Raw genomic sequence first — 144,179 nt, 5'->3', positions numbered from 1 at the left:
ATGTGCACTCGTGACCCTATTGTACTTTCATTTTTAAAAGTTATTAATAAACCAGTTCATACATTGTAAACATGGACTATTCGGAATGGATTTAGACACAGAAAGTACGTTTGAGGTAAAATTGCATTGAAATATGGGTTTACGGTTGTTTTCTTAGTCAAATGGGTGGACAGATGAAGCTGTATTTAGATTACTGTGTTAAATTTGAAATTACCCTTACAGTTTTTGTTTTGTTTATACAACATGTGAATTTTTTATTTCAGTGTTAACCATGTTCTGAAGAGCATTCTGTTGAAAAATCTTATATGTGAATTGGTCTGCAGATGACACTTCAGCATTAAAGTATGTATCAACTATCATCATGTTTTTTTTTTGTTTTGGCCGCAAAAGTTTACAATTTGCCATTGTGCCGTCTACATTTTGCACAGACAATAACTCATCTAAACACTTATTTGTCCTGGATTTATACACATCAGAATCCAGTCTCACATACTTAAACTTTATAATTCTTACCAATTATTTTTTGTACCAGCATTCCAAGGGACATAACCCTTTTTAAAAACATTTTGAGGTATTTTTGTATTACTCTTTCTCCCCATTTTCTAATGTAAAATACAAGAAAGTGGACTTTTTGTGTAAATCTATTAGAAATATACTGTTATGAGTAAATAAAAAGACTTTGATACCAGTAGCAATAAATGATTGACTAAAAGGGAACCGTTATTTCTCACACTAGGGGAACAGACCAAAAACTCAAGTTACACATAAGGGCTTATAGAAACTTCCGTGTAGACTGTTAACATTTATAGAGACAGTTCTTTCAGCTAAAACACTTTAATTATTGATTTAACATTACATTTATTTCATTTTTGTGGGAAAATAATCACATTTGTTTTATTTTTTAGACAAAAGATATCAAGTTTTGATGAAAAAGGAAGGAAGGAGGAAAAATGGACCAAAACAGACCAAAACAGACCTTCAAATGAACTCTAAAAGGTGCAATAAAATTGTTTATCATCTTAAAGTTGTCTTTTGTATTCTTTTTAATTGTTTGAATGCATATATCATTAGTTTATGATCAGATATTAGTCAACACTACATTTTATAATGATACACTGAAATTAGGATTTTTCGAAGAAATTGGACTGAAATTGCCGTAGGATATGGCCTTACATTATAGTGATTTTCTCTGAAACTATAGTTCTGACTGAGACAAAACTTGACAGTTATGCTTGAAATAACTTGCAATTGGAGGGGAAAAAGTTTATTTGACATTTAGGTGTTCTTTAGGTGTAATACCACCAAATCATGGTACGTCACATCCGGTTGCATACGAAAGTAGGCCTAAAAAAATATTCCCTTGAATTTGACAGTTGTAGAAAATAAACCCTGCATTTCAATGCACTTAAATTTTTCTGAGTCGTAAATATGTATGTTGGGTGTCTGAGAGCATCATTCTTTTTTTATTTGATGGTCTTATAAAATATTTTGGAACGTTAAGGTTACATATTTACCAAAGCAGGTAACCAGTAAATAACAGTGTAAAAATTGGGTTGTCTACCCTCGGCGGTGGTTACTTTCTTATATGCAATGAAATGTAGTGTGAAATTTTCACTGTATCACTGGAAAGGATTGAACTTTACACATGCAAAGTATTTCTTTGGTTGAAATAAAGGTAAATACTGTACGATTTTTTTAAAAGTGCCAATTTAACAAAGACTAATAGGGAAAAATCAATGGTGGTATTACACCTAAAGGGATAAATCAAGGAAACAAGCAAAAAAAAACCAAAGGAATCGCATGAACTCAAAATTTAGCCAGACAGGGAGTTATATGGTAATCATCTCTGCTATAATTTGTCATCCGCCAGTCAAAAAATTGGCAGTTTGGAAATTAAAAAATATATTTCCCTCGTGCAAAGCATTTGATTCTATCTCCGGATTTGGCTTTACTGTTTTGCCCTTTTTGATATTTACCTGTTCAATTTTTGAATAAGCTTTTAATTTTCAAATATTTTGGCAACGATCATCACTGAAGAGACGTTTGATTGTCGAATTGCGAATATGGTGCACCAAAAAAAATGTACCGTTTATGTTAATGAACATGCATGATCTTAATGTATTCATTGAGATATGTAAACGCACAGAAACATACAAAAGTTGAGAGACAAACAGCCAAATTTGGTCACTATGGCGATTTTTTTTTAAATAAGCGTAAACTGTAGCGACTGTTCTAGCAGATTGTAGCATGTGTATTTTAACTAAAAATAATTTCATTTCCATTAATGATATCGTCAAAATTACAATTAAAATGTCAACACCATATGTGTCTCTAACAACTAAAGCTATCGCTGCAGGTGTTTACAAGGCTTCCCAGAAGACAGTTCGCAAATGCTGCAATGGTCTTCCGTGTAATTATTCATATGAAATAGTTTGCACAACAGATGCGTGGTATGAATAAGGATGGACATTTGAGGGAAAGAACAGATAATGGTAGAAATTAGCGGTAAACACGCAAAGGCCATAAGACATTAATTAAGATGTTCACGCTTTTTCAAAAATAAACATATCCAAATGAATAATAATTGAAGAACGAAAGAACTGCTAGAAATATATATTTATAAACACATTGAGTTGAATGTTATTAAGGAATAGCAATCGTCATCCCACTTTCACAGACTAAGATGACCGGTCACTGAAAATAGATTTGACTGGGCCAATAGAATTTCTCTAAATCATTAGTACAACGTTTATTTGCTGAACATCTTCAATGCAGAAAAAATACTTTATTTACAAATAGATCAGTGCGAAATATCCACAAATCTCATTCCAGCAAGTTGTTACTTCCGTGATAAAAAAGTGTCTATCAATGAATGGTAAATGTATCAATGTTGTAGAAGTGCTATGTTCGGTGAATATTGGTTTTTATTGATATTCCAAAGAAGTAGGTCGTAAGTACTGAGGAAAAATGCTCCGTAAGATGCAAATGAAATATTACATTTAATACATTGAAAATAAAAATTATAAAAATTAAAAGTAGTCTTGTTTGTCGTTAACTTTTGTATAAAGATGAGGTCGAAAAAGACAATTACTTTAAATGTTGGATTTATTGGGAATAATTCAAGGGAATAACATTAATAGTATCTTTCTATTGTTTTCATTTTGAACTTGATTATTTCAACAACATGTTGTGTAAAATCTGCACATATTTCATAAGTCCCAAGTTTCATTTTATTTTGTCCTTATGACGATAACCATAGACGACTGAAATTCATAAAAGAGAAGACAATCTGTGGGCAAGTTTTGCATAACTAGTCCCCATTGGGCACTAATCACTTGGCAGCACACAATATTAACAGGTAAATTAATGTAGATACAAACAGACTATGCGGTATGGGCTTTGCTTATTGTTGAAGGCCTCACGGTGACCTATAGTTGTTAATTTCTGTGTCATTTTGGTCTCTTGTGGAGAGTTGTCTCATTTGCAATCATACCACACCCATTTTTTTGTATGAAAATAAAAAAAAAAATAGTCGTTCAATCTAAACATTACCAAATTTAAAAAAAGATATGATGACCGATTAACTAAATTGATTGTATACTGAACAATAATTACAGAGTGAGAGGTTGATATAAATGTTTATAGGAAAGGCTTTACAATAAAAACGCCTACAGGTGTAATACCATCAAATCATAGTGCGTCACGTCCAGTTGCTTTTGTAAAAGCCTAAAAAATATTACCTTGAATTTGACAGTTGAAGGAAATTAATCCTACATTTCGTTGTAGTAAAAAATATCTGAGTCATGTACATACATCTTGGTTGTTTAAAAGCACCGTTATTTTTATTTGGTGTTTGTATAGAATATTTTGGAAACTTGAGGTTACTTAAGCTTTTACACCAAAAAAGAGGGGAAAAACATTTGATTGGTTAAATTCCATGGATGGTTATTTTCTTATATTCAGTAAAATGCTATTTGTAATTTTGTCCATAATACATGACATGATAAAACTTCACTCCAGCTATGTTTTTCTATATTTTAAACAAAGAACAATTTTGTAAATCTTTTTTTTTAAGTGCAAATTTAACAAAGACTTTTAGGGAAAGTCAATAGTGGTATTACCCGTCACGCAAAACGGCAATAAAAGCTTGAAATAAGACCAAAATTTATAACTTCCTTCAGTACCGGAGGTAAAACGTGTAAAATTATCTCAAGAAATACTACAATCTAAACAGATAGATTTTGGCTAAAGTACCCCCTTTTTATTCTGCAGCCCGTGTCTACCTGGTTAAAAGAAGTTAAATTAATGCTGTCAAAGGAAAATAACGGTACATTGAAAAAAGACAAAATATTTGCATTGCAACAGGACACCAAGAAGTTGTTGCAAGTGCAAGGAACAAGGAACAATTAACAAATAGCCAATAGAAATAAAAGAACCAGATACAATTTAATCATGTATATGTGTTTGTGGTAACACGCCAGTATATTGACAATGTGGAATATTTCGTTGTCGGTATTTTCCCCCCTAAGGGATTGTTTTATACCATTTAGACAATCAAGTCTGTAACATTTCATCAAATTGTGTTTACAGAAACGGACAAGAGATAGTTGCAAATACTTGACAAATGATTAAATCAATCAGAATTTATGTTATCCAGTTACAATATAATACTTTAAAACGAAATGTAGTCGTTTACTGAGATTTTTGCTAAGTTTTTTTATATAAGTGTATTGACGCTGGTCAGCAACAACTTCAAAACTTCAATCCTGTCTTCATTGGAGCCAGTACGAACGTCTCCAACTGTTCTGTTAATCAAAACACATGGTTAGAAAAGTAAATTCGAGATAATAGATATAGGAAGATGTGGTATGAGTACCAATGAGACAACTCTACGTCCAATTCACAATTTATAAAAGTAAACTATTAGAGGTCAAAGTACGGTCTTCAACAAGAAGCATTGGCTCACACTAAACAGCACGGTAAAACGACTCCAAAAAATTACTAGTGTAAAAACATTCAAACGGGAAAACCAACGGTCTAATCTATATATAAAACGAGAAACACTTATGAAACACATCAACAAACGACAACTACTGAACATCAGATTCCTGACTTGGGATAGGTTCAAAAAATTGCAGCGGGATTAAACGTTATAATGGTGATAAACATTCTCCTTTATCTGAAACAATAGTGTAACATCACAACATAGAAAGACATACTATAAAATATCAATTGTAATGGCTTAACTCAATAAAAAAATGTAGTAACTCAAATGAACATACACTGAACGAATAAGTTTGATTTATAATACACTATAAATATAAAGTTGATTGATATAAGGAATGAATAATTATAGTAAAAGAATTATACCGCTGTGAAATGCTAAACAATTTCAGAAAAAAACATCAACTTTGAAAATGAATTACGTCATATTACTCACAGGTAAATGAAATAATGTTGTTCAGTATACTTCTTCTGTCCGTGTAATCTTCCGTTTAGGAATACCAAAAGAAATTTCTTGTATATCAATAAAACAATTCTAAAACTTGGTACATGCGGATTGAATATCAACAAAAAAAAGCCTATAAAATTGGTGCTCGATCAGTTATGTGTTAGTAGAGCAAGATTAAAATTGTGTACACCAAACGCGCGTTTCATGAGCATCTCCAAAAGACACATCAGTAACGCTCGAATCAAAAATGTAATAAGGTCAAATAAGGTACGAAGTTGAAGAGCATTGACGAAGCAAAACTACGTTGGTTACTTAGTTTCATTTTATCTCTACACCGTGATTGGCATAAAATGTCTGCATCAATAAGACAGGTTGTATATGTTTACTTAAAGAGCATAACATAGTCACATTTAACACCCTATGTCTTTACTTCGTACTTTATTTGGCCTTTTGACTTTTTGGATTCGAGCGTGATTGATTAATCTTGTAGATGAAACAGGTCTTTGACGTTCAGAATTATAATCCTGGAACTTTTTTGAGTTTTTAACAATCGGATGTGTTGATGTATTTTCATTGTGGTGTATTCATTTCAATTATTCAAAATCATTTTTTAAAGTATTGTCACTGTTGTGAGATGCATCTTTTGCTGCTTTGTTGAGTTTGGACAGACTGGCACATTCGGAGATTAACACTTCAAGAATAAATATAAGATTTCTTTTCATTTAAATAAAAGCTGATTTTAGATAATATTTTATTGAATTATGTAATTACTTTTTGCTGCTACACGACATTTAGGAAATGAGTGTATCACCAGCCCAGTGGTAAGCACTTTGGTATGGACATGAATATCAATTTTATGGTCATTTTTATATATTCCTGTTTACAAAAGTATGATTTTTTTCGGCGTTTTGTGTATATTGTTCTTGTAGTAGCGTTTTATGCTTTGTACCTAATACTAAATAGATAAAAGCCAAATTATAACTGATTTCAGCAGTTTGTTTTTGTGTTGTGCTGTTACATTACTATCCAAGGGTAAAATGCTTCCAGATATATTTTAACTCTCTACGTTCTTTATGTTCCTGTTCCGATTATGGATTTATGTCATCCCTATGTGTCATATGTGTCATTCGTAAATTGTATTGTTACAAATAAGCCGTTATTTTCTCGTTAGATAGGTTTCCATTGTGTTATGTCGTGGCCTTTTATAGATGATTTACGGTATGTTTTTTTCGTTATGAACGCTAAACGATAATTTATAATTGCTTATAACCACGTCTTTTGAACGGTGGCAAATAATTGTCTCATTAACAATCATGCATAATCTCCCTATTTTTAAAATAAGGGCAAAGAAATCTAAAGATTATCACATTGTAAAAGAAAAAAAAAATAATCACACGGGAAATTAAAATATTTTTTAGAAAATAAAGTATTAATAAGGAAAATAATGAGAATCAGATCGAAATAGAGATAGGTGGAGTAGTTCGCATTGTGATGCTATCTCAAAAACAAAATTACAACTTTTTCCGATAAATGTAAACTCTTTCATACAAGAAACTGTCTGTGTCGTACATGATTTCACCCTTTGTACACTATTGCCTATATTCAATTGAATGTAAAAGATAAATTTGGAATATTTTTTGTTTGTTTTCAATTTCCCGTAATTTAATCTTTTCAATTAAAACTATGCTCATATCCAATCGTAGGTAAGGATAAATTTGTAAATAAAACACTACAATTTACTGCAAATGATATTCCTATAACGAAAATAAAATTGCAGACAATCATACTGAAGTGCTTAAAATTCATCATTAATGTCATAAAAAGAACACGAAATTAACATTTGAAAAATATACTAGCTAATGAAAACAGAAAGTATGGTCTTCTGAATCAACACAGACGGAAAACTTGAAAAGAAAATCACACGTAATTTGATTTACGAAATGTGCATATGAGACAATAACCATTACTAGAAATTAACCAATCAAATGGTCACCCTTTTTAAGCTTTAGTAACCATGTAAGCTCAAGTTTTCAAAATATTCTTCAGAAACACCAAATAAAAAACTATAGGTGCTGTGAGGTATATGTTTATGACCCAGACATTTTTTACTGCAATGTAATGTAGGATTAATTTCATGTAATTGTCAAATTCAAGGAAATATTTTTTCGACCCTTTTTCGTATGCAACTGGATGTGACGTACTATGATGTTGGTGGTATAACACCTCATACGAAAGTAGGAACGACTCAATTGACAACAATTTTCAGTTTATATTAAAACGAATAAGTAACAACGCGAGTCTGGTGTACAAAATTTCAGTCCTGGTATATACGATGAATATTATCATGAATATTTTAAAAAGCTATGCATGACAAGGAAACTATTTAGGGTGTCATTCCATCCTCACTAGGAAATTTCCAATGGCGCATTGGATTTTGTGATTTTGATAGAAAAGCACTTTATAGGACTATGCAATTGCAATTAAGAACATTGAAGTGTAAAAATCCTTTTTTAAGAGGCTTATTTCATTTAGGATATAACAGTTTTATGAGCATATTATCAAAACTAAATGTCAAATCTGATTGTGTAATTAGAGACCAAATCAGCATTAAAATTGAATAAATGAAGTAGAAATTTGTATAAAATAAGATAATTTAGCCTTGGAAATACTAATCATCCTTCCGTTTGATGTTGAACGGAAGAATAGTTTAAAATATGCAGTTATGTTTGTCAAAGGCGCTTATATTGTTACTTCAGTGTAAACTTGTCAATTACTTATCGCTCTATCATACACAAATCTTTCTCATCATACAATATAATCCTTGTCAATTACTTATCGCTCTTTCATACACAAATTTTTCTCATCATACAATATAAGAAAATAGCCTTCGTTATGATATCGATTTATATTTTCTTTTACGTGAAATCCATCTACATGTTAAAAACAAAAGACATTTAGTTCGGATTTAGCCTTGTTTACACATGTTAAGTTCAAACCTCCGAAGGTATCGTAATATGTTTTTGTTTAATGTTGTTTACATGTTTTCTTGTAATAGTACGACAATCGAATAAGTATGAATATAGAAAAATTCTTTAAATACATGAAAAACAGAACTTAGGCAATATTATGACAAAAGCTTTGTGAAATATATGAGTATAACCAAAATCATATGACGTGCGTTTGTTTTCGTTCAGTTTGTAGATAGATATAGGAAGATGTGGTGTGAGTGCCAATGAGACAACTCTCCATCCAAATAACAATAAATTTGCACTCGTGTCTAAATCTTTATATTGTTTTCTCCGAAAGTAGTAAAACAAAAAAGGATATTAATCGCAAACGTATTTTAGACAGCAGCTGATCAAATTAGTTCACTCAAAAAAGCTGAGTGGATTTTCAAATGGGGTGGTGGATACCAGCTTGGATTTTCAAATGAGATGGTGGATACTAACAAACAATCAAAACTCAGTAGTGAAAGAAAGACCGACCAATCATATATCTAGTTAAGATCGTTATCTGAGTACTCAATCTCCAGAGAACCTTTATGGTGACCAATGAAGAACGGAGTTGATCAGTTGATTCGTTCATGGATGAAGTTGTTCTATTTAACTATACTTTTAAAGTTTAAAATAAGTACGTCAAATCAGATTAATACCATAGGTCCAGGTGCAAAGACACAACAAATATGGCAACGAGAACAGTCAAAATCTAATGAAAGCCAGACGAGTTAGACCATGTATCTCGACATCTGTTATTAACCCATAACCAGGGAAGATGATTCTATGGTCTTAAAAAAAACAAACTAGATGCTGTCATACACATTTATTCGAGTATGAAATTTGCACTCGTTGTCATCATGAAAATATTCTGATTAAGAACTATGACAAGTATTTTAAAGAGAACTACCGGTATTTTAGTCCTGAAATATTTAAACAGCTTACAATTAAATGTGGCGACCTCTGAAATGTTTAATTGTAAACATTTATAAAATAAACAATCGAAATGCATAATCTGAGACACATTTTACTGCACAGAAAAGCACGTTGTGTCTTGTAGATTGATAATTAGTTTTCATAGTTGTTTCATTTGAACTTCGTCATTTTGATTGCCAGACAAGAACAATCACTTTGTGTTTTAAAGGTATGTTTTATTACCCAATAAGAACATACATCCATGACTGCACGCTCTCTCCATGACAAGTTACGATGAGTCTTATGTAGAAGAAACACGCGTCTGGCGTACTAAATTATAATCCTGGTACCTGGTTACCAACTATTTTCACCACTATGCCACTGCTGGTGGACGTTTCGTCCCCAAGGGCATCACCAGCCCATTCGGTGTTGACATGAATATCAATAGTGTGGTCATTTGTATAAATTTCCTGTTTACAAAAGTTTGAATTTTTCGAAAAACTACGGATTTTCTTATCCCAGGCATAGATTACTTTAGACGTATTTGGCACAACTTTTTGGAATTTTCAATCCTGAATGCTCTTCAACTTTGTACTTGTTTCGCTTTATTAATATTTTGATATGAGAGTCACTGATAAGTTTTATGAAGACGAAACACGCGTCTATTGTACTAAATGATAATCCTGGTACCTTTGATAACTATATACAACAATATATATAGAATATTTAACAATGAAACAAAATAAAAATATTGTATATTCATTTTCAACATTAAAATGTAATTATACGAAATGATTGTGTTTTGATTGTAGATTTGAATTATTTTAAAGTGTTATAGTGCACATACACACTTTCGTTGTGAATCAATGCTTCAAAAAAAACGTTGTTTGGTCAAAGATTTTATTTTCCAATAAAACTAGAAAAAAAGCATTAGTTTGTTATAAAACGCATATTGTTTGTAAGAGATACGGTACTTGACATTGAATACAAAGAAAAATAAATCACAAAAAAAAGAAGCAAAATCAAATGACGTCCTTCAACCATTGTAAGAAACATGTTTAATTCCTATACCCTCTCATAGTGCTACCATCTTAATAAAAATAGTATATAATTAGTCACTATATGAAACAGATCAATATACTTCCTATGTACATGAATCCACATAATAGTCTTACAATGTTTTATAGATATTTTATGGTTAGAAGGAAAGTTATCACCTTTTTTCCAATACTTGCTTAGAGCATTCAGTGGACATTTATTACTTTCTTTTGTCCTCAAAACTACCGACTCCAAGATATATTTTCAAAAGATAGGATCATAAAACAACAGGTACTAATTAAAACATTTCAAAGAAGAAATTGTCGGAAAACACGTGTCTGCTCTTATTTTGCTCAAAGCTTATTAGTTGACAAATGTGACTTAACAAAGTGATATTCAAATGTAAACCGATCGATTAAAGAAGTACAAAGAAAGAAACGGTAATGTATAAACTATCGTAATACCTTTACAATAACAGCAGGTGGCCAGCTAATAATTAAGTTAATCTCTAAAAAGAATATATCTTTTGGAAGGAACAATTTGAATTTACAACGCGTCTGGCGTATTAAATTATAATCCTGGTACTGTTGATAACTATTTACAAAAACTTTAATAACAAACATATCGGAAAATATGAAATTTGTTACCACTTCTGAGTTGACATGAATCATCGTTGATTTGGAGGCCTACAAAAATATCGAAATATTAAAGATTCTAACCCCAAGGATTAATAACCTTACATCTTGGTGTCCTAACCTGTGGGAATTTGGTTTCGTCAATGGTCTTAAACATCGCAAGTTTATTTGGTCTTTTTATTTTCTTTGATTTGAGCGTTACTGATGATTTTTTTGTAGACAGCATGATATGGGCATTCATGCTAGAAAAAAGAAAAAAAAGGTTTTTGTTGAATATTTACATGATTGCTGATTTAAAAATGTCTGCGAAAAACATTAACATGTTGACTATTTGTACTCTAATGAATATTTTTCACCATGGGAACTTCTAAAAAAAGTAATAATGAGCAGAAGCGGACGTTAATTTTAAAGCTTTGAGGTATGCACACTACAACTAGAAAAAAAAACAAAAGGCCAAATCATGTTTAGTCAAGCATTTTTACTGTGACTTCACAAGAAAATAGACAGACAAGTAAATGTATAAATAGAGTTCAAAGTTAAGAATTATAAATATGGTTCATTAGTTTGTTTTTTTTTGCATAGTTCTGATAAGTAGTAAATTTTAATTCTGTAAAGGGTATAGCCATCATTCTGCAGTTGTATACACTCTTTTATCAAAATAGTCAATAGTTTTAACGTTATATTTACTGTGATTAGTTTGATAAATTTCTGACACCAGTAGTTAAACGATGTTAAAATCTCATGAATTCGTTCAAAAGTTAACAATCAATTTTAAAAAAAAACAGCAAAAAATTGATGAAATCGGTAAGGTGAGACCGGTTGAGTTAGTAGTGAAAAAGTCTCGTGTCAGTCATACAGTACTCCCATACTATCTATCGTTAGTAATAATGTTGATAGTGAGAAAAGTCTCGTGCTAGTCATACAGCACTCAAATACGATCCATCGTTAGTGATAATGTTGATAGTGGATAAGTCTCGTGCTAGTCATACAACACTCACATACGATCTATCGTTAGCAATAATGTTGATAGTGGAAAGTATCGTGCTAGTCATTCAGCACTCACATACGATCTATCGTTAGTAATAATGTTGATAGTGGAAAAGTATTGTGCTAGTCATACAGCACTCACATACGATCTATCGTTAGTAATAATGTTGATAGTGGAAAAGTCTTGTGCTAGTCATACAGCACTCACATACGATCTATCGTTAGTAATAATGTTGATAGCGGAAAAGTCTCGTGCCAGTCATACAGCACTCACATACGATCTATCGTTAGTAATAATGTTGATAGTGGAAAGTCTTGTGCTAGTCATACAGCACTCACATATGATCTATCATTAGTAATCATGTTGATAGTGGAAAAGTCTCGTGCTAGTCATACAACACTTACATACGATCTATCGTTAGTAATCATATTGATAGTGGAAAAGTCTCGTGCTAGTCATACCACACTCACATACGATCTATCGTTAGTAATCATGTTGATAGTGGAAAAGTCTCGTGCTAGTCATACAACACTCACATACGATCTATCGTTAGTAATCATGTTGATAGTGGGAAAAGTCTCGTGCTAGTCATACAGCACGCACATACGATCTATCGTTAGTAATAATGTTGATAGTGGAAAGTCTTGTGCTAGTCATTCAGCACTCACATACGATCTTTCGTTAGTAATCATGTTGATAGTGGGAAAGTCTCGTGCTAGTCATACACCACTCACATACGATCTATCGTTAGTAATCATGTTGATAGTGGAAAAGTCTCATGCTAGTCATACAACAATCACATACGATCTATCGTTAGTAATCATGTTGATAATGGGAAAAGTCTCGTGCTAGTCATACAGCACTCACATACGATCTATCGTTAGTAATAATGTTGATAGTTGAAAAGTCTCGTGCTAGTCATACAGCACTCACATACGATCTATCGTTAGTTATAATGTTGATAGTGGAAAGTATCGTGCTAGTCATTCAGCACTCACATACGATCTATCGTTAGTAATAATGTTGATAGTGGAAAAGTATTGTGCTAGTCATACAGCACTCACATACGATCTATCGTTAGTAATAATGTTGATAGTGGAAAAGTCTTGTGCTAGTCATACAGCACTCACATACGATCTATCGTTAGTAATAATGTTGATAGCGGAAAAGTCTCGTGCCAGTCATACAGCACTCACATACGATCTATCGTTAGTAATAATGTTGATAGTGGAAAGTCTTGTGCTAGTCATACAGCACTCACATATGATCTATCATTAGTAATCATGTTGATAGTGGAAAAGTCTCGTGCTAGTCATACAACACTTACATACGATCTATCGTTAGTAATCATATTGATAGTGGAAAAGTCTCGTGCTAGTCATACCACACTCACATACGATCTATCGTTAGTAATCATGTTGATAGTGGAAAAGTCTCGTGCTAGTCATACAACACTCACATACGATCTATCGTTAGTAATCATGTTGATAGTGGGAAAAGTCTCGTGCTAGTCATACAGCACGCACATACGATCTATCGTTAGTAATAATGTTGATAGTGGAAAGTCTTGTGCTAGTCATTCAGCACTCACATACGATCTTTCGTTAGTAATCATGTTGATAGTGGGAAAGTCTCAGGCTAGTCATACACCACTCACATACGATCTATCGTTAGTAATCATGTTGATAGTGGAAAAGTCTCATGCTAGTCATACAACAATCACATACGATCTATCGTTAGTAATCATGTTGATAATGGGAAAAGTCTCGTGCTAGTCATACAGCACTCACATACGATCTATCGTTAGTAATAATGTTGATAGTTGAAAAGTCTCGTGCTAGTCATACAGCACTCACATACGATCTATCGTTAGTAATAATGTTGATAGTGGAAAAGTCTTGTGATAGTCATACAGCACTCACATACGATCTATCATTAGTAATCATGTTGATAGTGGAAAAGTCTCGTGCTAGTCATACAACACTCACATACGATCTATCGTTAATTATCATGTTGATAGTGGAAAAGTCTCGTGCTAGTCATACAGCAATCACATACGTTCTATCGTTAGTAATTATGTTGATAGTGGAAAAGTCTTGTGCTAGTCATACAGCACTCATATACGATCTATCGTTAGTAATCATATTGATAGTGAAAAGTCTTGTGCTAGTCATACAGCACTCACGTACGATCTATCATTTGTAATCATGTCACAATCAGGAATAGGACACAATCGATTTTACAGATCAGATGACTTTCTGGTATGTTAAGATCTAAGATGGCGAAGACACAGTGTATCGGTCAATCAATACGTGATGGTGACAATAAAGTGGATGTAGTGTCAATTTCAGTCGTTCTTACTCTTAAATCTGTTGGAATAGTTCTTGGTTCATAGGCATACCATTGTTAATGAACTCCACGAAGTGAAATAATCACATGTCATAGCTTTTGTTTAAATTCCGCCATGTGTGTAATACGCGTGTAGAATGATTGGCAATACAAATGGAATAAAATGATTTTGGTCCTGATTTACATCGTTTTATAGGATCACCATACAGAAACATACAAGAAATGTTATCATGTTTGTTGTTGTGAATATACGTCCTATTGTCTCGCGACTTTTTATTAACAATAATCACTTTATGTTAAATATTATCATAGATATTACTCGATTTATTTCACTTGACTGGGCGGAGTTTAACCAGTTCGCTCATAATAAACCAGTCCATTTATAGATAGGTGTTTTCGGATAAACTCATCAATGAAGTGTCCGGTCATTGTTTTGTAAATTTCTTTGATGATACTGATAGGTGATTAGAAATCAGTAATAATTATAACGGTAATCATCCTTATCACACACATCTTCAAATAAACTGTCCCTATGCAAATTAAAATGTAAGCTCCGCCCGATCAGTTTAAATAGCATTGGTAATACAAGGATTAGAATTTGTACACCACGTGCGTTTCGTTTTTTAAGACGCATCAGTGACGCTCGAATAAAAAGCAAAACATGAAGTAAAGTACGGAGATATAAAAACATCGAGGACCTAGATTTTATAATTTCTAATTTACTTGTATTATGTTAGGAGTACGTTTCATTAATTCTCGGCAAATTCATTCGTTCGTTTCAAAGCTACGATTTTTAACTCTGCTCTAATCCTGGTACCTTTGATAACTAGACAATTTAACGTAACACATATTTAAGATTTTATTACTTACTTTTTTACCGAGACACACTTGGTATGAACGTGAACTATAAGTTTAAAATGTAAGCATGTTTTAAACTTTACATTCCTATGAAAATACAAAAAAAAAAAACATTTAATATTTTTATAACTATTTTTTTATGCTACAGCCATGAAACTACATGTAAATCAATTCCTTCGTTTGTTTTTCTAAGCATTGTTTTTATGTTGTCAGGAAGATCTCGTGCAGTCAAAGATGTTGCGTGCGTTTTAAAAGGAAATAAGATATAAGAGATTGTCTCAGCCAATAAATCGTACAAAGGAATCTTACAAAATGTCTTGGAATAGAGTCATTAATATAACGATAAAGTACATATATCCATGGCCAACGCCTTTTACACCAACAGTGTTGATTTCGACAAAGAAATTTTTCATTACAACAAAGGAACAAATATTATGTGTAAGTTTATCCAAATTTATCTGATTTTGTAACTGCAAAATGTGATTTTGATAAGTTTTATAACTGAATGTGCCTTTTCGTAAAAGGTAAACATTTTTCATCTGAATACATGTTGATATACAGAACACGCCTTTCACATTGTTGAAAATTTGGAATCTATAGTTTCTACACTGTTAATTTGAATAGTTGTCTCATTGGAAATCGGTCATAAACTGTCGTTCAAGAAAATGCAGGGTTTTCAAAAATTGCTGAGGAATTTTAAACACTCAAACAGTAGATACCGATCCCTATTGACAAACAGAAGCTATGTCACAAACTTTGATGAGTCTTTATAGACTGTAAGAGCAGTCTTCCTAACGGAAATATGATACTAGTGAATCAAAACAACTAAGGTTTCTTATGTCATTAAGACGGCAAATTTATAATAGGAAGCGCATCCCGTTCAAACGAAGCTGTAAATTCGTTCATCTGCGATCGTTTTGACAGTAGAAGTAGTAGAAATAGAGAAACTAGATTTTGTAGTCTATATTTTTGTTAATCGATATAGTTCCTACGTCATACAATGTCATTTTTGGTGGAGATGTCACTAGATACAAAAAACATTCAGATCTATATTTAACTTGTCTTTATGTTTTGATATATTTGAGATAGAATTTTGTAGAAAGTTACTTTCAAAATAAATATAACGACAATAAACCGCATTCATACAGGAACCTGTTGTTAAGTGTTGTTAAGTGGTTTTGCTGCTCGGTGTAAACCAATGCTCCGTTTATACAGACGTATTTTAACTTATACTTGTTGAAGTATAATAGGTATAATGTATTGCGACTTTGATTGAGAGTTGTCTCATTGGCACTCATACTACATCTTCTTATTAACATTTGAAAGGAGGAGTCACATTTTTTTTGTTAGAACAACTTATGTTGTAGATTACTTAGCGAACAGTACTCTTACAATATATATATTTGATATTTTTCACAAAAACTAATAACTTGACAATCACGATCACATTTCATTGTCGAATTTACCGATGCATGAATTAGGAGTGATGCTTTGTGTATTATATTCTGAAGTAAATGGTTTTTATAGTATAAAATCATTAGTTGTCAACATCTTTGGATACGTTACAGGCTTTTTTAAAATTCAATGCGGAAAATTTTAATCATTTACTAAATAGATACAACAGAAGTCGTAAATCGGATGAGAGAAAACCAAATCCGGGTTACAAAATTAAACCGAAACACATCAACTATTAGAGGAAAACAACGGAACTATAGAAACACTGGAGTGCAAAAAACACAAACGCCAATGCAACACACATACAATTGAACTATTGGATAACAAAAGCTATAATCCTGATTTGGTACAGGACATTTAAAGAAATAATGGTGTGTTGAACCTGGTTTTATAGCAAGTCAAACTACTAAAATACCAGTTAGATTCAGATATTTTATATATTTACTTATTATTCCGGCGGTTTAGTAAACGTCAAGAATACAATTGAAAGACATTTTACAAAAAGCCAGAAATTGTTTCATAAAATGAATTGTTAACAAAACTACGTCAATGATGCGGATGATACCACAGGAATACTCAAAACTAATAGGTAAAAGAAAAACTGACAAACCCATGGCCATAAAATAAAAAAGGATGGAAATATGAAAAGTCCCCAAAACATAACACAGAAATATAAAGACTACATAATAAGTAAAGATGTCGTATACTTAGAGGTTTATAGACGAAAATAGATATTTGCGAGAAGCTGATTACGTTTTATTTTTAACAAACTCTGTGTACGATTACGTATTAAAGATGAAATAAATCAATTTCATTGTGTTTCTGACTTCTTTATGATATGCAAAAGGACTTTGTTTTAATAATACGAACAATAAGCAAGCGACTGCAAAAAATTACTATACTATAATCCCAATTTAATGCTCCAATGTTGGCACTGAACATGCCATTTCTTTTGTTTTATTTCTTTCAAAGTAGTATCAAAGTAGACAAGTTAGAACAGTTAAGCTATCATCAATCACATAATAAAATGTAGTTCTTTTTATGTAGGTGTTGGTCGTGGTTTGTTTAATATTTTACTTTAACAACCAATATATAAACATTAGAGTGTATTTGAATCAACAGTGAATTTACATCCCAAAACCCAAATTCAATACAATCTTTCACAAATCCATATTCCATTTCTTCGCGTTAGTTCAGTTTGTTTACTACAACCTCCCTATCAATTTAACTTGTATGTATATGGAAACAAATGAAGACTTAATAAAGACTTCTGTGAAAGGTTGTAATTGCCCCTTATATATTTCCTCGCTTTTTATGACCAAAGATTATATAGATCATTATACCTTGCAATGTCAAAGGTATGAAACAAATATTGAGACTGATTAAAGATCACCGACAGCGTACGGTATGGAACCTTGAAGTTTATACTTTAGAAGATATGAAAACAACTCCTAGAGATCTATTAAAGATTACCACCAGTGATCTTATTTATTATTGGGGGCATGTATGCAAATAAATACTGCAGACTGATTTAGAGCTATCATAATTAGTTACATTGGCCACCTTGCTTTGACCGTCTTAAATCGAACCAAGTTCGCTAAAAGGAGTCTTAGAAAGTAATGTGCGAAACTTCCTTCATCACAGAACGTAAAGCAATGTAAAATGATGAAAATGTGGCAATTTGTTTAAGGTTGTCAGAACATGAAATATTCAGTTTACTGACTAAAGTCAATTAATGTCTAGAGAAGTTATATATTTACAGATAAAAATCCATTGACGATAGAAAAACATCTTAGTTTACCAATAAGGTTAATGAAACTCATGTTGGTACTTTGGAATTATTATTGGTATTCGTTTCTATAGTTAACGGTTAGATGGTTTCGATAGTCTTCCAGCAGCGAAATATGTTTTGTTATAGACGCCAATTTCCATTGAAGGAAACCAGACTTTTAAAGGTGGCAAATCTTGAACAATTCAATTGAAAGAAAAAGAGTTATATGCATATATAGGTCTGCTTCATATCTTAAATAATGCAAACGCTAAGAAGCGATACATTTAGAAATAGTTGCAAATGAAATTTTCGTAACATTCAGCTTATGTGTAAGATAATGAACTTATTAGTTTTAGACAATTTTAATCCTGGTATCTGTGATACATTTGTTTATATTGGTTGAAGTATTGAATAAATCTTAAGCTAGTCGATTTGATAAATTGTTTGTTACCAGAAACCTATAACTATTGAGGTATTTTAAGGAAAAGCTACTTTAACTAAGGTCAAACTATTATCAGTTTAATTGTTATTAGACAGAATATAACAAAGCTTTCTATATTTTCAATGATTTCTGAAACAATCTTTCATTTTTTGCAAGAAAGAAACTATCCCTATTTTCACTCATTTTTGAACAGTTGTGTTAACTTTGAAACAATTCCTCTTGAATTGAAAAAAAAATGAAAACATACAGCAACTTTTCAAAAAACGGATTAATATAATGCTTTATATTTCTTTCTTTGAACAGGACATGCTCTATTTTTTTTTTTTATGTTTTATCAATATTAAAGTTTTCAAATGCAATACAAAAAGAGTACCTTAAAACAAAGCACTCTTCTTCCTAAACATTTAATTTAAAGCATAAATCATATTTTGAAGATAATTAAAAAATGATATATCATGTTATATAAGACTGAAAATTTTGAAATAATCTATAAAAGTTGAACTTGACTGTCGTAAAATGAAATCTCCAAAGACAAATTTTTAATAATAAATCGTATCATCAATCCCGTCTGAATTAGATCTGTTGATTTAATATGATATGAAACCCGTACAAATATCGTAAACTTTGTATAGTGAAGCATATATATTGATCCTCAGCAAAAAAGGAATATGTCATCATGTATGAGAGACTACAGGTTTTTTTTAAATTCATTTCGTATACAATATGATGTTCAAATTCTAAAGAAAAGAACATTCTGTGGTTTTTTTTTCAAAAACCAATATGGAAACGCTAATTAACACTGCGATGCTCATTTAATAAGACAAAAATTTGAATGCGAAATAACAAAAAAACACACAAAACAGAAATATATGAAGAATAAAAATAGACAAATAGAATAATACTAAAACAACCTCAGATCCATTAAAATGTGTGTTAAAACATTTTTGATTATTTCCATTTTTTTTTTAAATGTCATCTGAATTGAATAAGGTTAATTGTGAAATTGATTGGAATTTGCTTACATTTAAACGTAACATTGAATAAACAAAAAACGTCACTTAATGTTTACTAAAATTAAAGACAAAAAGCTCCTTTAGATATAGAACTGTCAAATGATTACCTACAGCAAAAGTAATAACCTCTGATTCAGTCAAGTTCTTTAATTTTTCTAGGGTTTTAAAATATAATGGTCATAGTTTTTTGTTCCAAAATTTAAGTAACCCTGCTAATAACAATCATGCAACAACTAAATAAACAATTTACTAACCCTAAGTATAGGTCAAACTTTTGTGTGTATTTCATGAGTATAATTGTAAGAATATATGAAAACTTTATTAAACTGCCATTCAATTTCCAATTCAATATAAATATTTTTATGAAAACTATTTATCGAATATTTCAAAAATATTTTCTCTCATTGTACAATTTCTACTTCTTTGTCGGTTTGCTCCATTCAAAGATTTCAATCATTATAACCTATCTATATTCAAAACCAAATTAATGTTCTGGGAACGAAATGATTAAAGATCTTTCTTCGTCAGCTTCAGCTAAAAGTAGATAGAATCATCTAACAAAAGATCACAAAGCTGTTCTCTCTTATTAGTTTCCTCTAAGGATGGCGGCAGATCACTATGTTTGCATTTAAAGCTTTACTTACTTAACAAAGAAAAATGTCAACTGAAAAGAACGCGTGACTTTATTTTAATAGTAACTTAAATGTTACAACCTGACAAACGCTACATGAAAAATGAAATTCTGCTATATAGCAATTGATAAACAGATATAATAGTATACAGCCAATACTGAATTCTTACCCATCACGTCAGGTGGACCGGAAGCTGCTTATCATCTTAAAGTAATCACCACATTGTTTTGTTTAGCTTTGAAAAACAAGAAAAGAGAAAATAACAGGACAATAGCCTTTGACACAATCTTATACTTGTTATTATAGTGGATGCTGCTAGAAAGCTTCACCTTGCCTTAAATTAATATTCAAATGACGAATAAAATACCAATGCAATAAGAAAATGAATATCTATCTACTTGCATTTACCTTGTTTTTGTTCTACCTTTTTTTTGTTTAACAAAAATGTAATGCTGTAATTTATCTTTAGGTAATAGAAGTGATAAAATTAGTGTACAACTGTACATCAGATAAATGCTATATTAAGTGTTTTTAAATTATACTTGAAATGTAAGAGCAAAACATACAGTAACGCTTCCTGGACACAGAAACATAGAACTATTTAAGAAATATATATATACACCATTGTCTTATTTACAAAATGGATAAATGTTATATTGCTAACATATGACTCGGCAATTCTTATCTATACTATTAAACGAGAAGACCTCATTTTGTGTGTCGCTTCTCTTCCTTCCACAAAAAATCAAACATCATGCCTCTGTGTCCTATAGATAACATGATTAGTTGCATTTGTCATCCATTCTTATGATTATTAAGATTGAGTTATTTTGGGAGAAAAAAAGAAGTCCGGATATGATTCCATCATCGGACTGACTTTTAATCATAAATAAGACTTCCGGTTTGAAACATGCACAAATACAACCAATCGTATGATAGATAACAAAAATTAAAAATAAACAAGCCAATCAGAGCGTTCTCTATATCATGGTGTTTAGATCGCAAGAACCACACCTAGGATTAACTATCATACCTCCTTATTCATGTTATAGAGAATGTTTATCTACATGTAAACTACGATTATACTACTTTAATATATAGAGACTCTCTGTATTCTGTCTACTGTTTTCTTTGAAATGTTTACTCATGATTTAAGGGGTCATATCAGTTGCATATATCTAAGACTACTATAACACACTTTAATATATAGAGACTCTTTGTATTCTGTAAGGGACTTTCGTTGTAACTGTAGTATAGAAAGTCCCTGATTCTGTCTACTGTTTTCTTTTAAATCTTTACTATTTAAGGGGTCATACCACTTGCATACATATAAAAATAAGTAAAACATGCTCAACTTCATCTAAAACTACCTCGACCAAAAACTTGAACCTGAAACGGGACAGACGGACGGACGGACGACCGACCAAACTAACGCACGGAGGCACAGACTAGAAAACATAATGCCCATAAATGGGGCACAAAAATATTGTTGAAAGGGAAAATAGTGATTTGGCAAAAATGAAAGTGAGGTAGAGATTAGAGGGAGGCAGGACCGTTTTCGGGGCGTCGGGATCGGGTGTTTTTAAGCTCGGGATTTGGGGATTGATCCTTAGGGGATCCGGGAATATATTTTTCGATTTTGGGATTTCGGGATATGAATTTTTTTAAATTCTGCATTTCGGGATTTCACGGTTTTAAGCCCGGAATTTCTGGATCAGGACCCCTCCGACCACCCCTCAAATTAGCCTTAGTCGGTCTTAGTCATTTATACATGATTCATATCCTACCATTGGCATGTTAATAAGACTCTCAAAAGAAAACAGCGCTGGTGGATTGTCCGAGAAGCCTACTTTATTAGACTAATAATGGTCTATATATAAGCAGTTACATTTATTTCATATTTGAAATGGTGCAAATTTTTAACTTGATTAAACTTTTACCAAAAGAAGCATTGTAGCAAAGGAGAAGAATAACTGTGGTCTGAGGCCAGACACACGAAAATAATTGAATTTAACAGAAAGGAAACGAATATCGGACTTTGGAAAAAGGGAGAGGGCTTTTGATACCTTTTTTCTCCATACATAATATCTTTTACAAAAAATCATCCTACAACAGTTGACAAGCTGTATATGCCCGCGATTTTTTTTTCTTCTTTTTTTAATATTTTTAATTTAATCAAAAATTGACAATCGATACACGTCTAATTATAAACGGATAACAAGTGACAAATAATCTTCAAGCAGTGGCAATCCTTAACCACACAGTTCTTTACATCTACGTCAGTGTGTGGTGGATTGTTGTCTCATTGGAAACCATACCACATATTTCATCATATGGAACAACTGTGGATAAACTCGTAATAGATACCAAGATCAAAATTTTATATTTACGCCAGACGCGCGTTTCGTCCTAAAAAGACCCTCGAATCAAAAAAAATGTTTAAAAGACCAAATAGAGTACAAAGTTGAAGAGCATTGAGGACCAAAAATTCCTAAAAGTTTTGCCAAATACAGCTAAGGTAATCTATTCCTGAAGTAGAAAAGCCTTAGTTTTTTTTTGAATTCAAAGTTTTGTTAACAATTAATTTATAATTATGAACATATCAATGATAACTCAAGTCAACACAGAAGTGCTGACTACTGGGCTGGTAATACTTTCAGGGAAATAAATCTCCACAGCAGTGGCATCGTAGTATATATTTAAACGCATAGAAAAGGTGAACTTTCTTTGCCATTTACCAAGGATGCCATTATGGAAAGTGTAAAATTTAAGATATCGGACGCAATAGTCTGGAACTTTTCGGCAGCTACAACATTATAAAAGATATATATCATAGTTCCGTTGCGCTATTCCATGCGCATAAACAATAGACTGTTCGATCTATAAATGAAAAACCTAGACATCTAATTTTAATCTCCTTTGAATATCTTTTAAAACATATTTGTTGTCGTTTGAGTTCAAATAACAGTTTTATTAAGAAAAGAATAGTAATTATGGGAATAATTCACATAAATAGATTAGAGAAAAACTGTTTCAAAGCCCAAAGGAACTGATTTCTTGCTGATGAAATCAGGTTTTCCACCACCTAAGCAATGGTTAATGTACTTAATCATTTCATACATATATAGCAACAAATCAAAGACGATCTTTATAAATAATTGAAAATCACTTTTGATGTAAACGAAATACCTGAAACGTACTATATTTATATATGAATTGAAGGCGTAGTTTTTTTTTGTACGCCAGACACACATAGGACGCGTGACCTAGTATTTACAAGACATTTGGGATGTTAAAGTAGAATCGTTCATCAGATATCCAGAAATTGTTTAAAAAAAAAAGAATTAATAAAGATATCAAAAAAGAATGCAGGAAACGATTTAAATGACTGTTTCCAATTTCAAATATTTCTACAGCTTACAAGATTTTTTAAAGAACTGTCCCTTAAATTTTTGTCTTAATAGAACTCTTGATAAAGGTTACAATTATATTATAATTGTTCAATCATTCAATCGTTGAGTCTTGTGTTTTTTTCGTTGGTGTAGGGGTTTGGTTAGTCTTTCTGGGGATTATTACTTTATATGCCTGCACGTTAAAAAATACAGCTTCTATGTCGGTTTTCCTCGAATCTGAGTGTTTTTGCTTTTATATTAAATGAACGTTTGAAAAAAAGAAATCACAAGGAGTCTGAATTATGTGTTCATTTATGGATATCTGTCCATTAGGTGTTTATCCATTCATCCAATGATGGTTCTAATCCATTTATAATATTTAGGTCTTTGTTTTACGATCTAGGAAATCTTTGTGTTTTGCTTTACGATCTAGGAAATACAAGGCAATATGTGATAGAGAGAACACTATATTCTTCAATTTTAACACTTCATATTTGTTTTGGGAAAATATTATTCCTTATAATAAAAAAAACGGTTGTTATTTAACGGTATATTCAGGTTTGTTTAAATTGTCATTTTTACATTGAATTTGCTTCAGTCAATTATGGCTAAATTACTGTCCAATGTCTAAATAAAACTGGCAAACATTATCATATAAAGTTATTGCACTGTTCTGTATTTTATTTTATTAGACTGTATACCAATTCATAAAGATATGTTTTTATTTACACTTAAACACCCACTTTTATATCATTGGACATTATCTACGTATATAAATTGTCTTGGTAAAATTAACTTTACTTTTTTTAATGCTACTGTTTCATATACATTTGTACTATATAACCATAAAACAAGTAAAAAAAATTAGACCAAGTAACTGATTTATAACAATAAAATATGCCAAAAAGCGAAGACAAAGTCGTGTTCTTTTGATTTATACTGTGATAGAATATGCCTATTAATCAAGAAGCGTTTTATTTCAAGTCCTTGGACACATATTGACTGGTTTGATTCAAGAGATAAATCAACGTGTTCATTTTCCCATTTTTCTGTTTTGCTTATCGATAATATTCTGCAGATTTTGTCTTTTCTAGACGTAAATTAACTTCTGACATGGAATGTATAATTCATGTCCGAACCATACGTGGAATTATATGTACTCCACAATGAACTGATTAAAGACCATTGTTGGACTAGAAATGAGTTATTAGTTTGTCGATTGGGAAGTTTCTTGGTTCATTGTTATATTTCGCAAATCACAAGCTTCACCAATTATAAACACAGATGCCTTCATCATAGATTACTAATAAAGTTTACTGGTTAAAAAGTCAAAATATGTTTTTTTTGTATTATTAGACTGTCTTAAATAAACTAATCATAGAAACCTATTTGGTCACTTGTTTCAATATGTATGGGTATCAGGTGACTCCTTTGAACATGTTGTAAGATAAACTTTTGATCAATAGTAAATAAATAACAAAACTTAAAAGCAGCAAAAAATGAAGAGTCCGTGTGCTTGTTTTCAAGATATAAGCTACTGAAATTACTCTCTCTCTAGATGTTTCAGATATTTAACATTGGCACGTTATTTTTTTACAAAAATTATGAAAAAAACAAGGATCTTATAGCATTTTCAAATATGGCTTTTTAAACTATGGTAAATGAAATTATGAAAAGAAAAGTAGGGGTTAGTGGAAGTTCATGGATAATGCCAGAAGATTCCGAAATTCTGGCAAACATTCAAAAAAAAGAGGAACGAACATCCTTATGATACAACAGTTTGACCACATGAAACCATTTGTCAATTATTGACTTTAATCAGGTTCGGTAGTGCTGTGAATGTCAGACCAATCAATCTCCTAGTGTTCTCACCCAGTCACCTGTACTTGATATAAATCAAACGATGTATTATGATTGTTTTAGACACAGAAAATTAGTTATAATAAAAATTATGTAAAAGCGAAATAACAAACATACCGAACGCCAAGGAAAATTCAAATCAGACGGTATCTTATAAAATGGCAAAATCAAAAGCTCAGACAAATTTTGTAAAGTATGGAAAACAGTGTCATAATCTTGACTTGGTACAAGCATTTCTTTAAGTAACAAAATTTAAATTAAACCTGGTTTTATAGCTAGTTAAACCTCTCACTTGTATGACAGACACATATAATTTGATACGAGTAGTTTCATGGTCTTATATCTTTAGATACCAGTCGTTTGATCTGTATTTTTCTCGTTTATGTCTTATTCCCAATTGTGATATTTTAAATTTGCATGGCGGCTGATGGATGCATAGTTGGACACGTTTACCATATCGACATGCCTAATCTCACTTCATGTTGAAATCATACGATTCCCTCTGTTTTGTCTCTTTCTATTCGGTGTTGACATGGATAGCAATTATATGGTCGTTTTTATAATTTACTGTTTCAAAAGTATGAATTACTTGAAATACTGAGGATGTTCTTATCCAAGACAAAGATAACCTTAGCTTTATTTGGCACAACCTTTTGGAATTTCGGGTCATCAATGCTCGCCAACGTTATACTTGTTTGGCTTTCTAACTATTTAGATCTGTGCGTCACTGATAAGTCTTATGTTAAAGATATAAGCCTGGTACCTTTGATAACTATATATGCCATCTACATTTTTAAAACATCGGTAACTAATGTCACCTTTTTGCATATATGAGTTAAAAGACATAAAGTACAATCGAAATGAATTTCAACAGTTACTTATATATAACATTAGTTATTACATTAGGAAACAAACGGATAGTGTTTTTAGTCGCTAGTTTTCTTTTTTGTGTTTTGTAGATTGTCATTTGTTCTCTATTAGTTAATCATTGTTTACCATTGCATTGTCTGGTTATTCTCGACCTATCAGTTTGAAATCCGATTGAATCTTCCGCATTTTATCTTCGTAATTTTATCAAATTGATATCCGGAAAAAATAGCTTTAAAATTCATTTATACCTGTTGTGATTATGACAGTAAAGAATTTCAGAGTACATTGTGATATACGTGATCAACGGAAAACCATTGTTATATATCCGGAAAATTGTCAATTGTAATAGTCCATTTGCCAAGTACCGACTTAATTTTGTAATTTCACACTTTTTTTTAACAAATTACTTCCCTTTGTCAATCGCCGACTGGTTCCATACCGGACAATATTGGTTTTTGCCAATGCAAAGTATGATGAATTGAAAATGATGTATTTAACTAATTTTTTATGAAAAATAATTTCTGATGTCGTAACTATTTATATACCTAAACAACAAATTAATGTAATTAAAAGATTTCAAAACCTTAAAGATTACTCACATTACGCACAGGTACATTTGCTCTTTCTGCTAGCTCTCCATTGTTAATAAAAATTAATGTCCCTCATAAGGGAGACAACTTAAAAAAGGTATCTAATTACAGGGTCAGTTACGGGAATAGGCAAATGGACTATTTATCGATATGTTTATCAACAGGTAACCCTTAATCTATTATTTTAGCATTTTGGACATCTATGAAAAGCTGTATCCTTAAAGATTTGTATAGAGCTTTACTGTAATGATATGTTTACATTATAAGATCTTATAAGAAAAAAATCAGTGTTGAAATAGCATTTTGTTAGAATAAGGTTTTCGAAGGATCGATTAGTAAACACGGATCGTATCTTAGTTAAATACTGGAAGGTGATTTACCGTTCGAAAACAGTTATCTGAAGGTACAGCTAAACTACATCGAACGAAACGTGGTATTTAAACAACGTTTAACATTTCCATTAAAAAGGGAATAACAACAATAGGAAAAGCATCGTCGATTTTGTCGTAAATATTAGTGTAGAGATTTCTATATGAAACTGAAATATCTAAATATAGGAAGGACAATTTATATTGATTCATTGTAAATTAGTTCCTTTGGGTAAGTTTTGACAGTATTCTTAGTAAAGTCATAATTGATAACGAAACAAATATCATCAAGATAACAATACGTGTTGTTGAACTTGTCAATATAATGCAATGTAGACGAGCATTTACTGAGTTTGGTCATATACTGTGGTTAATCATAGTACAAAACTCTTTCTGATATTAAAGGGGAGCAATTGGTGTCTATAGGAATACCTACGAACTGCCGATAAACCTAATTGCTAGAATGTACAGAAATATTGTCGAGAAGAAAATTAACAACTTCAATCATCTCATCATACAACCAGTAAGCATATCGAAAACATTAAATTTTCTCCTTAGAGAGAAGGCATTTAAATAAGTTTCAGCAGATATATTTACCATAAGTTTTTTAAACCATCAATTAGTTAGATAGAAAACATCTGTTTGGTATGAGTATGTGGAAGTGTAGTATGAAGAGTCGAAAAGTAAAACATTCAAAAGAATCTAAAGGACCATCTTAAGCACGTAATTTATCCGAAACATCAAATATAAAAATAATAATGCCAACATTTAAGTATGTTTTATTTTACAAACGATAACGATAAGCTCTTTGATAGTAGTTAAGGAATTAATCAAATACATACCTTAACTTTTACAGGTTGCTTTAATTGTTTACATAACCAATTGATGGTAAGGGGACCTTCAGTTGAGTAGACGAGTCATTAAGGGTTAGGTTTACGATATAATTGTTTACATTTCCAGTTCATAAAAATGGGTTATTTGCTGAAAATATTGTTGCAAATCCTCCACTGAATTTTACCGTAGACTTCTTTTCTGCTCTAAATAAGGCTTTATGGTTTTACGTTTGTATGTAAAAGGCTTTTAAACTTTTGACATTAATTGAACCTGATAAATAAAGGCAACAGTAGTATACCGCTGTTCAAAACTCATAAATCTATGGACAAAAAACAAAATCGGGGTAACAAACTAAAACTGAGGGAAACGCATTAAATATTAGAGGAGAACAACGACACAACATTAAAATGTAACACACACAGCAACGGACTAAGCATTAGACAACATCCGATGAGAATAACCAATATAACATCAAAACCAAATACATGAATTTGGGATAGAAAAGTACCGTGACACGTCTTATAGTAATATGAATTCACACTCAAAAATAGGAGAAAACAAACGACACAACGGAAACACAACGTAAAAATGTTACACACACAGAAACGAACTATGATATAACAATGGCCATTTTCCTGACTTGGTACAGGATATTTTTAAAGAAAAAATTATTTAAAGCTGAAAAACGAGATCATCCTTTTCCCAGGTATATATTTTAGCTTAACAGTAATTCCCCTGGAATCTTTGTTAGAAAACAAAATCTAATGGAAGTTATATGAATATTTCTTCAACTTGGCAATTATGTCATAAAGGAACGTCATGACACTTTCGCTATACTGTTTGCCCAAATCACATACTAGTACGTGTCCTTTCAAACAACATTATATCGCTAACCTGTCAGATGACATTCACAACATCTTTCCAAATTATCAACATATTTTAGAATACTTTAGAATACTTACGAAAATTAGACGTCATAAGCAAACTAAGGTGCGCTTTAGATTTTTCATTTTCGCGGGTTAATGTGATGAGACATGTATACTAAAATTCCAAAAGATATTTTAGAATACTTACAATCTAATTTCCTCTCCTCACTTGATAGTATACATAATAAAATTTCTCTACACTTTCTTTTTAAATTTTTTTTATTCGACCGTCACTCATGAGTCTTTTGTAGAAGAAACTAGCGCCTGGCGTAATATCAAATTTCAATCCTGGTATGTATGGTGAAGGGTAAGCAGAACTTCTTCCCATGTGACACCAGTCGTGTTGCTCGTGTTATTAAAAACCCGGTAAAAGTCTAACTCGGTATGTCATATTCGTGAAAAGGGTACGGGATTGTGAAAGGCATTTTCTAATGTGCAAAATGAAGGATTAAACATGGTTTTATAGCTAAATCAATGTATAATGTGATAAGTTCTGTTGAATTATTTCAAGTTATTTATTAAAAAAATGTAAACAGAGGCGTCCCAGTAAATGTATCTACACCAATTTAAATGAATAAATATAGATTCTACTACTGCATCGAGTGTGATACAATATTTATCCACTCCAGACAGTTAAATTTTCAAATTTAAAACGCAAGGCTCGCCAAGCGTTTTAAATATTTAAAATATAACTGTCGAGAGTGGATAAATATCGTATTAGACGAGATTTGGTGGTGGAATCTGTTTCTCTAATGATTTTCAAACAATGCACAGACAAACTTATTCCTTCTTTGCGACTGATCTGCAAAAAGATGTGTTATTTCTTTGTGACGTCATCAGGCATGGTCGCCTTTGTTCATGCCGTCACAATAGGAAATTCAGAGGAAAACAAGAAAATTAGACGTCATAATCGGATTTTAACTAATGAAAAACTGAGATCAAACGGATTATTTTTTTATACAATTGGTGCAGAAAGGAATAAATTTACGACGAATTAGAGAAAACCAGATAACTGACGGATATGTCAAGCTGAAAATTAAACTTACTGACTCACAATGTCTCATTAATTTAACATTCAGGAAACATTAAAAAGGAACATTGTTTTTTATGGGAATATTAAAAAGTCAAATTACAATTTAAAACACATATGAATTTTATTTATCGATTTGGTCAGATTCATTTGATTCACCTCCCAGTGCACAACTAGGAGCTAATAGAATACATGTCAAAACAAATTACAAAACCACTAGTGCAGTATCATTTTTATAACTGTCAAAGCTTTTTATGTTTGATGTTGAAGCATATAAGGATTGAAAAGTGATGAAAGCTTAATGAAATAAGTGCACTTGTCCTTAAAAAAACATTGTCTAGGAAAAGTACATTGTTTTTGATTGATTCAGCAATTATAATTGCAACACGACAAATATGACATAAATTATCTGAACGACTACATTTACATGTACCGTGGGTTGTCTTCACTGACAAGCTTATACGGACGTGCTAGGCCAAAAATATTAGTCCGCAGGGAAATTGTCTCCTTTTCAGGATAGTTCGGCCAGTCTTTGTTATAATTCCTAAGTATGGCATGCTTAGGATAGCAATATCACAATAAAGAAGGACTTAAAGTCATAAGAAACGAGTGACCGGTGAAAAATAATGTTATTCAAATTCTTGAGCCAATGCATACAAACATCTTAAACTTAGTCTTCTGTGCAAGATTTTATCCTTTTTTCGAATAAATTTCGTATAATCGTCAATTTTTTTTCAATCGGTCAGTGTTGTGAAAATATGGCAGGTAATTAAAGTTCGTGTTATGAAGCCGAAGTTTAACGATTGTCACCTGTTTTTAACAATCATAAAAAAAGCATGGATATTGAGCACGTGTTTACCATGTACACACTGAGGTCACTTTGCATACGGAAAATATATCGGGGAATTGCTTCCTGAGGAAGCAATTAAAATAAAGTAAACTTCTTCTAAATATGAACAAATGAAAGAATTTTCTTCAGAAAAAAAGTATATGTACATAAGTTTTATAATAAAAACTATCCCTTGAGTTATAAAAAATACATATGCATTTTTTTTTTTTAATTTGAGGTTTCTTATGACTTTAATTTGGTGATGCTTTACTTATTTCTTTCATTTTCAAACAAGTACGACTTTGTACTAAATTATAATCCTGGTACCTTTGATAACTTTTACACCACTGGGTCGATGCCACTGCTGGTAGACGTTTCGTCCCCGAGGGTATCACCAGCTCAGTAGTCAACACTTCGGTGTTGACATGAATATCAATAATGTGGTCATTTTTGTAATTTTCCTGTTTACAAAACTTTGAATTTTTCGAAAAACTAAGGATTTTCTTATCCCAGGCATAGATTACCTTAGCCGTATTTGTCACAACTTTTTGGAATTTTGGATCCTCAATGCTCGTTAACTTTCTATTTGTTTGGCTTTATAAATATTTTGATATGAGCGTCACTGATGAGTCTTATGTAGACGAAACGCGCGTCTGGCGTACTAAATTATAATCCTGGTACCTTTGATAACTTTTGCATTCAAGCCACATCGGATACTCAACGACGAAAAAGGTGTTTACACAGTTCATAAACCAACAAAATCAGTGGGAGACATAAAGTCTTAAACAACATCATTTTACAGACGATTGGTAACTGTGTTCAATTTATTTAAATGTGATCACTGAATACAGTGGTACGGATCACCTGTTACTGTATTTCTACAGTGTTACTGTAACAACTGACTACCTACAACCTAAAACAACATTTTATGACAAAAACAATAATTTATTGTACTTGTTTGGCTTTCTACCTATTTTGATTTGAGTGTTACTGATGAGTCTTATGTAGACGAAACGCATGTCTGGCGTATTAAATTATAAGCCTGGTAGATTATAATTATTATTGGTTAATTATTAAAAAGATTTGAAATAGATCAGATTTTCCTGAAGCCATAATATTTGGGATGTCAACTAATGATAACACATTTGATTGTTAAAGTAAAACAAAACATGAAAGTTGATAATTTACAGAGATAAAATATATGTAAATTAACGTTTCCTTCCTGTATTCTATTTTACACCAATTAGTGATGGCAAACATGCACAGAATATTTAACTTTTATGTACTAACAGAACTAATGACGTAGTGCACATAATGTCAAATATAGGTAACTGTAGTATACCGCTGTTCGAAAGTTATAAATCGATTGAGGGAAAACAAATCCGGGTAACAAACTAAAACTGAGGTAAACACACACTGAAGCAACATACACAGAAACGAACTATAAGATAAATTGCGCATCTACACAGTATTTCGATTTCTCCTAAATTGTAACGGGAAAAGTTGAAAGTGTTTAGGGATATAAATACAGGTATTAAGACTTGTTGATTGCACGGGCGATACAATAAAAAAACAACCTTGTAACACTATCGATTACACTAGGATTCGGTTTGGAAAAAAGATTGAAACGAAAAACAGTTGTGGATGTTGATCTCTAGATATTCCAACGTTGGTGAATCTTACCACAAACTTGTAACATAAAATAAGTATTCAAAGACTAATTTTATTTTATTCATATTAGTTATGTCGTACATTTTCTGGTGTAGTCATATTTGCATAATGGTTTTGCTCAAATAACAATTGTCCACTCGGAGTCGACCACATAACAGCTTTTGTTTAATTGGAATCTATTTTCAAAAAGTCAGTTACAGGGGTTTATCTGAGTATTTTGGGAAAAAGGACCCTGGCCAGTTTTGGGAATTTTTTAACGCGGTTTTCAATGAAATTGGGGAAAACAACCAATATACCAGATGTTAGTTTAAGTGTTTTTTGTTCATTAAATTTTGTTTTGTTGGTGAAAATAAAGTAAGGACTACCTACACCTTCTTTGTTTTTAAATATAACAACATGGCATTAAAGTTTATTTGAGTATCAAAATAATGAGTTCTAACTTCTTAAAGGATTGTTACATTTTTTTTTTTGACATGAAAATTTGTGAACTAAAATATTTTGAGTTCTGTATAAAATATATCCTGTTTCTATTTTCTTTTTCATATATCTTTTGGTTTTCAATTTTGGTGTTGCTATGAAAACTGTCACATGTTTGGTTCTTTTCATTTTTTTATTTACTGTATTTGATTGACAAACCCGGAGTTATATACTTGTCAGTTTCCGGATTTGATCTGGTTTTAGTATTTTCCCACACTTCCTGTTTATTTATGGCAGCCATTGTTTGTCAATGTTGTTTGTCATTCAATATGTTTCAACTTGGATTTACACATTACTTGTTGGCGACTTTGGCATAAAGCTAGCGGTTGAATAAAATAAACATCTCTGTCATGAATAATAAAGATGAAAATATATTTTGTGATCATTTGGGAATTTTACTCCCAAAATAGGGAAAAAATGTAGGTTTTTGCCGTTGGGAAAGGGTCCGAAAACCAGACCCTGTGGAATGCTAGAAAAATCCATGAGTTAGTTATATCATCTTCACACGCACCTAAAAGTGTTTTTAATTTCTGTTCACTTCAATCTCATCCTCTACAGGTGGCACGGTAGTATTTCCTGGCCCATAGGAATAATAATAGCCTTTTTAGAATTTTCACCACTTTCTAACACTGCAAAAAAATCTACATTCACACTTAACTGAAGTACTTTCATTTTACTATTCAGAAATGAATTTGAATATGTATCATGACCGTTTACTTTACTTGCTATTTTTAGAAACCTAAGGCCACTAGTAATTTTAGGTCTTTTATGGTGCAGTGAATACAAAATTTAAAAAAATTCTTAAAAATTCATTTTCATCTGTATGTAAAATTATTTCATATTTTTCTACACCTGATTCATCTCTCAGTTTGGGAAAGTATGTTCAGTTGATACTGTATTTTTTGTCCAATCACACTGTTTAGATACATTTACCTAAGTAGGGTACACAAAAGATCAACCTAAATTCTGGAATGCAAATACTACCGTGCCACCTATAAGCCTCAATCACGTAATGCAGATTGGTCGATTCAGTTCAAGGGTATTATAGTAAAATGTAAAGAACTATAGTTCAAATGATCTGCTTTTACGAATTAAACGGTATACCACTATTAAACGACTTTTTGGTGGTAAAAAAGGATTTTTACTGTTTGGTCTGTTTTATGTGATATCCATTTAACGTGTAACGTGTCTCGAAACTTATACATCCCATCAATGTGTTTGTATTATATTTCATTTTTGCTGCAGTGTTTTGTATATGATTATATGCGACCTTTTGTGTTTCCTTGTTTCTTATAACGTGACTCTGTACTTTTAAAGATGTCGACATTATGTTATTGCTCTATTATATGTCATTATGTTATTGTTCTATTATATGTCATTATGTTATTGTTCTATTATGAATTTGATAATACTTTGAACGACAAACGACTTAATTATTTCATTCGCGAAGTAGTATTAACCATATATGGATTCTCAAAAATTCTAAAGAACTGCTGGATAATTTTTAATCTCGGTCTGTTTCTGTAATTACTTCTAACATAACTTTTGATTTTATAACCATGCATACAAACATTCTCCATGTGAAATTATAATTGTTTTGAATAGACTTTGAACGATAAAATTTCTTTTATGAGACGTTTGCATTTTTTGACGCCCAACACGCGAAATAAGGAATTTTTTTTTTAATTTGATAGATGCTTTTTGTGTTTTTTTGTATATGTTTGTTTGTCTTGAGATTGAGACAGTGATGACTGCTGTAACCATATTTTGACTTTTTTACCGATTATGTATGTTTTGTTCACGCATCGTTGTAAAATTTACGGAATTGGATCCGACTGTCATAAAAGTGAGAGGTTTAGCGCTATAAAACCAGTTTAATCCAGCATTTTCTATATTTGAAAATGTCTTGTACCTAGTCAGGAATATGACAGTTGTTGTCCATTCGTTTGATGTATTTTATCCTTTGATTTTGTCATTTGATAAGGGACTTTCCGTTTTAAATTTTTCCTCGGAGTTCAGTACTTTTGTGATTTTATTTTTTAAAATATAACAACAAGTACATCTCAAAAGTATTCAGAAACAAATAGTATCAACATTAAGGGACATCAACACTACCACTTGTAGTTATAGTTATCTAAGCCCTTTTATAAGTAAAAGTTTCATGATGAATCATACAAATTGCAAAAGTTCATTCATACGGTAAGCGATATCTTTACAACATTTTAGAATCGTAGCGCTGGGAACTTCCATTGTTGACTTGTGTTTTTAGCACTTTGCAATAATCAGTTGTGTCACATTCAGATCAGCAATTGTACGTGTCATTAGAATTTAATTTGTACTTAAATTTAATTCCGTAATAAATGAAGTTTTTAATTTTATCAATGACATTGCAAAAAGTGAAGTTGTTAAAAGCACATCTTTGGCACTTGATAATAATTTAACAGTTTGCAACTCTTAAAGATGTATACTTGAGTAAAAAAGAAAGGGAAGTTATATATTCGACTATGGGACCATTCCATTCGTTTTGTATGTAAATTGAATCAATTGAATTATACTGATAGCATGAGCGACAGATCGTTATAAAGTAATAATCGAGCAGGCAATGCTAATAACGATAACTAGATATTTGCAATATCTATGCAGATGTTGAGCTAAACAAATTATTGGATATTTTGTGTTACATCATCACGACAGTTTCAGGGCATGGAAATGCATAGTAATTCAATTGATAGAACACAATGGTTTGTTAAATCTAGTAAATTTTAACATAAAATTTAATTTAAAGGAAATGTAGGTAAAAGGTCAATAAGACAGTCAACACAACAAAACTAGATCTAAGGTCAGCATACGTGCTTTACCAATAGACATGCGTCCGATATGTCAAGTTCTTAAATCGCCCAAAATTTTCATTCTGCTTGATCATGAACGAAAATTTACTTCAAATTAACAAATGAATGTACTGCAGATTATAAAGTAATCACAGTTATTTAACTATAAATGAAATAACTTCGGACTGTTATTACCGCAAAGATAATATTTACAAATAAAACATAAATTCCGAACCAGTTGGATAAAAATAAAGGTTGTTTGAATTCCACTGGAACGAAATAAATGGATACTCGAGAACATCATAATATCATATGATTCTGAACTTTACTTTGTACAAAACTGACACACTGGAACGGATATTTTACTTGGTAACTATAAAACCAGGTTTTCTTTACCTTTTATTTCATACGTAGATAAGACAAGTCAGGATTATAACCGTTCCATTCGTTTGATGTGTTTGATATTTATTTTTGCTATTTGTTAAGGAACTTCGTTTTGAATTGTCCTTGAATTCGATATTTTTGTTATTTTACTTTTACTCTAAAAGCAAGATGTTAGAAAGTCACAAGTACAAACTGATTCAAAGAATCAAAACCCAATTAGAACTTTGAACTGTAAACAACTTAGTGAAGAACTGTTTATTTCGAATGTTTCTGCAAGTAGAAGCTACTGTAAATTAGTGTCGGTAAAATAAAAAAGCAATATGTTGAACCATGAAAACCGATAATTTTTAGTGTCAGTAAAATAAAAAAGCAATATGTTGAACCATAAAAACCGATAATTTTTAGTGTCAGTAAAATAAAAAAAGCAATATGTTGAACCATGAAAACCTATCATTTTTAGTGTCAGTAAAATAAAAAAGCCTTATGTTGAACCATAAAAATTGATAACTTTTAGTGTCAGTAAAATAAAAAAGCAATATGTTGAACCATAAAAACCGATCATTTTTAGTGTCAGTAAAATAAAAAAGCAATATGTTGAACCATGAAAGCATATCATTTTTCGACATACATTAATTTGATTTCTTTAAGCAAGCTATCCCATAGTACCTGATAATCTAATTCCCCAAAGACGTCGTTAGATTGTTGCAGTAAATACGAAGTAGCGTAACAATCCTTATCAGACACATGACACTAAGTCTGAAAGACAAGACGTTAATCAAAACACTAAAAATATGTTCGATTAAGTATTTATTAAATCTGTCCTACGTTTAATAACAGGAATTTTGCAAGTTTAAAAAACTAATCAAAGTTTTCAGACTTGCAGCTTTGACGTCACGAGCGGTTTCCGTCTACAAAAGACATCGAATGCAATATAATGTTTTTGACAATCATAAAAATCGAAGAATTTTAAAAGGTGTAAACATTGGTCAATCACAAAAATACTGAACTCTGAGGAAAATTCAAACAGAAATTCCCTAATCAAATTAAGGTGAAAGATTTCAAATTTTCCAGATTTATAATTTTACTCAGGCGGAAGTGTGTTTCGTCTTAATATGTTTAATCAGTTGCACTCAAATCAAAACAGTAGTAAGACCAAATTTATTATCATTTTACAGAGTAATCAGAGCCAAAGATATTTGTTCGAACAAATGAGCATTTTTGGCATATACAATGTAGATGAAAACCGTTTGAAATTAACATGTGTGCATATGAAACTAATTATTTGTATGTAAACTCTGTGTCTTCTTACACATTAGTAGATATTTCGAAAATATGCCATCGATGAAAATAACTCAGAATCATACTTTTATAGGTGGCTATAGTGTTTCCTCTACATTCTTTCAAAGTCTCTTATCATTGTTGGAGGTTCATTGGTGTTGGATTCTTAATTTTAAAAATAACAAACAACTTTATTCACTTGTATATAGAGAATAATACATGGCAAAATCCGTATCATATGTCGTATTATCCCGAGACATCAATATCAGCCCAAGGGATGATATTGGTCGAGGGTGATATGGCATGTGATACGGATTTTGCCATGTATTATACGCTTTATCATATATTTCAGAAGAGTATTATATTATATGAACTGTTCTCTGATCCATAGCACTGGGTTACCTTCAGTTCTACTTTTGTCTTGTTTCAAAGGCCTTAAAAGAACTGCTCAATTACTTATCCGAAGCACCTGGGTTACCTTACAAGGAGGGGTGTGATAAAGGGTATGCGATAAAGGGTGCGCATCAAAGTTGCGCGATATGGATTAAACAGCAGGCTATTTTGAGGAAAATTTTTCTTCAGCAAAAAATAAAACACAACTGACTTTCTGTAAAAAAAAAAAAAAAAAAAAAAGGAGGGGTGTGATAAAGGGTATGCGATAAAGGGTGCGCATCAAAGTTGCGCGATATGGATTAAACAGCAGGCTATTTTGAGGAAAATTTTTCTTCAGCAAAAAATAAAACACAACTGACTTTCTGTAAAAAAAAAAAAAAAAAAAAAAAAAAAAAAAAAAAAAAAAAAAAAAAAAGGAGGGGTGTGATAAAGGGTATGCGATAAAGGGTGCGCATCAAAGTTGCGCGATATGGATTAAACAGCAGGCTATTTGTCAAATATGCAAAACTACTGTATTTACTACTAAACATATGATAAATAGAAATATAAGTAGATTGATTTTGAAAAACAATATTATGTTCGTGATATAACCAAAAGTTCTCTTTCCACATGTACAAAACGTTTGAAAACATCAAAAGAAATTGGAACAAAACAGAACAACCAAATCTGTTTACTATCAAATTTGCTTCAGGAGTAAGTGTCAGTAAAATTATGAAACAATATATGGAACCATAAAACCTGTCAATTTTCACCATACATTAATTAAATTCCTCTAGGCGAACTATATCATAGTTCCTGTTAATTTGATTTACCAAAAATGTCGTGATAATGTTTCCGTCAATAAGGAGTAATGTAAACAATCTGTATCAACCACGTGACACTAAGTATGAAAGACATGAGGAAAATTAAAACAGTATAATAGTTTTGTTGGAAATCAATTAATCATTAGATAAGCTATAAGTCAGATATCTTTTATGGGGGTTTTGATAACAACAGGCATTTCAAAACAGTTTCTAAAAGTATAAACAATATATACCGAACTCTAAGATAAATTCAATAAGGGGAATTCAATGAAACATGATAAAATCACGCAAAAGACTATATAACCAACGAAACACATTACTGACTGGGTACAATGAATTTTTGGACAAAAAATGAAAAGAATTAAAAGAATTTTAAAATCATTGTTAAATCTAAAATGCAAAAAAAAAAAATAAAGATGTCAGACTTTTGGAGCATTTAATAAAAAAAAAGCCTGAGGATAACAATTATTTTGTACATTGAATTATTTTGTTTACTCTCCTTTCTTTGACAGTAAATTTTCCTTTTCTTTATGGTAAGCCTGCTTGTATTGTTTTCTATTTTGTTTCTTTATAAATCTGTGACACTTCAGTGGCACTCGAATAAAAAAAAGATCGCCAAATCAGTAACAGCGAAGTTAAAATCATTAGGAAAATCAGTAAATAAGAAAAGAAAGATACAATAACCATTTTCCATGCATTTATTAATGTATGTGGTCAAATGCAATAAGCTGATTGTTTTGAATTTTGATACCAAATAGTCAAATGATATACTTAAAGATTTGATCATTTTGATTTTACGATTTTGATACAATAATATGAATGTCATGTGTTGATGAACTTTTAGTACGTGATAGTTTGACAAACCCAGTATCACGGACTGCAGTTCTGACATCTAAATACGGATATTGTTTGATTGAAATTTGCTGGTTTTAAATTTTTCAAATGGTTTTAGATATCATTTGAATATAAACAACATTCCAGATTTAATAAGAAACTCTTAACGATAATGCATTTAAATTTAAAAATCAATAATACTTAATCAGAGCAGCGAAACTTGTCAGTTTATAATGTCAATGTTGATGCTAATTCAATAATCAAATTGAATTATTTCAAAAATTTTAACTAATCGAAAATAGAATCTACAATAACTTCCTGTACTACATGATGTATTGTTCTGTTAGCATAAGCTAATGTTTTAGGCTGACATAAAAAGTATACAAAATAAAATGTTACATATTTTCAAACGACTCTATGAAGAACAATTGACAATTGGCTATTATACTACTAATCTGACTTGTAACAGGCACTACTTGTAGTGATTGAACAGGTTTACTGAATCACCAAATCTTCAACGTCACAGTTATTTCTGGTTAGAACATGGAATGGAAGCTTAAGATAATCTAGTAAAATAATAAACTACACAAACTCTTAACTGTCTACTTGTTGATAAATAATGATTACCACAGGCGTCCTTAGAAAAGAGAAAGTGTATATTGAATTTATTTGTATATTTTTTCACTGGAAAACAGTATTTTGGACAACCAATGCATGTTTCTATTTTATATTATCCATAATTTCAACCTTAACAAAAGGTCATTATAATCTGATTTAGTAGTAAGCAATGGTATAAAATCAAAAGCTCAAACACATCGGACGTCATATTCCTTACTTGGTATATGCATTTCTTTTGAAACAATGATTCAACACGAATGTCTTACAAAATCTTAAAAGAAGAGAAATTGCATCATACCAGATCTATCACGTAAACAAACTTAATAAACAATATAAATAATATAACATTACAGTGAAAGGAAGAGACATGTGAACGTTTACGTTTTTCATAAAGAAAATTCGCAATAGCACTTATGCAATTTCTACGACTATAACTGTATAATTTGACGATGAATAGTATATCACTAAAGTGTCTATTTATTTATGTTCTTTCGTGTTAATTATATGAAGAAACAAACTCTGTCAATTTATAACGTTAACTGGTACATGACCAATAATCTTAGATTCGTAGACAACAACTTGCAGACTAAATTTTATCAAATAATTTGCAGTTGCATATGTACTTCCGTAAAGTATATCAAATATTCGCTTGTTAATTTTGTATTTTTCAGTCAATTTTCACGCAAAAGATTTCATTTACCATTCAAAATATTTCAAAATTAGTAAATTTGTTACCAATGTTGAATTAGTGCAATGATTGCTTCTAACGTAGAGTGCAAGATTGAAACAGCATGCAATATTTACAAACCAATTTATCAGGATATTTTGTTAGTTCATTTTTTTTTTTTTTTTGTACTTGCTTTATAAAACAGAGAAATAAACGATTCCTAAATAAATCGTAAAAACGTATGAATAATTTTAGTTATATGGAAATTGATATTTACAATAAAGTTTCAAGGAGATGCAGATTATATAATTGTTGTCAGCTGACTATCTCATCATGTTCGTTTCAAAATGTAATGACTTCCAAGTTTATGATCTGACGAAGAAATGAAAAGATAATTCAAAATTTAGATTTACAGTGGATCCATTTTAATATTTGTTATCAATTCGTAATTATTATCTTAAAACAATCATATGAAACGAAACTTGTTTGACGCTTACATATATTCAAATGTTTTACCATTAAGAGAGAACTATTGGTTGGAAATAACATAGACGTTATTTCTAATATTACAGATGTACTTTTACTAGCATAAAGAACATACGAAGGCTCACTGTGTACTTGATACAAAATTTAAAATTATATGCAGCATTTGGTAAGAAAAGATTAATCATTTGGTTCGTATAGTTGAAACAAATAAGAATCTGTTATAACTTGTAAAGTGTACAGATCTGCATAAACTATTAAGCAACAACAAAAATAAAATGTAAATAAACAATCAACCAATCATTATAAGCATTTACACGTTTAATTTAAAGACGGATCCACGGATGTATCGTGCATGCATCACCTACGTTAGCTGTCAACAAATACGAGGTTGGGCAAGTTGACAATGTATTTTCTTTAGAGATTTGGACGGTAAATTTATTGTCTTTTATTCGCTGTAATTCTGTTTATATTGTTATATATTCAGCCTCTTTAGGTTTACAGTTTTTCATAGTAGCAATTCGCTCCAATTGATACGCTGAATGCAATTTTTAATATTTTTTTAACTCAAGATTTATACTTTTTTTGTTTTGTTTCTTATAGCTAGTTTTTCCATTGACAATCCCATCAACCGGAGGAGTGGAAACCTTAACGATACTATAAGCAACAATAGAACTGTTTTTCAAGAGAATGATGACATATTGTTTTTATTTCAGTACCAAAGCATAACTAAATCAGTGATAAGATGTGTCGAAACATCCATTAGTATTCCATTAGATGATATAATATTATTGGTGTGCAACGTGAAAGCATATTCCTCGAGCTGAAACTTATTGACTGAAATGTTTTAATGAGCCTTCTTCCAAAGATTTAAATGAATCGATTTAATTTCGTTATCGTTAAAAGAGAAATTCAAAGTTTAAAATCAGATGCAAATGTCATCTTATGTAATTTGTAACGGAAAAATGTCAAGTAAAGAGTTGCTTCACTGAATGATTTCTTGATTATCCTTCGTGTATACCGTGAACCATGCGATGTTAAGCACAGAGTAGAGCCTATATCAACCTATTTTTATAAACAGTCTACATTTACCTTAGTGAAATATCATATTTCAAAATGTGCAAGATTATCTTATTTCAGCTTTTATTATATTACTTGTGTTGTGCCTTTGCCACTATATGACTGATTCTAACGTATGTAACGCTCATTTTGATTGGATGATGTCACTAATTTTCATGGCACCAATTCACAATTGATGCCATGGAACATATGCACAGACGATATATGACAGATTTTTAAATACATGTTTTAACGTTGTTTTCTGTCAGTTTCATTAGAACGGAGATAACAATATTGTATTTTAAGCTCCGCCGACATCAATTGGTGATTTGATGGTCACAAATACCCGTTTACTGTCTCTGCTAACACGTCGCTAGTAAACTTAATTTGCGATCATCAAAATACCAATTAATACAGTTATCTCCTAAACGAACCTGATTTAGTTATAAGATAGATATAGGAAGATGTGGTGTGAGTGCCAATGAGACAACTCTCCATCCAAATAACAATTTAAAAAAGTAAACCATTATAGGTCAATGTACGGCCTTCAATACGGAGCCTTGGCTCACATTGAACAACAAGCTATAAAGGGCCCCAAAATTACTAGTGTAAAATCATTCAAACGGGGAAAACAAACGGTCTAATCTATATTAAATAAAAAAAAACGAGAAATGAGAAACACGTATAAATTACATAAACAAACGACAACTACTGTACATCAGATTCCTGACTTAGGACAGATGCAAACATTTGCAGCGGGATTAAACGTTTTAATGGATCCAAACTTCTCCCTTTTTCTGAAACAATAGCATAACATCACAATATAGAAAACACACGATAAAATATCAATTGCAGGCTTAACTCAATCAAAAACGTACATTAATACACTATAAACGAATAAATTTGATCTGTGATATCTGAATGCAAATGCACAGTTAATAAAATATAAGGGACAAACATTCAAGGCCAAAAAACAAACAAACAAACAAATCCAAACAAAACCATGTCAAGACACCACTGCGAAATATTTAACCCGTCGAAAATATTCACTTTAGAAAAAAAACCGGTTTTAAATATACAGGTAAATCTTGAAGTTTATACAAATGTAGTAAGAATAAGTGATATTCCACATAATCAAAGCTGGTATATAGACAAGATCCATATAAATATAAAATAACAAAAAAGCATTATAAACATTATCAACAGGTCGAATTAATAAGAAAATACGATTTGAGAGTACTCGCAGTTACTGACAGCTAGTTTAAAGCCAAAAAAAATTAATAATAAAAAAAATCATGCAGCATAGACTGATAAGAGTTCATTAAATATCAATCTAATTAAAATATTGAACTCTGATTTTGTAATATTCCATATGAGTATTACGAAATCAGAGTTCTATATTTTAATTAGATTGATTCAATATTTACAAAACAGCAGAACAACATTAAAATGATTGTTGGTGAAGGGATAAATACATGTCGGAATTGTATAACTCAACACGTGACTAAAATAACCTTTAACAACAAGACCAGTTACTACCACATGCATGCACATAAGATACACACTAAAAATATTCTACGTATAAACTGCGACACTGACCAACAAATTTTACTTAGACGTCGTTCAGTCTATTTAGTTTGTAGTTAAATCTTCCCAGTTTACAGCTAATAACCTTTTCTACCTCAGGAATATATTACCTTAACCGTATTAGGTGAAACTTTAAGGAATGTTTTGTCCTCAATGATCTTCAACTTCGTACTATATTTGACCTTTTAACAATTTTGATTCGAGCGTCTGGTGCAAATGTAAATTTTAAGCCCTGGTATCTATGATGAGTTTATTTAGTCGAAACAGTATCTAAAAAATACACGTTAATTCAAATTTTCAATCTCCACTGAAACTTTGTTTTGTAACTTTGTGCTAAAGTGTAATTATGTGTCTCAGACCCAATGTCTGAAGGGTAAATGGTATATAAATAAAATGCAATACATATGTACACAGAAATTGAAGTTGTATTCATTCTAAGAAATATTGATCAATATGCAACATACTTTCCCCGTGAATAAGTCTATTTGTTTGAGCTAAAATATCAAAATCACACTTCATCAATTTAATGCGTTTAAAAAGATTCAACACAACCGCTGTTTGAATATTTGAACGTCAATACATACAGATTTAAACATTTGAAGAGAACACTAAAGGACCTAAAAAAATATCAAAATCCATTTCAAATCAAGTTTAGTGATCGAAATTGGCTTCATTTGCAATCTATTTTTGCCTGTGTTGGGACCTCAGTTTATTAATAATTTATCAATTTATCAACAGACAATTTAAAAATGTAATGTTATGAATAATGTGTCAGTACCAAAGAACCGAGCTTACGATACCAGCGAGGACTGATGATCCACAAACAGGGAACACTGAAAATAATAGATTATAAATTGTATGCGTTCTAGATTAACTTCAGCAAGAACGCTGAACGCCGACTATTTCAGACCAATGATGTATAAAAATCTAAACAATTGAAGAACTTTATGACCGAAAAAGTGCATAAACTGATTATAAAATCTTTAAAACTTAATGACTCAAATCGTGTAACCAATAAAGATGAATAACGAACACAATTCGTGAATTTTACTTATATTACAGTAAGTTAATTAAAAATGTGTGCAAATACTTTTGAGAGAATACGTTCATTTAATTTACTTACCAACGAAGCACTGATTATTATTAGTAAGAGCTTACAGTGATGTAGATAACTGGTGAGTCGTGCAAAACATGTCTCATCTTGAAATTAAGGTCATACAAGGCAATAGCTGGTTTATTAGTGATCGATTCACGAACTAATTGAAAGTCGTTTTGAAACCGTTTGTAATATAGGTACAATTACCTAGTGTCTTACATTCGTTATACATCGAGAAGACTGCACTAAAATTAAGTTATGTCTATTGCTCTTTTATACTCGATGTTTTTATTTCGTAAAAAAAGTAAAAGAAGATACAAAAAGTTGATGATAATGCAGTAATCCAGCAGTACAAGCTGGAAGGTATTACCTTCTTAGATTTATGATTTAGACATACAAAATACTGTAAACCCACTTAATTAATGTGTGCGTGTAATTTATTTTCGCTAGTAAAACATTGTTAAAACTTTATTCGTCGCGAATATATAATACTTGGGTCTTATCAATATAAATAAACACATCAAGATAATAACAATACTGCGAGAAAAAACGCCGCTTAGTCAAGGTCTTTAAAATTTCCCCTCGTTGCTACCAATTCGTCTGAAAGAGGGACGAAAGGTACCAGAGGGACAGTCAAACTCATAAATCAAAATTAAACTGACAACCCCATGGCTAAAAATGAAAAAAAAACAAACAGACAAATAATAGTACACATGACACAACATAGAAAACTAAAGAATAAGCAACACGAGCCCCAAAAACTAGGGGTGATATCAGGTGCTCCGGAATGGTAAGCAGATCCTGCTCCACATGTGGCACCCGTCATTTTGCATATGTGATAACAAATCCGGTAAATGGTCTAATTCGGTAGGTCACATTCATAAAAGGGAAGGGGATTGTAGTTACGACGTAAGGAACATATCCGATATCATTTGTGAAACGGTTATTCTATTAGTTTAGTTTAAATATATTTATTTATAGTGGATTGGGAAACAAGTTTTCCAACTTATATTAATCCCTTTCCACTTGGTTATTCCATAACGGTCAACCAACTCGTGATGGCGTCCGTAAAATTTACGAAGGGATGATTTCAACTTCACCATTGGGAACTCTTGGTTTAATAGCTTCATTGTGAGCAGCAACCCTCTATTAAGAAAATCATGATAGGAAATGCAAGCACGGGAATAACGTATCATTTGGGAGATGTAAACCCCGTATGCAGGTGCTGCTAGAATGTTGCTACTTATAAATGGAAAGTCCACAATTGGGAAGCTGAAATCATCTCTTTTGTCGTAAAGTTTTGTTTTCAATCGACCCTCATATTGCGAAATTAATTATCCTCGAAAATAGAATAGTTTACAATAAGTTCTTCGTTACTAACAATTCTTTTTGCTTACTACTACATTGAAAAACAGTTACATTTCGGTTGATTTATTATGCTGCTCAATAATTCATAGGATTGAGCCAATTATTTTCATGACAGGCGATAATTATTCAGCTTTCTACATTTCAATTACTAGTTCGTGTTATTTTGGTACTATAGTTGCTTAGGTCGTCAGAAACACTTTCAGAAGCAAAACATGAGTATCAAAATTCACGCAGTATTGGTGTAAAGTTTGTTGTTATGGTTTAGTAGATTGTAACGTGAACTTCACAAACAATACATATTATTATACCTTACATCATATAGTAGTCACTTGATTGGCTAATACGGAATCACGTGTCATAGTTTAATTTTCATGTTTTTTTCCCTAAACATTTGCCGGAGCGATGAATAACCCTAACAAATTGAAGCCTCCATCGAACAGCCCTATCATTTCCCGGTGAATAACCCTTGTCGTACTCAATCATAACGAGTTGACTCCCTTTAAAGTATGACGTCACTTAACGTCAGATGACTAAAAACTGATAAAGCAACAGCTAGGTTAGAAGTCCAGCAAATGACAAAGAAACAAGACCATATAAGACTTGGAATTTCATCAAGCTTCGACGATATCTTTTGTAAACGTCCATTTTCAGTGGCATCTATATTTTACAGAAAGACCCTACCTTTGTTGTACATACGAGAAATGTCAAGAGCATCTTGTCTCGTTAAAACAAATATTCTTTATCCTTTATTTCGTATGGAACAAATACATCAAAACTTTTCCAGAAAAAATAATATTCTGGGATGTTTCTTCCATTTGAAATAAGTATTTTCAATATACTTCTATTCTTTGTCAGATGACCTTTCATTGACCTGAACATGTTCTGTTCTCTTATTAATTTATGTATGACAAGACTGTGGTTGTATGTGCCGTTGTGGGCATAGAAATTACATATATCAGATCAATGAACGTACTGACACATACATTATCTAGTTGTTGTTGTTTTTTTTTATTTAATGATGGAACTTAAAAGCCGCGGGTGAAATTTTTGTGTGTATTGGAAACATTCATGATTATCTAGATTTCAGAAAATTTAACACAATACTGTGGATTCATTTATTTTCGTGGGTATCAATTTTCGTGGATAGAGAAAAAAAGACGTTTCGTGGTATACGTAAATTCGTGGATAGCTGATTACAAAAAAAAATAGATACGTAATTCGTGGATTTCTTATTGATTTAGGAGATCATATAACCTCCTTGGTTTGATCAATAATAAAACAAAACAAAAAAGAAGGAATTCATTGAAAAAGTTTTGAAATGTCAAAATCCTCACTTGGTCATTCTAGGTTAAAGTGTTCATTGATAACTTCGATTACAACAATCGACAGAGACAACTAATTATTTGTTTGTTGTACAATTAATAAATTTTTGTCTAAATTTTATAAGGCATTCAAAACTTTATGATTGACAGCTCATTTCCCTAATCACGATATAATAAACAGTGATATAAGTATAAGGTGTGAACATAAATGTTCCTGTCATAAACAATATTACCTACGGCAATATCCCAGTACTTAATCCTATTGATTTTTAATTATTGGTAAACCAAAATATGACACGGTAATTAACAACTTGCAGTTATTTCCCATGAACAGTTTTAATCAATTTTAAAAAGTAAATTATCGCTGACATTCGATATATTTATTATAGATTTAATCAAAATACTTGTATCTTCTCTCAATAAAAAAACACGTGTTATGTTACAATGTTTACCGCTAGTCAACACTATACTAGAACTGCATAACATAACCGGAAATAAACATCCGACTTCATATACATTTCTCGGGATTATTCTTCGTTGAATTCTTAAATTCGTGGTTCGCTGTGACCCACGAAACCCACGAAAATTGGTATACCACGAATAAAAATGAATCCACAGTAACAACTTGAGTTTCAATTTATTTAAAAGATGAATTCAACTGTATAGTTCGGTTAACATCATTGAATGTTTACCTTGCTTTTTCAACATGATGGTAGACAATTATTTCGCTGAAATATAAGATAATAAATGTAACAGGAAATATGAGAACTAGAAATGTACAATTCAAGAATATGACAATTGTTATCTACTCGTTTGATATGTTTGCGCTTTGGTTTTGGAATTTGATAAGGGACTTTCCGTTTTGAATTTTCCACGAAGTTCTGTAAAAAAAAAATTATCTTTGATTAATTATAACAGGAATATCTTTAAATAGTACGGATACAACTATGTTGAATTATGTTTCCATTTTTTTTTTTTTTATTATTATTCTGAGTTTTGTTAACATTTAAATTCGTTTAATCTCACGCTCTGTCATATTAAATTTCCAAGTCTAATTGCAAAATTATTAATTCAAATTAAAGACACATTTCTAACCTAAAAAAATGTATGTAATATATCGAGTTTACACACGCAATGTTATATTTGAATTTGCATTGATATCACATTCATCTGAAACTTCAAATTTGATGGCAATTTGCCGTTCTGGTCATTGATAGTTGATAAAATAAAGGCGACCTATACCAAAGTGGTATTCAAAAGCATATTTCAAAAATAAACTGACAACCCCAATGGTTAAAAAAGAAAAGACAAACAGACAAACTACAGTGCACAAAACACAACACAGAAAACTAAAGACTGAGCAACTCGAAACCAAACAAACTCCGGGGGTGATCTAAGGTGTAAGCAGATCTTGCTCCATCTATGTCATCAGTCGTGTTGCTGTAAAACTGTTATTCCATAACAATCAACTTAGTTGGTTCCCTCTGAAAAATATGCAGTATGTCTTCAGAATATACAAATATGGACTGACCCTCATTGTCAATTTCTCCTGATACTGGTCAACTTCCGATTATTTCCCCAGTATTAATTTAACATTACCATAGATTTAGTTGGAAATAGTTTATTGTTCAATATTATTTTAGTAGAATAAAGGCTTGTAAATTTAGTGTTTGCAAAATTAAGAATTATTCTAAATACTAATTTGATTTTCTTATCTCAGGAATAGATAATCTAAGCCGTATTTAACACTACTTTTTAGAATTTTGGGTCACCAATGATCTTCAACTTTGTACTCGTTTGGCTTTCAATACTATTTTGATCTCTTTTATATTCGTCACTGGTAAGTCTTATGTAGACAAAACATACGTATGGTGTATCAAATTATAAGCCCTGGTACCTTTGATAACTATTAGGATGTTGAAATTTCTATTGTAATGTTTATTTGTGTTTTCTTTGTCCTGAATGCTCTTGCATTTATTCATACTGTAGTCATGTCATGTAATGTTGTCATGTTAATGTTATATTTAACATTGTCATAAAAGCAAGAGGTTATGCTTGATAAAGACAATAGTAGTATACCGCTGTTCGAAACTCATAAATCGATTGAGGAAAAAACTAATCCGGGTTACAAACTTAGTTAGAAAACTAATTAGATCCTTACACAAAAAGGATATTAATACTTTAAACTGTTGTATAACATTATGAGGGTGACAAAGACAACTCCTCACGTTTATTCTTTGGAAAAATATGTAATTGTTATTTAAAGTATTGTCATATTGGTAGTCATCATTGAAAATCATCAGAAATTATAGAATTATTCCACGCTCCATGATCATTTAATGGAAGCCAGCCAATCTAGTAAAGTAATAAACTACACAAACTCTTTACCGTTTATACTTCTTGATAAATAATGATTATCACAGTCGTCGCCAAAAAAGAGAAAGTGTATTTGTTTTGTTTTTTCTTTTGGATATATTTTCACTTGAAAACAGATATTTGGACATTCAATGCATGTTTCCATTTTATATATCCCATAATTTCAAACTCAAGAAAAGGCCATTATAATCTGATTTAGTAGTAAGCAATGGTATAGCAAAATCAAAAGCTCAAACACATCGAACGTCATATTCCTGATTTAGTATAGGCATTATCTTTTGAAACCATGATTCAACACTAAGTCATACAAAATCTAAAAGGAAGAAAAAATACATCATACCAGGTATATCACGTAAACAAATTTAATAAACAATATAAATAATATAACACTACAGTGAAAGGAAGGGAGATGTGAACGGTTACATTGTTCTCATAAAGAAAATTCGCAATAGCACTTATGCAATTTCTATGACTATAACTGTATAATTTGACGAGAAAAAGTAAAGCACTAAAGTCGGAGTCTGTGTTACAAAAAACAAATAGCTTTCTGTCTATCAATCTATTTATTTATGTTCTTTCGTGTTAATTATATGAAGAAACAAAACTCTGTCAATTTATAACGTTAACTGGTATATGACCAATAATCTTAGATTCGTAGACAACAACTTGCAGACTAAATTTTATCAAATAATTGCAGTTGCATATGTACTTCCGTAAAGTATATCAAATATTCACTTGTTAATTTTGTACTTTTCAGTCAATTTTCACGTAAAAGATTTCATTTACCATTCAAAATATTTCAAAATTAGTAAATTTGTTTCCAATGTTGAATTAGAGGAATTATTGCTTCTATAATAACGAAGAGTGCAAGATTGAAACAGCATGCAAAATTTACAAACCAATTTATCTGGTTCATTTTTCTTTCAAAATGGTTTATACTTGCTTTATTAAACAGAGAAATGAACGATTTCTTAATGAATGATAAAAACGAATGAATAATTTTAGTTATATAGAATTTGATAATTACAATATAGTTTTAAGGAGATGCTGGTTATATGACTGTTGTCAGCTGACTAAATCATGTATAGTTCCAACAAAGAGATGCTGTTAATATGACTGTTGTCAGCTGACTAAATCATGTATAGTTCCAAGGAGATGTTGGTTATATGACTGTTGTCAGCTGACTAAATCATGTATAGTTCCAAGGAGATGCTGGTTATATGACTATTGTCAGCTGACTTAATCATGTATAGTTTCAAGGAGATGGTGGTTATATGACTGTTGGCAGCTGACTAAATCATGTATAGTTTCAAGGAGATGCTGGTTATATGACTGTTGTCAGCTGACTTAATCATGTATAGTTCCAAGAAAATGCTGGTTATATGACTGCTGTCAGCTGACTAAATCACGTATAGTTCCAAGGAGATGCTGGTTATATGACTGTTGTCACCTGACTAAATCATCTATAGTTCCAAGGATATGCTGGTTATATGAATGTTGTCAGCTGACTAAATCATGTATAGTTCCAAGGAGATGCTGGTTATATGACTGTTGTCAGCTGACTAAATCATGTATAGTTCCAAGGAGATGGTGGTTATATGACTATTGTCAGCTGACTAAATCATGTATAGTTCCAAGGAGATGCTGGTTATATGACTGTTGTCACCTGACTAAATCATCTATAGTTCCAAGGATATGCTGGTTATATGAATGTTGTCAGCTGACTAAATCATGTATAGTTCCAAGGAGATGCTGGTTATATGAATGTTGTCAGCTGACTAAATCATGTATAGTTCCAAGGAGATGCTGGTTATATGACTATTGTCAGCTGACTAAATCATGTATAGTTCCAAGGAGATGCTGGTTATATGACTGTTGTCAGCTGACTAAATTATGATCATCATGTTAATTCAAAATGTAAGGACTTCCATGTTTATAATCTGACGAAGAAATGAAACGATAATTTAAAATTTAGATTTACAGTAGATCCACTTTCATATTTGTTATCAATTCGTTATAATAATTTTAAAACAACCTTATGAAACGAAACTTGTGTAACGCTTACTTAAAATGTTTTACCATTTGGAGAGAACAGCTGGTTGAAATTAACAAAGACGTCATTTCAAATATTACAGATGTACTTCTACTAGCTTAAAGAACATATGAAGGCTCCTTTTGTTCTTGATTATGCAGAATTTGACAAACAAAGAGTTGGTACGTACAGTTGAACAAAAATAAGAATCTGAAATAACTTGTAAAAGGGGGACGAAAGATACCAGAGGGACAGTAAAAAAAAATCGAAAATAAGCAGACAACGCCTGGTCATAAATGAAAGAAGACAAGCAGACGAACACATGACACAACATAGAAAACTAAAGAATAAGCAACACAAACACCACCAAAAACTAGGGGTGACCTCAGGTGCTCTGAAGGATAAGCAGATCCTGTTCCACATTTGGCACTGTCGTGTTGCTTATGTTATAACAAATCCGGTAAATAGTCTAATTCGATAGGTAAACTGTACAGAACTGCATAAACTATTAAGCAACACAAAAATGTAAATAAACAACCAAACAACTATTATAAGCATATACATGTTTAGTTTAAGGACCGATCTGCAGATTTATCGTGCATGCACCACCTACGTTAGCTATCAACACATACGAGGCAAGTTTAGAATGTATTTAGATAGGTTTTATATTCTCTAGAGATTGAGGTGGTAAATTTATTGTCTTTTTTTCGCTGTAATTCTGTTTATATTGTTCCTTTAGGCATTACAGTTTTTCATAGTAGCAATTCACTCCAATTGATACTCTGAATGCAAATTTTTTATATTTTTTTAACTCAAGATTTATACGTTTTTTGTTTTGTTTTCTTATAGCTAGCTTTCCCACTGACAATCCTATCAACATAAGGAGTGGACACCTAAAAGATACTATAAGCAACAATAGAACTGTTATTCAAGAGAATGATGACATATTGTTTTTATTTCAATGCCAAAGCATAACTAAATCAGTGATAAGATGTGTCGAAACATCAATTAGTGTTTCATTACCTGATATAATATTATCGGTGTGCAACGTGAAAGAATATGTTGAGCTGAAACTTATTGACTGAAATGTTTTAATGAGCTTTCTTCCAAAGATTTAAATGAACTGATTTAATTTCCTTATCACATAAAGAGAAATTCAAAGTTTAAAATCACATGTAAATGTTGACATCTTATGTAATTTGTAAACAGAAAAGTGTCAATTAAAGAGTTGTTTCACTGAATACTTGTTCGATTATCCTTCGTTTATACCGTGACCAATATGCAGTGTTTTGCACAGAATATAGACTATATAAACCTATTTGCATATACAGTCTACATGTACCATTGAGAAACATTTATTAAATATTTCAAATAACTTCATATTATTGGTGTTGTGTCTATACAAATATATGACTGAATGAACTTGATTGAATTGTAAGAGTTCACTCCATATCAATCTTATAAAAATATAGAACTCTTAGACGATTTCGTAATACTCCATATAAGTATAATTTAAAGTCATTTTCAAACCGTTTGTAGTATATGCGCAATTACCTAGTGTCTTACATTCATTATTTATCGAGAAGACTACACTAAAACTAAGTTATATTTATTAGTTTTTAGCACTAGATATAAAAAAAAAGTAAAGGGAGATATAAAAAGTTGGTGATGATGCAGCAATCCAGCAGTACAAGAATGAAGGTGTAAGCTTCTAATTTTTTTTTATTTTAGAAATACAAAATACTGTTAACCAAATAAATAAATGTTCGCGTGTGACTTATTTTCGCAATTAGAATTATGGTTAAAATTTAAATCGTCGCGAATATATAATACTTTGGTCTACTCTAATATAGATACATCAAGAAATATAGCAATACCGCGAGAAAAATACGCCGCGTAGTTAAGACTCCAGGTCTATAAAAACTCCTTTCGTCGCCGCGAAGTCGTTTAAACGGACATATTGCGAAATAAGTTATCCTCGAAAACTGAATAGTTTACAATAATCTCTTCGTTACTAAAATTTCTTTTTTGCTTACTACTACGTTAACAGAAAGTTTATTATTCGGTTGATTTATTATACTGCTCAATAATTCATATGATTAAGATAATTATTTCATGACAGGCGATAATTATTCGGCTTCCTACATTTCAATTACTAGTTCGTGTCATTTTGGTACTACAGTTGCTTAGGTCGTCAGAAACACTTTCAGAAGCATAACATTAGTATAAAATTAACGCCGTATTGGTGTTAAGTTTGCTTTGGTTTAGTAGATTTTAACGTTAACTTCACAAACAATACATATGGTTCTTAATAAGTAAATAAGAGTCAACAATGAATCAGATATATATTCACATTAGGTCGATATAAAACCTTTTTGAAAGGTGTCCTTTTCGACATAAAAAGCCAAAATGATTTATCTTAGCCATAAAATCAGGTTCATCCCACCATCCTTCCTTAAAATGTCCTTTATCAAGTCAGAAATACGGCAATTACGAGTCCGTTTCTATGAATGTTGTCGTTTGTTTTTATAGCAGTTCAGTGTTTCTGTTCCTCCTATAGTTGACTCGTTTCCCTAAATCGAATTATAACTATTGAATAGCAGTGAGATATTTAGTTAGCTATAAAACAAGGTTTAATCCACCATTTTCTACATAAGAAAATGCCTTACAAAGGCTTTACCATTTGATAAGGGACTTTCCGTTTTGAATTTTCTTCGGAGTTCGGTATTTTTGTGATGTCATCAAATATAATACTTTCATTTTCAAGATCAATAATAAGTAAATTAATCGTAAGTTATTTTCGTAAAATAAAGTTTTGACATCCAGGTCTTCGAATGTGTGTCAAAGTATGATACTTAAAATCTGCTCCCGTTAATACAAATATTATATATCCATTATTCCGTAAGTAACAAATACAGCAATTATTTTCCAGTAAAGATGACATTCTAGGATATATTTTTTTCAATTTTAAATTAGTATTATCAAAGCACTTCTATTTATTGTCAGGTGAACCTCCATTGACTTAAACCTGTTCGGTGCTTGATTAATTTATATTGGATAAGACTGTGGTTTAATGTGTCATTGTGTGCATATATCATGGCTATAAACGTACTGGGTATCAATTTTATGACATATAATTCATTTAGTTGGGTTTTTTTCATTTAATGCTGGCACTTAAAAGGGGGAAATCTCGGTGTGCATTGGAAACACTCATAATATGGATTTTAGAAAATTTACGAAATAAGAAGTTGAGTTCCAATTCATTTAAAAAAGATGAATTTAACTCTAAAATTCGGTAAACATTATTGAATGTTCACCTTGCATTTCCTTTATGATGGTAGACAATTATTGCACTGAAGTATATTAAGATAATACATGTAACAGGAAATATAAGCACTAGAAATGTACACTTCATTTGTTATCAGCTGGTTTAATGTGTTTGAGATTTTGATTTTGACATTTGATTAGAGACTTACAGTTTTGAAATTTTCCTCAAAGTTCGGTATTTGTTTTATTTTAATTTTTTGACAAATTATAAAAGGAATATCATTACAATTCATGGATACAACTATGTTGAATTGTGTTTCGAGATTTGTATCGAACCATTATGAGCTTTATTTGCATGTAAATTCTACGAATGTCACGCACTGTCAGATAATTATGTCTAATTGCAAAATTATTAATTCAAATTCGGGTATTAAATAGAGATTAAGCACGCAATTAATGTTATATTTGTAATTGCATTGATATCGCATTCAACTGAAACTTCAAATATAATGACAGTTTTTCGTTCTGATCTTTGATAGTTGCTAAAAGAGAGGCGACCTATACCAAAGTGACATTCAAACACACAAGTCGAAAATAAATTGACAACACGCAAGGCTAACAAAGAAGAGACCAACAGATAAACTACAGTGCACAAAACACAACATAGAAAACTGAGCAACTCAAAACCACACAAAATCCGGGAGTGATCTATGGTGTTCTGGAAGTGTAAGCAGATCTTGCTCCACATGTGTCATCAGCCATGTAATTGTGAAACAGTTATTCCATAAGTCAACTAGGTTGGTTCCCTCTGTCATTATCCAGAATGCCTTCGGAATATGCAAATATGAACCGACCCTCATTGTCAACTTATTAGATATCCCTTCGTAAATTTTACGGACACCATCACGAGTTGGTTGACCGTTCTGAAATAACCATTTCAGAGATGATATTGAATATGTTCCTCATGTCGTAGCTGCAATACCCTTCCCTTTGCACGAATGTGACCTACAGAATTAGACTATTTACCGGATTTGTAATACTATAAGCAACAGGACGGGTGCCATATGTGGAGCAGCATCTGATTACCCTTCTGGAGCACCTGAGATCACCCCTATCTTTTGATGGGGTTCGTGTTGCTTAGTCTTTTGTTTTTTATGTTGTGTCTACTGTACTATTATTTGTCTGTTTGTCTTTTTCTTTGTTAGCCATTGCGTTGTCAATTTATTTTCAATCTATGAGTTTTGCTGTCCCTCTGGCATCTTTCATCCCTCTTTTTTCTGCTACTGTTCTCAACTTCCGATTATATTACCAGTATAAATTCAACATAAACATAAATATCAGTTTGAATAAGTTTATCATTCAGCATTTTGTTAGTAATATAAAGGCTTGTAATAATTCAATAACAAATATATTTTAATTGACGCCAATATAAAGAAACGTGTTATCCCATATCAGGAGCTTGTAATTAAGTGTCCATTCTAATTTGTTTTCGTGTATTGTTTTATGCATAAACAGGTCGTTGGTTTGTTCGTTTATATTGTTTTACATTTTGCTTTTCAACGCCTTATATGATAAAATATATATATATATATATATACGGTATGAATTTGGCTCTTTAAAAAAAATTATAAGGGACCTTTATTTGGGACGGTAGTATTTCTTAGGTCATAGAGATATTGATTGCCTTTTTCGAATTTCTATCATGTCCATACATAGACCAGAACCTACATATACAGTAAACCGAAGTACTTTTATAATGATATTCAGAAATAATTGAGAATATGTATCATATGACCGTTTAGATTTCCTGCTATCTTTATACTCCAACGCCCGCTTCTGCTTTTATGTCATTAATCATGAGGTGAATACAAAACTAAAGAAACATCTAAAAAAAATCATGATCATTTGTATGTAAAATAATTTCCTATTTTTCTACACTTAACTCACCCCTCAGCTTTGGGAATATGATAAGCAGCAGCTGCTGTATTTTTGTACAGTGTTCAGATACATTGAGCTAGGTGGGTACACAAAAGAGTTCAGTAAATTCTGCCATTTCGCCTAAAGTTGCTTACATCTACGTCATTTGGTATATGTTCGATATTTTTTCTCATTGGCAATCATACCACGTTACCTATTAAAAAAACATTGTCTTAACTAGATATTCCTAACTGCCGCGATGCAACTGCAGGATGAAGAAAACATGATGATTAACTACAGTGTTTTACTGCTTTTATGTAATGCTTGCAATATTTTCCCTAGAGTTAAATTCATAACACTTTATATGTGCATACAAAATGAATATGACTATATATATATATATACAAAATGAATATTGCAGGTGATTGGACAACATTCTGTATCTACTGATCAGAAATTATTTTCTCAAGCTGAAGGATGAATCAACTGTAGAAAAATATAAATTTTTGAGATTTGTTTTTAGTTTTGTATGCATTCTATATATATATATATATATATAGTCATATTCATTTCACTAAGTTCGAGACATGGTGTGGTCTTTCGTTTTATAAAAATAATTACAATATTCTGTTTAATCATATTTGCTTTATTTGTTTCGTTTTAGACCATGTAGGTTTTACATCACAGAAATCATGTGTTTAACAAGCCTTAACATCAACCATTAAGCTTTATTTAAGGTAAAGTATAAGTTTTATTTCAAGCAATAAATCATAGATCTGAAGGGAATTTAACGATATGAACGTGTAAATTTTAATTGATTACTTCTCATCACTTATTAGTTTATTTTTAAGTAGTTTCTGGTATCTTTGATACAAATTGATATGATCATCTACTTGTGCACTTTCTTTATCATTTGAATTGCCAAAAAATAAATTATTTTGTTGCTCTTAATTTAACTTTATGTTTTATAAGAAAATGTCTGTACTAAGTCAGGAATATGACAGCTGTTATCCATTCCTTTGATGTGTTTGAGCTTTTGATTTTGCCATTTGATTAGGGATATTCCATTTCTGTAGGATTTCAGTATTTTTGTGGTTTTATTAGTTACCACGAAAATTGCCTCATTTCATTTTCTTTTAATTGCTACTAGCCGTTAAGCAAGAAAAAATGAATAAATCATGTATGTTCTTTTTTTTTCGTTAAAATTTTAAAAAGAAAGAAAACTCCAACAGACTTAAAAATCTATTTTCTTGAAACAAATGTTTTAAAAGAGATTTGTTCACTAGGAAGGTTTAAACAGATACCAAGAGCCATTCATAACAAAAAGCCGGATAAAGACCAACAACAAAATAAAAAAACTTGAGGGAAAGGTTACTTTATCTTTTAATTATTTGGTATGTCACGAACTCAAAAGTGTAAAAATTATATGTTATTCATATTTGAATGTATTTATCAATTGTAAACAACGTAAAGCTACACAATTTATTGAAAAAATTAATGTAACCATATTTAGACATTTACTTTAAGAATATATCGAGATAAAGTGTCGATCTAGAATTTCCTGTGGCAGAATCTTTTTGTGACAGTATTTCTGCTAATTTTCTGTAAAATTACTGTTCATAAACTGTAAGAATGATTAGAAAACTGAGGTTTTTTCATCAGAGGCAAAGATGCCTTTAGGCAGATTTGGCATAACTTTTATAAATTTATATTAGCCAATGCTTGTCTCGATCGATTTGGACTTTCGAGCCACTGATGAGTATTCTGAAGACAAAGTATGTGTCTGGCGAACTAAAATAAGAAGTCTGATATCTCCGTTGATTTTTTTCTAATCGGTTTACTAATTATAGGACGAGTTTGAGATCAACAGAAACCGAGGAAAGTCGGAAGTTAACAGTTAAACTGATTAGATCCATACTCAAAAAGGGTATAAGCACTTCATATTGTTGTATAACATTATGGGGTTGACAAAGACAACTCTTCACGATTATTCTTTGACTAAATTTATAATCGTTATTTTAAGTTAAAGTGTTGTCATATTGGTAGCTATCATTGAAAATCATCAGAAATTATAGAATTATCCCACGCGCCATGATCAGCAGATATTCAATTTCGTGGTAAAATGGGCATTAACATTTGCTACATTTAATAAAACCTCATAATAACCCGATACACGTTTTCAATTAATTCTCCTACTCTTATCAGAACAAAGTAATGAGGAGAATTCTCGTTATTACCATTTTCATCCTTGCTAACAAATGTTTAATTTAAGGAACAAGTCTCCAGACACATTAGTACATATAAGTTGATATTGTTCATGTTTTTTTTTCATCATTTGACATATAGATTAGTTAGAGATAATATTACAGTACTTATCAATTTCAATTTTAGTAAATTCCTGTATTCAAAGTATAGGCTTTTCTGAGAGGTCTTTGTGTCTTCGCACATGAATTAACAACCTTCACTTCATTGCAAATCCGTCCGTTCGTATGTCTGTCTGCTCTGAAGAAATTGTCTGTGTAGATCATTTACTTGATTAAGACAAACATGCAATAAAATACCCATAAAATGTCCCTTTATTATATTGCTATTATTGTATATTCTGGTTGCTACTGATTACTATATATATATTTTGAAAAGAAAACTCCCTCATGATAATATAGGCATGTTGACTGAGTATAGTTTGAAAGAAAGTAATTTCAGGAACGAATAATCCAAATATTTTAACTCCAACTTCATAACACGTCAAAATCCATACTGGACATCTAATAACGAGGACCACAGTTATTACAATATTAGTGCCCAGTTAGAAAATGAATATTTACAAAGTTGATAGTCTATAAATATCAAAAGCAATGCATACTGATAAAAACCTTGATATTATTTGGGACATAGATATCATTTCATATGTATTTAACAAATTTGAGTTCGTAACGTATTTCTGAATTTACTATAACCAGGGGCATTCAATACTAAACATAATAGTCAAGAAAGTATAAATGTTATCTTTTAATCATCACTACTGCATTCCGATTTCCAATATTTAAAATTCCTAATGCAAGAAAATAGATAAATATATCAAGGTCACAATCAGAGGAAGACCACGTCTTGACCACAGAAAATATAAATCATCGTGAGATATTCAATTATCCACAATGAACAATAAAATGCTTTAAACCAGGGATATTTTTCCCTGGCATTTTGTTTATATTGTAATAAAGTCGTCAGATCACCAGGAGAAGTGATTCTGTACTAAAGAAAAAATACAAAAGAAAATTAGATAATAAATGCAAGATATTACATTCATAATCTTCATTTATCATATAACTAGTACTAATATGATAGTTTTTGCATACGAGTAACGAGCGGAAATAAACAATGTACTCCCAGGGTGATAACCCAGATCAGCACTATGTGATATGACGCTGTCGAGTTGATTTATTAAGTATATGATAAAAGGTTGATACATGTCCCTTTCCATATCGACCCGGGTATCAGCCCTCAAATAACGTCACGGATGGTACCTGGGCCAATAGAAAAAGGTCATGTATTATTTTGTATGAAATATAAACTCATCTTTTCATTTGATATTTATATGCTAGAATATGATCTCACAAGAAATAATAAACATGTTAATTTGTATTTCTTCTTTGCAATTTGAAGCTACCTGATGCACTTACCTTATAGATTCTTTCTCTTCATTGAGGTCTGTTTCTTTTTATCATAGTTCATATTACGTTACAAAAAAAATGGGTATCCTTTAAAGAGCAAAGTATTGTATCAATACAGTCCTTCTATATTCCAACTCTTTTAGGAAGAAAAATCACAACCATTACAGCTAGCCACTGTCACCTAATTAAGAACTGAATACTTGAGGGTTTCCGTGATAAAATGACAATTTTGCGGAATAATCAAACAAGCACGAAGCTTTTATAATCAAATATGTTCAACTTATTGAATTGAGTTTTTGCGTAATTAAATCTGTATCTCCTTTAATAATAAAGTACAGTTAATTAAAGTTCGACAATTGTAAATTACTCGGGTGATGATATATGAATTAAGTTCTGTAATTAATTCCTTGGTACCGTTCGTCTGTTTATTAACAATGACATTCATATTCTCTCACATGTAAACATCAGGGTAATGCAACCATGTGTAATGTCATGAGCCCCGGAAAAGTAATCATATCCTTTCACTTGTGATCCCTCATTCAAATCATCATAAACAAAAACAGTATGATTCGTACATATCTAAAATATGTATTATATGATGTAAAATACTATAACTTTGGCATTTACATTCGGAAAGTGTTAATTGAGGACCATTTTCAACACAAGTTATTTATTAAAACCCTTCCAAATTGGGCACGTGACTGATGCAGTGGCGGATCCAGGGGGCGGGTTCCGGGGGTTGGAACCCCCCTTTTTTTTGGCCGATCAATGCATTTGAATGGGAGCATATAGTTGGAACCCCCCCCCCCCCCCCCCTTTTACTCTGGGTTGGGAACCCCCCTTTTTTTAAATAGCTGGATCTGCCACTGTGATGACAGCTCTACAGTTGAATAAATGTGACTAGACTGTTAGTGTTGCTTTCCACCTAGCAGAGGTTTCCCGATTTGCTACCGTACCAACCGTAGTACGAACTGGGAGCCGTCATTTAACTTTTGGAAATAATATTGATGTATACACTTAATTTCAAAGTATGTTTTATGAATCATATACATAACTATTTTGAGAATTTTTAGCTGTAATTTGGTACTAATTTCTTGTGGTTTCTTCTTGTATTCATAATAAACAATATTTGTGCACTCGATTATGCATTAAAACAACCGTTTATATTTAAGAGTTATTTCCCCCTAAAACTTCATAAACAAAAAGAAGCTAAATTACAAAACAAATTTTAAACCTATTTAAATTTTTATTCGCAATAACTTTATATCAGTCTAAAGTGTTTAAGTGTTGTATTTTTATAGTAGATTTTAAGAAAACATGAACAAATAGAATTTATTTTAACAAAATAAATTGACCTCAATAACAAAAACAAATGATGAAATACATTTAAAGCAAATTCAGTCATCAATATCTTCATCCATTCCAATCCAATCCAGTCACGTCTCAGTCATTACAGCTGAACGGACGTGCTGGGCCAGCTCTCCTTTACCCGCTATCTTCGATGAGGGTTTATTGTTAGATGATCAACGACTTACTTCTTAAGATGACAGAAACCAATCCATGCCGTACAGATAGACGTAGCTAGCGGTTGGCGTACCCGCGTTAACATGCACTCCAAAACCATTGTATTATGGGGAGTGTTATGCCGATTAACGTCCGAGGGCTGTATCCTAGGCTGTTGGGTGATACGACCTTCATTTCACTGCCTCACGGCTTTGGTCCTGATAACGCTTCCTGTCATCTTTAAAACTACGTCCACGATTCATCTACCAGTACTCCATCATCGAGGTTAGCGGGCTGCCAAGCTGACCAAATTGGCCCTGAAAGCAGCCGTTGTGAAGAATAACATCAAAATAGTAAAAAACCAAAATCAACTCACCAAAACCAAGATGGCGGCCTCCATTCGGCGTCCTTACTACCTGTTCCTGACCCACGGCAGAAAATATTTAAATGCTCATCAATAGCCTTCGGGCACCGAGCCGACCGTGCGAGGGCTGTATAGCCAGTCAAGGTCGTTAAACACTTCCATTTGTTGTATCAATATCTTGTACTGAATTAAAATAAATATTAAAAATTAAAAAAAGTAAAAGTAATGGTTATAATATCAGTCATGTCAATAAGAAATTGTATATCTGAAGAGTAAACCAGTGAATAGTGTATAAGTATGAAATTGTGGTACGGCGTGTACAGATAGAATATTGTCCCTGTAACATAGATCAGCTTCTGTTCTATATAGATATAAGAAGATGTGGTATGACTGCCAGTGAGACAACTCTCCATCAAAGTCTCAATTTGTAAAAGTAAACAGTTATAGGTTAAAATACGGCTTATTATCTTAAAATGTTTAATAGACAGAGAATTACTTCAAAATCAAAAGTGATCAGCAATCGTAAATCATCAGTCCAGTTGTTATTGTAGTCGGCCTTCGGCCTGCTCTATGGTCGGGTTGTTGTCGCTTTGACACATTCCCCATTTCCTTACTCAATTTTATTGACCTTGATTGATAGAAACTTTGAATAGCAAATTGATGAAAAAAAAATACAGGATCTGCAAATAGGTCAGTGTAGATGGCATTGTCAGTTGTTCACGTATGAAAGTTATTGCCCTTAAATGGCAATGTTTTTACATTTGTAAGTGTACAGCAAAATATGAAAGATAGAGAGAGAAATTGAAAATTGAAAAAAGAAAAATGATCAACAAAAAAATAAAATGTCCTTTAATAAAACAGTTCATATATCTTCCTACAGATTGCTTAATCCGATAAGGCAGCAACCATTTGGTTTTCTGGGGGGGGGGGGGGGCTATGTTTTTTTTTGGAAAAAAAGTTTGTTTCCAGTTTTTGGAGAAAAAAATAATTTGTTTTTGATTCTGAGAAAAAAAAATTGTTTGTTTCACCCTCAGCTGCCACTATATGTAAAACATATGATAAAATACATTAACTACGGATATTTTTATCTATGTCTATGCTATGAGCAGAGAAAAAAAGATGCAATGTTCAACATTTTGATTACAGGGAGATAACTACAATTATTTCTGTGTACTTTTCTCCCTGGCTTTTCTTTAACTTACCCATGTAAAGTTGTTCGGAAACACATGCTGTAAGGAAATTATCAGACCTTGCTCAGTGAAAATACATTTCTTATAACTTCTTATGGATTGTATAAGGGACCAAAATGAACATTAGATATAACCATTTTTAAATAAATTGCTATAATAGCTAGCTATAAAATCAGGTTCAATCCACCATTTTCTACATAGCGGAAAATGTCTGTACCAAGTCAGAAATATGACAGTTGGTGTTCATTCGTTTGATGAGTTTGAGCTTTTGGTTTTATCATTTGATTAGGAACTTTCCTTTTTGAATTTTACCCTGTGTTCAGTACTTTTGTGATTTTACTTTTTGTTAAAAGATAGCTGACAAAAACTCTGAGGATAATGCTTTCAGAAAATATTGGATATAAAGACCCTCTGTCGTTCATCTACGTCTATGTGTATCTTCATCAGTGGACTCTCTAATTGCTTTGTTTGTTAATCTTGTATTGTTGATATTTTTTTCTGTTTACAGTTTCTCTCTTTTAATATCTTCTATCATAGCGTTTACCCTGAAACAACTCAATTGGGAAAAGTGAGATACAAATCCTGGCTTAGTCCAAGCTTTCGTAGGCATGCATTTTTTTCTCAAGAATTTCACGCGGACCTTCGTTATATTTAGTTAGTAAAATAAGTCTTTAGAATTGGAAAGAGGTGTCGACACTGTATTCTATCATTCCTGTCAATGATCGCATGCATTTTATTAAAAACAAATCAAAAGATTTAGTATTAGGGACTTGTCATTTTTTACATGGGAGGTTCCGGAAACGCTTGTGATTTTGAAATCAATCATATAGAATTTTCTTGAATCACCTCATAATATTTCACTACTTTTCATTTTATTCCCCACCCCCGCCGGCATTGAATTAAAGAAAAAATGTGATCATCCCTGTATTAAACATAACAAGTGTAAACATGCAAAAAACTTACCATTGACAAACTTGATATAGGATATAACTAAAGATTCATTTTTTATCTTAATTTTCACAAACGTTTCATTAGAGATAAAATTGATCCTCTCACTTTGAATCTATCACAAAATTTGAACCCCGAACAGAAAAAAACTTCAGTGACTACTGTGGATAGTAAACCTGGAATTGATAGCAAATAGCAAATTCAAGTTATTTCTAGTATATTTGTGTTCATATCATACTTTATTAACCAACTAAGTACATTATTGCCAAAAATGACTGGTTATTAAAAATAACATATTTTCTGTAATGACCCTGTTTTTCTGTAATAGCTGTTTTTTTTTCTGTAATGGCCCTGTTTTTTTGTAATGGCCCTGTTTTTCTGTAATGGCCCTGTTTTTTTCTGTAATGGCCCTGTTTTTTCTGTAATGGCCCTGTATTAATGCCCGGTTTGTCTGTATAAAGCACAGTAAGGGTTTTTAATAAAGTTAATAAAATTAAGTTGTAAAGAGTATAATACTTTTTTGTATTTTATTTAATTTAGTAACCAGCAACCAACATTAAAGAACCATATATAGGGATCACTGTTCCTCCTGTTTTTCAACACATAACTTCTGTCAACTTAATATCTTGAATATTTGGTATATTAACACATACACTGTTATTCAGTTGGTTAATAAATGTATTAAGAAATGGGTGTTTTTATAATGGCTCTGTTATATGTCCTTGGTCAGTAATAATGGCCTCGGATGTCTGTAATGGCCCTCGGCGTTGCCTCGGGCCATTACAGACTTCCTCGACCATTATAACAGACCTTGGACATATAACAGGGCCATTATAAAAACACCCATTCATTAATACTATAGTAAAACACAAAAATAACTGAAAGTAATGGAAAACAAAAATTAACGGATTTTGGAAAAAAAGGGGGATGGCAACAAAAAAATGTCCTGTCCCCAATTACATATGATACACAAAAACAAATATTTACTGAAAGTGTGGGGAACAATCTCTACATATTTTTTTACGACATACGTGTGGTCCAAAGAAGGAGGGAAGTTTGCAATAGAGTTAGGACACACAAATAAGCGTTGATTTCGTTTCACTCCCCTAGAAAACACAGTCCCTCTAAAAAAAATTGTTTTCAACAATAGCGGTTTTAAATGTAGCTAATTTTCCAAACAGTTAGGTGTTGATAATATAATATAATAAAGTTGTAATCCTGGCAAAAAGATTTGAATACAGGTTTTCACAATATTCAACAAACCTAACTATATAATGACTGATGGAAAGAGCCCCGGTAAGTGTTAAATTGAGCATGTTATTTTTAACAGTATAAGAAAATAACCATATTCCTGCAGAAGGTTCGCAAATAAAGTAAATTGGGAAAGATCTTTGAGAGCTTCCCTCATGTAATAAATGTTGTGAGTTTATATTGATGCATTGGACAAATTTAGACATCTGCAAACAATAGATGAGTTTAACCTATACTTGGTCATTTCTGGAATCATGTCCTTCATCGGAAAAGATCGTCAATTTGGCACGGCTTTATGACATCATTTAACAGATAGAAAGCGCGCTTGTATCCATGCTCTATTAGAAGTTTCCAGCACTTTCATAATCGTCATTCTGTAGGGTAGTATAGAAATAATTAATGTTCTGTAAGTACATAATCATGTTTGCCGTATGACTGAAGGAGGGTGACCAACCTTATAGATTTAATTTCCCAAAAAATTTTGTGCAGTATAAAAAAAAATAATTTTCACCCATTAGCTCAACATGTGTTGGAAATTTCTATGCATACATTTTTGTCACGTGGTGATGAAAGTCACATGACAGATTTGTCTGAAAACCGTATCCCGGAACTGGCCTATGGCTATGTAACTAAGTAGCAGGGGTTTCATTATCTTTCATGTTGACCGGTACATTCCTATTTGTAGGTGGTACTTTTCAATGTATTCAATGAACATCTTATATAAAAATTCCTGAATTCAGGCGGTACTTATCAGTAGCATAGGAGGGTAAAAGTACCGGGTACCGCCTCCTATTGAATGGCCTGAGTAGACTCTATCAAATATATTTCATGTGTTTGTATATTGCCATTTTCTGCAGGCTGGATCCGCCCCTGTTAATTTCAGGTTCTTGACTTCGGAAAGGCACATACATCATGTACATACAGAATGTGGAAGGGTTAAAGGCTGTTTTGTCAGACAAGCATGGGCCATGGAAGTCAGATTTTGCCTAATATCTAAAAGTGGATATAATTATTTGCTCTTCCAAAATGGATGCACTGCTTTGGTGCTTCTGGGGCTGACTGAGGGCTTTAAGCCCTTAGATCCATATAAAAATCATTCCTCAATTTGTTCCTTTTTCTTTTTCTTCAATTATGTAAGTTCATCTACAAAAGAAACTACCTGCAACCTTTATTTTCTCATATTTGGACAGTTTTCACAGTCGCCCATCGATTCCAGCATTTTAATGGACAATGATGGAGGTTAAAATAACCAGCAAAACCCCAAAAAATAATATCTAACATGTCTAAGGGAAATAACTAATTTTTTATTGTAGAAAAAATGATACTGATCATGAAGATTATGATTAAGTGATACATAAAATTGAGAATGGAAATGGGGAATGTGCCAAAGAGACAACAACCCGACCATAGAAAAAAACAACAGCAGAAGGTCACCAACAGGTCTTCAATGTAGCGAGAAATTCCCGTACCCGGAGGCGTCCTTCAACTGGCCCCTAAACAAATATATACTAGTTCAGTGATAATGAACGCCATACTAATTTCCAAATTGTACACAAGAAACTAAAATTAAAATAATACAAGACTAACAAAGGCCAGAGGCTCCTGACTTGGAACAGGCGCAAAAATGCGGCGGGGTTAAACATGTTTGTGAGATCTCAACCCTCCCCCTATACCTCTAGCCAATGTAGAAAAGTAAACGCATAACAATACGCACATTAAAATTCAGTTCAAGAGAAGTCCGAGTCTGATGTCAGAAGATGTAACCAAAGAAAATAAACAAAATGACAATAATACATAAATAACAACAGACTACTAACAGTTAACTGACATGCCAGCTCCAGACTTCAATTAAACTGACTGAAAGATTATGATTTATCATATGAACATCAGGCACAATCCTTCCCGTTAGGGGTTAAGTATCATACCATCATAACATATATGAGAAGAACATAATGTATGTCCTCAATGATTGAAAGTTTGTAAGTATGATACACTAACCCCGGAAAAACAACCTTGATTCAAAATTATTAACTGTGCATGCAAATTATTATATACTGACTTGTTATTATTCTGATACACTTTATACATGTTATAAGGTTATTGAAGAATATCTTGAGAATAATGGTTATGGTACTCGGGATATACTTTCATATTGTTCTCCAATTCCATATTAAATCATTCTGTTCATGTTAAAGCAATCTGTGATTTTCTTCTTGCATTTTAGTGAACAAAATGGAGAATGAAATGGAAGAAAAGAAGCTTGCCCCATCACAGAAGGCTATGATAGAAAGGAACAGACAAAAAGCTTTACTTCTTAGACAAGCCAGACTGATGAAAAAACCTTATGCTAAAGATAAAAATGATGTGGGGTAATTACATCTATGAAGATATAAGAAGTTGTGGTATGAATACCAATGAGACCACTTTCCATCCAAGTCACAATTTGTAAAAGTAAACAATTATAGGTCAAAGTACAGCCTTCAACATGGAGCCTTGGCTCACATCAAATGGCAAGCTTAAAAGGCAACTTTTAAATAACACATCATGGGAGGTACACCACTTCTATGTTTCCAAATTTCTTATTAAGTCAGGGATGATAAACCTCCAAGACAACAGCATATTACTTAAAACAGACAACAGGACATAAAATGTTAATAAATATACTCACATGTTATCATATTTATCATTGTTAATATAATTATGTATATTGAACCTTATGAAAATGATGATATGAACTTATTGGTGAGTATTTGTTAAATTCACATAACTATGAAAATATGTGCTTTTGTAGGCAAAAAGTGAAAGGTCCAGCTAAAGTGATTGACACTGGTGCAGGATTTTATCTTGAGGAAGATGATGAAGAAGATAAATTAATGGCAAACATTCCAATAAAGCATGCTCCTGGTAGGTGACAAATTAATGGCAAACATTCCTATAAAGCATGCTCCTGGTAGGTGACAAATTAATGGCAAACATTCCTATAAAACATGCTCCTGGTAGGTGATAAGCTAATGGCAAACATTATAATAAAGCATGCTCCTGGTAGGTGATAAGCTAATGGCAAACACTAGTAACCCGAATTTAACTTGATCGGACAAAAACGCATTAACGCTGTTTAAATGAGATTAATCGTCATTTGATAAAGATTGACAAAAATTAAAAATCATTTTTAATTTATTTCAATGCATATCAAATCATTTTAATGCCAGTCAAATAGATTCGCTTGCAGTCGTTCAATTTAATTCAAGTTGGTGGTAAGTTACGTCAAACAAATAGGCCACGCCCCCGTTAAACTATTTCAAACTGGTATCAATTCGTTTTAAACCGTGTTGAGACCCGAGCTTTTAACAGGTAAATCACTCAAGCAAAACAACATCGATGTATCTTTCGTTTATTTGTTTCAAACTTTATCGACTTATATATATAAATGCGTGTATTATTAAAGTCATATACTTATCACAATTTAAACAAATGAATGATCAATACACGTAACATATAAGGAATTTAAATAAAAAAATAAAATATTGATGCACGGTTTAAAAAATTTAAAACTTGTGAATCTGTTAAAAATAAAATAGTTAGATGTTTAACATATTTTTAATTTGCCCAAATGCCGTAGATCTTTATCTCACATATTCGTTTCAAAACTTGCTGAGTGCTATGAAAACTTGTGACATGTCAGTAATGTATGGTCCATTGCAATGACTTACGAAACTTTAGGTATTCCTGTATATTTCCGTTTCTCTTTTTCTGTCTTACTATAGTGTACTCGTAAATTAAATATAGACACGGAAATTAAAGTTACTTACAAAAATTATTTATTTTTCACATAGTTTAAATCGATGTATCTTATATTTTCGGTCAACAACAAATATTCCCTAGCTGTATATTGATATATGAAATAGCTTGTAATAAAAGCAATGTTGTGTTAAATAATAAAATTAATGAAGATAATGTTGACATTTGTTGAATTTAATAAACAGTTAAGTCTTGCACAACTTTGTAAATGAAGGAACAGCTCAATAAACTTTTAAAACTGTGTTTCAAATTGTAATATCGGTCACTGACGCGAAACAGGCGTTCATTGTGGAAAAGGAGCACAATACGAAAATTGTGAATTGTGGTTCCGATTCTGCTAAGGGATTATTGTGCTGTCATGCACCGTGACGTACAAAAAGTCTTGCTATAAATGAACATATATTCTGTTTATATGAGATAAATTTTAGTCTGCGATAACGATGGGTTGGTTGATTTAAGTCTTACGACCTTGACTTGCTCTAAGTCGACATTATCTTACGTCTAATGCACTTAAAAAAAACCCGTATATTTACGTTTAGGGCATTTAGTATAAGTCTACCTACCAAATTAAAATCAACATAAACATTATTAAAATAAACAAGAATGGAAAAGAAACAATTATGCATTGTTGCTCTGATATAATTTTTAATAACAATATTTGAGCGGTAATGTCTTAATAAAAACTGATTGTTGTATACATAAAATATTTCATCTAGATGCTTTCGTTGAAGTTCGCGTTACATATCAAAATGAATTTCATTGGTTGAAACGTTTGCAAACTTTCAATCCAGGTGTTCTCATCGAGGTCCGCGTTCATGTTTCAATTCAATACGCACTATTTCATCTAGGTGCTTTCGTTGAAGTTCGCGTTACATAGTAATATGAATTTTATTGGTCGGAATATTTGCAAACTTTCAATCCAGGTGTTCTCATCGAGGTCCGCGTTCGTGTTTCAATTCAATACACAATATGAAGTCCAATATGGTAAAATAAAAGAATTTTAAACTCTACCATGTCCGTGTAAATAAATAGAATTTAGAAAATAAAACACTTTTACGATTCTTCCAACACAACAAATATACTATTCTTTTCGCCGATGAATAATTATTACTATAATATAAGAACTAGGATTTGTATACTATTCAATCTGGGAACAGTATACCTAACAATATATATGTTCCTGATTTGATTTATTCCTCGAGAAAATAAATTTCATTTATTCACTTAAATCAATAATTGATCAACTTGAATTTTGAAAAAGTTACATTAATATATCTTTTCGCATCTTTTAATTGAAGGTAATTAAATCCGAAAAACTAAATAAAATTAATTGTATTATTTAATTTGGATTCTTTATTTCTTACAAAACCAAGTGAACGGTAAAAAGAAAGATATTTTTACATATAATATTAACATACAGATTTTGCGTATGACCAGTTTGCACAAAGCGAGCAACAAGAATGAGAGATTGGTGATCAGCCTGGAGAACATACTTTTATGTATATATAATTCAGATTAATTTACACAAATTTTTCAAAACACAATATTTTTTTAAATAAATAAAGTGCCCAATTTCGAAACATTAACTCGGCTTACATAGTTTGGTTTAAGAAAAGGTCTTCTACTTTCTGTTAGAGTTGTGCAGTTTAGAATATAGTGAAATACATCAACCTATCTCTTGAGAGTTACAAAGTACACAGTACCTTTCCTGTCTCATAATTCTACGCCATCTACCAGTTGCTATAGGTAACCGATGATTTCCAGTTCTAAACACATACAACGTTATCTTATCTTTATAACGTAATAAGTCTAAATATTCTGCAAATTCAAAGATTTCTTTAAACAGTTTTTAACATAATACTTTTGGAGAATATTCCATTTCTGATTTCCAAGTCTGCTGAAATTGGTAAAAAAAAATCTCTGTTTAATGCTCAACTTTAACCCTTTTGGATTAAAACTATAGTTACTCTGATTTAACCAAATATTTTAAAATACATATTTATTCAAGATATTTTTTATACAAATCAACCAATCGAAAGTAAATCCACCATCTACGTTGAGTTTATAAATATATCTATATGATTTACTATCGGAACTGTTTACAATGTTAGACCAAAAAGATACCATACGGTGTTCCACATATACTGACAAAGGATAAGCGCCTAGCTCTCCATAAACCATAAAGCTTGGGGTTGATTTTTTTCAAGTTTAAGAAAAGTTTACAAAACTTGAAATGCACTTTCTATTGCATCAATAAAACTAAATCTCCAAATTTCACAGCCATATAGCAATATAGGCCTTACAATCTTATCAAAAAGATCGTACTGACATTTAATTACTAGTAGATTAACTAAAATAATTGATTCGATATTTTTATTAATCAATCGATAAATTGAAGAACTGAATGGAATAAAAACATAAATAAAGAAAATATTTGTTTAATGCCATTATCTTTGACTATCCTACAGGTATACTAGCCAGGAGACTGTACAGTGGCGGATGCGGGTTTTGTTCCGTAGATAAGACCTCCCGTTTGTTTGACGAAATTATTTTTCAATTGGGACATATGGTTTGAAACCCCTCTTTTCTGTGACCAGTGGTTGTCGTTGTTGTTTATATTTTTCTATAAGTGTTGTACATCAATCAGGCCGATAGTTTTCTTGTTTGAATTGTTTTAATTCATATTTGTAATTTTGGGAAATTTTATAAATGTTTAAGCGGTTAGGTTTTCGCTCGTTGTTGAAGGATGTACGGTGATCTCATTCATTGGCAAGTACACCACATCTTCTTACATTTATTCGTTAAATCATGTAGATCTTCATCAAGTCTAAATAAATAAATGATTTTGAAAATGTACTTATTGATAACTATACAACTTTTAATTCCAAATGATTATGTTTATCTAACATAGAATTATTATCAGCGGAGACATATACACACTAAGTCTAAACTGGTTTAAAAAATTATTGTCACATGTATATGTAATAGTGTGTTTTTATGTTAAAAAAAATCTGTGAATATCTACCACTACTGTTACCGGCTTAAGAGATCAGCGTTTCTCGCGAGCTTTGAATAAACAAATCCAAACCAAAACAAGTACATAAAATGCATATTTTTAATCACAAAATAGAAACACTTTAATTGTAATACATATTTTTATGAATAATACAATTTTATTAAATCTTTGTTAATCAGGCATGTACAGCAGCATCAAGGGATTGTAAATATACAATTCCTTATTTACAATTCATTGGCAGCAGGTATTCTTCTATATTGTGACCTTATTTGAACTAAAAGAAAAAGAAGAAGAAGAAGTCTGGATTATCGCTATCTGTTCGACGGTCTAAAGATTACAGTGTGTTATCGATCTAGGTGTTCTCGCTGAGGTCCGCGTTCTAAATCTTAAGCATTTCATTGGTCAGTAGATTTGCAATCTTTCAATCCAAGGTGTTCTCAATGGAGTCCGCGTTCATGTTTCAATAGGCTAAACTATATTGATAGTTTTCTATCCAAGTTAACAAAGTAGATTTTTTTTATCCGAAAAGACGGATTTTTATACATGTTCTACAATAAATTTGTACAACGATTGAATATTGTTTAATGCATAAATGTCCAGGTCTAGATCGAACTTGCTTTGTTTCGACGAAAGTACGAATATTGAAAAATCACAGATTTATATTAAAACTAGAACGTTCAAGAACAGTTAAAGAAATCATCACAATTTTTTTATTGTTAGTTATTTTGTACAAATATAACTATAATTCGAACCCGAGGTTGTGAAATAGCACGTGAAATCGCAACTGAGAGTGAATTGTTTGGAAAAGCGACGGTTCTATGAATACCTATTGTCAATTTCAAGTTCTGTTTCGACATCATTGTAATATATGTCACTAGACGTTAAAACTCAATCCTTAATTTCGTCTTCGTCAAATAGTGCTGTTGGTTTCTTTTTATTATTATTACATACTAGTATACATGAATACACCACAAGTTATTCCTATGTAATGTCATTTACTTGATATTTAGTGCAAAGTAAATTTTAAAGATGAAAGTCGTATTAGTTCGATAATGCTTCAAACTAAATATAAACTGAGAATACATGTATAACTGCCATATTCCGAATCTCCGACATTCATTTGTGTAAATGAAGAAAAGATAACAATGATCGGTATCTGTGTGAATCTACGTCTCAATCAAGCTTCATACAGATGTTACAGAATATTCAAGATTTACAACTGTTCTTGAATATGATTGCCAATGGAATAAACCATGCAGGAGATTTCAAACTAGCCCAATTAATTTGTGTGTGAACTATAACAACTGAAATCGTAATTCTGTTGTAGTGTATATTGGTCGTTTCTGTAACATGAAGGCGTATGGCAACCATACTACCATACTTAGTTCAAAAGTACACCACAACCCTTTTCTTTGTGCATAATACGCTCAGGAACATACATCTTACTATTTTGCATGGATTGGTAGCTAGTAAATGTAACTTTTTAACTGTAGTCTATTTGACATCAAAGTATCATACGGAGGCTAGGATTTATAATTTCGGCTAGTCTGGATGACTTCGTACAATACCCCCGCTCCGCATTCATTATAGTTTAAACATACATAATTTAAAGTTTAGATCCTTTAGTTTGCATATATATGGATATGACATTTAAATTTCGTATTGCTTAGTTCACCCTGCAACACATTTTATTTGATGTCACCAATGGTAAACATGTAAAATGAAACAATAACTTACTATAATACCACTTTTGTTGTATGATTATACAAACCGAAATCACTACTAGACTAGGTGTTGACACGCTCAAATTAACAAAATTGTGTTTCAAAGAACCAATGCACCAAATTGATTTCATAGGATTTAGTTTAACATTTAAACCAGTTCAAGGAATGTATTACTTGAAAAAAACAATTAAAATGTAGGACAAATTCGGCTTACAACACGAACTTTGTTCAAAGAATAGTACCAAACATGTGACAAAAAGACGGGTATGTAACAGAGGTATCGCAATCACTGATGGATTGGTGGATAGTTACTGTTTGTTCAACGTTCAGTGACAAGTATCTCATGTACATATTGCAATACCAAATTAAACTAACTTTGAGCAGACGACAATAGCGAAATTGTGACAAATTTTATTTCCTAGTGTTATTTAGGAAGTCAAACATGTATATGGAAAGTAAATTTTACTTTTATTTATTAAACAAAACAAGACTGAGTTCAAAACCGCTAAAAGAAGTAAAACCCGGTGAATGACACTCCTTATTGCTGAATTTGGATTTGGCTGACCTTAATTTCTATTACGTTTTAAAACAATTATTCAAATTAAATATACAATTATTTTACTGTTTTTTTATGGGGGGGGGGGGGGAGGAGTCATTTACCCTAAAAAAAACAATACAGGCCTATAGTATTTTGAAGCATTTTTGAAGTATTCAAATATTATGAAACGTCTTATATTTTTTACAAAGACAAGGAACAAGCAAGTCTGTCCAAAAATGATTGATATTTCAGAAAATTGTATAGTGTGTTCATTGTAAACGTAAACCAGAATGCATATAGTTGTCTCTACTTATAACAGTCACAAATCATTTCTAGAAATAAAAATCAGCGATTTACCATTCATGCAATAATATTTTGTCGAAAGTGATCGAGATAACCTTATCAGGTAATTCAAGTTATCGGACACTTAATTTTTTCCAGAACATGTTATAATAGTTAATATCCGAGCCATAAAATACATGTATTATATCTGGCATAGTCCCAGATTATATTCTTTGTAAATATGCATCCTTCATTTAAAGTCTTGTTTTTCTTATAACACTTTACATCGTATATCAGGGGCACAGCCGAAAATAATCTTTCAAAAAGCAAATCTAGGTTGTAACCTTTAGAACTTGTATGTCTGATAATTTGCTCACATGACAAGAAATTTTACAATAAACATTGGTCACGCACGATAGATTCTGATGTATGACACGTGCCGTTACAATAGCCAGTTTACACGCATCAGCGCACACATGTTTGTCGAATAGGCCAGTTGATTGGAGGAAGGTTACCGAAAACCATGCCTACCTTTAACTAATACCCAATCAAACGCCTTTGACATAAACATAAATAATACATGGATAAGATTACAGAGATTTTGTTGCGTATTCAATATTTGAAAAAGTTTAAGACTCTTGATTCAAACTTAAAATTATAGAATATGCTCGTAATGCATTTTCGCAATTTCGTTAAATTTAATTTTATACATAATTTCACCTACCTGGTGAGGATAAAATACAAAGGAGTAGGTTCAGTAAGACCCCTTTTTTGCCCCAAAATATAGCAGTTTAACAAAGTTGTGATAATGTAATCGTTAAGCTATTTATTGGAAAGTAGAATGATTCTGCTACATAAATATGGGCTGTTTTTGACAATACAATGCACATATATCGGGTACAGGCATCATAAAGTCATGCTAAATTACTGAAATCTTCACAATTTTAGCATTTTAGTTAAATTTTAGAGGGTTTCTGTCTAAAATGAAAGTGGCCGCATTCGTGTTCATTCATAATATTGAAACGTAAGTTGTATTTGATGATAATACATAATATATATAAAGGTTGAGGATGAACACGGATGCAGCCACTTTCATTTTTGACAAAAACCATCTGAAAAGTGACGATTTTTGGCAAATTTGATAGATTTTTCATATTCAAGCTTGAATCGGAGCGTTTTTAATGACTAAATCTGTTAAAATCTTTCACAAAAACTAATTGAATCAATTGAAATAGACACTTAAGTGTTTTAAAAGTGTCTAAAATATTTCGTCAGATGAACTTGAAAATTGAGGCCAAAATCGGCCCTTACTGGACCTACTCCCATTAAAAAAATTGCAAATTACAACTATTTCGAATTAAATGGTTGTGATGAATGGGTATCAAAATTAAACAAAAAAAAAACAAAGACCAATTTCAACAAGAATGCTTTGTTTTTATTGCAGAATCGCATAAAAAAATCATGTTATCGTATTTTCAAAAACAATTTGAAAACTGCTTTTCATTTTTACCTTACTAAATTCATATATTACGCAAATACGCATATGTGGTAGTCGCCACTTGCCGCTCAGTGAGTCTAGAAGGTGGTAGGATTTACAGAGAAGACAGAATATGTCGTCTCTGTGACACAAACAACATTGCTGACGAGTTCCATTTCATTATGAATTGTAGAACATTTAAACTATAGAAAGAAGGAAATGTTTACGGAACTACTGTTAGTCAAACCCTAATATATCTTTAAAGTTGATCAACATTTTAACTTCAAATATTGTAATATAAGAAAAACTATGTAAAAAATATAAATGTGAAAGTCAGCTGTCCATGTTAATTTAATTGTATCGTTTACACATGCATGTAATAATTTTACCTTATAGTTATGTTTATGTATGTTCTTGATAACTAGTAATTGAAGTTTTATGAGAAATAAAGTATTCGTATTCCTTTAAACCATAAATTACAGTACACGAAGACAGCCTAAGGGTAAAGTACAAGTGAATATATCATAAAAATTATATTTAATCCTCATCCGTACGCGTCCTTGTAAATGCAAAACTCTGGATTTTACTTGGTTCAATGTTCAGTGGTAAGTATTTCATATATGCGCAGGTCCTGAGACTGAAAATCGAATTATTCATTCACTTATGGTCTTAAAAAATAACGATTGCGGGATGATGGACAGGAAGACTTCAAGCGCAAGAGTGTGAACTAGCTGTCAGTAACTTAGTACTCTCAGATCTTTTCTTGCTAGTGTCTTTTTGTTGTTCTGGTACACAAGTGAATCTTTCATTGTTGAAGACCCTTTAGCGACTATAAAAGATGAACAGGAATAAAAACGCTGACCATTGATAATTTGTATTTTCGTTAAGCATTGACTTTGTGTGCGATTACTGTCCCGTGTATGTTTACTCCATATTCCTTTATTTTCTATAAAAGCGTTTGTCTTGACAGTACGTTGACACGACTTATGACGTTACGCCACGAGTTATCGTTCCTGACGTTATCGAATAACGTTCACACAAACAAGTCAATGCAGCCGGTTCTGCAATCACAAAGTGATTAAATAATAAAAAAAAATATTTTTTGAAACTATTTGACATTTTTATGGTAACTTTTTTTTAGATGCAGAGTGTCGAAAGTTTGTATGCAATACGCAACGGTAAACGTTTTGACATAGGTTGCTTTATCGTGTTCCAGCAATTCTTCTGCTCATTTTTAACCTTTAAAAATGAATTACTATATACTTTTAATTTATATTCTCCTTTTTTCAATATTTAAGCATCTGCACGATTTATCTATATGTTCTTATGAAAAATAGACTGAGTTTTATCACTTTATTTCATTCTTAGTTTATTTTGCAATAAATACTTTTCATGATGCACGCTGTATCCTCATGAAATTTTGTTTTGAAAATAAAAATCTTACATGTATCTTTAGAAACTTAGGATGATGTGTAAAAAAACGGGAATTCGTACAACTATTAATTCGTGTTAAAATGGTCGCCAAAATCACCGCTCGGACAAAATGGAAAAAGGAAATTGATTTGGATGAGAATACGGATAGAATAAGCCGAAAAAGTACAATACAAGCAGACTTTGAAACTCAAACAGAAAATAGATTGTTAGTATGGAAATTCAATGTAAAAAAAAAGTGGTTTAACTTGCATGGTTATTTTGCCGAATAACATTCTATGTGTTCCAAATGTTAACAGTCTCATAAAACCGTTATAGTTTCGGAAACATTAAAAAAATAAAGTGCTAGCTAGACCAAGTTTACACAGGACATACAGTAACATCGGAATCAGGCCTGAGAAGGTTACCGTAGGCTGAGAAATACATAGAAACTTGATTCGGAAAAAACAAAATAAAAAAAATCAGGTCCCGTTAGAGTCTGATTAAAGCCAGTCCCAAGTATCCACTTGCGTCTATAAACGCAAGTTAATAGTTGGGACTGGCTTTAGTCACTAAGTAAGACTGGTTTCGTTATAAAAAAAATTCTCGAAATTTACAAGCAAATGACTGACTTATTAGTATTCAAATAGCAGAAAGAGACTGAAATAGCTAGATCTTGAAATCATTTAGATTTTCTATTTGTGTTAATTTCCGCTTGCATGGGTACTCGCTGGTAGTGTAGTTTTATGTGTGTGATTTGAGTTGGAAAAGATGTACATGTATAAGTTCGGAGACAAAACGACTAAAAGAGAATTAACATTGTTGCCTTGTTAGGCCATGGGGGGCAAATTGCTCATAATATACCCTCATTGTCCAGTGTCAGTCCAAATGTTTCTCAAACATTTTCCCGTATCATCTCTATTACAAAACCTACCAAGTATTGTATTCAAGTTAGTGTTAACTTGTTCTCGTCCTGAACATGCATGAAATATTTGCCACTGGACGTAAAGCAACCAACAATCAATCCTACAATTTACACCCGTTACTTGAAACTTTAGTTGTTAAAATTTAAATCATTGCCTATAATTTTTTCAAAGAAATCGACAAAATTTACGAACATTTAGGCAAAAAGAAATATATACGTTACCGCTTGATAATTATGGAAGTGGGGTAACATGAGACTTTATTTATAAAAAGTACAAGTACAAATAAAATAAAAAAATATATATGTAACATATTATTTGTACACCAGTTTGCTGTTAGAACGATTAATAGAGATATGGGATATGTAATTTATAAGATAGCTACAGTTGGACATTTAACTACATCAAAACCAAATACACCAAGCAAATTAATTGTGACTAATGCTAATTGGACGAGTATCTTTTTATTTCTAATTTGTAGTCAGTTTACTAAACGACGGTTCCCTAAATAGGAAAGTTTTGATAAGTATAATTATCACAGTAACATTTCAGTCTCCTAGTACATATTTGTTTAAGTCCTAAAACTTTTGTTCTTCTGGAGAAAATTTCAACCATAATGAAATAAGAAGGTGCGGTAAAATTGCCAATTAATCAGCTTTCTACCAATTACAAAATGACGGAAATGTTAGCTTGCTTACATTGCTACTTAATTTTATATCTCAAAATTACCAATCCATTATATGAACTGCATATTCAAAAATATGTTTGTCACCAATATCCTCACTAATAGAGCACGTATCATCATACTGTTTCACCCGTGTCCGTTCTTCCGTCAATCGCGCACTTGGTGTATACATATAGGGTTTATACGGCTTATTATTAAGGACTGAGTGCTGTCTTTTTACTTCAGGTTTAAATTATGTACCTGGTGTTACCAAAAATGTTCTCATATTAAAGGTGCGCATTTCGTCTTGGTTTCCTTTATTTTTTGTTCATGACAGGTTGCTGGATTAGACGTTTTGATAAAATATAAAAGGCACGCAGACTCCGGCTTACATCTCCTACATGTGGAATTTCAAGCTGAACCTTTTATATTTCGCATTTGCAGTTTGTTGTACTTAAAGAATGCATGTTTGATCTCAAGATTTGTTTCGTAAATAATTTTCCACAAATGACACTGTTGAACTTTGTGAAATTTTGCATACAATTTGCACTGTTTGTCCGACTTACTGAGCTTGTATTGTATTGTCCCGAACATGCATGAACTATTTGCCACTGAACGTAAAACAACCGTAAAAAACCGCGCAATTATAAAACTGTTTACTGAATCATATTTTTAAAGTACTATATTTCTGCATGGATGAAGCAACGACACCACCATTGCCTTAAATGATGGAGTAAAAAACTCAGTAATTCAAATGAATCACACGTGAAATTTTTCATGTTATTTTCACGTGAACTTTGCAAAAATATGAAGGTATTTTTCATGATTTTAATTAAATTTTAGAAAAAAGATATTATTTTAATAATGTTATTTTTAAAAATAACGTGCATTTAACGTGTACCAAATTCCGGTGATTTATGCATGAACCATTATTATAAGTTTCACGTGTAACCAACCAGTATAAGCAAGTTTCAAGTATTTCAAATGACAATTTACACTTAGACTATAGCCACACAGTAGGACAGTAAATGCACAAAAGACAAGTAAATCAGAAACATGCATGGATCATGCACGCAAAAACATGCAGGGGCGACACCGGAGTAATGGGAGTTTGCTTCTTTCAAGACATTCGCCGTGAAAACAATTTGATATGAAGACAAGCCTTTGTTTCAACTTTGTTTTAAAATTTCCAACATAAGACTGTTACGGCCCAGGTCAATGTTCTTAAGCATCACATATTTTTCTTTCATTTTATTGTTAGCTTTCTTAAATAAATATTCACATATTATAGACTATATTTTTTATATTTTCTTTTTTGTTCAATTTCAGTTAAACACTATTTCTGATTTCTTTTTTATAAATATAAATGTCTTTTTCTTTTTCTTCATCCTTTTGAAACCCTGGTTTTGTATTACCACTGACCAGTTCAGTAAAGAAACAGCTGCTTCATGTTTGCATAAATGTGTTTGTAACCAATCTATAGCTAACATGCTATTATTTCCATATTTTTTATTCCGTGTCTATAGATAGTCTCGATCGGGCAGACAAGATTTATTTTGTCTGTTTGTTGCTTGGCTAGCGTAAAGTTATCGATTTACCTCATACTTTGAAGTTAGATGAGGATTGTTTTTAAATAAATGCTTTAATTTTAGTACTCTCTGATGTATTTATGATGGCTTGGTTTGAAGCGAGAACAGACGAAATATGCGGACTAGTCCTTAAATTAAAGGATGCGAAAAGATATATTAATGTAACTTTTTCAAAGTTCAAGTTGATCAATTATTGATTTAAGTGAATAAATCAAATTTATTTTCTCGAGGAATAAATCAAATCAGGAACATATATATTGTTAGGTATACTGTTCCCAAATTGAATAGTACAAATCCTAGTTCTTATATTATAGTAATAATTATTCATCGGCGAAAAGGATAGTATCTTTATTGTGTTGGAAGAATCGTAAAAGTGTTTTATTTTCTAAATTCTATTTATTTACTCGGACATCGTAGAGTTTAAAATTCTTTTTTTTTTTGCCATATTGGATTTCATATTGTGTACTGAATTGAAACATGAACGCGGACCTCGATGAGAACACCTGGATTGAAAGTTTGCAAACGTTCCAACCAATGAAATTCATTTTGATATGTAACGCGAACTTCAACGAAAGCATCTAGATGAAATATTTTATGTATACGACAATCAGTTTTTATTAAGACATTACCGCTCAAATATAGTTAATAAAAATTATATCAGAGCAACAATGCATAATTGTTTCTTTTCCATTCTTGTTTATTTTAATAATGTTTATGTTGATTTTAATTTGGTAGGTAGACTTATATTAAATGCCCTAAACGTAAATATACGGGTTTTTTTAAATGCATTAGACGTAAGATAATGTCGACTTAGAGCAAGTCAAGGTTGCAAAACTTAAATCAACCAACCCATCGTTATCGCAGACTAAAATTTATCTCATATAAACAGAATATATGTTCATAGCAAGACTTTGTGTACGTCACGGTGCATGACAGCACACTAATCCCTGTACAAAATCGGAACCACAATTCACAATTTCGTATTGTGCTGCTTTGCCACAATGAACGCCTGTTTCGCGTCAGTGACCGATATTACAATTTGACACAGTTTTAAAAGTTTATTGAGCTGTTCCTTCATTTACAATGTTGTGCAAGACTTAACTGTTTATTAAATTCAACAAATGTCAGCAGTATCTTCATTAATTTTATTATTTAACACAACATTGTTTTTATTACAAGCTATTTCATATATCAATATACAGCTAGGGAATATTTGTTGTTGACCGAAAATATAAGATACATCAATTTAAACTATGTGAAAAATAAATAATTTTTGTAAGTTACTTTAATTTCAATGTCTATATTTAATTTACGAGTACACTATATAGTAAGACAGAAAAAGAGAAACGGAAATATACAGGAATACCTAAAGTTTCGTAAGTCATTGCAATGGACCATACATTACTTACATGTCACAAGTTTTCATAGCACTCAGCAAGTTCTGAAACGAATATGTGAGATAAAGATCTACTGCATTTGGGCAAATTAAAAATATGTTAAACATCTAACTATTTTATTTTTAACAGATTCACAAGTTTTAAATTTTTTAAACCGTGTATCAATATTTTATTGTTTTTATTTAAATTCCTTATATGTTACGTGTATTGATCATTTATTTGTTTAAATTGTGAAGTATATGACTTTAATAAGAATACACGCATTTATATATATAAGTCGATAAAGTTTGAAACAAATAAACGAAAGATACATCGATGTTGTTTTGCTTGAGTGATTTACCTGTTAAAAGCTCGGGTCGGAACACGGTTTAAAACGAATTAATACCAGTTTGAAATAGTTTAACAGGGGCGTGGCCTATTTGTTTGACGTAACTTACCGCCAACTTAAATTAAATTGAACGACTGCAAGCGAATCTATTTGACTGGCATTAAAATGATTTGATATGCATTGAAATAAATTAAAAATGATTTTTAATTTTTGTCAATCTTTATCAAATGACGATTAATCTCATTTAAACAGCGTTAATGCGTTTTTGTCCGATCAAGTTAAATTCGGGTTACTAGTGAAACATTCCTATAAAGCATGCTCCTGGTAGGTGACAAATTAATGGCAAACATTCCTATAAAGCATGCTCCTGGTAGGTGACAAATTAATGGCAAACATTCCTATAAGCATGCTCCTGGTAGGTGACAAATTAATGGCAAACATTCCTATAAAGCATGCTCCTGGTAGTTGACAAATTAATGGCAAACATTCCTATAAAGCATGCTCCTGGTAGGTGACAAATTAATGGCAAACATTCTTATAAAGCATGCTCCTGGTAGGTGACAAATTAATGGCAAACATTCCTATAAAGCATGCTCCTGGTAGGTGACAAATTAATGGCAAACATTCCTATAAGCATGCTCCTGGTAGGTGACAAATTAAAGGCAAACATTCCTATAAAGCATGCTCCTGGTTGGTGATTAAGTAATGGCAAACATTCCTATAAAGCATGCTCCTGGTAGGTGACAAATTAATGGCAAACATTCCTATAAAGCATGCTCCTGGTAGGTGATAAGCTAATGGCAAACATTCCTATAAAGCATGCTCTTGGTTGGTGATTAAGTAATGGCAAACATTCCTATAAAGCATGCTCCTGGTAGGTGACAAATTAATGGCAAACATTCCTATAAAGCATGCTCCTGGTTGGTGATTAATTAATGGCAAACATTCCTATAAAGCATGCTCCTGGTAGGTGATAAGCTAATGGCAAACATTCCTATAAAGCATGCTCCATGTAGGTGAAAAATTAATGGCAAACATTACAATAAAACATGCTCCTGGTAGGTGACAAGTTAATGACAAACATTACAATAAAGCATGCATAAATAAAAATGTCTACCTTTAAAACAAACCAAACATCCCACTACAGCAGTTAAGTGTTACCTCTGAACATAGTTCTCAAAATTTCTGTTCTCTAACTGCATTATTCCTCAAACAAATGTTATGAAAAACACAGTGCTTATTACCACAAAACCCAGACATGACAGACCTATCAAGTTGGAAGTTTGTAGGCATCACTTTTACTGTTCTTAAAGGGGCACTAGCTGCCAAATTTATGTTCACTGATTTGACTCAAATTCTCAATTTTTTTTATATCATTGTAAAACTTTTTTCCAATCTATCAAAAGTATAAAATAAACAATTTACAGGACATAGCTTCGTTTTTCGTGTGAATTTTAGCCAAGACACCATCTATTTAACTTTAGAGTTGCAATTAGATTCTAATAGGTCTGTTAAATTTTGTATTATAGATTAAAAATTAATGTTTATCGTCGTTTTTTCCTTTATAAGAATATTTTGTGTGGATCGAATCAGTTAATCATATTATTTAACTTTGTTTCACTTTCAATGTTGACATTCTTTTCCTTTAAATACCTGTATACGGACAACGCATGCGTTATTATGTCTCTTTCTATAGGGTTAAATTGGAGTTCACATGAATACGGATTTAATGCGGTCGAATTATTCACTTGCAAGTGAATAATTTATTATCAATGTTCATTAGCTTAATTTGACAAAATTGAACCATTTTTGCTGATAAAAAGTATTATTTCACTATTTCACTTTTATAAATGATCTCGTAGCTAGTGCCCCTTTAAGTTATGCCCTTTAATAACTTATATACAAGTGAGGGCATCATCTGTGTCCCATGAACACATTCTTAATTTATTTGAAATTGTCTTTGAGTTCAGTATTTTCAGAATCCAGGTGGAAAATAATATATTTATTTAAATTTTTCTATGAACATCACATTTTACAAATTGTTTCAAATTTTTTTTCAGGCCCTATTATTACGGAAAATAAAATATTTTGTGATGATTGTGGAAAAGAAATGCAGGAGTCTTACTTGAAAACTAATTATGATGTAGATATTTGTGATGTATGTAGGTGTGTATTCCTAAGTTTTCTTTTCATCAAATGTTAGTTTTGCATTTTTAAAACATATTATGATCATGTATGTGATGGTTTGCGTTTCTTTTATCATTTCTATTTATTTCAACCAGACATCCTTTTTTCGTAATCAAATAGTACATAACCAATAAGTATGAACATGCAAAATGATAAATCGAAGCTTTGTTAACCTACATTGAATGAAAAAACGTTTCTAAGCAGAGGCGGATCTAGCCATTTTAAAAAGGGTAGTTCCCAACCCAGAATAAAGTTATGGTTCTAACCATATGTCTCCATTCAAAGGCATTGATTGTCCAACCCCCGGAACCCACCCCCTCCCCATTTGGATACGCCACTGCTAAGGCTTTCAAAAGTATACATGTATGTAATTAAGATTTTATTTGTTGTCAACATCTGTTTTGTTTATATTTATATTTTATTTATGAATGGGGGTATGCATACAACTTTTATCTGATTTACTTGTTGGTCAGTTTATGATGTAGTATGTATATGCAGAATGAGAACAATGTTTTGTAGGAAAACCTATTCTTGTACTTTAAAAAATGTAATAAAAAATTGTTCTCTTACCATTTATTTAACAATGGATATCATTTATATAAGATACAATTTAAGTTATGTCTAAAGATTATTATTTTTTGACAGAGAAAATGAAGATAAACACAATTTAATTACCAAAACAGATGCTAGGACCAAGTATTTATTAAGAGATGCTGATTTTGATGTTCGAGATCCTCCATTGAAATTCATTTCCAGGAAGAATCCACATCACAAGTCTTGGGGAGAAATGAAACTGTTTTACGAACCTCAGGTAAGACATACAGTAGTAGTTAAGGTTGATTTGGGAAAGAAGAAACAGCTAAAATTTTATTTTTATAATGTAGAGTAACTCTATTCATAAAATGCTGTAGTGTTTAAATCTAAAATTTAACTTTTGTTAAACTAATTTTATTATCTAAATTTTTAAATATATTAGGTCTGTCCATACATGTAGCTCTTTGTCAAATGTTTTAAAGTGATGGAGATGAAAATTCATGTTTCATAAATATTAAATTTTGTTTAGTTTATTTTAATCAGTAAATTTATTTTTCCATTATTTTTAAAAAGGTATATAAAAGAGCGATGGAGATTTGGGAAACAGAAGAGAAGATAGAGGAAGAAAGAGATAAAAGGGAAGACAATAAAGAAAAAACAAAGCGAAAAAAATTTGACAAGAAAGTCAAAGGTAATGATCCATTACTATGAATTAAATTGAGAATGTGTCAAAGAGACAACAAATTGCCAGAAGAGCAATAAATAGCTGAAGGCCACCAATGGGTCTGCAACACTGCTAGAAAATCCCACACCAAGAGGCAGGCTTCAGCTGGCCCCTAAACAAAAATGTGTACCAGTTCAGTGAAAATGGACACCTTGTTTGATTATAAGCAAGATCCTAAATCCACTGAATAACAATTTGACAATGGTTCTGGGTAGTATACTGGTTTGTACCACTTGTAATCATCGAAACTAGTGCATTTTAAACATACTACTCTCACCTGTAATGTAGATTTTGTATAAATTATTGTCTATTATCAGTACAGTGGTTATGTTTGTAGTCTTTCTGTACGACTACTAGCTATATAGCAAGAATTGTTGCACTAACTATATAAGAGCGACTGTAAATACTTAAGTATTGCAGGTTTGAATTTAACATTTGCATTATACAATGTAACCTGCCTAATCCGACACCTGAGTATTCCAACATCCTGCTTTAACCTACACATTTTCATGGTCCCAAAATATGCCTATCCTTGCAGAAAAAACCTGAGTATTCCGACACCCTGCTTAATAGGACATTTTTTTGGTCCCCCAGTATGTTGGATTACACATGTTACACTGTACCATTAATATTACATAAATGTAAGACGTATCTGTGTCAACAGTTTATTTAACATATTGATTGTTGGTAAAGTGTTATTGGGTATTGATTTTTTTCTTCTTTTTAATTTAGAATTGAGATTAGCTGTGAGAGGAAGTTTAGCAAGAAAGGACAGAGGACCACACCAGCATGAGTATGGGGAGGAAACATATGATGAAGAAGAAGATATGTACAGTAAAAAATGTCAGACATGTGGACATATTGATACATATGAAAAAATGTAATGACTGCAAGCTATTTGTCTAATAATAGAGTCAAACCTTGTGATATAATACAATATTTAATTTAACTGTAGTCTGAAGTCTTTTTTAAACATTTACATCTAATGTTGATTATATACATACTTATTGTAATTGTAGACTGTATATGTCAGAATGATGAATGTTCACTACAGAGAATTTGTATTCTGATTCAGAACACACAGACCTATTTTTACTAGTTCTGTAAAATCCAAAGACTTAATTTATTTAGGTTTGTACAAGACTTGTGTAAGTGAAACCAATTTATATGTATATTATACATGTATTAAAGATTTATTTTTGCTATATTATGCCTTTTCCTTCTTTAAAAAAGAATGTTTTATGGTAAAGGATGCTTGTTTTGAGTATAGTTATGGTATAGAAACAGTTTGATCCTTTACAGGTTTTTCATGCCCTACTTAGGGGCATTATGTTTGTCTGTCTGTGTGTCAGCCAGTTTCGCTTTTATTGCCTTTGATCAAGGTAGTTTTTAATGAAGTTGAAATCCAATCAACTTGAAACTAAACACAGGTTTCCTTTGATATGATATGATATTTATAATTTTAACTCCAAATTAAGGTCCACTGAACATAAAAAATAATGGTGCAGGTGGGGCATTTGTGTACTATGGACACTTTTTGTTTAAAATATTTTCCTTTATTTTATTTCTAAATTATCAATTTTATAGTAATAGAATTACTTCCCTTGTGTAGGCAATGCTTTGCCATAATTGGTTATGTTTGTTTTGTGGTTAAAGCCACTTTCAGCACTATTGTCCATTTTGGACAGTCATTTTTTATTGGTGGAGGAAGCCTGAGTGGCGGGAGAGAAGGTAAACTGACAATTCTAGTCAAGTAAGATTGAAGTCAAACTCACCTGAAACATGCAGGATTCTCACAAATACAGTATCAACAGGCTAGTGATACACTAGTTTGACTACTTACACAACTCTGCCACTGAGGCCCCTTTTAGGTTATGAGAGAAGAACCAAAGGTTGCGTCTTACTTTTCAGTGAGATCCTACTTTACTTTTTCATTTGGCATCAAGGCTTCCAAAAAACAATTGAGCCAGCCGGACATTTTAAATCTGATCCCGATTTTAATCCCTTAAGACTTAGTCACAAAGGCAATTATGGTAATCAGATGGTCATTCCAATGATAATGACATTAGATTAAAAAACGATTTTAAACTTTACTTTGATATGAATTTGATGTTTGGATGTAAACTGTTAAATTGGCAGTGCATCACTCAAAGTGTGCTCATCAGCGTGCTCATACCTGCCATAGACTCTTTATTTGTGCAAAATGACATGTCAAAAACTTAATTTTCGTTTTTAAAATCACGTTTTTCTAAAACCGGATGTTGACTTGACAATGGTAAAACATGGAACATAAACGGATACGTAAAATCCGTGTACGTTTACAAAGCATGACTGAGTGAAGAAGATCTTTCCACGTTATTTCTTCAACAAAATACTTGAAATGAACGTTTAGATACATGTATCCATGATAATTTTAGCATTTTGAAGAAATAAAGGATGCATAATTAAATTTCCCACATTTGCACATGCGCACACTTGTTCTAGTTCATTCAACGTAGTTCTGACGATTTTTCATTTAAACCTTTTAAAATTTTTCATCAAATCATGTAGATAAACTAATTTCTTATAATTTTAATCTTTTGTGCTAAATCAATGAGCTACAAACCGCTGAAATGTAAGAAAATAATTGTGAATAGACCGATCAATTTATACGATGTCCGGTACTGAACATAGTTCACCTGTCAGCTGAACATTATACAAATGTCCGGAATATATGACCGTTTTGGAAGCCTTGTTTGGCATCCATGTTTGCAAGAGTAAATCTGGGTGATATTTTGACAGGAATGCAGAGTCATAATATTAAGATGACTTTTCAAGGCCGTAGCTAGGCATGTTATTTTAGTGAGGCAAAATAATTGAGCCGAGCGAAGCGAGGCGAAATTTTTTTTTGGAGGGTATGTAATGAATGGTGCAAAATCCTGCATTCTAGGCATTTTTAGAGAGTTTGATAATGTTTTGAATTTAGACACTTTTTATATAAATTTTTCATTTTTTTAGACTTTTACCTAGGATTTCCTTGCTTTTACTAACACCAAATTTTTAACAACTTTATTTGAATTTATATGTAAGATAATCATCCAAATATCACTGATTTGAGTCTGCTGCCAGAACATAGAACAAACATCGATTCTGTAGAGTTTTCCAAAGTTTTCTATGGCCGGTTCAGTCAAATCGTTTCAGAATCATAATTTGTTCTGCTGATATCCTTATCGCGATGAACATGGAGCATGGCAAGACCACATAATCTCGCGCCACTCATGCATGCTCTTTTCCAAGTTTTCAGTTGTTTCAGGGCAGTCTGTGTTTCTAAAGGTAGCACATCATCATCAACACAATGATCAATGTCTTCTTCCAATTCCTTCTCCATCAGTAATCTGGTAGCAGCATCGGTAGTAATAGTTTTGTTTGCAAAAGAAGGGAAATAAGCTTTCCTGTAAGCACCATCATACAGTCGCAGTTACAAAATATTAAACTCGCTTTTATGCTGACAAAGAGTAGACAAACTAGGGATAGAATGAGATAAAATACATGTATATGATTCTATCTATAGAGTAAGTATATATGGGTACAGGATAATTGGAATGGATTTTTTGACGTTTGTACATGTAGTTCTGTAATTTCAAATTATTTCTGGAAATAGTTGGTGGTATTTTAGTTCCAGAATCTATAAATTTAGGGGTTAGGGTTTGGGGGTGTCCGATTCCGAAACCCCGAATATAAAGAAACGAAATTCCGTAGTCCCGAATAAGTAAAGACAAAATCCTGTGTTAAAGGTTCTACCATTCCTCAATAATATCAAATTGGAATATGGGATATTCTTTCAATTTTTAAAGTTAAAAAAACATGGATAAAAACAAATCCATGCATTCATGTTTCATATTATTTATATTTAATTTATCTGTTAACAGAAAGTTTAAAGTTCGTGAAATGAATACGCAGACAGGACTGCCCCCTTGCGATGCCCAGTACTTGATTTGTCAAAAGTTGGTGAAACGGCGAAATGAATACGCAGACATGACTGCCACCTTCCGAAGACCAGTACTGTATTTGTCAGTCTACTTATCGTTTTTTTATTGTTCTAATGAAGTTATATGCTATACTCAGACTCTGTTAAAAAAATAGTTTACTAGAATTGTTCCTTCTTTACCTTCAGTGTCGCTTTTCCTTTTTCTGCAACTGCCTGTTTTTAACTCAAGATCCATGCTGATTATCGTTACTATAGGTTGATGTAATCGAGAAACATCACCCGTTGAGATGCTTAGTTATATCCAGGAAGAATAGTTTAAAACTAATGATGACAAGTTATAGAAATTAAGGTTGAGACAGAACAACAAATGACTATTATATTTATATATATGTATAAAAAAAATAATCAGTGTCGAAATTTTAGTGAGGCAATTGCCTCACTTGCCTCAGTGGTAGCTACGGCCTTGAATGTAGCTAATTTTCCAAACAGTTAGGTGTTGATAATATAATATAATAAAGTTGTAATCCTGGAAAAAAGATTTGAATACAGGTTTTCACAATATTCAACAAACCTAACTATATAATGACTGATGGAAAGAGCCCCGGTAAGTGTTAAATTGAGCATGTTATTTTTAACAGTATAAGAAAATAACCATATTCCTGCAGAAGGTTCGCAAATAAAGTAAATTGGGAAAGATCTTTGAGAGCTTCCCTCATGTAATAAATGTTGTGAGTTTATATTGATACATTGGACAAATTTAGACATCTGCAAACAATAGATGAGTTTAACCTATACTTGGTCATTTCTGGAATCATGTCCTTCATCGGAAAAGATCGTCAATTTGGCACGGCTTTATGACATCATTTAACAGATAGAAAGCGCGCTTGTATCCATGCTCTATTAGAAGTTTCCAGCACTTTCATAATCGTCATTCTGTAGGGTAGTATAGAAATAATTAATGTTCTGTAAGTACATAATCATGTTTGCCGTATGACTGAGGGAGGGTGACCAACCTTATAGATTTAATTTCCCAAAAAATTTTGTGCAGTATAAAAAAAAAAAATTTTCACCCATTAGCTCAACATGTGTTGGAAATTTCTATGCATACATTTTTGTCACGTGGTGATGAAAGTCACATGACAGATTTGTCTGAAAACCGTATCCCGGAACTGGCCTATGGCTATGTAACTAAGTAGACTCTATCAAATATATTTCATGTGTTTGTATATTGCCATTTTCTGCAGGCCGGATCTGCCCCTGTTAATGTCAGGTTCTTGACTTCGGAAAGGCACATACATCATGTACATACAGAATGTGGAAGGGTTAAAGGCTGTTTTGTCAGACAAGCATGGGCCATGGAAGTCAGATTTTGCCTAATATCTAAAAGTGGATATAATTATTTGCTCTTCCAAAATGGATGCACTGCTTTGGTGCTTCTGGGGCTGACTGAGGGCTTTAAGCCCTTAGATCCATATAAAAATCATTCCTCAATTTGTTCCTTTTTCTTTTTCTTCAATTATGTAAGTTCATCTACAAAAGAAACTACCTGCAACCTTTATTTTCTCATATTTGGACAGTTTTCACAGTCGCCCATCGATTCCAGCATTTTAATGGACAATGATGGAGGTTAAAATAACCAGCAAAACCCCAAAAAATAATATCTAACATGTCTAAGGGAAATAACTAATTTTTTATTGTAGAAAAAATGATACTGATCATGAAGATTATGATTAAGTGATACATAAAATTGAGAATGGAAATGGGGAATGTGCCAAAGAGACAACAACCCGACCATAGAAAAAAACAACAGCAGAAGGTCACCAACAGGTCTTCAATGTAGCGAGAAATTCCCGTACCCGGAGGCGTCCTTCAACTGGCCCCTAAACAAATATATACTAGTTCAGTGATAATGAACGCCATACTAATTTCCAAATTGTACACAAGAAACTAAAATTAAAATAATACAAGACTAACAAAGGCCAGAGGCTCCTGACTTGGAACAGGCGCAAAAATGCGGCGGGGTTAAACATGTTTGTGAGATCTCAACCCTCCCCCTATACCTCTAGCCAATGTAGAAAAGTAAACGCATAACAATACGCACATTAAAATTCAGTTCAAGAGAAGTCTGAGTCTGATGTCAGAAGATGTAACCAAAGAAAATAAACAAAATGACAATAATACATAAATAACAACAGACTACTAACAGTTAACTGACATGCCAGCTCCAGACTTCAATTAAACTGACTGAAAGATTATGATTTATCATATGAACATCAGGCACAATCCTTCCCGTTAGGGGTTAAGTATCATACCATCATAACATATATGAGAAGAACATAATGTATGTCCTCAATGATTGAAAGTTTGTAAGTATGATACACTAACCCCGGAAAAACAACCTTGATTCAAAATTATTAACTGTGCATGCAAATTATTATATACTGACTTGTTATTATTCTGATACCCTTTATACATGTTATAAGGTTATTGAAGAATATCTTGAGAATAATGGTTATGGTACTCGGGATATACTTTCATATTGTTCTCCAATTCCATATTAAATCATTCTGTTCATGTTAAAGCAATCTGTGATTTTCTTCTTGCATTTTAGAGAACAAAATGGAGAATGAAATGGAAGAAAAGAAGCTTGCCCCATCACAGAAGGCTATGATAGAAAGGAACAGACAAAAAGCTTTACTTCTTAGACAAGCCAGACTGATGAAAAAACCTTATGCTAAAGATAAAAATGATGTGGGGTAATTACATCTATGAAGATATAAGAAGTTGTGGTATGAATACCAATGAGACCACTTTCCATCCAAGTCACAATTTGTAAAAGTAAACAATTATAGGTCAAAGTACAGCCTTCAACATGGAGCCTTGGCTCACATCAAATGGCAAGCTATAAAAGGCAACTTTTAAATGTAACACATCATGGGAGGTACACCACTTCTATGTTTCCAAATTTCTTATTAAGTTAGGGATGATAAACATCCAAGACAACAGCATATTACTTAAAACAGACAACAGGACATAAAATGTTAATAAATATACTCACATGTTATCATATTTATCATTGTTAATATAATTATGTATATTGAACCTTATGAAAATGATGATATGAACTTATTGGTAAGTATTTGTTAAATTCACATAACTATGAAAATATGTGCTTTTGTAGGCAAAAAGTGAAAGGTCCAGCTAAAGTGATTGACACTGGTGCAGGATTTTATCTTGAGGAAGATGATGAAGAAGATAAATTAATGGCAAACATTCCAATAAAGCATGCTCCTGGTAGGTGACAAATTAATGGCAAACATTCCTATAAAGCATGCTCCTGGTAGGTGACAAATTAATGGCAAACATTCCTATAAAACATGCTCCTGGTAGGTGATAAGCTAATGGCAAACATTATAATAAAGCATGCTCCTGGTAGGTGATAAGCTAATGGCAAACACTAGTAACCCGAATTTAACTTGATCGGACAAAAACGCATTAACGCTGTTTAAATGAGATTAATCGTCATTTGATAAAGATTGACAAAAATTAAAAATCATTTTTAATTTATTTCAATGCATATCAAATCATTTTAATGCCAGTCAAATAGATTCGCTTGCAGTCGTTCAATTTAATTCAAGTTGGCGGTAAGTTACGTCAAACAAATAGGCCACGCCCCCGTTAAACTATTTCAAACTGGTATCAATTCGTTTTAAACCGTGTTGAGACCCGAGCTTTTAACAGGTAAATCACTCAAGCAAAACAACATCGATGTATCTTTCGTTTATTTGTTTCAAACTTTATCGACTTATATATATAAATGCGTGTATTCTTATTAAAGTCATATACTTATCACAATTTAAACAAATGAATGATCAATACACGTAACATATAAGGAATTTAAATAAAAAAATAAAATATTGATGCACGGTTTAAAAAATTTAAAACTTGTGAATCTGTTAAAAATAAAATAGTTCGATGTTTAACATATTTTTAATTTGCCCAAATGCAGTAGATCTTTATCTCACATATTCGTTTCAAAACTTGCTGAGTGCTATGAAAACTTGTGACATGTCAGTAATGTATGGTCCATTGCAATGACTTACGAAACTTTAGGTATTCCTGTATATTTCCGTTTCTCTTTTTCTGTCTTACTATAGTGTACTCGTAAATTAAATATAGACACGGAAATTAAAGTTACTTACAAAAATTATTTATTTTTCACATAGTTTAAATCGATGTATCTTATATTTTCGGTCAACAACAAATATTCCCTAGCTGTATATTGATATATGAAATAGCTTGTAATAAAAGCAATGTTGTGTTAAATAATAAAATTAATGAAGATAATGTTGACATTTGTTGAATTTAATAAACAGTTAAGTCTTGCACAACTTTGTAAATGAAGGAACAGCTCAATAAACTTTTAAAACTGTGTTTCAAATTGTAATATCGGTCACTGACGCGAAACAGGCGTTCATTGTGGAAAAGGAGCACAATACGAAAATTGTGAATTGTGGTTCCGATTCTGCTAAGGGATTATTGTGCTGTCATGCACCGTGACGTACAAAAAGTCTTGCTATAAATGAACATATATTCTGTTTATATGAGATAAATTTTAGTCTGCGATAACGATGGGTTGGTTGATTTAAGTCATACGACCTTGACTTGCTCTAAGTCGACATTATCTTACGTCTAATGCACTTAAAAAAAACCCGTATATTTACGTTTAGGGCATTTAGTATAAGTCTACCTACCAAATTAAAATCAACATAAACATTATTAAAATAAACAAGAATGGAAAAGAAACAATTATGCATTGTTGCTCTGATATAATTTTTAATAACAATATTTGAGCGGTAATGTCTTAATAAAAACTGATTGTTGTATACATAAAATATTTCATCTAGATGATTTCGTTGAAGTTCGCGTTACATATCAAAATGAATTTCATTGGTTGAAACGTTTGCAAACTTTCAATCCAGGTGTTCTCATCGAGGTCCGCGTTCATGTTTCAATTCAATACGCACTATTTCATCTAGGTGCTTTCGTTGAAGTTCGCGTTACATAGTAATATGAATTTTATTGGTCGGAATATTTGCAAACTTTCAATCCAGGTGTTCTCATCGAGGTCCGCGTTCGTGTTTCAATTCAATACACAATATGAAGTCCAATATGGTAAAATAAAAGAATTTTAAACTCTACCATGTCCGTGTAAATAAATAGAATTTAGAAAATAAAACACTTTTACGATTCTTTCAACACAACAAATATACTATTCTTTTCGCCGATGAATAATTATTACTATAATATAAGAACTAGGATTTGTATACTATTCAATCTGGGAACAGTATACCTAACAATATATATGTTCCTGATTTGATTTATTCCTCGAGAAAATAAATTTCATTTATTCACTTAAATCAATAATTGATCAACTTGAATTTTGAAAAAGTTACATTAAAGGGATAATTCGCGATTTTTCACTTTTCATCTTATTATGTTCATAATACCATAAAAAACATATTCACCAAGTTTTATTTCGATATGAAAAGTAATAAAGGAGAAAATTGGGAATTATTAATTTTATTTTATCAAACTTCCTGACTTATGTGACGTAGTTTAAGTCTTTGAGCATGCCGGGAGTGAAATTAATCTCATTTAAGTCTTGTTCGTTAACCATCTAATAACGCTGTTTAAAGCGCATCGACGACTTTTGGTGTAGCTATTAACCAACGAAAAGTAAGTGATAGCCATGCAACTTTTTAAATTAGATTGTAGGATTCATGTGTGGATTTTTTATACGAATTCTAGTAATTAAAGTAAATAATACAATAGAACATTTTTATGATTTTTTTTCTTCAAATACTTTAAACAAACATATGAAACTGACACGATCGATAGTGTATTAAAAAATACATGTTTGTATTCTGAACTTTTTGCTTCATTCCAGAAAACATTTTCACTTGCTTGTACTGTGGAAATTAAATGTGTATTAATTTGTGACACTTATAGTGAATGTTGAATGCGTAGTTAAACTCAAGGTAATTAAAAGATTAGCATTATGTAATTCTACGCTGACCATTGATAATTTGTATTTTCGTTAAGCATTGACTTTGTGTGCGATTACTGTCCCGTGTATGTTTACTCCATATTCCTTTATTTTCTATAAAAGCGTTTGTCTTGACAGTACGTTGACACGACTTATGACGTTACGCCACGAGTTATCGTTCCTGACGTTATCGAATAACGTTCACACAAACAAGTCAATGCAGCAGGTTCTGCAATCACAAAGTGATTAAATAATAAAAAAAAATATTTTTGGAAACTATTTGACATTTTTATGGTAACTTTTTTTTAGATGCAGAGTGTCGAAAGTTTGTATGCAATACGCAACGGTAAACGTTTTGACATAGGTTGCTTTATCGTGTTCCAGCAATTCTTCTGCTCATTTTTAACCTTTAAAAATGAATTACTATATACTTTTAATTTATATTCTCCTTTTTTCAATATTTAAGCATCTGCATGATTTATCTATATGTTCTTATGAAAAATAGACTGAGTTTTATCACTTTATTTCATTCTTAGTTTATTTTGCAATAAATACTTTTCATGATGCACGCTGTATCCTCATGAAATTTTGTTTTGAAAATAAAAATCTTACATGTATCTTTAGAAACTTAGGATGATGTGTAAAAAAACGGGAATTCGTACAACAATTAATTCGTGTTAAAATGGTCGCCAAAATCACCGCTCGGACAAAATGGAAAAAGGAAATTGATTTGGATGAGAATACGGATAGAATAAGCCGAAAAAGTACAATACAAGCAGACTTTGAAACTCAAACAGAAAATAGATTGTTAGTATGGAAATTCAATGTAAAAAAAAAGTGGTTTAACTTGGTTATTTTGCCGAATAACATTCTATGTGTTCCAAATGTTAACAGTCTCATAAAACCGTTATAGTTTCGGAAACATTTAAAAAATAAAGTGCTAGCTAGACCAAGTTTACACAGGACATACAGTAACATCGGAATCAGGCCTGAGAAGGTTACCGTAGGCTGAGAAATACATAGAAACTTGATTCGGAAAAAACAAAATAAAAAAATCAGGTCCCGTTAGAGTCTGATTAAAGCCAGTCCCAAGTATCCACTTGCGTCTATAAACGCAAGTTAATAGTTTGGACTGGCTTTAGTTTTCCCTCAGAAATATGGTGCAGTTCACATGTTGAAGTTTGTGATTAGATGTATTTAAAGGGAAGCACTCATATTTGGTATGCAGTTAACGTTGTAATAGCATTGGCACATTTTATTTATAAGGATAATATTTGGCCCCACCCAATGTCATGGTTTATTGGCTAAAACTTTTGCTTAGTATGTATGTTTAAAGTGTGATAAGTAAGGATATCTACTAATGGAAAGTTAGTATGGAGTTGTATTTACATTTGAATACCTCTAATTTCCATGGAGATTATATTTTTGGCTCTGATCACCTCAGTCTTGGTTCATTGACTTGGAAACTTTTGCACAGTTTACCTGTTGAAAAACTGTGTTACAGCACGTGAAGTGGAACCACTTATATCATTAACTTAATATTTATTATGCAGTTGTTTTACCAATGAATTAACTCGCTTGCACGGATGCACCCTCTATCATGGTTCACTAACTTTGAAAGTTTGGCATTTTGAAGTGTTTCCATTTTTATTTCAACATTTACTATATACTATCAAATTTACATAAAGACAAGACATATATCTGTGGCAAGAGTTTCTGTTGTTTATAAATGAGAGGGGTAACCATTATAAAGTAGATCACAAATGTATTACTTTTAGATTTTCGGTTTAAAATCTTATTATTCAAAATTTGATGAATTTTAGTATCATGTATTAACAAAAAGGAAAGGTAGAATGAAACTGAATATCACATGACCAGGACACATCAGGAATTAATGAGTGACCAAGTCATGCGAGAAGACCAAACATGTGAAGTGCAATCAGTCAAGTTCTACTTAATCTTAAAATTTGATGGGACATTGTCAGATTTTAATTTGACATTTATATACATGTTATACAGTGAAGAAGGGTATTTAATAGGAAAATTGAAGCAATTTCTTCAGTTATTCATGGTGCCATCTAGACTAAGCTTACAATTATCTTAGATGACACTGCCACATAAGGTCTCTGAGTTTGTTACATGTACATGTTTTTCTGCTTTTCATATGTCTAATGTGATGAGCCCTTTTAAACTGATTTTTAAAGCTTGTTCATTACGGTAGTTGTTCCGTTGCACCTCTGGCCAATGGTTAAGGGAGGGTTGGTACCTTCAAACATGTTTAACACTGCCACATTCTTAATGTGCCTGTCCTGTGTCCGGAGCTTGCAGTTCAGTGTTTGTTGGATCATGTCTAACTTTTTTTTTTTTTTTTTAAATTGTTTTCTTATAAATTAGACTAGTTTCTCAATTGAATTAAATCAAATTTTTCATGTGAGGGCTTTTATAGTTGACTATACAGTATGGGGTTTTCTCAATGTTGAAGGTGTAATACCACCATTGATTTTCCCCTATTAGTCTTTGTTAAATTTGCACTTTTCAAAAAAATGTGCAGAATTTATCTTCGTTTCAAATAAAGAAATACTTGGCACGAGTAAAGTTTTATCCTGTCCAGTACTATAGAAAAAAATTCACATAACATTTCATTGCATATAAGAAAATAACCATCATTGGAAGTTAACCAATCAAATGTCTCCCCTTATTTTATCTGTATACAAGGTTTAGTCACCATGTAACCTCAAGATTACAAAATTTTCTATAGAAATCCCAAATAAAAAATAATGGTGTTTTGAAATACTCAAGACATATGTTTATGACACAGAAATGTTTTAACTGCAATAAAATGTAGGATTAATTACCTACAACTGTCAAATTCAAGGGAATATTTTTTTAGACCTACTTTCGTATACAACCGGATGTGACGTACCATGATTTGGTGGTATTACACCTGAAGGTGTATGATTGCCTATAATTACTTCATTCAAACTTTGGTGGATAGTTGTCTCATTAACAAACAACTTGAAACTTGGTACACATGTTCCTTATGATATGATCTTTCTAATGTCAAATTATAGTTTTGACCCCAATTTCCAGGTCCACTGAACATAGAAAATGTTAGTGTGAGTGCGGCATTTGTGTACAATAGACACATTCTTGTTATATTATCCTATTTTGAATTCCTGTGTTGTTCCTGTCATCCAGAGTTTTGTCTGTTCTTTCTGAAATACATTTCATGTTTTCATTTCAAACTTACATTGAAAAATTTAATACTGTAGGAGAATGTATTAATTATCTTAGGGTAAAGACTGGCTAAGGGTATCTACTAAACTTCTATGATATAAAACATTGGCACTGACCTATCAAATAATATTCTGAGTAATATAACAAGTGCTCACATTGCAGTAGGATCAACCCATCTTCCACATCTAATTTCACCTAGTCTTTTTATGGGGTTTGTGATGTTTGGGTTTCTGTGTGGTACTGAAGTGTTCTTTGTTTTGATCCATGTGTTAACTCTCCTCCAACATATGATTTTCCTTACCATGTATGTTCACAAAGCTAAAAACAACCTATTTAGTGGCAATATTGATTTTGTTCTCTTTTGTAAAGTGTTGGATGTTTATTGGTGTTATTCATTTTTATCATATATTTAGTACAAAATACAGCTATTTTGTATATCTAATGAAGGTTGTTTTTCCAGTCTGTATCACCTACCCTGTATCGCATACCCCGTATCGCATACCCCGTATCGCATGGTAAAACCCGTATCGCATACCTTTTTTTTTTTTTTTTTTTTTTTACATAAAGTTTTTTGTTTTTTTTTTGCTTAAGAAAAAATTTCCTCAAAATAGGTCATTTTTTTTAATGACGTCATTGTTTGGTATGTAACGTCACGAACGTCAAGTTTTCATATTGTATGTGACGTCACGAACATCAAGTTTGCATATTTTTTGGCACACTAAATGCAACTATAAAAAATACAAAACACTCAAATAAATACAATAATAAACAAAATATTTTTAAAACAGCAGCAGGCAAATGGTAAGGTAACCCAGGTGCTTTGTATAAGCAGTTATTTTAAGGCTTTGAACCAAGACAAAAGCAGAACTGAAGGTAACCCAGTGCTAATCTATCGGGATCAGAAAACAGTTCATATAATATAATACTCTTCTGTTGAAATATATGATAAAGTGTATAATACATGGCAAAATCCGTATCACATGCCGTATCACCCTCGACCAATATCATCCCTCGGGCCTAAAGGCCCTTGGGCTGATATTGATGTCTCGGGATGATACGACATATGATACAGATTTTGCCATGTATTATTCTCTATGTAAAACCTAAAATTGTGAAGTATACTGGAAAACTAATTGGACCTAGAAGTTAAAAAGACGCATGTGATTATGTACAATTAAGATTCCATATTTTAATCAAAAAGCAATTATACATCACTACTCCATAATGATACTTTAAAATGATAATTTCATAATGATACATCATTTATAGTTTAATTTTTCACATCAACTGATTATGGTGATTGCAAGGAACCTAATTAAAATGCATTAATATTTCATAACATTTCTCATTCATAACAAATCAATTGAATGGTATTATTTTGCACTGACTAGGAACTACTTTCAAGTGATGATCTATGTTCATCTTAACATGAGTTGGCATTATATATTTGTCAATTTCTTTATACTGACTGTAAATGGGGTGTTATATTTGTCAATGTCTTTATACTGACTGTAAATGGGGTGTTATTTGTTTGACTAAAATGCTCCATATTCCAATGTTAAAATGACCATAGAGGATAAAATGAACTAATTATATTGATTCTAGTAAACAATTCTCTTTTTTGTTTTCATTCTTAGCGAAATTTATAAGACATGTTTGATATTGTATTGATGAAGGCTAAGCAAAATATTCTTGAAAGCCAAGTTTCACAGCATCAATCATTTAGATTTCTAACGTTGTTCAATTGCAAGTGTAATAGTTAAATCACAAATGTGAACCCCTAGGTTAAGTGTGAATTAGAAATTATTTTTGTTAACAAAAATTAAGATGAGTATCGTATTAGAATAAATTACAGTTTCATTCTGATAAACACAAATTTCTGTTTAGTGCAAGTAAAAAAATTCATGATTAAATATTTATTTCCTGTTAATTAAATGTTCATATTTGAACAAAATGATGGGAACAATATGCATGAATCATTGTTACTTTATTTGCACCACCTGGTACAGTACTTCAATCAAATACAATGCATTCACAGTGATTTCTTCCACCTTGTTCATTACACTTAATTATTTTATTGATTGTAACTTTATAAATCTTTAACTTCATAAAAATATGGACATACAATTGTACACATGATATCAGAAACTACATGAAATATTCAAATAAAAAGTGATTGTATCACACAGAATTAACAAACATAAACAAAGCAAATCTTAGATAATTACCCTTAAACAATAATCCCTTTTTTATGCATCCTAGACATTCTAAAAAAAATATCTGCATAAATTAAATGTATCAATTTAATTCTTTATGTATATAGTCACAACCACAATTTATATTATTAAAGATTGCAATCATGATCTTTTTAATATTTTGTCACATCTATGAAAGTTTTTTTCACATTACCTAGTTAAAAAGATTTTCAAGCTACAAAGTCATTTTAAACACTAAAAAAAATATTGTGCATTACCAGATTAACTTCCAAAGGGACTGAAAATGTTGAAATTCTCAAAATGAAGTAACTTTTGCTCTGCATCTTTGGTAGTCTGTTTGTTTCAAACTGAACAGTCTTTTGTAATATAATTTTTTTCCATTACTTTTACAATTTTTAGAAACCATGCACAAAATCATCAGACATTTGAAGAGCTGCCAAAACAGGGATATCCCTAATTTTGGAAATGCATTACATTCAGGGCGAAATCTCCCCTAAACAAGAATGTGTCCTCAGTACACGAATGCCCCACTCGCACTATCATTTTCTATGTTCAGTGGACCGTGAAATTGGGGTAAAATCTCTAATTTGGCATTAAAATTAGAAAGATCATATCATAGGGAACATGTGTACCAAGTTTGAAGTCGATAGGACTTCAACTTCATCAAAAACTACCTCGACCAAAAACTTTAACCTGAAGCGGGACAGACGGACGAACGGACGAACGAACGGACGAACGGACGCACAGACCAGAAAACATAATGCCCCTCTACTATCGTAGGTGGGGCATAAAAAAGATTTCATGAAATGAATGTATGCCATGTGTTGTTAATATTATCAGATAATTGTCTTTATGAGTAAACCGAAGCATAGTCACATTATAGGTTTGGTGATAAACACGATTGCTATGCTAGATGTTAGAGCCACTTTTATTTTTATAGAAGTTTACAATAATCACATAAATTGTCTGTATATGTATGTATTATATTTAATCTTCATTCACTAATAGTATGGTCTTCTGGGGTTGTTCTGGAAGAAAAATGCAATAATATACAGAGATTAAAAGAACAAGATATATATATACATTCTGATGTTTATTTTGTATTAATTAAGGATATACAACCAGCAAGAAAAGTTGAATACCTGTATATGAAAATCCCTTTGATCGCTGCAATTGTCCTAGATGTGAAGTTTTAAACTAAGTAAACTACAATAAAATTTTGATGAACATTAGAGCTTGACTTTTGTATGAACAATTGTTTATTGTTGAAGACCCCATGTTGACCTCTACATTTTCAATAATCTTTATACTTTTAATTTACACAAAGACGTTGTATATAGAAGAATTTGGAAGTGGTGGAGAGTAAAAAAACAATGAAAACATGGTTAAAAGATTGATCATTCTTGGTCATTCACTATCATCTCTATATACCCATAGATTTATTAAACATACCAATGGATTAGGCCTGAATCTGTAGGCTAACATCATTGATTTATTAAACATACCAATGGATTAGGCCTGAATCTGTAGGCTAACATCATTGATTTATTAAACATACCAATGGATTAGGCCTGAATCTGTAGGCTAACATCATTGATTTATTATACATACCAATGGATTAGGCCTGAATCTGTAGGCTAACATCATTGATTATTATACATACCAATGGATTAGGCCTGAATCTGTAGGCTAACATCATTGATTTATTAAACCTACCAATGGATTAGGCCTGAATCTGTAGGCTAACATCATTGATTTATTAAACCTACCAATGGATTAGGCCTGAATCTGTAGGCTAACATTATTGATTTATTAAACCTACCAATGGATTAGGCCTGAATCTGTAGGCTAACATCATTGATTTATTATACATACCAATGGCTTAGGCCTGAATCTGTAGGCTAACATCATTGATTTATTATACATACCAATGGCTTAGGCCTGAATCTGTAGGCTAACATCATTGATTTATTATACATACCAATGGATTAGGCCTGAATCTGTAGGCTAACATCATTGATTTATTAAACATACCAATGGATTAGGCCTGAATCTGTAGGCTAACATCATTGATTTATTAAACCTACCAATGGATTAGGCCTGAATCTGTAGGCTAACATCATTGATTTATTAAACCTACCAATGGATTAGGCCTGAATCTGTAGGCTAACATCATTGATTATTATACATACCAATGGATTAGGCCTGAATCTGTAGGCTAACATCATTGATTTATTAAACATACCAATGGATTAGGCCTGAATCTGTAGGCTAACATCATTGATTTATTAAACCTACCAATGGATTAGGCCTGAATCCGTAGGCTAACATCATTGATTTATTATACATACCAATGGATTAGGCCTGAATCTGTAGGCTAACATCATTGATTTATTATACATACCAATGGATTAGGCCTGAATCTGTAGGCTAACATCATTGATTTATTATACATACCAATGGATTAGGCCTGAATCTGTAGGCTAACATCATAGATTTATTATACATACCAATGGATTAGGCCTGAATCTGTAGGCTAACATCATTGATTTATTATACATACCAATGGATTAGGCCTGAATCTGTAGGCTAACATCATAGATTTATTATACATACCAATGGATTAGGCCTGAATCTGTAGGCTAACATCATTGATTTATTATACATACCAATGGATTAGGCCTGAATCTGTAGGCTAACATCATAGATTTATTATACCTACCAATGGATTAGGCCTGAATCTGTAGGCTAACATCATAGATTTATTAAACCTACCAATGGATTAGGCCTGAATCTGTAGGCTAACATCATTGATTATTATACATACCAATGGATTAGGCCTGAATCTGTAGGCTAACATCATTGATTTATTAAACCTACCAATGGATTAGGCCTGAATCTGTAGGCTAACATTATTGATTATTATACATACCAATGGATTAGGCCTGAATCTGTAGGCTAACATCATTGATTTATTAAACATACCAATGGATTAGGCCTGAATCTGTAGGCTAACATCATTGATTTATTAAACCTACCAATGGATTAGGCCTGAATCTGTAGGCTAACATCATTGATTTATTAAACATACCAATGGATTAGGCCTGAATCTGTAGGCTAACATCATTGATTTATTAAACCTACCAATGGATTAGGCCTGAATCTGTAGGCTAACATCATTGATTTATTAAACCTACCAATGGCTTAGGCCTGAATCTGTAGGCTAACATCATTGATTTATTACAGTGCTTATCCAGTGATCTTTGGGGTATCAGATTAGCAAAGACTAAAACTACCAAATTGCAGTTAGATTTCTACCCTAACTAAGTGATCAACTGGTAAAATATTTTAGCAGATTGCTCAAGTGAAATTTTGTTAGTAAGAAGTGAGTGCAGTAAAATAAAAAGTAATACTTACCATCCAGAGCCATTTAGTTGATACCTTTGTCAATCATTTCTAACAAAAATAATATCTTACTATAGTATGAGTCACTGAATAAAAAGGTCTAATTTTGACATGGAAACTTCTATCATAAATAAATATTATAAATGAATAGTTTAAAACATTGTTTTGTAGGTGTATATTTTATAGCTTTGTCTTCTTAGAAAAAGTTATTGTGCAATTGTGATTCGAATAATATTTTCTAACAAATTACTGATCTGCTGGCAATAAAGGGAAATAATTTACATTACTGATAATCAGCAAAATTTTGTTCTGTCTGACAAATATCAAATTTCCCCATTTAATTTGTTTGTAACATTATTTCTGTGATTATTCAACTTTTATCCTCTGTTCTGAAAAGAACCATGAAACTTATCTAATGATGAAAGACGATTTAAAATTTTGAAAAAAAGCTGTTAAAACCCTATTATTGAACACATTCAAAGTTCTATAAATCATTCAAATTCCCCTTTAAATTAAGAAGATAACACCAGCCCAGTAATAAGCAATTTCATTTTGACATGCATTTTTATTTATAGGGTAAAATTATAGATTAACAGTTGTTTTGCAAAATGTTGAATTGTTCAAAGTATAAAGGATTCTCTTCCAAGGAGCACAAGATAACTTATAATCAGTATTTTGCAAAACCTTTCTAATCTGTGTCCTACATGCCCTTCAACTTCATACTAATTTTGCATTTCAATTTTTTTTATTCAAGTCGTGTTGATGATTTTTTTGTAGGCAAAACCATAAGCCTGGTATCATTGATTAAATTTTTAGTGTACATTTGAACTCAATATAAATTATTTCCCTTTAATGCCAGCAGATCAGTAATTTGTATAGAAAATATTATTCGAATCACAATTGCACAATAACTTTTTCTTAGAAGACAAAGCTATATAATATACACCTACAAAACAATGGTTTGAACTATTTATTTATAATATTTATTTATGATAGAAGTTTCCATGTCAAAATTAGATCTTTTTATTCAGTGACTCATACTATAGTAAGATATTATTTTTGTTAGAAATGATTGACAAAGGTATCAACTAAATGGTTCTGGATGGTAAGTATTACTTTTTATTTTACAGCACTCACATCTTACTAACAACATTTCACTTGAGCAATCTGCTAAAATAATTTACCAGTTGATCAGTTAGTTGGAGTAGAAATCTAACTGCAATTTGGTAAACTGTTTTAGTCTTTGCTAATGTGATACCCCAAAGGTCACTGGATAAGCACTGTAAACCTACCAATGGATTAGGCCTGAATCTGTAGGCTAACATCATTGATTTATTATACATACCAATGGATTAGGCCTGAATCTGTAGGCTAACATCATAGATTTATTATACATACCAATGGATTAGGCCTGAATCTGTAGGCTAACATCATTCTCTTCCTGTAAGCATCAAATTCATCATCTTCTGCTCCAAGCTCTGCTGGTCTTTCTATACCTAAACCTCTGCCTTCTACAGAGACATTCCCCCTTAAGACACAATAAAAAAAGTCCATTTTAGTCATATTTTATCAAAATTTGTACATTTTTAATAAAAGTAGCTGAATTTTTATTGTCTCCGATTTATTCACAACATTTTTTAGACTGAGCAAATGCGAGTTTGACATATTGTGTAGGCACTTGTTTTTTGCTAAAGGTAAAATGTTAAATCTCTTTATAACTGAATCTTGTTTTGCTGTTGTGAATCTGTCTAATTGATGTACAAAGCCGAAATTTGCTCATATGAATATCAGGTGAATCTTATTTCAGGTTAATTTTATGTAATTAACATAATATTCACATAAATTTTTTAACATGAAATTCACATTGTTTTCAAGTGAAATTCACATGAACAAAATGTTCCTGTGTATATGTTACAGAGCTACAGACAATACTTACTTATTAACAGGATCAACGATGCCTTGACTTTCTGGTCCTAATCCTTCTCCTTCTTTCCATCCTAACTTCTCCAACATCTTGTACCCTACATTTTCACAGGTCAATTTAAATTCCTTATAGTCTGAGAAATCTGGCTCTCTTCCATCTTTCAATGCCTAAAATATTTGTTTTAAATTGTATCTTTAGAGATTGTTGACCCAAAAGGACATGAATGTTTCAACGCATACAGTTCAAATGTGAAATAGAATCATTATCTAGTGAAATTGAATAAAACAATTTTAATATGTATTTTTATCCCTGTGACAAGGAGGTATCAAGTTATAATGAGTACCCAAATTGCACCTATTTAGCAAAAATAACAGCGGAAATCTTACAAGACTAAACAATTTGTATTTTTATGATTTGATGCTATGCACATCTTTCAACATATGTAACAATAATTAGATATACACAAAACGTTCACAGTATATATCAACAGATGAATTGTTTACTGAAAAAGCAAAATGTACGGAAACGTCGCATGGCGACGTCATCAAAATGTCATTATATTAAAATTAGCAAATACAATATATTACAAGTATCCATTTCTTAAAAAATGAAGAGTAAGTTGAACTAATATCCAATTGTTCAAATATTTAAAGAATTAAACAAAAGCTCTGTTATTCGACTTTTGACAATGCGATTTTAAGCTTGGATGCAATTTGGGTACTCCTCATTACAGAATCATTGATGGTTTGGAGGTCAGTTCAGCCAATTTTTCTATGATTCCATATGGATTCAAAATTAAATTGGTGAAACCATATAGTAAATAATGATACATCTACAAAATAAACACATAACGAAAAACTTTTGTCTAAAGCATAAATAAATGTAGGTTGAAAAACTGTCAATATAGGTACAATTTTGGTCCCTCACGTTAAATGTCTGTCCTGCCATTTTGAAATTAAACAATCTTCAGGACTATTTTTTTTATCAAGATGACCTCTACAATGGTGTTGATATGTTAAGTGATTTGTCTTCATGTTTACAGCAGTGGTATTTAGACATAAAATCTCTATTAGTTCTTACCTTGTAAGTTTCCATGAACCTTTCTAATTCATCAGGTGGCAAGAAATCACCAATAAAATGTTTTCCTTTATTAGATTCTGTTAACTTATCTGCCCATTCTGAAAATACATGTCAAAGAAAATATCAATTAACAAATTCTATTTCTGTATCTCTGTTTTCTGTTCTTATAACACTGAAGAGATAACGTGTCTTTGAATCTGTATAAGATGTTTGAAAGTCAAATAAAATATATTTATTCAATTTGCATCACAGTTTTAATACTTCAGTTTACCAGATGTAGTTTTGGCTGTATGTTTTAAGGTCAAATGTTTCTGACCTTCCCAAACTTTGTGAATTTAGATTAGTCCTTTATTTCTGGTGTCCTTGTGGTTGTTGTCTCCCTGATGTTTATCTGACATCTTTTTTGTTTTATATTTGGCTTCCAAATCTTTACCTATTAGACATACCTGATTTGAGGTAATACTAAAACAGGTATTGTAGACAATTCAACTGTATTGTAATCAGAGTAGAGTCCTTTGGTTAATTATTTAATTTTGCCACTGAATATTTACTAAAATGGTTAAATTGATGAAAAGTTGTTTAAAGTAGCAGTCCTCAAAATACTACACACATTGTTTTGCAAGAGAAAATGAATAAATAGGATATGCAATCATCTTGGTTAAAAAATGCTTAACATATGGATTTAAATTAAGGTCAACAAATTGCTGAAAGAAGTATCTATGTTTTGTTATTTTTTGTTTAATACATACCTCTAGTAGCAACCATTTCCGATGTTCTTTGTTAATGTTCTATGTATTGTTATTTTTTTTCAATTCATACCTCTAGTAGCCACCATTTCTGATGTTCTCTGTTAATGTTCTATGTATTGTTATTTTTTTCAATACAAACCTCTAGTAGCCACCATTTCCGATGTTCTTTGTTAATGTTCTATGTATTGTTATTTTTTTTCAATACCTACCTCTAGTAGCCACCATTTCCGATGTTCTTTGTTAATGTTCTATGTATTGTTATTTTTTTTTTAATACATACCTCTAGTAGCCACCATTTCCGATGTTCTTTGTTATTGTTCTATGTATTGTTATTTTTTTTTAATACATACCTCTAGTAGCCACCATTTCCGATGTTCTTTGTTTATGTTCTATGTATTGTTATTTTTTTTTAATACATACCTCTAGTAGCCACCATTTCCGATGTTCTTTGTTAATGTTCTATGTATTGTTATTTTTTTTTAATACATACCTCTAGTAGCCACCATTTCCGATGTTCTTTGTTAATGTTCTATGTATTGTTATTTTTTTTTAATACATACCTCTAGTAGCCACCATTTCCGATGTCCTTTGTTAATGTTCTATGTATTGTTATTTTTTTTTAATACATACCTCTAGTAGCCACCATTTCCGATGTTCTTTGTTAATGTTCTATGTATTGTTATTTTTTTTCAATACATACCTCTAGTAGCCACCATTTCCGATGTTCTTTGTTTATGTTCCCATGTTCCACCTTCTATGTCTTCATCAGAATCATATTCATATTTCTGAGCAGTTTTACCCATCCCTTGTGCATCAGCTAACGCTGCTTCCGTAGCTTTCTTCTGAGCAATAATTAGCTGATACATCATATTCATCTATCATAAAATAGAAAGAAAAAATTTCTTAATTACTGCCCTGTTAGAAAGTAGGCTTTCAGTGTCAGCCAAGGCTAACTTTATTTTTAAATGTGACTTACATAAAATAGTTGTTAGTGGCAAGGGGTTGAGCTCTCATAACCTTGCCCTGCCACATTCATTATGTGTGGCTGTCTTGTGTTGGGAGACTGTAATTCAATGTTTCCGTCTACCTCATTTGTTTTTGATGCACATTGTTGTCTCATTGGCAATTATAATATATCTCCTCATTTTTGTAGCTTATTAATCTGAATAGGAACAATACCTCCTGTTGCTCTCTAATTTGTTTCAGCTGTTCTTCTGTCATTTCAGAACTACCAACCATACGACGAGCAAAGTCTTCTAAAGTCACTGTTGGTGCATGCTGTGAGGGTACTGCAAAAGAAATTAGTCACTTTAAATTACAACACTAGTACTACAGACAACCTTATGTTTCTTTGAATAAAGACGTTCTAAAAATTTATTTGATAAGCCTTTTAAAATAAATATCACTCTTTCTTGTTTTATATGAGATTTTGTCACTATTTTATGAAATTGATTTCTTATTATTTCATCATCACAAACAGCCTTCATCAGTTTCTGTGCTTCACTACTGAAAAATAATGACAGACCATTTGGTTTCCAAAATAATTATCTTTTTTTTTTATGATCTCATCATTCTGAACATTTCTGGATCTGGATTTACAAGAAGATAAATAAAAGTGTCAGTTTTGATCTTTTGATTTCATCATCATAAATACCTTAGTTGGTATTAAATACTGAATTTGATAAAATGGAGATCTATTCCATACATCAATCTTACAACTTACCATGTGATAAAATAGGAGGAACAATATCATCTTCTGCTCCCCATCTACTTTTTCTCTTCTTTCCTTTACTTTCCTGTTTTACATTGTCTTCTTTGTTGTCTTCTAAAAATCACACAAAAAACTTAAATTAAAAAAAAATCAATTTACTAGATTATTAAGGCACCTCTACTATAATAAACAATCACCACAGGATACAAGAACTAAATAAGATGTGCTAGTTATTGCTATGGGCTATTGCTCACTTCTGATACCCCTTATATATCGAAAACAGAGTTGATAGCAATAAATGTGAAAACACATCACACAGTATGTGATGCATCTATGAAGCTTTGTACAAAATGTAAGGATGCTCTAATTTTAATTCTTGAGAAAAAGTTTATGTAATTTTATGAAAAAGGCGGTTGGATGACAGAGACATATAAAAGCTGTTACTGGGTAACCCCACAATTTGTACACAAAACTTATCATTAATATCAGTCATGTTAGTAATGTTCTAAGATATCTAATTAATCCCTTTAAAACAGCCTATTAATTTAATTAATAGAAAAACTTCTGAATCAGTAAAAATATTTTACAAGTTTTGTTCAACATTTCTATCAATAAGCATAAACATCAAGTCAAAATTAAACAAGCAAGACATGGGAAGTAACTCTAAATTAAACAAGAAAGACATGGGAAGTAACTATACATTAAACAAGAAAGACATGGGAAGTAACTCTACATTAAACAAGAAAGACATGGGAAGTAACTCTACATTAAACAAGAAAGTCATGGGAAGTAACTCTACATTAAACAAGCAAGACATGGGAAGTAACTGTACATTAAACAAGCAAGAAATGGGAAGTAACTCTAAATTAAACAAGAAAGACATGGGAAGTAACTCTACATTAAACAAGAAAGACATGGGAAGTAACTCTACATTAAACAAGCAAGACATGGGAAGTAACTCTACATTAAACAAGCAAGACATGGGAAGTAACTCTACATTAAACAAGCAAGACATGGGAAGTAACTCTAAATTAAACAAGACATGGGAAGTAACTCTTAATTAAACAAGAAAGACATGGGAAGTAACTCTACATTAAACAAGCAAGACATGGGAAGTAACTCTACATTAAACAAGAAAGACATGGGAAGTAACTCTACATTAAACAAGCAAGACATGGGAAGTAACTCTACATTAAACAAGCAAGACATGGGAAGTAACTCTAAATTAAACATGCCAGACATGGGAAGTAACTCTAAATTAAACAAGCAAGACATGGGAAGTAACTCTAAATTAAAAAAGAAAGACATGGGAAGTAACTCTACATAATAAACTTCCACACAATTGTTTTGGCTGTATAACATACAAGTATATTACAGCTGAGGTGTTGAACAGAAGTAAGTTGTTCTTACCAAATGACTTTCCAGATAACACCATTACTTTATATCTGTAATATTTATAGGCATCACTTTTCTGTTCATACAAAAACCTACAAATAAACAACATGTGATTATTAAAACAAATTTTATTTTTATATTATCTCTATCTGAATATGTAAGGACTGCACTCTGAATTCACAAGTGATTATATTCAATTTGATAATTTACTGAAATTTAAAGAAAGTTTTGCAAGTCATGTCTGTATGCAAAGACTGATACACCTACATGATTTAAACTGTGTTTGTTTTTTATATTTGCTAGAGGTATAGGGGGAGGGTTGAGATCTCAAAAAACTTGTCAACACTGCATTTGTGTGCCTATCCCACATCAGGAGCCTCTGGCCTTTGTTAGTCTTGTATGATTTTTAATTTAAGTTCATTTATATATTTCTACGTTAAGTTTGACGCCCATTATCTCTGATCTAATACACATTTTTTGATAAGGAGACAGCTGAAGCATGCCTCAGGGTGCTGGGTTTTTCTTGCTGAATTGATGACCCATTAGTGGCCTACAGCTGTTTTCTGCTTTTTGGTTGGGTTGTTGTCTCTTTGACACATTCTCCATTACCATTCTCAATTTTATTCTACTGAATATATGACAAATAAGATGAACTAGCAAATACAGTGTTATAAAAATTAAGGTAAATTTTATCTTGTATTAGTCTCTTTCAAACCAGCTGAATGAACTTGCTATGGGAATGGGCATGTATTTTTTTGAAATTAAGTTTCCGACAATTCTGTTAAAAAGGTTTAATAGTTATCTCAGTGTTTTTTTCCATTAAATTGTGTTATATCTTACAGAAATGATTACTTTATCTTCAATTAAAAGATATGGGGAATAACTCCACAATTTTTTAATGTGACATACCAGAAATCCGGATTCTTTCGACTGGAACAGAAAACCTTCACCTCCACCTCTGGACCTCCTTTTGCTACATCAGCTGCTAACTTATCAATGGTTGCCGTGGTAACAGGATCCTGTGGTGGAAAAACTAGAAGCAGCCTATCAGAATCATTGTTCTCTGGGTCGAACTAGCATTCAAACAGCAAAACTAACATAATATTTTTATCTTTGTTCTCAAATTTCTACACTTACAGCAAGCCTTTTTTTGCCATGGTATCAATGTTTAGTTATTTTTGCACTTAATGTAATTTTGATAAAAAAAATGTTTTTCTTTTTTATTCAATTTTCTAAACTTATCATATTATAGCATATCTTATTGCCATTGTATCAATTATTTATTGTTTCTTTCACTTACTGTAGTTTTGAGTTTAAATTCAGGACATAGTTTCTTAGATCTACAATAATGCTTCATGTAATTTGTATTTTTGGCACAGAAATAATCATGTAAATGCAAGATACATGTATAATATGAACCTGAGTTGATATTTATTGTCATACAAATGTACAATATATGTATGTAATGTACGTAGTCAACTGATTTCTTTAAAGTGTTTGTTAATTTGGGATCAATAATCAACCCCTTTTTTTCTCAAATTGTCCTGTGTTCTCTGGTGATATAATAGATCAGTGTTTTAAGTACTATACATTTAAGCTTGATGATAAAGGTACATACCTATTGTCTCCTTTTTGTCCTCTGTGTCACCTCTGTCATCTACTGTATCAAATACATTGGTTAAGTTCCTGGATGATTTACCGCAGTCTCCTGTACCTTCTTCTTTTATCAACGGTTTCTTAGATTGACTATAAAAAATAAATGAATATAAATATCTATGAAAAGTGGATGCTTCAAAAATACTTCTGATTCACATAATTTTTAACATTTTGATTATGGTTGATTGTTGGTGTTTTAACTTTTAAGAGCTACAATTTTGTGTCAGTCAGTTTTTAAAGGTGGAGGAATCTGGAGTGCCAGCAGAAAAACCACTGACTTTTATTTAAAATTTTGAAATTTGTGACATACGGAACATGGTTTCAGCAAGAGTCCTTTTACTGTTTATTATTTTTCGGGGAATCTCAAATCTACCAAGAGCTTTAAAAACTGCTTAACTCTATAGAGTAAAGCTGTTCCAGAAATACACACGGTTTAAACCAATTGTAAGAAAATAAAACAATAAATTAATTATTTCAGCTGCAAATTCTTGATAACATAAGCTTTAGTTACAATTCCTAAAATAATAATTAAACTATAAAATATATCACATGAATGAAATAGTGAAGATATTTCAATATTGTTTAAACCTATACCAAGCATGATAGTATATTAGTTCACTTGTCAAGTTTTTGAAATTCAAAATAGGGCAAAGAAATGGCCAAGGAGTGTTTAACAAATGAAGTTACTAAACATATTTCAATGCAAACTAGATATCATTGAGATGGGAGCCATCTCTGTGGGCCCCGCTGTGAATAATGTGCATTAAAAAATTGTATCTTTACCATAGGACATGGGTTTGTCAACTGAAATCAAAGTTTTTGACCTTGACCTTTGACCTATGAAGTTGTAAATAAATTATGACACACCCTTTGGTGTTGGTTTATAAACATGTCAAGTATAAACTTTGAAATGATAAAGGTTCTCAAGATATAGAGCGGACACGATCTTTACCATAGGACATGGGGTTGTCAACTGAAACCAAAGTTTTTGACCTTGACCTTTGACCTAGGAAGTTGCACATAAATTATGACACACCCTTTGGTGTTGGTTTATATACATGTCAAGTATAAACTTTGAAATGATAACGGTTCTCAAGATATAGAGCGGACACAATCTTTACCATAGGACATGGGGTTGTCAACTGAAACCAAAGTTTTTGACCTTGAACTATGCCCTAGGCAGTCGTTCATAAATTATGACACGCCCTCTGGTGTTGGTTCATATACATGTCAAGTATAAACTTTGAAATCATAACGGTTCTCAAGATATAGAGCGGACACGATCTTCACCTCAGGACACAGGGTTGTCAACTGAAACCAGTTTTTTGACCTTGACCTTTGACCTAGGAAGTTGTACATACATCATGACACGCCCTCTGGTGGTGGTTAATAAACATGTAAAGTATTAAGTATGAAATCATAATGGTTCTCTAGATATGGAGCGGACACAAAGTGTTACGGACGGACGGACGGACGGACAGACAGACGGACGGACGGACGGACAGACTGATCACTATAGGGGACCGCCTTTGGCGGGACCCTAATTATATTTACACACTTGCAGGTATGATCTTAAAATCTTTATATATATGTTTTTTTCTAAATGTGTAAGAAATTTAAATATATGTAAACTTTGAATAACACTGCTACATTGTAGGTAAAACAATCTGTGACTAGCTTTTCATATCAAAACTGGTAAGCATGATTTATAACAGTTGGCTAGATTTATAGATTATTGTTGATCATCTCAACGAGATTGATTTTCTCGCTTGAGCCGGGATGGCAAAAGCGAGAAAGGCAATTGAGTTGAGATGACCAATGAAAATCTGTTTATCGCTATTTTACCTAGGACGACAATGTCAATTTCATGCCAGTTTCATTAACAACGCCATGTGACTCCTTAGTTTCTTGCGATAATTTTCCTTCCCAAGCGAGTAGCATATAAAAATTATCACAAAAAAAAAGATCAAAGGAAAAATGCAGAAAATAGCAATAATAGATAGTATTACTGTTACTCCTAAATGAACAAAACTTGAACACATTTCAACTTGAAATCTTAATATTCAAATATACCAACTACTCATATAAATAAAATACCTGCTGTTTTCTTTCTTCATTTGAAAAGATAATGTTTTATCTGTAAAAAAAATGTTATAATGTAAGTGATTACTTTAGTAGTTAAAAAGTCTATCTTTAAAAATAAACATGCATGTAAGATGAATCATTTAATCTTTTAACATTAAACGAAATTTTTACATATCTGCATCCAAAGGACTTGGAATTTCTGAAATCATGGTACAAAATGTTCTTTCCAACCTAAAATTAGGTTATAGTCTTAACTAACTTTTCTGGCATCTGGTCAGTTCAACTTTACTTGAAAATTTAACCTAAAAAGATTTCATAGATGCTATATGCTATATTATACTTTCACCTGAATTCACTTTCTCTTTAAAAAAAACTTGGTTAACTTAATTATTTTGCTTCTTAATGATAAAATCATCAATATCTCTATAAATTTGCTTATTTGACTACCTGGTGAGTCTGCTTCTGTTGGAACTGATGGGTCATATTCATCTGCAGATTCTCTTTTAATTTTTATAGGATTTCCATAATCATCAAATAATGTCCCTAATTTCTGGTCTATGGGATTCCCATAATCATCAAATAATTGTTCTGAATCGTTATTTATTAAATTTCCATATTCATCATATTCAAATTTTTCTTCGCTGCCATTTTTAATATGAGCTCCATGATGTTTTCCTTTATGTTTTTCCAAAGTAGGTGATGTAGGTTCTGATGGGTCATACTCCTCTGGATCTTCATGACGTTGTGGTGGAGGACGAGGTGGTGCACTCTGTAAACTGACCATTGGTGGTGGTCCTGGTTGTGGAGGAGCTGCAGAGAACATAGGATGAGGAAGTCCAGGATGATGTGGTCCTGGCTGAAAAGGCTCAGTTCCTGGGGGGAATTGTGGATGTTGCTGACCTGGAAACATAGATGGAGGAGGTGGTCTAGGTGGCATTGCACCCTGATGTTGAGGCCCACCAGGTATTACAGGCATATGTGGTCTTGGTGGTCCCTGTGGAATAATCTGAGGTGGCCTTGGTGGCATCCCTTGTGCCAACAAATGTGGTGGCATTTGTCCATGAGGCTGAGGTGACATCTGATCAGGAGACTGTAGTTGCATTGTGACAGTACCAGGAGGTTGATGTGGCATCTGAACCAGTGGTTGTGGAGGAGGAAGTCTATGACCAGGAGGTAATATCTGTTGAGCCATCAGTGGCATTGGCTGCGAGTTAGGTTGCTGTTGGAGAAAAGGTCTAGGAGGATGTAACTGCTGTAGTATTGGTTGTTGAGGCTCTGAAATATTTGGGCTACTGACTGGTGGCTCTAAGTTTTGTTGCATTAAGGGTCTTGGTGGCATTGGCATCCTAGGTCTTGGACCTGGAGGGCCAGCATTGTGTGTCATTAAGAGTGGTGGCTGATTTGGTGCTTGTCCTGGAGGTGGTCTTGTAGGAGGTGGAGGCCTTCCATGTGGGAAGGGTCGCAGCTGACGTGGTTGTTCCAGTGGTACTTGTGGTCTAGGAGCTGGGTTTTGTGAGGGAAAGTTTTCACCAAATGCTGTTTGTTGATTAGCTGTTAAAGGATTCATTTGTAGCTGATGTTTTTGTTCTGTTTCTTGGTCTTTTTGGTTTTCTATATTGTCTTTCTTTTCTTCTTTTACAGTTGCAGCTGTTATTCTACTTGCTGACAAAACAGAAGAGTGCAGAAATTTTAGTTGTGCATTAATTGCATCAATCATTAATAAATTAAATCATAAAAATATGTTTTAATCAATACGAAAATAAGGAGGAAAGCAGCAGAATACGATGACGTATACAATTCTTTCCTCTGAGACATATTTCATGTAGAATTTTTAAACTTTAGATACAATATATCTGACATTTGTCTATGTAAAGAAATAATTTGGTAGACCATATATAATAATGTTTGGTTAATTTTTCTGAAGAACAATATGTAGCTAGGTTGCAGTAATCAGAACACAAAATATTTACCATTCTAACATAAACATGATAAATAAAGGAAAGTTCATATATAGCATGTAATTAGTATGTGGTATAGACTTTGCTCATTGTTAAAGGCTGTATAGAGACTTATAGTTGTTAATCTCTGTGTCATTTTGGTCACTAGTGAAGAGTTGTCTCATTGGCAAGCATACCACATCTAATTTTTATATTTTTAAGACTTCAAAATCAAATTTTTTTTTTTTTGATATTTAACATGTAAGCAGTGTTCTCCCCAGATATTTCATTTAGCATCCTGGTAAACAGGGGAATTAAAATACCATCTTGTTTCTAAAAATTATACCATCACATCCATAACATAATCCATAAGAAAACAACTTAAGATAGCATCACATTTAAGATTATAGCATCACATTACCATGATGCTAAAAGGCCCTGGGAGAACACTGAATGTAAATACAAACCTGATGCAAGACCTTGCATTTGTCTAAATCTTTCCATAAAGTTTCCATCATTCACAAAAAATGGAGTAGCAGAAGCCTTTTGGGGTTCCTTCTTTACTTCGGGGAGGTGAGTTCCAAATTTTGACTTCTTTGCTGGAAACCCAGGCCTTTTTCCAGTACTACAAAATGAATACTTTTTAACACAAATATATATTATTTTTCTTCTCCGTTTACTAATCAGTAATGCAAGAATTATCAAAATGAGTTGGAACAGTAAAAGGCCAAATCAATTATTTAGTTGAAAAGCAATTAGAAAACAAAAAGTTATAAAAAGGCACAACTAATGACTAGATAATTTTATGCAAATAAAATAAAACACAGTCAAAAACATTCAAATTTCATTTTAGTTTTAAAAGAGTTTTCTTTTCATTTCTGTTGATGAGTGAGCACCATACTCATTTGGCTGTAAATGTAACTTTCACTTTCTTTGTTTTTGATCTTATTGTTATAAAGAGAAAAAAACAAAACTGGCAGAGTGGTTGAAACAAACAAGACACAAACTAAACGACCAATTGCCTGTCAGGGTATAAACCAAATAAAATAGCTATCACATATATATATATACTGAGAGAAATTTATTTTAAGATGACAGTGTTCTAGCTACAAATTTTGAATAGGGCGCAGCTCCCGCCCTTTTTTTTTGACGCCCATGCCTCTTTTCTGTAGTTCATCGGCCGCCCTGCTGTTTTCATTGTGGAAAATCGGAAATTGCTGCCTTTGAAATAAAGGTAAATTCGTAAATTCTTCCATGAACAGGTAGTTCAGCTACTTGTGCAAACTGTCAAATTAAGTGACCCATTAAGTGTATGACTTCATCTGTCAGCTTTTGTGTCAAACACATTGTTAATTAACACTTATTACCTTAGCTTTAGGTCATAAATAAACAGTTTGACAAAAAAAAAATGTGTTACTTCCCCTTATTTATTACCTTTTCACAATATATTCCTTGAATTATGTTTCTTTTTGTTAAAAGGTTAAATATATAATAAATTAAATGCAAATGCATATAAAAATATTAATTTAAATTATTTTCACTTTAATACGCTTCAAAAAGAAATATTTTGAAAATAATATTTTGCATCTTCACTTCCATTAATTAATCTATCAAGTGCAATTAAGAAAAAATAATTTCTGATATTAATTACTCACCTGCTAATGATATGGTAAAAGAAATTGAATAAAGATAAAAAAAAAAAAAAAAAAAAAAAAAAAAAAGTAGTTTTACAATATAAGGAAAGAGTTTGTTGAAAAGGGTCATGACCGTAGATTTATGAAGTCAACCATAAAATGTTGTGTCAGTCATAATTTTACTCCATTTTAACTGAAACTTGATGACAGTAATGCATAATAAAAGTTACCTGCTAATTAATTATAAGGCTTACATAATTGCTTTTTTTTTCAGTGATATTAATTGACGCTTAAAATTGCCCTTTTCCTGACTCACACCCTGCCTTTTTCAAATCCTAGCTAGAACACTGATGGGATAACATATTCGGTTGATATAATTCCACTATATCAATGCCTAAATAATAAATCCAATATCTTGAAGATGAAAAAAACCTATGCATTAAGAAGCTTAGTGGTGACAAATCCTTTATATATATACATTTGCTTGAGGGGTGAATTAGAGTTACTGCAGTTGAAAAAAAACTATTTCACTCATTTACATAAAAAATGGTGGGTAACACAATTGGTAAAAAACCCAATGGGTTAGTTCTTAGATCTGGTGCTCTGAGTATAAAATGGATAACATAATATGTTGGTCTCGGATGGACATCAGAAAATTATTTTTACATCAAACATGTAACTACATATAACTTACACTGGAGGTGGCAAAGGAGTTGTAGAAGAAGGTGTTAACATATACATGTAACTTACACTGGAGGTGTTTAAGGATGTATTAACATATAACTTACACAGGAGGTGTAGAAGTAGGGCTAACATTTAACTTACACTGGCGGTGTAGAAGTAGGTGTTGCTGCTGAATTTTTTGTCACTGCAGCTATTTCATCTGCCTTCATTTTTTCAAGAATTTTTCTCTTCTTTTCTTCAATTATCTTTTCCTGTTCACTCATCTGTGTCATTTTTTCTCTATAAGTTGTGTTGGTGTAACCCAGTGTGTTTGGGGTTTGTTTTGGCTTATTTGCCATGGTGGTTGAAGGTAGTCAAATGCTGAAAAAGAAATTAAAAGAAATTATCCAGATCCTTATTTCTTTCATTAAATTAAAATACATAGAGATTAAGCATGATGTATGTCTGAGCAAAGGGTTTGAAGTGATAAAGATAAGCTGTAATAACACCCTATAGTTATTACAGTCATTTTTTTCTGTAACACATTGTTACATACTAGGTGTACGATGCATGATTGGCAAATTATGAACTGTTTTATCTTTTTTATCATTTAGAATTTATATCTAGGCAATAGTTTAACAATATAAATAGAACAAAACATATGACTCAAATTGGCCCTTTAAAACATGTAACATATGTTATCACAGTTTTTTTTATTACAGTCGAACCTCGTTGTGTCGAACTCGGTTGTGTCGAAAACTCGGATGAGTCGAAGTAATTTCTCGGTCCTGGTAAAATTCCCGTTTGATCAATGCATAATTACCTCTGATGAGTCGAACTCAGTTGATTCGAATACTCGGTTAAGTCAAGTAAATTTTATAGTCCCGTCGAAGTAATATAATGTAAATTGACCCCGATGTCTCGAACTTCGAAAGTAAGAATTTTCGAAAGATGCAGACCTAATCATAAAAATTCAAATCGGTAGTATTTCTTATGTCAATTAATCATTTTCAAAAGAGATTAAAGCTGAGTAAACATACTTGTTTGTATAACAGTTAAAATGACATGTTTATGGTGACCGCTAATTAACACCTTTGTTTATCGTTCAAGCGGAATGTTAGTGTGTTGAACATTTTTCACCTGAGATCATGATAAAACAAAACGAATTTAATTGACCCAAGCCGAGATAAAATGAATCGTTATATTTAAAACTCATTAATTACCATAAATAAAAGGATTAGGACAATTATAATAAATTCATGATAATTTAATGTTAAGCAGACGACCTGATCAGAGACCATTCAGAACTTATTTCGTGCCGCAAGTGATTTCATAATTTATAGCGACTGACCTTTGTAAATATTTGTGTAGACTAATGATTTTATTTGTGCATGATTTGTATCTGTTCTTGTGTTTTTAATTATTACGAAGGACCAAAAATGGAGATTGAATACACAATCATACAGTGTCTTATCGAGAATTAAAAAAAAGGCACACTATTTATTGTATCTAGTTTACACAAATCTCATACCATATTTCATGCATTCAAAATTTATGACGACACACTCGACCTCGGATGAGTCGAACCTCGGATGAGTCAAATACTTTGGTTCAGTCCCTTCAACTTTGACACAACAAGGTTCGACTGTAATTAGTCCACAATAACAATTGATGATATTTTCTCTTTAATAATAACCCTATAGAGTTGTATCCTTAACTGATATATATATATGACTATATAAATTTTGGAAATTTTTTGCTAGTCTTAATCAATATTCATTTGTCTGGGGCATCTGGATAGTAGCTAACAGTGCAGACTAGTATTATGTTATACTTTGTCTGAATAGACACTATAGACAATCCAAGTTGACTTTACAGACAGTCCTAGATAACTTATTGATGTTTGAATTGTCTTCATAGTCAGACTGAGTCATCTTATGAGTGGGTCCTATAGACACCTTATCACTCTTTGGATATATGTGCTCGTTTATCCAAGAATGTGCACTGCTTGAACTTTTGAAACAATCACTTTTACACTGTGGCGTAAAATTTTACGAGAACCTTTGTGATGTCCATCAATAGCAGACAAACAGTGATAAGGTGTGTTGGACTCAAACAGACTTGTCTTTAGGGCAAGATGTCCTGCATTGGCACTATATTAGCCTTAGTTCTAAGTAAATCCCACCACTTAGTATGTCTTTGCTTGAAATACCAAATAAGTAAACACAGGTTAAGCCACATATGAAAATGAAGTATTACTGTTCATTAGCTCAACGCTCTTGTGAGACACAGCTGATTGCCACAATTCATGAACTGGCAAATGGGCTATCAAATGGCCAACAAATTGACGCAATATTATTAGACTTTGCCAAAGCCTTTGATAAGGTGCCACACAAGCGACTTCTCCATAAGCTCAAATTCTACGGAGTTGGTGACTCTAATCTCAAATGGGTGGAGAGCTTCCTGAACAGTAGGAAACAACATGTCCTACATTTGTCCAAGTGGAGGGAACAATGTCAGACGAAGCAGAGGTAGTTTCTGGCATACCACAGGGTACAGTAGTGGGACCCCTGCTCTTTCTCGCCTTCATCAACGACCTCCTAGAATCTGTTAACTCTAGTGTGAAACTTTTTGCTGATGACTGCCTGTTGTATAGATCTTCCTATTAGATCCACCAGCGATTCCACCAATCTGCAAGACGACCTAGATAAGCTAGAAAAATGGGAAAACGACTGGCAAATGGCATTCCATCCACAGAAATGTACCACCATCCACATTAGTAAGAAAAGCAAACTCATCATATGGGATTACCATCTGCATGGCCACACCCTTGAAAGCGTCCCAGGTGGGAAATACCTTGGGTTATATATTAGCAAGGACCTGTCTTGACGCGAGCAATATAAACCAGACCACAGCAAAAGCCTCCAGATCTGTTGGATTCCTATGTAGGAACCTCAGGAGTTGTCCTCAGGAAGTCACAAGTTTAGTGAGGCCTGTCCTCGAGTATGCCAGTGCTGTATGGGATCCCTACCATCAACAGCAAATCCAACAACTCAAAAATTTACAACGCCAGGCTGCCAGATTTGCAATGGGGGACTACTTCTCTCAAGAGAACCTGGTTGCGTAACAAAAATGACTCAGCAACTAGGTTGGCAACCACTTGAACACAGAAGAGCCAGGAACAGAGTTATCATGTTCTACAAAATTATAAATCATGTTGATGAAGTACCTGTTCACCACCTGCTCATTCACCATAACACCAGAACCTGTGGTTCCGAGTTTAATAACATCAGACAGATCAGGGCCAAACTGGATTACTTCAAGTACTGATTCATTCCTGCCACCATCATATCCTGGAACCAGGGGCTTCATTATCTTTCATGTTGACTGGTACTTTCCACGTTTCTAGGTGGTACTTTTCAATTTATTCCAGGAGTATCTTGTATAAAAATTCCTACATTTAGGCGGTACTTGTCAATAGCATAGGAGGGTAAATGTACCGGGTACCGCCTCCTAATGAATGGCCTGTGGAACAACATACCTCCAGACATCCGAGCTTCCCCGTCTGTGGAACATTTTAGACACACTGCGTGTCGACACTACTCCACATCTAAACTACAGCCTTGATTTTAACTGTACATACAGATCTCATTTTAACTGTAAATACTTGAAGGTTTTTAGCTGTTCACTCACGCTGGAGTATATATACACTCAAAAATGAGTCCACTCCTTGATGGGAAGATAGACAGATGGATAGATAGTTAGAATATAATTTGTTGTTTAGTGGTCAGCAATATTCATTTTGGTAATATGGGACGAAGTGAAAAAAAAAAAAAATTGGGAAAATTTTCCCAAAATTTTCATTGTACTAACATGACTAATGAACTCAAAATCGTTCAATTTTTTTGATGTCATGTTTTGTAATTCCCTCATCTGCCCAAAAATCTACAATGTTTTCCTTTTTCGGGTCTCGTTTATATGAAACTTTGAGTAAAATATATATTTATCAGTCTAGTATTAAATAGGAAGGAACGCAATACCAATTTCATTTTTAATAATTCCTTGATATGAAAACATGTTACCTGATGATAGCGTTTCTTTGTTTACATTGCATATGACGTCATAACTTAAATAACGTCACAACTAACATCCCTCACAACCATGACAACAGAACCAAAATCGGAAACGTTAGGGTATTTCCGTTTCTTTTTTTTTTTTAAACAAATATTTAAGTTACAAAAAAATAATTCACTGTTACAGACTTTGTCCCCATTTACAGGTAATGCCTGCCTCATATTAATGCATATATACACTGTAAAATAAATTGAGCAATCAGATTGGAGTTAATTTACGCAACTTTAACATGGGTTACAATTCTGAACGTTGTTAGGGACGACATCAAAAGATCGATGTAGGATAAAAAACTTAAATCAAATAGTTTGGGGTGTGAGGTTATAATTCTGCAAGTTTTGTATATCTAAAATCGATTTTTAAATATATACCTAGTATTGGTCAGTTGGTAAATCAATTTTTCCCAAATTAAGTTAAATGGGGGGTGGGGGTCAGTGAAAAAACTATGTGAATTAAGTTTTTTATCCTTCATTGAACTTTTGATGTCGTCCCTTACACAGTAGATTTTAGCAATTATTACTTACAATAACAATTTTTTTGGTGTAAGGTGATTTTAGATCTTTAACCGGAAATATACACTTTTTCTACTTTCCAACAAAAGAGCAAAACACGTGCTACGTTTATGTAACACAGTTTTTCATTGGTTAAAATATTAAGTTTAACCAATTAAATTTGTTGTTTCATCTGACGATAGGTTCTCTGCCAAAAATGGCTTCAGTAGCTGGAACTGTGCTATTTCAACGGGGCCAGGTGACCCTATGATTAAATTAAAAAAGAATTAATCTTATAAATTAGGAAAACCAATAAGTTTCTTCAAAATGGCGTACATTCTTTTGTAAAACTAACCAGATGATCCTTTATAACTGCCTTAAAACGTTACGGGAGAAACGTTGCAAGTACGTTTCCCTGGGCCTTGCCACAAAAAGTTAACAAATAAATTATATGCAATGCCACTTTGTGGATAGTTTCCAGATGTTTATCTCCCATGAAATTAACAGTTTATATCTAAGAGCTTTTTGTGGCGGGTGCTATTTGCTGAGGTCTAGGGAACAAGTCAAATTGGTCACTTCGTCTTCGGCACCTATGCACCTTATCCCTTTTTCCGCCATTACTGGATATCACACAGGTTCCTGTAAAATTTTGATGTCATAAAACAAAATATATGACGCCAAAATGGAAAAGTGATTGTTGTATGCGTCAAAAGTTTAAGCGGCCAGGTCAGCCGGGATTGACGATAAGGTGTATTGGAAAAGTCAAATAATTTTGCCCCTTATCAGTGACAATACATCTATCGCTATTGGGAAATATGTCCTGCTTGAACTTTTGAAATAATTCATGACATGCATGAAAGCCATAGATTTGTTCCGGCCATGATATTCGAATTTTATCCTGAGCGTTAGCGAGAGAAAAAATTAGCAAATATAACGGCCCAGGCCATGTGTAAATTTCCAACAAATCTATGGCTTTCTGAGTTTCATGAATTATTTCGATTCTAATAGGACAAATACATGAAAGAAGTTCATTCAAATACTGAAGTGAGGTTTGGTATGCCGTGTTTGTAGCTGTTCTTTTTTACTCCTTGTTAGGTAAAGCTCAAGTATTCTCATAAATCTTTAGCTTGCATTGGTTATTTCGTTAATAACCGCTAGAGAAAAAAATATGTTTAATTCTCAAACCCAATATTTGCGATTTTTAATTTACATGTTTTCTTGAAAGCTACCGTCAAATCCAAAATTGACATTTCGTAACAAAGGAGCTGCCATGTTGACTCGCTGAAATCATTTAATATGCAAATAATTTAATAGAATAGAAAATAAAACAAAACATTTTCAAAACCTACCTCAGAATTCCATTTTAATACAATATTATACGAACTTCAATGGTTACCAAAAGGTTTATATTTTTGACATAGACTAAATATTGTTTTTCATACTGCAACTTAAATTAGTATATCATGTATATTGATAGCTTCTAAAATCGTAACATAAATATGAGCTTATTTTCATCCCTTAAGGAACCCCTGATTGTGGAGATAGTGTTCCATGATGAAATTGACATTGCACAAAAAAATTTGTAGCTGTGTCACTAACTATATTTAGGAAATAAACACAACTAGTTGCAGTATATTAATTCTTTTATTATGCATCCAAATAAGAATAAAAGTTCTTTTGTCTTTTGTTTTATTACAATTTCTAATAAAATAAAATCGGCAAAGCATTTGCAAATAGATTCAAATATATGTAGATTTACGTGGGAGGTACATGTATATTGTAACATTCATTATTATGTATATCTCTTGATTCTGCGCTAAATATAGATATATCGAGAATTTTCACATGGTGTTGTTTACAAAGCGAAAGAAGTACGTCATATTAGAATGTTTATTAAAGTTTTATTACATATATTGTCCATTATATGACGTCAAAATTTACAAGATCTTTTGTGATGTCTGGTAATGGCCATAAGGTGTATTTATAAGCATTTAGTGAAATGGTCATCTTTTTCATCTAGTAAAGTTATTTTGACATTTAAGTACAGCTCTTTGTAAGAACCAGGCAGAGTGCGATACATGAAGGTTTCAGATTTTTTCTATAATTGGCCTAGTAGAAGCAATAAATGAAGACTGCTCAAAAAATGATTTTGAGTGGGAAAGTAATAGTGGTTGCCATGGTAATGGACACACTATTTTTTGGTTGATAAGTGTGATAAAATCTTTCAAAAATCAGCTAAATTAATAAAATCACCACAATTCAGAGCCTGATTATGAATAAAATCATGCATTTTTCATTAATGTTCATATGTAACATTGATACAACTTGGTTTAAGCTTCATTTTAGTGAAGATTGCATGTTAACCAAATTTGTAAATTTTTAAACTTTTCTGAAATTGAAATTTTTGCAAAATTATCAAATTTTCTCTGGTGTTTTTCAGAAAAGTGCAAATGTGTACAGAATAGTTAGCACTGTAGTTAAAATCTGAAACCCCCAATGTATCACATGTATATGACACTCTGCCTGGTTCTTATAAAGAGCTGTACTTAATTAGTCAATTCAGGAATTTCTTCTTCAGTTACAGAAAACCATGATCATGTTTTCCCGTAATTTTCAAAGCAATTTCACATCCATTCTTAGTCCAAATAATTATGATGTCTTGAAAGGCTATTAATGTGTCAACTTGGGAACAGAACACCACTGAACTCCCAATATGTTATTAATTTTTTCTTCTAGGTTTTCCTTCGTAAGTGTAAGAATAGATTTTAGATGATTTTGGTAATAAGGTTAATGTATTTGTACTACATGTATACTTGATATTACATTAATAATATGATTCCTACTTTTGTGTTTCAGGCTGCAGAGAGTGATAGTGATTTGTGGGATGATACAGCATTAATAAAAGCTTATGACAATGCTGTGAACCTAGTGAAAGTAAGCCTCTTTACAATTTTTTTCTTATAGAGAATACATTTTAGATTATAAATATATATTGCTTACATTTTTTTTCTAACTATTAAGCTATTCATGTTTTCAACAAGTTTTGTTTTGATAATTTTCATACTAATACTAAGTCTTAATCAAAGGTAAAAACAAGACTCTAAACCACCATATTTTTCAATCTTGTATGAAAGATAATGAAGCCACAGTATACACATGTAATGACAGACACTGAAAATGAATCAGTTATTGCCATCACTTTGCTGGCTTTAATTTTCAGTTACTTTCACATTTCATTCCCCGTGCTGCAAAACACAGTAAAGTTTTAATGTGAAAAGTAAATTAACAAACATACCAAACTAAGAGGAAAATAAAATCATAAAGCCTAATCGATTGGCAAAATCAAAAACACATCAAAGGAATGGATGACAACTGTCATATTCCTGACTTGGTACAGGATTTTCCTATGTAGAAAATGGTGGATTAAACCTGATTTTATAAGTAGCTAAACCTCTTACTTGTATGACAGTCACATAAAATTCCATTATATTGACAACAATATGTGAACAAAACTATCAGACATAATAGGTAAAAAAGTAATAAGGGTGTAGCTGTCAACATTGTGTTATAATCTTAATCACTGTTAAAGCAAACAAAGAAAAACAAAAAGGCATATAGACAAATATCAAAAAAGAAGATGTAGTATGATTGCCAATGAGATAACTCTCCACAAGAGTTTGAGACCAAAAAACGACAAAAAGCACACAATCAAACACAAAAGACAAGATTACAAAAATTTACCATAGCATAATAACACAATGTGACACACACATTTTTCTAATTTCAGAGTTAAACGCTATAATAATGATGAAAGTAAACCTTGATTGAATGAACTCATTCGTTTTTATAAGTGATTTTAGATGCTATTTGTACTGTTGAACTTTAGTGGTTGAAGGATTACTTAAATTTCATTATAGAAATAGGTATATAAGTTTTTGTTGATCTGTTGTTTAATGTGTTCCATTTATTAAAAATGTTTTCTTTACAGGCCAAAGTAAATGGTTCTGTTATTAATGATAACGAATCACAGACATCAAACAAACAAGATATAAATAAGAAAAGGAAGAGGAAGAGGAAAAAGAAACATAAAAACAAGAAAAAGGTATTTTGAAAATTGGCATTCTTTATGGTTGTAGTTGATGAATAAAGCAGAAGACTTGACAAGGTCTTTTTTTTGGGCCCTTGAAATTTGTAAATACAAAAAAGGACTTTTTTTATCTATCTGGCCTTAGTTAAAATATTGTTTGTTTGCCCTTTTCCGACCCTATGTTTTGAAACAGGGTAGGTAGGTAAAATATTTTATTTTTTGGGTGTTTTTTTTCCCAAAAAAATAACTTGGCTCTGTGTATTTCTTGTCATTGGTAGGCAGGTAGGTATAATATTTTATTTTATAGATACAAAATCTGCATAATGTCATTTTTATCTGTTTTGCTTTTGCTAATAAGTATCTGGGACTATTAGTATAATAGTCCCAGAAAGTTTAAAAAAATAATCGTAGAATGTGAAGTTAATTCATATGCACTACTATTTGGTTTTCAAATATCAAAATATAGAGCTGTGCCGCATATTTTCAACGTTTATATGCCTTGAACTTTAAAGAGTTTTAACTTGCACTAATATTCTGTACTACGTACCTTGTACGCTTACCTCTACCTAAAGATTTTCTGTAAGAGATAACTTTGTCCTGGTAAAATATGTCCGGGCAGACATACATTACTAGTAGAAAAAGTCCCTAGAGTGTTTAAATTTTCCTGTGTGCCTATGTTTCCAATAAAAATGCCACAAGACTTGAAACTCAATTGTCACGTATTTTACATCGCATTTATAAATGATCTGTATGGAAAACTTGGGCGATTTTACTGCCAAATATTCTCCACTTTACAGGCTTTTGTCACCTTTGGTTCATGTCACTCAGATATAAATAATATAGCAATGCTGGTCGAAGGCATCGTTAACATAATCATCCTGATTTACGGATCACAAAAGACCATCCCTACATAGAATATAATGTTTACAAAATAGTTTGTACACACGTTGATAATTTTGTATTAAACTTTTTTGTAAATGAACCCTGCTCTTCAAGTATAAAGATACAGAGTAACGTATGTCATATCATGATTTCAAAGCGTTCAACATCGATTTCAAACAAATGCTTTGAAACTCTAAATGCAAGTGTTCATGTCAAACGCTCACATGATACCAAACGGACTAGACCTTATACGCAGTGTTCCAGCTAGCATGAAATGGAGGGGCGCCGCGCCACGCCCCCGAAATTTTGCACCCTCTGCCTTTTTTAAGCGCCCCTGCGCCCCTCTGTTCCCTTTTGAAAAAAAGTTTAAAAAACGATCTTTTTTCCTCATATCGTCGCCATTTTGTTGAGGCCTTTATACACACACTTCATTAAAACAACAGATTAAAATTGTTGACACTTGTTACCTGTATATAATCACCTATTTGATTAGAGTCAATTACTTAATCAGGTGAAATTTACGACCCTGTCTAATCCCTTTGCCCTGAAGCACCAAACATCGAAGTTAAATGAATTGATTATTTTAACACCTGACGATGCAAAATAGAATTTATAAAATAAATGTGAACGGCAGAACGGTGTTCATTTCTATTGTATTTGTTATTTATAAAATAACGTTCATTTAAAAAGAATCATTCCAATAGGTCAACACGCAAAATGCCGACGAAAAAAAGAAAAATTGACCAACTCGGAAATGACAAGAAGAAAATATCAAAGACTTGCCAGTCTATTACATCTTTTTTCAAGAATAATGACCATCAAAAGTAAAAAAATAATTTAATTCTTTACCTTTATAAAAAATCGAGAAGAAGAAAGGTTTTTATCAAATATCGCAATTGTTCTTCTATTGTAAATTCCGCCGATTACGGAGCACTCGAAAGTCCGATTTTTATATCATTTTTTCTTAAATTGAAATCCGTTTTGACTAACTTTAATATCGATGTTATTAAATACGCTCAACATGAAGTAAACGGAGATGCTTGTTGAATTGATAATAAACTTACAAAATTGAATCAATTTATTGTTGTGGCGATTACGGAGCTCTCGAAAGTCAGATTTTTGTATCAATTTTCTTATTGAAATCACAGGCACTTGTTTCTATCCATTGAAGACCCCCTATCAACGTATATTTCCGTAAATATACGTTGATAGGGGGTCTTCCAATGAACAAGTGCCTGTGATTGAAATCCGTTTTGACAAACTTATTGATTTTATTAGATACGCTCAACATGAAATATACGGAGATGCTTGTTGAATTGAACAGACAACAGTGAAACAATGTATGGTTATACAGAGATAGAAGCTCTGACAAATACATTTGACATGGACCCTGAAACTCTCCTTATTCAATAACAGGACTTTATAGCTCTTGTGTCATCAGCAGAACTTACAGATCGTTCCTTATCTAGTCTGCTAGAGCTATTTCATTCACCTTGTCATTAGGATAAAAACCTATTATCTATGTACCCTCTTGTTGCAAAACTATTCAGTGTTGCAATATGACATGTACAATGTACAACCACTCAGTACAGCAGAGGTGGAGAAAATATTCTCTCAGGTCAAATTGATAAAGACAAGTCACAGGCAGCTAGTGCAAACTTGAAAACACAAACATTAACAAAAATATTAACTGTAAAATTAAACTGTGATGAAACTAAATTTGAAAAAAATCTTGATCAATGTGTGACAACCTTCTTCAAAAAGAAAAACAGAAGATTTGTCATTGTTGTTTATTTATTTGCATTTGAACTCTTCTTTGAAAAAATCTATAGTTCTGAAAGAGAAATGAATATAGTAATGTCTATTATTGCTATCAGTTTGATTTTAACTTATACATGTTATATGTTCTAAATAAATGATTTTTAAACTTGTATATGATAGCTATTTAACTTAGCTACATGCTTGCTAAAAATATGTCTTTATGTGGTAACATAAAGTATTTGATTTTTTTCAGTGAGAACGCGCTAAAGTGCCCTTTTTAAAAACGTGCCCCTCTATTGTCAAATCCTAGCTGGAACACTGATACGGTAAAGATAAAACCAGAGGATTCCGGTAAAAAAGTTTTGAGCGGGAAGTACAAATATAAGATTTTTGGTAGGAATGAAAAAATAAAATAAAATCTTGCTGGTAAATACAAATAAAAGATTCTCAGACGAAACGAATTTATAGGGTTGGTTAGTAAAGGGCAAACAAACAATATTTTAATTTAAGCCTCAAATACATTGTACCATCATTTAGACTTTCAAAAGATAACGTTCTATCAGATATATGGGTGGGGGTTGGAAGGCCCTTTAATTATCTTTGTATGGCTTGTAAGAGGTCACCAAGTAAACAATAAAGTGCCTTCCAAACCTACACCCCATTTTGTTTTTTTTTCTGAAATAGCCCTGAGTATTTATTGTTTGGTGGTATGCCAATCCAGAAAAATGTGCGTCCCTTTATTGTGTAAGAAATCTCTATAGTACGTACATTATATTTGATTTCAAGTTATACATTTTCAGAGAAAAAAAAATCAGAAAATACAGTTGTCTTATATATACAGTAAAAAAGTACTTATTTTTACAGGTACTTTATATCACATTTAGCCCTTTCTATCATGTCTATCTTAGTTTGCTGCAATATAATTTTGTGATTTTCAAACTAACTTGGAAGTTTTCAAATGAGGGAAGGTCCAAGTTTTACGTTATTGTGCTGATAAATATTCACATTATTTTCCAATTTGCAGAAGTTGTGAAAATAAATCCCTGGCCAAAATTAGAGTTACAGAATATATAGATTACTGTAAGTGTAGAAATTATTGTGAGGTTTTTGTTATTGTAAATAATGCAATTATTAGTGAGTATAGGGATACAATTAACTCGCATTCTGATATTTGATACATACTGATATACAACTGTATACAGATTTTCTTGAAATAGCAATACTTAAATCTTGTGTTTTTGTCTATTCTTTAGTAATCGCAATACTAAAGCAAGCAATAATTTCTAAACTTACATAAATACAGTAATTGTTTGATCCCTGAATATGTTACCTTATTTTTAGTGTCCTTGGAAAGTAGGTGATCAGTGTAGAGCTGTGTTTACAGAAGATGACCTGACATATGATGCTGAGATTATAGACATAGACGAGGAAGCAGAGACATGTATCATACGATACAGAGGATATGGTAATGAGGAAGAGAAAGAATTTACAGAACTACTCCAGCCAACCAGAAAACAGAAACAAAGACAGAAGTCAGAAGTAAATACAAATATCTACTTTTAAATTAAATTTGTATAAAAAAGCCTTATATTGTAATATGATATAACAAGTTTAAAAAGCTACCATTCAGATAAAGGTTAAAACTTTGTCTACTTAAATTAAAAATTATTCATAAACTGTTATCTCAAATTTAAATATACATATACTGTTGATAACTCACTATTGGTAAGTATTTAAATATATGTTTAAACTGTCTACTTAAATTTATTTTATAAATGCATGATTTATATTTGTACAGTCAGATAGTATGGATTGGAGTGCAAGGCAGAGTCCAGCACCTGATAGAAAGAAGAAACATTCAGCCAGTAGTAGTACTAATCCTCCATTTATGCCAGGAATGCCATTTATGCCTCCATTTCCTGGTGTTTCAATGGTAAATAATGTGCATGTTTTAATCAATAGAAAAACACAAATGTTAATGAAAATCAATTCAAGAAGATGATGAGAATGGCAATGACATCAACATTAACCTCAAGTAGCATTGATTTAGTCAATATTTAGCACACTAAGATTTGTACAAGACTGATACACACAATGTTTATTTTTAACTAAAAACTCAAATGTCAGGACACAGACACTTTATTGTGATTTTAGATTAAATCAGTTTACTCTGGAATACCTCAAAATGCGGTCTGAAGCAGAAATTATTATTTTTATTTAAATTTTAGTTTGATCAGGTGATCTATCTATTTAAACCCATGACCTTCTTCACTTGAGGAAGTAAAATATTAAAAACCACAGGTCACTTAAGTTGACAATGCCTTTAAGACATATATTTACCAAACATTTATGCAATAACCCTATATATTATTCATGTCAATAATTTTATAGTAATTACAATAACTGAATGTTTGTTTTTTTTACAGCCACAGTTTCCTTCATTTCCATCTTTCCCCCAAGGATTTATGGGACCACCATCAGGGGTAAGCAGATAATGATTCAGTAGCTATAAAAAAAAAAGAAGTATGGTATGATTGCCAATGAGACAACTGTCCACAAGAGACCAAAATGACACAGACATTAACAACTATATGTCACTGTACAGCCTTCAACAATGATCAAATCTCATACCGCATAGTCAGCTATAAAAGGCCCCGATATGACAATTTGAAACAGTTCAAAAGTGAAAACTAACAGCCTTATCACAATATACTAGTTGATATAGCTGCTTAGGGCTGTTCCAGAAAATGCTGTGCAGGGACTAAACTTAACGGTTGGCGAGTCGCCCAATGCGACCAGATTTTCAGCTGGGCGAATATATTTATCATCCTGATTGCCCAGCTGGGGACAAATAATATTTTGCATTTAATCCCATGTCTCTCCTTTTCCCCGCTAAAAAACGGGCGTATAAAAACTGTTCCCAAATGGAAATCTGATTGTTGAATTAAAGAGGGAAAATAGAAAGGCGGATTTCCAGTAACCAGTTAGATCATTCTAAAAACCAAAATCTAGTCGTACAACTAAGTTTTTGATGCAAAATCACGATTTGACACATGTAATCACCTTCTCTAAACGCTCTTTTTGAAAGCTTCAACGATTAATTCATCATTTTAAAGTGTTTTCGTTACGCTTTTGAATCTGAATTGCTTCAAAAATACATCCCAGTTGTTTAGGGAGTTATAACAAGTGCATTTAAGACAAAAACTTGCAAACAAAACTTGTTCTTCAATGAAAAAACAAAACGTAAAATCTCATAAATAAATATCATAATATCTAGTATGGGAACCAATCTTCAATGAAAAGTAATTGAATAATATTTTTGATCAGCACATATTAAAGGATGGCTTGGGTTTGAAATATCCTTTAATTATTTATGGAAACAGCTCTATTGTCAACAGGAAGTTCTAATTGAAGGGAGACAATTTTTTGCGGGAAATCTTCAAAAATCAGTACTGTCATTGACTCAAATCTTATGATATATTTCTGGTAATAATTCAATAATTCAAATATTTTGAAGTAATCATACATTATTTATTCCAGACTCAAACATTACATATAGCATTACATAAAAAGGCTTTATTGGTATATTTAAGTTTTATCTTATTAATTTAGAAATTGGTTGGGCCCCTAAGATTTCAACTGGGCCCCTGAAAAAAATGGAGAAAAAGAGTTAAGTTTAGTCCCTGCTGTGTCCTTTTAGACCTTTTTTTTTACCTTCCTCCACCCACAGAAAGAAAAATAAATTAAAACGACGCTCACATTGCATTTCCATGGAACAGCCCTTAAAATAGTCCAAATAGTTATGACGTATTTGGACTACACTTAGATTGAAACTAATTTAATGCTAAATAGTCACTTTTGTTTGGAAATTGATTCAAAGTTTATTTAATTAGTTATTGTAAAAGAAATTCTAAGAGGTTTTTTCTAAATGAATGAAATACATGCTACATAATGGGAGATAACCTTTGTCGTTTGTCATATTTTACATCATTGATTTTGTAATTATCTCCCTGTTATACTATTAATTGAATAACACCTTTGAAAGTGTACAAAATCTCTTTCATAATAAAACAAAGCAATGATTTGATAAAATAGAAAGTCAGTTGTTACAATTAAAAGGACTGAATGAAAATTGTTCACTAGTATGAAAGGCATTTGATATTTGCGTTTACATATAAATTGTAATACATAAAAACTGAGAATCAAATGTTATCAACTTACAAGTGAAAAAAACAACTCTCAATTTCCTGACTTGGTACAGACATTAAGGCAACACGAAGTTACTGTTATGCCTCCAATAATGTGCAAAACCCATACCATATTTAGTCAGCTATAAGAGGCAAAACAATCAAGGAAAAACCAATGATACTCAACCCTCCCCTTATCAAGGAGTACAGGGACAATGGTGCAACCACACACCATTTGAACTTATAATGTCACACGGGTAAGCATGGTTCCTGAAACTGTATCATAGTTATTGTAAAAGAATGAAGCTACATCTGTATATAATTGTTTTATTACTTATTTTTCAGGGCCTCCCATTTGTGCCTCCACCACCACCACCAATCAATGATGAGTTAATGAACGGTGATAATGAAGCCTTATGTAGTATGCTGATGTCTTGGTATATGAGTGGCTATCACACAGGATTTTACCAGGTATGTTGAGTTAATGAACAGTGATAATGAGGCATTATGTAGTATGCTGATGTCTTGGTATATGAGTGGCTATCACACAGGATTTTACCAGGTATGTTGAAAGTTCTGTAGATATCATCAAAGATCAGGAATTTTTCACATGTTTTGGTCATTTTTGAAGTTATTTTTCAAACTGTCAAGTTTATAAAATTTATTAATAAGATTAAGGTGGTACCCAACACCTTGACTAAAACTATTTTGGCTTGTTTAATTTTCATAAAATTTTGACAAAATATTTACTTTGACCCTTTGTAAAAAAATATAAAAATTTCAACAAACTTGGACAAATCACTTTCTCTGAAAAATTTCATTGGATATATAGCAGTTTGACATACAGATCATTGAGAAGCTTTATATTTCTATAGCAATTAAAAGTGATTAAAACTTTTAGCTGATTTTACAGAGTTATCTCCCTGTTGTGTTAGATACCACCTTAAATTTAGAAAAAAAATTATGTGCCCATGAACTCTTTGTCTTGCCTGCTATTCATGCTGTCAGTGTTAAAGAATAATGTTGATTGACAATGCAGAATTAACAACTACTATTTTTCTGCTGCCCCTCATTGATCTAGGATTAGACAATTATTTTAGTATGGCACATGTAAAATATCATAAGCCACATTTAATAGAACTGTTTTTCAATTTTTTTCAGGGACAGAATCAAAGAAAACGTCAGCGGTATACCTCTACAGAACAAGACTCAGCAAGATAACATATGGGGACTTACTAAACAACATCTCATATTGTCCGTCATTACTTATTTTGTTGTATCTGTTATTTTGTTTGTACAAACCAGCATGTACTGCACAGACAGGGATGTCAATAATCAAACAAACATTTGTATGTACCAGTGACCTTGAGCTATGAAGGAATGTCATGAATGGAGGAATGATTCATTGTATTTGTATCTGATATCATTTTGAAATCATCAGACAACAATTCAGTCTTTTTTTTTTACAACATATTGAACAACAGAATATTTCAGACAATTTAGAACAGTATAAAATGAATTTATCTTGATAATTTATTTGTAAAAATCAATTCTTTTTATTTTCTGTTGGAATTTTAAAAAGTTGTATTTTATCAAATGAAATATATCCATGTAATGTTAATAAATTGAATGTGTTTTTTTAAGTTGTGCCTTTTGTTAAAGTAATAATTATATGTTTAATATGAGGCAGGCATTACCTGTAAATGGGGACGAAGTCTGTATGAATTATTTTTTTGTAACTTAAATATTTGTTTAAAAAAAAAAAGAAACGGAAATACCGTAACGTTTCCGATTTTGGTTCTGTTGTTAGGGATTTAGTTGTGACGTTATTTAAATTATGACGTCATATGCAATGTAAACAAAGAAACGCTATCATCAGGTAACGTTTTTTCATATCAAGGAATTATTAAAAATGAAATTGGTATTGCGCGTTCCTTCCTATTTTATACTAGACTGATAAATATATATTTTACTCAAAGTTTCATACAAACGAGACCGGAAAAAGGAAGTACATTGTACATTTCTGCGCAGGTCCGGGATTTCAATACACGACAAAAAAAATTTGAACGATTTTGAGTTCATTAGTACAATGAAAAATTCTGGAAATTTTCCCGTATTTTTTTTTTTATTGAATTTTCTACTGTTATTGGGGACTCCGTCCCCATATAAAGGTACAATTTGATTTGTCTTTACAGTATTGTAAAGATACGTCTATTCTATTGAATTGTAAAATTAAACGAGGCTTAGTTATAAGACGATATTTGATTAAAATTTTTATAAACCAATAGTTATGCTAAGAGTTAACATGAGAAGCGCATGCGCAGATAGAGGTCACTATTCAGAGATATTCATGTATAATTGAATAAATTTCTGGGTGGGTAATGATGAAAAAAGGGTGGTCATGTTAACTCTTAGCATAACTATTGGTTTATAAAAATTTTAATCAAATATCGTCTTATAACTAAGCCTCATTTAATTTTACAATTTTTATAAACCAATATTATGCAAGAGTTCCCATGAGATTTGAGAGCCAATTTACTTGAATACGTGTAATTTATACCTGTTGTGTAGGATTACAATAATGTATTGGATTCCCAAAATACTATAAATTAATATAGCAATCAGCTCACAATTAGTTATATATATCTATAACTGTTTCAACGACATACGGAATACCAATATATCTGTAGGCAACAAAACCATTTCATAATATGGATTTTGGTAATGATAAAGACATTTTCAAATAATATTGTATTAACTTATATACATCATGAACATTGGTACATTATAAGCAAAAACAAAACTATTTTCCACGAAGTACTCGTACACTATAGTTATCATTGTACTCTTGAACAGTAACTGGTCTATTGTAAAATTGCCTAAAAGTAGACTCATTTGTCCATCCTGCTGATTTTAAAATAGAATTTACTGACACCCCAGCTCTAAGTGCTGCTGATGTACTAGCTCCCCTAGTACTGTGTGTTTTAAAAACAGAAGTATTTACACCTGCAAGCTTTAAAACCAATTTAATCCAATTACTAATTGTTGACTTTGTTGGGTGATGGTATGGTTTTACAAATGTAACAAAAAGTTTTTGAGATGTACATATTGCAGATGTTCTTTCGATATAGGCGTTTAAAACTGTTACAATACACAGTCTTGTGTCATCAACAAATGCTGGCAAACATATTGGTGATAAATGTTTTCCTGGTTTTGAGGTTTTCAAAACCTCATTAATTTCAATTACAACATTGCCTTTTGTAATTTTCATAAAATCTAAATCTACACAATGTAACGTCTGTATTCTCTGTCCAGTAACTAGTGCTAATAACATGACTAATTTCAAAGTTAAACATCTCAGTGACAAAAGCTTTACAGGCGATAAAGTAATCAAAAATTCTAATACAACATTAACATCCCATGTTTGCTGATATCTAGGGAACATTGGTCGTTTATTATAAACTCCTCTGAGGAACCTTTTAACTAAAGGCCACTGACCAATCGGCAGTGTTTTTCCCAATGTCAAATATGACGATAATGCAGATCGTGCTGTGTTAATAGAACTATATCCTACACCGGACTCGTATAAAACTGTCAAAAATTCCACTACATCCACCTCAGTTGGCGTAAAAATATCAATCTTTCGTTGACAACAAAATGTACACCATTTTTTGAGATATGTCCAATACTGTTTTTGTGTACTTTGTCTCCAGGATGAGATGACAATTTCTGCAGCCTTTTTTGATAGTCCTGTATTTTGAACAATTTGCCCGACAATCTGAAGACACCCAAAATCAGTTTTTTCAACAGATGTTTCTTTTGAGGATCTGTTGGCAGTATCAACAACTGTTGTCCTTTTTCCCTGGGTATTATGTAAGAATCCTGAACAATATGATGCAGTATTTGAGGGAACCAATGTTGAGTGCTCCACAAAGGTGCTATTAAGGTTATTTCTGCTTCCTCCAAAATCAGTTTTTGGATAACTTTTCCTACCATGCTAAAAGGAGGAAAAACAAATGAGTTAAAGTTAGTCCATCTTATAGAAAAAGCATCTACTGCTTCAGCATTAGGATCAGGTAAGTATGAAATATACCTCGATAACTGATGATTTATCCTTGAAGCAAATAAATCATTATCATGCGGACCATATATTGAATTAATACACATAAAAACATTAGTGTTAAGTTTCCATTCTAGATCTGTATTATTAGAACGTGACAATTTGTCGGCTTCAACATTTGTTTTTCCCGGTAAATGACAAGCACTTAACCAAATGTTTCTGTGTATACACCACTGCCATATTTCCCTTGTTAAGGTATTAAGAGATTGAATTCTACCTCCCATTTTGTCTATATAGGTCACAGCTACCATATTATCCATGTATATTCGAACATGTTTATCACATTTTGTTGAACAAAAACATTTTAATGCTAAAAACGCTGCTTTCAGTTCTAAATAATTTATGTGTAATTTCTGCTCTTCATAAGACCAAAAACCCTTGGTTTGAAGTTGTGTATTGTCGACAACACCACCCCAACCAGTTTTTGAACTGTCTGTTTTTAAAATGATCTCAGGATCTTTTCGTACTAATGGTTTAAAACTAGACTCAACATGAGAAATCCACCAATTTAACACATCTACTGATTCATTTGAAATGATGATTTTAGTGTCAAAATCGCCATTGTTTTGTTTTAAAAACTTGTCTTTTTCTATTTCTAAAGATTTTATATATATAAGTGCATGTTCAACTCCTGGTTCGGCAGCAATCAATTTGCCTATAATCTGTGCAAATTGCCTGATTGACATTTGTCTGTTTTTAACATATTTACAGCATGTAAGTTTTATTGCTTGTGCTTTTTCAGTTGTAAGTTTAATTGTCATTGTTATTGAATTCAAAACAAATCCTAAAAATGTAATTGTTTGTGTCGGTTCAAATACAGATTTGACAGGATGAATAGTAAAGCCTAATTTATCCAATAAGGTGACTGTATCAGAAATATTAATTGCACATTGCGAATAACTATCACTGATCAAAAGACTATCATCAATGTAAGCTACATTTTTGTGTCCAATTTTTCTTAAATGTGAAAATGGCACTTTTAAAACTTTTGTAAATATCCTTGGCGCAGTTGTCAGCCCATTAGGCAAACATGTATATTCATACAACTGATCATTCCAATAGAACCGTAAATATTTTCGGTCTTTGTGGTCAATAGAAATAGAATAATATGCGTCTTTCAAATCAATAGAAGCAAACCAGCAGTTTTGTGACACACATTGTATTGCTGACTTTAATGTTTCCATTTTAAAATGGTGTTTTTCAATATCATTGTTGAGAACTTTTAAATTTAAAATTACTCTACATGTACCATCCTTCTTTGGTCTTGTAAAAATATTTGAAACATATTGATTTTTAATATACGTCACTGGTTTTATAATTTGTTTCTGTAAAAATTTATCTATTTCTAACTGTACCATATTTGTTTCATCTTTATCAAATTGTAATAAATTTGGTTCTTTGTTTTGATATGGAATTTGCTCAAACTCAATTTGATACCCTTTTACAACATCTAAAACCCAGTTATCTGAAGTAAGACTCATCCAATTATCTAGGAATGTTTTCACTTTCCCACCAATGAAATTGTCTGGTGTGTTTGAAAATGTAAATTGTGTATTCAATTGCTGAACTGAAGTACTCACAGGCAAACTAATTTGCTTTGGCAATTCTAAAACTTCTTGTCCTGCTCTTGGAACTTCTTTTTGAACTTTTTCTTTTTGTAAGTGGGTTTCCCTAAAAAATCTTTCTTGTTTGATGGTTTGTCAAAATGACGTTTTGGTACATGTACATATGGCTTCTTAAAAGTTTTCTTGTCATCATGTGATTTCTTTCCAACATTAAAATTGGTTTTGCCCAGTTTCTTCCCTACTGTATATTCAGCATCCATTTCTTTGACTTTATCTTTGATGTCATTTCCAAAGAGAAAATCAGTTACTGGAACATCATCTTTGCATAAAGCTTTATATTTTGGTTGTATTTCTGCTTGTATTAAAGCTCTTCGTCTAAAAGTAATGTCTGCATACGTGACTTGAGTCATTTGGTACGCGTCCTTACAGAGTTGTGTAGCAGAGTGTACCTCTTCTGTCGTGAGTCCATCATTGGTTTGAGATTTACCAAGAAACATGTCCATTAAATACAGCATAGGACACGCTGCTTTGCCCAATAGGTTTTGAATTTTTTGTAGTTTGACGTCGTTCATTCTATTAGATATTGACATCTGTGACCAGATACCTGAAAAGGAAATGAATTCCTGTATTTTATGTCGGCCTCAATCAAATAATTTATATTGATTTGAATTAAATTTTAAAAAATACATTTACATGTACATGTATATAAATATATATTTATTTTCAAAGAATTGAATTTTAATTAATTTTAAAATTTAACATGTACATTTTTGTACATGTATCATATGTTTAATTGTATATTTACTTTATATACACTCACCCAAATTAATTTTTGGGACTGTCAAACTGTGTACATTTTCTGGCTTTGCATACTTTTTGGTTAGCTCATCAACTTTGTTTTGCTTGGCCTTTTTTCTCAAGCCATCATTGACAACAGATGCCAGTTCATCATTTATCTTTGGACCAGCTTTCTCTTCAGTTACCATGAAGCCTTTCATATCTTCAATGACAGACATAGTGTCATTGTTTTTATTAGAAGTACTATTACTGTTAATGTTAGTATGTATTTCTTGTTGATCAAGTTCATTGTCAGAATAAATGTTGATTGATTTGTCTGAAGCTACATGTCATTTTATCAACTTAATGAGAATAAAGTTTCAAAGATCCAATATGGCTGATTTTGTAAGTTGTGTAAGGCTACTTTTGCCCACACATATGTTCCAACTGAACTCGTGGAAATAATTTGATGTTTGTTTTGTGCTGCTATGTTTAGGCTGTCAGTTTCATCTGCAATAATAAAAGAATGCAATAATTTCTAAACTTTCAGTAATTTGGTTAAGGAAAAGCAGGCTAAATATCAGATACAAATACAATTCATTCTTTCATGATTTTTCTGCAATTCCGTATCGAGTTAAACTCCTTGTTGGGGTTTTCGCTGGTGGTTGCCATTTTTGAATTTTGCAAAAAAAATTAAAATTATGGGGTTAATATTCATTATTGGTGAAAGACTTTGAAGAAAGAAATTAAGTTGTCTGGTTCTTGTATTTTGTCCAATTTCGGGTTTATACGTCAGATTTTTCCTTGTTCAGATATAAATTCTGGGATTAAACAGTGAACTTGTCACGCTTTATGGACTTTACAATTTCATTTTATAGCTATTGGTGACAATGGACATATGTTTAATGAAATGTGTGGTTAAATTGAGTCGCAGGTTACCTACAGAATTTTTTTTACAACTTTGATAGAAATAATTGTTTTGAAGTGACTACATCAATTCTTTTTTAGGGCTTAAAAAGTCAAATTAACATAGTAGTTCCTAATCATGTTAGCATTAGTGTAGTTGATCTTTGCCAATATATAGTCTGTTGCCATTTTACCTTTTTTTCTAGATTATATTTCTAAAGGTCCTTTTATTGCATTTTTGGACTCAAAATAATTGCAAATTGTCTAAAGTACAAATCTGTTGGTACAGCAATAAAACAGCAGGTGCCCTACTTCATAGAAAATTTGTAAATATGGTTTGATTGCT

At 31.8% G+C, this 144,179-nt stretch overlaps 5 protein-coding genes and 1 long non-coding RNA gene across 7 annotated transcripts in view; 4 read left to right on the top strand and 2 right to left on the bottom strand.

The window, feature by feature from the left end:
• LOC143070476 (uncharacterized) overlaps positions 1 to 1,024 on the top strand; it is a 1,094-nt gene extending 70 nt beyond the window's left edge. Inside the window, exons 1-3 of the long non-coding RNA XR_012976539.1 lie at positions 1 to 115; positions 264 to 342; positions 906 to 1,024. The exon at positions 1 to 115 is cut by the window's left edge and continues 70 nt beyond it. This is a non-coding gene — a long non-coding RNA (uncharacterized LOC143070476). The remainder of the gene's footprint in view (positions 116 to 263; positions 343 to 905) is intronic.
• A 65,454-nt stretch (positions 1,025 to 66,478) lies between these two features.
• On the top strand, positions 66,479 to 88,423 carry LOC143071254 (DNA repair protein complementing XP-A cells homolog). Its single transcript, XM_076245451.1, has 7 exons — positions 66,479 to 66,672; positions 68,852 to 68,996; positions 69,419 to 69,531; positions 85,834 to 85,939; positions 86,606 to 86,771; positions 87,068 to 87,185; positions 87,951 to 88,423. The coding sequence occupies exons 1-7, from the start codon at positions 66,651 to 66,653 to the stop codon at positions 88,100 to 88,102; spliced, it is 822 nt and encodes a 273-aa protein (XP_076101566.1). The 5' UTR covers positions 66,479 to 66,650; the 3' UTR covers positions 88,103 to 88,423.
• Positions 88,424 to 91,649: 3,226 nt separating this feature from the next.
• On the top strand, positions 91,650 to 94,573 carry LOC143071251 (DNA repair protein complementing XP-A cells homolog). Of its 2 annotated transcripts, none has more exons than XM_076245447.1 (3): positions 91,650 to 91,789; positions 93,797 to 93,941; positions 94,367 to 94,568. In XM_076245447.1, the coding sequence occupies exons 1-3, from the start codon at positions 91,768 to 91,770 to the stop codon at positions 94,485 to 94,487; spliced, it is 288 nt and encodes a 95-aa protein (XP_076101562.1). In that variant the 5' UTR covers positions 91,650 to 91,767; the 3' UTR covers positions 94,488 to 94,568. The 2 variants fall into 2 exon arrangements, with proteins under 2 accessions (XP_076101562.1, XP_076101563.1); XM_076245448.1 differs by lacking the exon at positions 91,650 to 91,789 and adding an exon at positions 92,326 to 92,369 and having other exon boundaries at positions 94,367 to 94,573.
• Positions 94,574 to 103,596: 9,023 nt separating this feature from the next.
• Positions 103,597 to 125,686, bottom strand: LOC143071252 (uncharacterized). Its single transcript, XM_076245449.1, has 15 exons — positions 125,582 to 125,686; positions 121,089 to 121,307; positions 119,097 to 119,254; positions 117,140 to 118,354; positions 116,705 to 116,744; positions 114,570 to 114,697; positions 113,861 to 113,984; positions 112,967 to 113,043; positions 111,569 to 111,670; positions 111,025 to 111,134; positions 110,546 to 110,720; positions 109,097 to 109,194; positions 108,029 to 108,183; positions 107,491 to 107,620; positions 103,597 to 103,715 (listed from the first exon to the last, which is right to left on the bottom strand). Exons 2-15 carry the CDS (start codon positions 121,283 to 121,285, stop codon positions 103,689 to 103,691), a joined length of 2,736 nt encoding a protein of 911 aa, XP_076101564.1. The 5' UTR covers positions 121,286 to 121,307; positions 125,582 to 125,686; the 3' UTR covers positions 103,597 to 103,688.
• A 20-nt stretch (positions 125,687 to 125,706) lies between these two features.
• LOC143071253 (survival motor neuron protein-like) lies at positions 125,707 to 138,108 on the top strand. Its single transcript, XM_076245450.1, has 8 exons — positions 125,707 to 125,807; positions 128,405 to 128,482; positions 129,537 to 129,650; positions 133,620 to 133,817; positions 134,077 to 134,211; positions 134,705 to 134,761; positions 136,811 to 136,936; positions 137,627 to 138,108. The coding sequence occupies exons 1-8, from the start codon at positions 125,766 to 125,768 to the stop codon at positions 137,684 to 137,686; spliced, it is 810 nt and encodes a 269-aa protein (XP_076101565.1). The 5' UTR covers positions 125,707 to 125,765; the 3' UTR covers positions 137,687 to 138,108.
• A 1,090-nt stretch (positions 138,109 to 139,198) lies between these two features.
• LOC143071249 (uncharacterized) lies at positions 139,199 to 143,247 on the bottom strand. Its single transcript, XM_076245444.1, has 3 exons — positions 142,971 to 143,247; positions 142,166 to 142,754; positions 139,199 to 140,462 (listed from the first exon to the last, which is right to left on the bottom strand). Exons 1-2 carry the CDS (start codon positions 143,164 to 143,166, stop codon positions 142,192 to 142,194), a joined length of 759 nt encoding a protein of 252 aa, XP_076101559.1. The 5' UTR covers positions 143,167 to 143,247; the 3' UTR covers positions 139,199 to 140,462; positions 142,166 to 142,191.
• Positions 143,248 to 144,179: the final 932 nt, after the last annotated feature.

This window comes from Mytilus galloprovincialis, chromosome 4 (assembly GCF_965363235.1).
Source record: "Mytilus galloprovincialis chromosome 4, xbMytGall1.hap1.1, whole genome shotgun sequence".
Taxonomy (NCBI): domain Eukaryota; kingdom Metazoa; phylum Mollusca; class Bivalvia; order Mytilida; family Mytilidae; genus Mytilus; species Mytilus galloprovincialis.
Note: the sequence above shows the minus strand (reverse complement) of the source record. Positions and strands in the feature narration are given on the sequence as shown.

Coding starts and splice junctions, on each gene's coding strand:
- LOC143071254 (XM_076245451.1), top strand. CDS start 66,651: ATGACTGATGGAAAGAGCCCCG. Junction 68,997..69,418: donor AAAGATAAAAATGATGTGGG/GTAATTACATCT, acceptor GTGCTTTTGTAG/GCAAAAAGTGAAAGGTCCAG. Junction 69,532..85,833: donor TCCAATAAAGCATGCTCCTG/GTAGGTGACAAA, acceptor ATTTTTTTTCAG/GCCCTATTATTACGGAAAAT.
- LOC143071251 (XM_076245447.1), top strand. CDS start 91,768: ATGACTGATGGAAAGAGCCCCG. Junction 91,790..93,796: donor GACTGATGGAAAGAGCCCCG/GTAAGTGTTAAA, acceptor CTTGCATTTTAG/AGAACAAAATGGAGAATGAA. Junction 93,942..94,366: donor AAAGATAAAAATGATGTGGG/GTAATTACATCT, acceptor GTGCTTTTGTAG/GCAAAAAGTGAAAGGTCCAG.
- LOC143071252 (XM_076245449.1), bottom strand. CDS start 121,285: ATGGCAAATAAGCCAAAACAAACCCCAAACACACTGGGTTACACCAAC. Junction 116,745..117,139: donor AACAGAAGCAGACTCACCAG/GTAGTCAAATAA, acceptor TTTTTTTTACAG/ATAAAACATTATCTTTTCAA. Junction 111,671..112,966: donor GTTATCTGGAAAGTCATTTG/GTAAGAACAACT, acceptor TGTGATTTTTAG/AAGACAACAAAGAAGACAAT.
- LOC143071253 (XM_076245450.1), top strand. CDS start 125,766: ATGGCTTCAGTAGCTGGAACTGTGCTATTTCAACGGGGCCAG. Junction 134,212..134,704: donor CATTTCCTGGTGTTTCAATG/GTAAATAATGTG, acceptor TTTTTTTTACAG/CCACAGTTTCCTTCATTTCC. Junction 134,762..136,810: donor TTATGGGACCACCATCAGGG/GTAAGCAGATAA, acceptor CTTATTTTTCAG/GGCCTCCCATTTGTGCCTCC.
- LOC143071249 (XM_076245444.1), bottom strand. CDS start 143,166: ATGTCTGTCATTGAAGATATGAAAGGCTTCATGGTAACTGAAGAGAAA. Junction 142,755..142,970: donor AGTCCCAAAAATTAATTTGG/GTGAGTGTATAT, acceptor TTTCCTTTTCAG/GTATCTGGTCACAGATGTCA.